This window comes from Dendropsophus ebraccatus, chromosome 7 (genome assembly GCF_027789765.1).
Source record: "Dendropsophus ebraccatus isolate aDenEbr1 chromosome 7, aDenEbr1.pat, whole genome shotgun sequence".
NCBI lineage: Eukaryota > Metazoa > Chordata > Amphibia > Anura > Hylidae > Dendropsophus > Dendropsophus ebraccatus.
In genome coordinates this window covers 70,633,232-70,777,410 of record NC_091460.1, presented here as the reverse complement: position 1 = coordinate 70,777,410, position 144,179 = coordinate 70,633,232, and the positions used below count along the sequence as shown (strand labels likewise).

The 144,179-nt window shown below is 42.8% G+C and overlaps 4 protein-coding genes across 7 annotated transcripts; 1 reads left to right on the top strand and 3 right to left on the bottom strand.

Annotated features, from left to right (window-relative positions):
* Positions 1-4,517: 4,517 nt before the first annotated feature.
* Positions 4,518-25,019, bottom strand: LOC138796854 (uncharacterized). 2 transcript variants are annotated; one of them, XM_069976565.1, is made up of 13 exons: positions 24,784-25,019; positions 24,445-24,578; positions 20,792-20,920; positions 19,527-19,774; positions 19,162-19,330; positions 17,563-17,764; positions 17,293-17,423; positions 14,413-14,579; positions 10,858-11,024; positions 8,415-8,621; positions 7,859-7,953; positions 6,471-6,595; positions 4,518-5,236 (listed from the first exon to the last, which is right to left on the bottom strand). In XM_069976565.1, the coding sequence occupies exons 1-13, from the start codon at positions 24,952-24,954 to the stop codon at positions 4,977-4,979; spliced, it is 2,205 nt and encodes a 734-aa protein (XP_069832666.1). In that variant the 5' UTR covers positions 24,955-25,019; the 3' UTR covers positions 4,518-4,976. The 2 variants fall into 2 exon arrangements, with proteins under 2 accessions (XP_069832666.1, XP_069832667.1); XM_069976566.1 differs by having other exon boundaries at positions 10,858-11,012.
* A 7,753-nt stretch (positions 25,020-32,772) lies between these two features.
* On the bottom strand, positions 32,773-42,380 carry LOC138796561 (NACHT domain- and WD repeat-containing protein 1-like). Its single transcript, XM_069976168.1, has 11 exons — positions 42,212-42,380; positions 41,559-41,758; positions 41,065-41,441; positions 39,057-39,211; positions 38,186-38,394; positions 37,920-38,059; positions 37,063-37,170; positions 36,681-36,839; positions 35,868-35,991; positions 35,185-35,391; positions 32,773-33,660 (listed from the first exon to the last, which is right to left on the bottom strand). Exons 1-11 carry the CDS (start codon positions 42,378-42,380, stop codon positions 32,773-32,775), a joined length of 2,736 nt encoding a protein of 911 aa, XP_069832269.1.
* A 53,788-nt stretch (positions 42,381-96,168) lies between these two features.
* Positions 96,169-103,096, bottom strand: RWDD4 (RWD domain containing 4). Its single transcript, XM_069977766.1, has 7 exons — positions 102,953-103,096; positions 101,612-101,692; positions 101,361-101,470; positions 101,132-101,282; positions 99,182-99,299; positions 97,645-97,838; positions 96,169-96,356 (listed from the first exon to the last, which is right to left on the bottom strand). Exons 1-6 carry the CDS (start codon positions 102,974-102,976, stop codon positions 97,762-97,764), a joined length of 561 nt encoding a protein of 186 aa, XP_069833867.1. The 5' UTR covers positions 102,977-103,096; the 3' UTR covers positions 96,169-96,356; positions 97,645-97,761.
* A 26-nt stretch (positions 103,097-103,122) lies between these two features.
* On the top strand, positions 103,123-142,191 carry TRAPPC11 (trafficking protein particle complex subunit 11). Of its 3 annotated transcripts, none has more exons than XM_069977765.1 (30): positions 103,123-103,367; positions 107,314-107,528; positions 108,856-109,025; positions 109,983-110,053; positions 111,377-111,491; positions 111,981-112,080; positions 112,774-112,847; positions 113,025-113,121; positions 116,205-116,338; positions 116,428-116,575; positions 116,881-116,974; positions 117,408-117,487; positions 117,772-117,850; positions 124,245-124,299; positions 124,669-124,814; positions 126,887-126,948; positions 127,036-127,168; positions 127,294-127,424; positions 128,411-128,566; positions 129,146-129,333; positions 129,416-129,564; positions 134,580-134,701; positions 136,471-136,590; positions 136,737-136,802; positions 136,893-137,049; positions 138,224-138,335; positions 138,958-139,049; positions 139,958-140,091; positions 140,276-140,443; positions 141,315-142,191. In XM_069977765.1, exons 2-30 carry the CDS (start codon positions 107,325-107,327, stop codon positions 141,357-141,359), a joined length of 3,402 nt encoding a protein of 1,133 aa, XP_069833866.1. In that variant the 5' UTR covers positions 103,123-103,367; positions 107,314-107,324; the 3' UTR covers positions 141,360-142,191. The 3 variants fall into 3 exon arrangements, with proteins under 3 accessions (XP_069833866.1, XP_069833865.1, XP_069833864.1); XM_069977764.1 differs by lacking the exon at positions 103,123-103,367 and adding an exon at positions 103,368-103,457; XM_069977763.1 differs by lacking the exon at positions 103,123-103,367 and adding an exon at positions 103,374-103,507.
* Positions 142,192-144,179: the final 1,988 nt, after the last annotated feature.

The following is a 144,179-nucleotide window of genomic DNA, read 5'->3' as shown; positions in this document are numbered from 1 at the left end:
AAACGGATCCGTTTTTTTTTGGCGGACCAAAACGGACCAAAAAACGTTGCTGACCCTATTTTTCTGGACGTTAAAAAAAACGGATCCGTTAAACGGATGCTGAAAACGCAGTGTGAACCTAGCCTAAGAAATAAATGTAATAATATAAGAAATAATATAAGATGGCAAAACAAGTTGAGGCAGAAGAAAAGGAAATAGATTACCCATTGTGTGAAAGGTGGGTCCATGTCAGGGTCCTACAAGCCGGTTTCTCTTGGGAAACTTCCTTGAAGTCAGTGACAATACTGTAGATATATGTAGCTATTCGCTAAATAAACAACAATAATCACCTGTGGTACCATACTTGTATGTGGGTAATTAATCCACATTGGTATCACAGGTATTTTGAATAAAAATAAATAAATAAACATGTTTGGTATCGCCGCGTGCGTAATCACCCAAACGATTAATTTATCACATTCCTGATCTCACACGGTAAACGGCGTAAGCGCCCAAAAAATCCCAAAGTGCAAAATTGCACATTAATGGTCGCATCAAATCCAGAAAAAATTTAATAAAAAGCGATCAAAAAGTCGTATATGCGCAATCAAGGTACCGATAGAAAGAACACATCATGGTGCAAAAAATGACACCTGACACAGCCCCATAGACCAAAGGATAAAAGCGTTATAAGCCTGGGAATAGAGCGATTTTAAAGAAAATATTTTTGCTAACAATGGTTTGAATTTTTTACAGACCATCAGATAAAAGAAAAGTTATACATGTAATATATCGTTGTAATCGTAACGACTTGAGGAACATATATAACAAGTCTTGCCCCAGGGCGAATGGCGTAAAAACAAATACCCCCCAAATAAATAAAATGCGTTTGTTTTTTTTTCAATTTCCATTCTAATGCTATATTTTTACATGCGCCCCCTGCTGGTACATACACTTGAGACGTGACGTTTTTTTGGAGGAAGTGAGCCTGCCTGATCTACTAAATTGAAGGAAATAGCACTATATGTGCATTTCCCATAATTAATGTATATTAGGGATTTGTCTAACTTTCCTGATTTAATAACATATTAAAAATACATTTTGCCCGGAGTCCCCCTTTACCTCTGAAGCCAACAAAAAAAGGGGACTATGCATTACTAATCAATTAGTAATTAGGGGTGCACAGGTAAATGACATATAGATCATGTAACATCAACCAAAAAGAAAAAGCTCTGTCATATGGTTAACCCCAGACCATATGGAAGGGTTAACATGAGGGAAGGGGCATCAAGGGAAGGGTTAAGAGTGTATATTTAACCCCTTAAGGACCGGGCCAATTTCGATTTTTGCGTTTTCGTTTTTTCCTCCTTGTGCTTAAAAGGCCATAGCAGTTGCATTTTTTCACCTAGAAACCCACATGAGCCCTTATTTTTTGCGCCACTAATTGTACTTCGCAATGACAGGCATACATGTTACATATCGTTGTAATCGTAATGACTTGAGGAACATATATAACAAGTCAGTTTTACCCCAGGGTGAATGGCGTAAAAACAAATACCCCCCAAATAAATAAAATGTGTTGTGTTTTTTTTTTTTTCAATTTCACCACACATTTATTTTTTTCCTGCTTTTGCAGTGTACTGTATGAAAAATTTCTGCCTGTCATTGCAAAGTACAATTAGTGGCGCAAAAAATAAGGGCTCATGTGGGTATCTAGGTGAAAAAATGCAAGTGCTATGGCCTTTTAAGCACAAGGATGAAAAAACGAAAACGCAAAAAACTAAATTGGCCCGTTCTTTAAGGGGTTAAATATGCACTCTTTACCCTTCCCTTGATGCCCTTTCCCTCATGTTAACCCCTCCATATGGTCTGGGGTAGGGATGGTCCGAACCTGCTGAGGTTTGGGTTCCTATGAACCCGAACGCTCGGCATCAGATTACCGCTGTCTGCCCGCTCCGTGGAGCGGGCGGATACAGCGAGAGGAACGCCTGGAAAACTGGGATACAGCCTATGGCTATGGCTGTATCCCAGTTTTCCAGGCGGTCCTCCCGCTGGATCCGCCGGCTCCACGGAGCGGGCAGACAGCGGGAATCATAACCGAGGGTTCAGGTTCGTACGAACCCGAACCAAACTCGGTTCGGGCCATCCCTAATCTGGGGTTAACCATATGACAGAGCTTTTTCTTTTTGGGTGATGTTACATGATCTATACGTCATTTACCTGTGCACCCCTAAATACTAATTGATTAGTAGTGCATAGTCCCCTTTTGTTGTTGGCTTCAGAGGTAAAATAAATGTAAGCAGTTCATAATGCTGGTCTTTGTTGAGAACATTGGTATCCTGTGATCAAAGAACACCAGCAAAAACAAAGATAAATGGAGCTTTTTTCTTTTTACACACACTTACACACACATTTACACATACATGTATTTTTAATATGTTATTTAATCAGGAAAGTTAGACAACTCCCTAATATACATTAATTATGGAAAATGCACATATAGTGCTATTTCCTTCAATTTAGTAGATCAGGCATGCTCACTTCCTCCAGAAAAAGTCATGTCTCTAGTGTATGCACCAGCAGGGGGCGCATGTAGAAGTATAACATTAGAATACTTGCAATGTTCCTTTGTCCATGCAGCGGGGTGAGCGCTCCTCATCTGCCGCTCACCCCGCCACCCGGTCCCATGCAGCAGCGCTCAGCCCGTCCCGGCGGGGTGAACACTCCTGCACCTCCTCCAGCTGCCCATGTCTCATAGCCACCCTGTCCCATCCCCCACCACTCGCCCCGTCCTGGTGCCAGTGGGGTGAGCGCTCCCGCAGTTCATACCTAGCAGCTTCCCTGCCTTTATAGCTGCCCGTTCTCTGAGTCTCGGCGGCAGATACACAGGCACAGCGGGGCACAGAGGTGCTGTGTATCTGCCGCTGAGACTCAGAGAGGATAGGCGGCTATTAAAGCACGGGAAGCTGCTAGGGAAGAACTGCAGGAACGCTCAGCCCGCCGGTACCAGGATGGGGTGAGCGGTGCGGAATGGGACTGGGCGGCTATGAGGCATGGGCAGCTGGAGGCGGTGCAGGAGCGCTCATCCCGCCAGGACCGGGACCGGGTGAGCGCTGCTGCATGGGACTGGGCGGCGGGGTGAGCGGCAGATGAGGAGCGCTCACCCTGCTGCATGGGACCGGGTGTATCAGGACCGGGCAGCACGGAGGGAGACAGAGGAACATTGCAAGCACAGGAAGGGAGGGAGGGTAAGGCACTAATTCATCTACGTCCATATTAATTCTATACTTCTACATGCGCCCCCTGCTGGTACATACACTTGAGACGTGACGTCACATTTTTTTTTTTTTGCACTATATGTGCATTTCCCATAATTAATGTATATTAGAGATTTGTCTAATTTTCCTGATGTAATAACAATATTAAAAAATACCTTTTGCCCGGAGTAAGGAGTCATCTAAAAAACATAGCTGTGTTCTCCCAGAAACAGCAACACTGTTGACCACAGTTTGTGTGGTATAGCAGCTCTGTTCCCTTGAAGTGAATTGAGCCAAGTTGTATGCACAACCTGGAGACAGGTGGCTCTGTTATTGCAAAAAAGCTTCTTTGTTTTCCTAATCCCGATACCCCCTTTAAATTTGCCATAGTGCATCATAGTGCCTTATATAACTCCAGGCTAAAAAGCTTTAGGGCCCTATTACGCAGGACGATTATTGTGCGAATTATGGTTATATTGTTCAAATGTAAACAATAATTGTTTTGTGTATATACAGGCAACAATCAAACAACCAATGAGAAATCATTAATTGTTCATTTGGTGCTAACACCAAAATCATTGTTAATAGTTTGCTAATCATTTGCTATAATTCTGCATTTGTTTGCTGTAATTCCACATTTGTTTACTAATCGTTCCTTCATTTGCTGGGATCAGATGGAGTAATTGGTTGAAACTAATGCTGAGTTTACACGGAGCGATATTTTGCCCGATCGTACGATTTCGAAGTAACGATTTTTTTTTAGAACGATCAGCGTTAGACGGAGCGGTATATCGTACGGAAAATCGTTTTGCGATAGCTTAAGCCTATCTCGCACATAGGTTAAACCGGTGAACGACTGTTTACACGGAACGATCTGCAAATTTTTTGCGAACGACCAACGACGATTTATGAACATGTTCAAAGATCAAAATGAACGATTTCTCGCTCGTCGCTTGTTCGTTCGCTGCGTTTACACGTACGATTTTCGTTCGAATTCGATCGTAGATTTGCACGATAATCGTTCCGTGTAAACGCACCATAACAACTATCATTCTAAGTAATATGGTGAACATTTTCAGGTTAACAATAAACATTTGCAAATGTTAAAAATTGCTTCGATATATTTAGGTGTTCTATCTGTTCATCTATAAATATTTAACATATAATAGTGTGGGGGGGGGGTTTAAAAAAAGGACAAGAAGCTGTCATTTGGGATATTAACTAGTTTGTTTTATTTTATTTTTAATGTGTTAACTTTTATACATTTTTTATTTTACATACTGTAGCCCGCATATGGTCATAAAATACTATACATTATAACATTTATTTTTATAGCTGGTAACACAAATGGGCTGGTCTACCCCTGATGGTAAGAATTGGGAACCTTCCATAGAATTACTCCAGTCTACATGACTATGTTGAGGCTGGTGGTTGTTTGAAATAGTCAAGAGAAGAACAACATTTACTAAAACAGTCAGAGCAGACTCTTTTGATTTGGGATAATATTTTTTTATTTTATGTACATTAAAGTTTATAAGGATATATATTGCATGGGGTTGTATAAGAACAGTGTAAATGGGGCCTGAGTAGATATTGTTTGCGTCCCCCAGCTTCAGGTATAGTTATAGGCAGATGAAGGTTCTCGAGCTAGATGGATGTGCAAAAAACATGTAAATTCATGGACTTCCTATGATCTTGTATACATCCGGTGTCATTGCTTATTCACGTTCATTTATTTGCTTAGATCTTTAATGGTTGGTCTTTCTCATCAGCTTCATCTTCACTACTTGTAGATTCTTCTCCAAATAGATCTGTCCCAACAAAATAAGAACTGTCCTTGTCCTTTGACGCAATCTTGAGGTTGACCAGTGAGGGAGTGTCACTCATTCCTACTAGAATGGTTTTTCTGTCAGCAGCTAAGGTTAAGCAGCAGATCTTACTGTCCGGGGTAAAAACCGAAACCACATTTCCATTGTCCAGGTCCCACAAACTGATGTCACCTATGGAAAGACAAAATAAAAGTATATTTCTTAAGTAAACTATCAATATAGTTGATTTATGTAATTTATGTCAGTTTGTTACTAACAGTCATATAGTTCTATAGTGTATACAGAGATATTTATTGAAGAACATAGATTGGATTGCTGTCCTTAAAAAAGAACCAAGAAAGTGTTTCCGTTCACATCTCATTGACAGCTGAACAGTGGTGTCCACCCCCTTGACTATCCAGAAACTGAAATGACATTTCTAGACTGCACAGTTTCCACTGCCTAATTCTCAATGGCAAGATCGCCATGTTGACAGTCTGTAAAAAATGTTGCAGCATATGGTCTATGAAGCAGGTGGTCAGTACTGTTTAGTTCTCAAAGTTGGGTGAAGCCTTTTAAAAGATTATCTAATAATAAAAAAAGTTGAAGCCTGGGAAACCCTTGACATTGCTTTTCTTAAGGCCCTATTACACAGGATGGTTACCTGTCAAATCAGGCCGACATCAACCCATGTAACAGAGCAAGTGATCAGCTGACAAATGAGCAAATGCTTTTTTTCCCCCCAAATATGCAAATGAACAGCAAGTGTCCCCAGGGCGGGGCAATCACCTCAAGTGCCCAGCATTTCCATCCTCCAGCACACAGTACTAGGCTGGCAATCAAATGCATGTAGAGGAATGATAGTGAAAGGAAGGATGGAAACTCATATAAATATTTTGCAAAAGAACAGAAATTTTAAATTCAAAAGGCAAGACAATGAAGGGGCTTTTAAACCATACCTGGTGCTGTCAATAGTTATACTATGCTAAACTGTTTAATTCTCTTGGGGAGAGAAAAGTTTACATTTGTGACTACCATTACAACACTCATATAATGCTAATGCAAAAGCATCCTACATAGTCTCCAACTAGATATGAGCGAACCTACAGTAAGTTCAGGTTTGCATAAACCTAAACACACTGCATATGAATCCCGCTGCCTAGAGAAGATGAATACAGCCATAGGGCTGCCTCGAAACATGGATAGAGCTAAGAAACCTATGATTGTATTCATGTTATCCAGGCAGCCCTAAGGCTACATCCATCTTCTCCAGGCATCAGAATTTAAATACCAAGCGTTTGGGTTAGTGTATAACACATGTAAGGGTCATAGTTTTGTTAAAGTTTACACATCTAAACCCTGCGTCCACACCAAACTATATGCAGAGCTTATTCTTATCTCAGTAGATTGCCCAATATTCACCTACCCGAAAGTATGATTGCTTTGGATCCTCTTTCTATGATCTGTATTTTACTGTTTACTGAAAGATGGAGGTTTTCATATCCTGGTATTATCTTGTGTTTTCGCCTGAAAGGATCCCAGACCTTTATTCTATAATCATAAAAGACAACAGTGTTAATGTGCTAAAAGCTCATGGTGACATAATACCCTACATTGGCCAATATATTATAGTTCATTCAATGTCATGGGAGTCTTTTCACTGCCTCTATGAATATGAAGTGGCCTGTCGGGGATCAAGCTGAACAGGTTTCTATAAAGTCTGATTAATTACACTAATTATCTGAATGAGGCTCATCCAGAATGTTATAGTTACATAGCAACAATACATATGCACGCCTACCAGCCATAACACAACAATCAATATTGTGTACAGATGAAGTAATATATTTCCATACACGTAGGTAGAAGTCAATTGAACTCAGCTTTCTCCACAGATTTAACAAACTATAGTTATAGCAAGTTGACTAGGAAATCTTTATGACTCAAGTCAAGTCATTCCCTAAAAATGTTTACGAATAGATAATTTTATTTACAATTCACTATATTAAAGTTTCAGTGAATGACAAGTTTACATACGCCAAGTTAACTGTGCCTATAAAGAGCTTGGAACGTTCCAGAAAATAATGTCATTGCTTTAGGAGCTTCTGATGATCTCAGGACACACATTGAATTAATTGTTAGATATAAACTGGGCCCAAAAATGAGGTACACAGTGTCAAAATACACTGAAAACTGAGGGTACCTTTGTGTCAAAACTGAGGCTAACTTTGACATTTCTTTTGTAGTTTGTAATGTATATATTTTTTTCCCCTCAGGAAAATATGTCATGTGAACATAGACTACAAACTGGATAACTTTTAGGCTATGTTCACACTACGTACTTCAACGGCCATACGTTTCATGTTGTAGAACACTGCCTCTGCTTCTATGGGATCCCGGCCGGAGCTTATACACATTGTATACGCTCTGGCCGGAATCCCGTGCGGTGCCGCAAATAACTGACATGTCCGTTTTCTGCGGCCACAATTCAATGAATTGCGGCCGTAGGAAACCTTGTCAGTTCGCACAATGAAGCAAGTGGCTCCGGACGCTTGCTTCATTGTGCTCTATGAGAAGTTCTGATGCAGACGCACGCTGATGCGCCCGCATCAGAACCCTGCGACTGGAAAGATCATCTGGCCAATACTTTGATCTGGGCGGAGACCGGCTGTTCCGTGACCCGGCCGGGGTCACGGAACGGCCGGTCTCTTACCCCGTGTGAACATAGCCTAAAGCTATTATATATATATATATATATATATATATATATTACAATACAATTAGTTTTGATGAAAAAAAAAGTGCTGCACTTACATGTTTCCAGACATGACTCCAAAAACAATTCTGTCTGCCTCATCAGTAATAGCCATGCAACAAATATTTGGCTCATTTTTCAATCGTTTCTTGACCTAATGAGGGAATGCATACAGTTACCAAAGTGATGAACACAGGCAGCCATTGGGCTTAAAGGGTTCATCCATCAAGGTTGTAGTTTTGCAACTGACGGAGAACCATAGGTTAGGAAACACTGATGTAATGTATGGAAGGGGCAGGTTCTAATAGAGCTGCTATCCGCCCTGAGAAAATAGAATGAGGTCCTTAGTGGGGTACCCCCCTTTTCAGCTCTTTGTGTCCTAATAGGGCTTATGGAAAGGGGTTATTTTGACGAGACACTAAGAAATCCATGGACGTTATTCTGGGAGCATATTATAGTTTTCCGATTTCATGACCAAGCTTTGTCATTGACATAAATTTGATAATTTCACTAATTTCCACTTTTATCATAGCAATAAAACTGTAACAGGATAACATTTTATATTAACTATCATCCACCACAAACCATAAATGCATCATTTTATGTATATATTACCAGTCCATTCTGAAGATCCCATAATGTCACATAGCTAGTTTTTTCAGCATCACAGTAATTGGAGAGAGCCAAGAAGCTGCCATTGTATGTTAGGGCGGCATTGTGTAGAAAGAGCATTGATGTCTTGTCTTCCAGTGTATGCAGGTGACTGACGGTGTCCAGGCTAAACACACAGAGGTGGTGCGCATAGTAAGAGCATACTATAACCTGCAAAGTATTAAAGCGTTCAGAATAATTCCAGAGTAAACCCAAGACTTTATATATAAAAAAAAAAATAATAAAAAAAAATAACAGTAGTGGTTGCTGCTTTAGGCTGGGTTCACACTACGTATATTTCAGTCATTTTGGTCCTCATATTTCAACCAAAACCAGGACTGGATTGAAAACACAGAAAGGCTTTGTTCACACAATGGTGAAATTGAGTGGATGGCATATAACAGGAAATATTTGCTGTTATTTAAAAACAATAGCGGCCATCCACTCAATTTCACCATTGTGTGAACAGAGCCTTTCTGTGTTTTCAATCCACTCCTGGTTGAGGTTGCAAAATACTGACCAAATACTGACTGAAATATACTGTGTGTGAACCAAGCCTTAGGTTGGGTTCACACTACGTATATTTCAGTCAGTATTGTGGTCCTCATATTGCAACCAAAACCAGGAGAGGATTAAAAACACAGAAAGGATCTGTTCACACAATGTTGAAATTGAGTGGATGGCCGCCATATAACAGTAAATAACTGCCATTATTTCAATACAACAGCCGTTGTTCTAAAATAACAGCAAATATTTGTCATTAAATGGCCGCCATCCACTCAATTTCAACATTGTGTGAACAGAGCCTTTCTGTGTTTTCAATCCACTCCTGGTTTTGGTTGCAATATGAGGACCACAATACTGACTGAAATATACGTAGTGTAAACCCAGCCTTATTCTGCATATATGGATGACACATACTCTGTTTATAAGATACAGTGATCCCTCAACTTACAATGGCCTCAAGATACAATATTTTCTGGACCATCGTAAATTTAGACCGGACTCAACATACAATGCTATGATCAGTCAGGATCTGTGGCACATATAAATAACTAGATAAATCACCGATGAAACTGGCCATTTTACTGGTAAAACCCCAGTATTAGTGAAGTACAAGCACTGGTTGGCTGTCTAGTAGTGATTCTCTATAGTACAGTGTGATACTACATGTTCTGTGCTGCTCATTACCTGGGCCAGCTTGAGCTGCTCCTTTGGGCACCAGGTGAGGGCAGCTTCATTTTATTATTTTGGGACCCTGTGTGATCAGTACAGGACCCTAAAAAAGGCTCTAGTCCTCAACATAGAAAGTAATTTACAGTCTCCAGTAGCTCTTTCCAACTTTTGTATATAAGGATTTGCTTTATCTATATTATTTATCTGCTTATTTTCTGCTAAACATTCATTTCTTTCTTATTTTGGGATCACATTTTGCGGGACTTAGAACCAATTACCAGTTTTCATAGAATTTTGGTCTCAACATACAATGGTTTCAACATATAATGGTCATCCTGGAACCAATTAATATGGTATTAATATGGGACCACTGTATTTTTAAAGTGGCTGTCCAGCATTACATATACTGTACAGCAGCTTAAAAAACAGTCCGTAACAGTCTTCATGATACATTGTTATGGCAGTTCAAACCCGTTTATTTAATTGGGATTGAGATGACATAAAAGACCAAGCCAGCATTGTGAGTCCAGACACCTTGAAGCCTCCACCTTGAAATGGGGCCCTCAGAGTATTAAAGACACCAGACTTTTGTTATTCTTTCTCTTGTAAGCCACTTTACGCTTGGACCACACATAGGACACCAGTATCCTGGCTTATGCAAGGATGTAACTGCATGGCGCTGCCAGTGCCAGTCACCGACTTCAGTGCTTAGAAGAAGCCTCTGCCGCTTTGCTCATCATGGGAACAGGATACTGTGAATATCAGTTTTATTATTGGCTTGTTATAACTGGGATGGAAAGCAGCATTATTATTATTAATAATAAATGGTAATTAAATCCCTCTGTGTCTCCACACAATAAAATGCCCACCTATATTATTTTCTAGAGGGCATAAAGGAGGTATACAGGATGGCTTTACTACTTTGAGGGGCACAAAGAGGGACACTTTTATGGTCTGGTGCACAATTAGCATTTGGAGCACAAGCAGTTGTGCCAATCGGGACTGGACGAAAAAGTTCGGGAAAGTAACACTAATCTTTGACTAAGTGTACTTGTCATGATGTACCTCCGATGGATCAAGTTAATCTGGAAGCCGGGTCTCCATGTATACAAAGACACAATAGACCATAATGTGTGCGACCTCCATAGATGTTGAAGTAAACCTCCCAACTTCCATCATTGTTTCTTGACCCTACTTGTGCTGTTTGTAATTATTTGGAAGCTGATATTACCTTTTCATCTTCACTCAACAGGTACTGATCTATAGCATTGTTCTTCTCATTAGCCAACTGTTGGATCCTCTCAATCTCTTGCTTTATTTCTCTTTCCTTCCTGCGTCTCTTTGCAGTTTTGGTCTCATTGCGTTTTTCCCACGGTGTAAGAATAACTGAAATTATACCTGGTTTGTATCATATACACAGTTTCACATATACACATATATACAGTTTCTTTCATTAGCCAAACCTACTATTGTTAAAGGGAATCTATCAGCACTAGATATGAGCGAACCTCGAGCATGCTCAAGTCTATCCGAACCCGAGCATTCGGCGTAGCGGGGGCTGCTGAAGTTGGATAAAGCTCTTAAGCTGTCTGGAAAACATTAATACATGGATATGCATTCCACATAGCCTTAGGGCTTTATGCAAGTTCAGCAGCCCCCACTGTGCCTAATGCTTGGGTTCGAATAGACTCGAGCATGCTCGAGGTTCGCTCATCTCTAGTCAGCACCTATTCTTGGTCTGAGGGGCTGACAGTGTGATGAAGGTCTGTGTTAGCTAGTGTGGTGTCATACCTTTATTTTTCTGGTCGGTTCGTTACTTTTTTGTAATTTTTCATCATAACTGTCAAATAGGGGGAGTGGTGATGGCTTCGTGCCGCACTTTGGCCCGCCTCACCACTATCTCCTCCCAGCTTGTATTGAATATTCATGGAGCCCGTCCCCCTGGCCTCCTAGCGACAGCATCTGTAGCTTCCAGGTTAAGTGTAGTGCTCGCACGCTCCAGCGGCGTGATTCGCGCATGCGCCGTAGTGCCTCGGAGCAGCACTGAGCGAAGTCATTGAGGGCATAGACCTTGGCCCTCAGTGCGCCGCTCCGAAACACTACGGCGCATGCGCGAATCACGCCGCAGGAGCGTGCGAGCACTACACTCAACCAGGAAGCTACAGATGCTGTCGATAGGAGGCCAGGGGACGGGCGCCATGAATATTCAATACAAGCTGGGAGGAGGTAGTGATGAGGCGGGCCAAAGTGTGGCACAAAGTGCGGCACGAAGCCATCACCACTACCCCTCTTTGACAGTTATGATGAAAAATTACAGAAAGTAACGAACCGATCAGAAAAATAAAGGTATGACACCACACTAGCTACACAGACCTTAATCACACTGTCAGCCCCTCAGACCAAGAATAGGTGCTGACAGATTCCCTTTAATATTACGAAAGTCAACATCAATTTATAGAAGTCATATTTTAAAGTTTGCACACTAGCTCTCCTCCAGAATGGTGAAACCTCATATAAGCCATTTTGCCTCTTTTTGGCTTTTTTTTAGCAGTATAGAACAGGCATGTCAAACTCTGGCCCCCCTGACAGTGCATATTATTAACATTTGCAGGACGCCCCCGATGCAGGAAGCGTGTGTGATGATGCCACTTTCTTTTAAAACTCACTTCTAAGCTGCAGACCTAATGCTGCCTGCGGCCTAGAAGTGAGTTGTAATAGAAGGCAGTGCCGTGTCTCAACACAGGTAGCATCATCACACACATTGCTTGCGCCGGGGGCGTCCTGTGGGCGGAGGAGCTGCTGGTTAAATTAACAACAGTTCGGGCACAACTGGGGGGGGACTGATTACTATATGGGGCACTATTGAGGGGAGGGCTGGGTATTATATGGGTAATGATTACTATACGGGACACTATTGAGGGGGAATAACTACTATATGGGGCACTATTGGAGGGTAATGATTACTATATGGGACACTGTTGAGGGGGGCTGACTACTATATGGGCCACTATTGAGGAGGGTCGACTACTATATGGGACAAGATTGAGGGCTGACTACTATATGGGGCACTATTATGGGATTACCTACTGCGTAGGGGGAAATAATGGGATAATGTATAGCTACTGTTTGAGGGCAACTTCTTTATGGAGCAGTATTAGGGGGTACTGTTAGAAGAGCTAACACCACATGGGCTATGGAATAGGGCATTATTACATTTTGGGCACTATGGATTGGGAGCTTGTATAAAGGTTGGTAGGAGGTGTTATAAAAATCCCTACAGTGAACTATAGATATAACATGGGGGCAAGTTCTGTGCACAGCCTGTTCCATGCATCAGGGGCAGTACATGCAGTAGAGACGTGGATGCTTCCCTGACAGTGACAGAAATGCTGCTCTTACGCTTAAATGAACATTAAAGAGGATGTACCACCAGGTACGTCCTTTTGAATTTAACACACCGATAGAATGGCGCTGTCATGAGGAAGCCGGTGCCGCGGTCCGGTTCCCGTGTACGGCGCCGTTCTATCCAGCGGTACCGGGCCGGGCTGAAGCACTGGAGGTCGGCCAGGCCGCCCCCAGTGGGAGGGAATTCCCTCCCCTCTATGACGCACATCCATTAGAATCGGTGTGTTAAATTCAAGAGGATGTACCTGGTGGTACATCCTCTTTAAGGTTGGCCTACAACTTTGCCAACAATTTTTTTTTATTATGGCCCACTGTGTATTTGAGTCTGACACCCCTGATATAGAATAACCTCTCAGCTCTGAAGCCAACAGGAGGTCAAATCACTGATAGGGTGCATTCACACGCACGGGATCCGCAGCAGATCTGCAGCAGATTTGATGCTGTGTTCAGTTATTTAGATCAAATCTGCTGTGGATCTGCAGCAGAAAATCCGCCGCAATACGGTGTGTGTGAAGCTACCAATAGGGTAGCTTGACACGTACTGTATCGCAGCGGATTGTCTGCTGCAGATCCGCAGCAGATTTGACTAGATGAATGAACACAGTATCAAAACTGAATGTGATCTTACATTTAGGGTCCTATTCCACGGGCCGAGCAGGGCCCGATCAACGATGTAAACGAGCGGCGATCTGCTAGATCGCCGCTCGTTTACTGGGCCTATTCCACGGCTTGATGATCGTTGAGCGAGGGCTGCAAGGACATCGTTACCGATGTCCTTGCAGCCCTTGCAGCATCATACTTTACCTGGCTGCAGGGCTTGTCCTCCGCTCCATCTCCTCCCCGGGTCACCCGCGCTCTATCTTCTGAATGGCAGGTCAGCTGACAGGCCACACTCAGCCAATCACAGGCCGCGGCGGTCCCGGCCTGTGATTGGCTGAGTGCTCCGTCAGCTGACCAGCCATTTAGAAGATAGAGCGCGCAGGACCCGGGGATGAAGACAGCGCAGAGAAGAAGCCCTGCAGCCAGGTAATGTATGATGCTGCTGCTGTTTCTTCTCAAATCGTCGGTCGCCCGCCGCGCACCGCTATTTAACAGTAGCGATGCGCGGTGGGGGAACGATGATTTTAGGTCTGGCCCTAAATAAACGATCAGCCGATGACACGATCATCGGCTGATCGTTCTCTCTATTTCACCGAACGATAATCGGCCGAATCAGGCCAAATGGGGCCGATCCGGCCGATTATCGTTACTGTGGAATAGGGCCCTTAGTCAAATCTGCTGCGGATCCGCAGCAGAAAATCTCGCACCACTGCTGGTGTTATAACTGATATTTTATACTTCTCATGAAGTGATTATTGCTAACAGGATAACAGTTTTTTACCTGTCTCCTTCCCTTTCTTCTTTTGCTGTATCACTTTTTTCTGAATATTTTCATTGGATAAATCATTGTCTGCCGTTATGTCTAGGGCAGAAGAGTTATCCTTAAATTGTGGCCTAAGCCGATCCTTTATAAAACCTGTTTCCATGTTCCAGATTACAAAATGATCCCTGTAAATGGTAAATAACACAGGTTTTTATGTGTAAGCATATGCCACCTTTGTAAAAATTGTTTGTATTGGGCCAGCATTATCATTGCAAATGATCTCTCCTCCAGAAAGAAGAAAACTATCCTATACTAGCGAAACCAGAGGATCCTCCAAAAGGGGAAATCACCCTAACAGAGAGACTATGCTTAAATGGGTTATCCAGCGCTACAAAAACATGGCCACTTTCCCCAGCTCTTGTCTCCAAATTGGGTGGGGTTTCAAACTCAGTTCCATTGAAGTAAATGGAGCTTAATTGCAAACCACACCTAAGCTGGAGACAAGAGCGGGGGAAAAGTGGCCATGTTTTTGTAGCACTGGATAACGCCTTTCATGTGTGCTGGGATTGTCTACATCACGAGTGTCAAACTGCAGCCACCCAGCTGTTACAGAACTAATTTTCATCATGCCTGGACTGCTAAAGCTTTGGTTTTGGCTGCCAAGCCATGATGGGAATTGTAGTTTTGCAAGAGCTGGAGGGCTGTAAGTTTGACGCCCCTGATGTACATGCAGAGTTTGGATTTTAATTTACTATATCACATACCCTGTAACTAAAATTAAAGGGGTTATCCAGCAAAAATCCTTTTCTTTCAAACATTTCCTGCAGGAGATGTTTTATTTTCAGCCTGACACAGTGCTCTCTGCTGACATCTCTGTACCAGACAGGAACTGTCCAGAGCAGGAGAGGTTTTCTACGAGAATTTGCTACTGCTCTGGACAGTTCCTGTCTGGTACAGAGATGTCAGCAGAGAGCACTGTGTCAGACTGAGAAGAAAAGAGCTAAATTGGATTATGGTAAACAACAATTAACACAGTCTTTGGGTGGATTCACAGGTACCGCATTGCAGCGGATTTCATGATTCGAGTTTCGCTGCAAAATTCACAGCGATACTCAATTCTGTTATGGCCTATAGCCCTGCATTCTCGAAACAAATTTTCATTCTGCTGTAAAAATGTAGCCATTGCCCATTAAACTAATAAGCCGCTGGGCTTTAAAGAGTCACTGGCGTTATAACTTTCAAAATCTAAGTTAACAGTAGATGTGATATAAAGCAAGTTTGTAATTTACATTCTTTTTTTTTTTTTATCATGCTGTAAAACAAAGCTATACTTACCAGAAATCCAGGTCCAGTCTCTTCCTTTTTAGTCTTGCGTTGGTTAAAAAAAAGAGACTAAACACATGACGTTCGACCTGTACAGAGTCATGGCTCAATGTGTCCATCAGTCACATGACTGCCTTCTCTCTGTGAGCGCTCAGATGGCCTGGGAAACACGGGACTTCCTGTGTTTAGACTCAGAACACAGGAAGTGCAGTGTTTTCCATGATAACTAAAAAAAAATAATGAATGTAAATTGCAAACTTTATATCACATCTACTGTTAATTTAAGTTTTAAAAGTTACGACAGGTAAACTTTAAATAAGATAATGCTGCCCATGCTCTCGCCTACTTCTCTGAAGCTGGAAAAGGGTAAAAACCAGGCAAAAATCTACACCTGCCTCAGAGCATGTGTAGATTTTTGAACATAACCTACATCCAGCACAGGGCCAGCCTGCTTTAATAAGGGGTGTACACTTAGTAAACCTAGATGGGAAAAGGGAGCAGGGCTTTATTTAAGTCTGGCCCATGAGTATGTCAGTCTTGATAAATGTCCCCCTATGTGCTATATGTAAGGACATGGGGAAGATTTATCAAGATGCACCCCAGTTGTACACCATGGAAAATCTGCGTACACCAGCCATAACCCCTGCTCGCCTGATGGGGGCGTTAAGGTGGAGAGGTAATCTACACCTGCTCCCGAGCAGGTGCAGATTTGTTCCACAATGCCTGTGCCAGGTGCAGGGCCAACCGGATTTACTAAGAGGAGTGCGCCTCTTAGTAAATCCGGCTGGGAAATTTATTTAAAACTGGCTTATGAGTACGCTAGTCTTTATTACAGACCTCCATAGAGCATTGGAAAAAACATTAGGGCTCGTTCCCACTGAGGAAAGGTAGCGGAATTCCGCGACGGAATTGTCCGCCGCGGAATGCCGTTAGCCTCCCGCTCATAATGGGAGTCTATGGGAGGCGCGCGCTCCTGCCCTGTCCGCGCTGAAGAATCAACATGTTCATTCTTCAGCGCGGACAGGGCAGGAGCGCGCGCCTCCCATAGACTCCCATTATGAGCGGGAGGCTAACGGCATTCCGCGGCGGACAATTCCGTCGCGGAATTCCGCTACCTTTCCTCAGTGGGAACGAGCCCTTAGAAAGAAAGTAGAAAAAGTATATGTGTCAAGGATTTCCACTTGTAAATCAGCCAAATGGGGAGAATGATGGCCCCAAAGATTTTTTTCTTCCTACAATTTTACACTTGGCCATGCCTACGTGAAAATGTTTTCTAAGGGTGCCTTCACACCAACCGTATCGCAGCAGAAAATCCGCTGCGGATCCGCAGCAGATCCACAGCAGATTTAACTAAATGAATGAACACAGCATCAAATCCGCACTTACAAATCTGCTGCGGATCCACAGCGGATTTGACAGTGCATTTTTAATGCTGTGTTCATTCATCTAGTTAAATCTGCTGCAAATCTGCTGCGGATCCGCAGCGGATCTTCTGCTGCGATACGGTAGGTGTGAAGGCACCCTAAACAAAGAAAAAAAAAACATCCTTGCTTCTGTAGATTATTTCACTCTCACCTGTTCTCTGAAAGCCCCAGCAGTAAGCCTTGATCCAGGACCCTGTATTCATGCTTAGGGCAAGGTATAACATACAGGCCTGTCTGGCGGCGGACATATTTTTTCTTCGACAAATCATAAGTAAGAAGAGTCTATAGACACAAAAATGAGTAAACATAAAGTATTACTTTTCCGTGATATAGTATTATTTGTACAGCTGAGGGAAGAGATGTCTTTTGTCATTCACATGCTCGTAGTTTACTAAAAAAACAATCATAGATTTCTTCTTACCTGAAATATAGGTCGGGGTGTGTCGGTGAATGAGGCCATACCCCTGTCAGTGAGGATATACAGCTTCATGTCTCTGACTAACACAATATCATTGCTTTCCACCAATCCTCGCTCCACACGCACCGCACTGCTCTTACACTTTGATTTCACAATGTTCCATACAGTGATCACCCCAGGCCTCACACTCCTGCAGACCACATATCTGCCCAAAGCAAAGAAGAAGACATTTACAACATGAAAAGTCAATAACACCACATTTTATTACATTGCATTGCAAAACATGCATAGCCGCCTCGATAGAACAGATTCCATGTTTTCAGTTACATAAGTCTAATTTTCTATTAGTGTCTGTTCACATCATGATTTGCACCACGGAGGCACGGATATGTAAGGAAACTGTCAGTTACTTGGGCCTTTGAAATTAATAGGGCCTGTGTCAATTCGGGACACGTTGGCATGTCTGTGTTGGATTTATAACATGTCAGACATCAATTATACCCAATGGACCCTACTGACTATATAGGGGCAGGTCAGGTTTACAGGCATGCCTATATGAGCAGATTCCACTTTAGTCAGGACTTCTGACACCACTGGTCCTGCCCTTGTCCTGCTTTGGATGTGGGAAGGAATACTATTCATTAAGGGTTGGATCATTGCAGGGTGCCTTCTCTGCAATGATCCAACCATCCTTGGTGGAGATACATTGTTTTGCTGTTTTTTTTAAGTTTTTCTTTCTATACAATATGCATTGGAGGTTCCTAATAGCCACTACAACACAGATGTAAGCCTATCAGAGCTTTTTCTTTTAACAAGGTGTGAACCCCGTGCATCATCATGTCTTATGGTCTGCCCGGATTTTTATAAACAATAGAAGTTTTGAATGACTGCAATCAAAAGATTTGCTTTTCTGAACCTTAAAGGGGTTATCCAGCGCTACAAAAACATGGCCACTTTCCCCTTATGGTTGTCTCTAGTTTGAGTGGGGTTTGGAAACTCAGTTCCATTGAAGTAAATCGAGCTTAATTGCAAACCGCACCTGAACTGGAGACAACAGTAGGGGGAAAAGTGGCCATGTTTTTGTAGCGCTGGATAACCCCTTTAATACCCCTTAAAGAGAATGTGTCAGCTGTAATTCATTTTCCTAACTGCTGACACTGTTAGAAAGCTTTTGGGTAAAGGAGAGGCATCGCAGACCTGGGGCACAGATGCTGTAGACAACACCAGTTTGACTCGCCTGCTACAGATTAAAAGATTATTTTTTGCTCTAACAAAGGCATCAGGCGCATTTTAAAAAACACAACCGGTAAGTACTTACTGTCATCAAGCGGACGGTACTAGCAGTTTGGGGGGGGGGGGATTGGTGGATAAAAGTCGCTTTAAATGGCCGGAAAAAGCACTGACCACCAAAAGTGCTTTAAAGGAAACATATGGTATTGCAAATGCAAATTAACCCCTTCCAAGTCAAATTAAGTCCTTCCTACCCTGATCACCCCCCGTCGCGTTGCCAACATTATGCCCACTTTTTTATTCAAAAAAATCTTTTTCCTACTTTCCTCCTCCAAAACCTAGATGCGTCTTATAAAGCAAAAAATACGGTACCTGGGAAAGCTCTTCATTGTCACAATCTCTTGAATTCCATCGGCTCCTTTTGCATTGTTCATGCTGATAGTTAGAGACTGGTCATTTATACGGTTTGCTAAATTCCATGATCGTACGACATTCTCTCCTTCACAGAAAGCGAGGCAGAACCGAAGGTCAAAGCATACTCCTATAAGAGTGACACAAAAATATCTTAAATTGCTGCGGGTGTTTATAAGATAGTTTTGCATATAGAAAGTTTTTTTGTGTCTTCCCTGTGGTGTATGCCAGGGGCGGTGATGCTTCTGTCTGTCTTACCAAGTCTACTTACCTGTCTTACCTTTATGAAGCTTAAATAATTCTACTGTTAGCACAGTCCAGCTTACCTCCAAGTGGCACTGATGAAAACTTTGCCATGTGTTTATGGTCCTCTGTTTCTAGATTCCATATTACTATCTCTGTGGTATTGGTATTTGGGAGTCGGGAAAATGCAACTACATGAGATCCCTGGCGGTTCACTGCAAACTTAGTAATGAAGTCATTGCAGCAGCCCTTCACTGTGCGGATATAGGCAAATGTGTGCACACTGAACAGCTCGATATGAACCATGTCATGTAATTTTGGTGAAGGATATCTGCAAAACAGTTATAATGGACATTTAGACAGCACACACCATACATAGAGAAAATCATGTAAGAGCTCAAAATCTTGTCAGAGCTTGGCCAACTTCCTCCTCCACCTGTCGCTCGAAGTTTTGAGGGGTGGGGCCTTATTACTCATGTAACAGATGTAATGAAAGCAGATGGAATCAAGCTAATAAATGGAGACTGTGACAACATACACTTTCATGACTCTTTCATATTATGTAAATGTCAATGCTGCTTTATAAAAGTGAAGTTTTGGTGTACACTTGTACTGATATTGGACATTATTGAATTACCTATGCCCAAAAAGCCCAAACCAGCACCCCTGTGGCGTGTTGCAATCCAGGGTCCAGAGTGGATTTACCCTATAGGTATAATATGCATAGCACTTTGTGAATGTTGTTTATTATTGTTACACAATGCACTTTAGTAACCAAACAGTTTATGTACAATAGTCCTGTGTATTTATGTCCTATAAGATATAAGATGTACATAATAGCGGATATGGATTACATCTATTTTTACATTACAATATATTAATACATATGGTTTCCCCGTGTGCCACCACATTCTGTCGGTTCCTCCTCTGTTTTATATTGTATTATTTTAATGTTTAATATCCAATAAAGCTTTTTGTTGTTTATATTGGTTGTGGGGGTTTTGGCTTTTCAGAGCTAGGTAATTCATATTGGTTGCCAGCGACCACTGGTTAATTTCTCGCCCACACTACTACAGTATTACTACTTATAAACACTACGTAGGGACATAACTTGTTTACACGATGGGCATGTTTTTCCTGTGTTGATAAATTGGTAATTTATTTTTTATTTTGGTAATTGTTTCATACGGAGGTTTGACAGAGCCTCTTTAAGGGGACTCTGTATTATATTGGTAATAGTGAGGCAGCTGATGATGCCTAATAAATTGCTCTGTAACCAACTATGTTGACTCCCATCAATCCAAATCTATAAATAGCATTATAATAAATTAATCAATTTATAATATACCTGCAAATCAGTAGGAAATATTCCTTGGTTACAGCCACACCTTGAACTGAAGCCACAGGATCATGCGCACTAAGTTTGGCAACCACGGCTCCTTTTCTGGCGTTTAGTACCATGGCTTCCTTCCCACTCCTGTCACAAAGAGGAACAAGAGATCATTTCTCTGGTGCACATTCCTCTGCCCATAATCATCTTAGCATTAAATTCCAGAAGTATACACAGTAATAGCTTCCATAAGTATACACAGTGATAGCGTCCAGAAGTATACACAGTAAGGCTGGGTTCACACTACGTAAAAAATACGACCGTATCTCATAACAACGGCCGTTATTCGCAAGTTTACGACCGTTGTTTGCGCAAATACGGCCGCTGTAGTGTGAACACAGCCTAATGTATTTGGTCCTATTTTATGTTCTTCATATAATGTCTATAGACAGTTAAAGTGATACTGTCTTTTCCCAAATAACCCCCACCCCCTCGGGCTTGTGCTGATTCCAGAACCTTTGTGTTGTTGATAATAAAATATTTCCAAATGTACTTTTTATTTTGGCGTTAGTCTGTTCATTTACTGAAAAACTACCCGTTCATCATCCCTGGGAAGTGTTAGGGTGTATCAGCCTTTGTGCCCTCCATGTGCCTCAGCCCCATGCCTAGGTAGTATGGCTATAACAACCCTGTGATAGCGCTTTGATGTTTACATCACCCAAAGCCCCAAAGAAATCAGTAACCGTGACCTCCAACCCAAACCCAAAATGTCTGCCAATAACACTTTCATACCATGGTTTAGTAAGTAGCATGGCTTGATAGGACTTAAACCTTACAAGTATAATACACATTTCTATATGATTTATAAAAGTGGTGCAGCAGCCATTATACTAGTCCAAAGTATCATAATATTCATGTGTGCTGAGTTGTCACATAAGCCAGTCCTTATAAAAGGTGCTGATAAAGCATGGAAAACAAATTTTACAAAATGATAATGTTCAGTATATGGCCATGTTCACATGGCGTAAGACACCGGCTGTTCTGTGACCTGGCTGGGTCACAGAACGGCAGGTTTTTAGAGAAGATCATCCTGGTTGGCATCAGTGTGCGCCCACATCCGAATTCCCCGCTGCGCGCGATGGAGCATGTGGCCAAAGCCGCATGCTCCATTGTGTGAACTGACAGGTTCTCTGCCGCCGCTAATCAATGAATAGCGGCCACAGAAAACTGACATGTCAGTTTTTTGCGTGGCCGCTAGAGATCCCGTCTGGAGTGTATACTATGTGTATACACTCCGACCGGGATTCCCTCAGCTGCAGCACAATGTAAGTGAAGTAGTAATCACGGCCGTGTTGCAAATCAGCAACAACGGCCCTGATTAATACTGTACTTACTTTGTGTGAACATGGCCTATATGTAGAAAAAGGTCATATTAATTATTATTATCAATGGTTGGAAACATGTTCATGAAGGTTATGGGTTTAGCAGATGACACTGCCTATAACTGAGATGGAAGAGTTACAATAAATGTTTAGCTTAAAATAAATATGGTTCATGTATTCTGCACTGAAAATGAAACTTTAGTGAAATGGCAATCTCAAATTCCCAAAACGTCGCTTTTGCTTGGCTTAATAATAAAACGTCCAATAAACATGCTATATAAATCAGTTCGCACTGCACACATTCACATAAATGTTTCCGGAGTCTGCATTCCACTAGAACATGCATTCCAGAGTTTAAAGAACTCGCTGTATTCTGTTATTGCAGGCATGTCCAAACTTTTTTCGAAGAGTGCCAAATTTGATGAAGTGAACATGTGCGAGGGCCGACCATTTTGCTTGACATTCTTTGGACCATTAAAATGAATGCAAATACACTTTTTTTTTACAAAGTTTATTGAAAACAGCATACTTTTTATACTTAAAAAATCCCGGGGCACACCACCAACCAAAATGGCACAAAATGACACTAAAACAGTACATATTATACATATAGTTAATAATATAGATTCTAAATGTATTTATACTCACTCAGTGTGAAACCTGGGCCTGTTTCGATAAACACAAAAGGGATATCCCTGTTTCTCTCCCCCATCCCCATGTTTTTTCTCCCCCCTGCTTCTCTCCCGTTTCTCCCCATCCCCATGTTTCTCTCCCCCCTGCTTCTCCCCCATCCTCATGTTTCTCTCCCCCCTGCTTCTCCCCCATCCCCATGTTTCTCTCCCCCCTGCTTCTCCCCCATCCCCATGTTTCTCTCCCCCCTGCTTCTCCCCCATCCCCATGTTTCTCTCCCCCCTGCTTCTCCCCCATCCCCATGTTTCTCTCCCCCCTGCTTCTCCCCCATCCCCATGTTTCTCTCCCCCCTGTTTCTCCCCCATCCCCCTGTTTCTCTCCCCGTTTCTCCCCCATCCTCATGTTTCTCTCCCCCCTGCTTCTCCCCCATCCTCATGTTTCTCTGCCCCCTGCTTATCCCCCATCCCCATGTTTCTCTCCCCCCTGCTTATCCCCCATCCCCATGTTTCTCTCCCCCCTGCTTCTCCCCCATCCCCATGTTTCTCTCCCCCCTGCTTCTCTCCCATCCCCATGTTTCTCTCCCCCCTGCTTCTCCCCCATCCCCATGTTTCTCTCTCCCCTGCTTCTCCCCCATCCCCATGTTTCTCTCTCCCCTGCTTATCCCCCATCCCCATGTTTCTCTCCCCCCTGCTTTTCTCCTGTTTCTCCCCCATCCCTGCTCACCTTCCTTGAGATGCTCGCCGCGGGCGCCATCCCCCTCACCTACTGGCCCGGACGTGCTCCTCCAATCAGGGAAGACCGGGAGCGTGGTGCGTGGCGCACCACGCTCCTGGTCTCCCCTGATTGGAGGAGCACGTTCGGGCCAGTAGGTGAGGGGGACGGCGCCCGCGGCACACTGGTTGAAAAACACTGCTCTAGTGCACGGGAAAGAAAAGCCGAAATCTCGGACATCGCGAGATTTCGGCTTTCCTTTTCTGTGCACTAGAGTGGCGTGGCACAAGGCATCTGTTGCTGCCGGACACCTGGGGGGCCGTAAAAGTTCGGAACGCCGGACTTTGGACATGCCTGTGTTATTGCAATACTTAAAAAAAAGTATTACATTGAACAAAAATAATTTGAATAACTACAATATTCTCAGTACCAAGGAGCATATAGTATATGATTCTATACTACCTGTATAACTAAGCTGGTATTTACATAAATCAAAGACATCCAATACTCAAACCAACCCTATGCAGCTGATGGAGGCCAGAGACACAAAGCAATCTCAGCAACGTCATGGCTGCAGTTGTAATTGGGCTTCTATATAAGCATGCTATAGAATAGGAGGAGCTGATCAGATCAATGTAGTTTTGTTGGAAAAGATTCAATATCTTTAATAATGTATTCCTTTAATGTCCAGTGGGTGGTCCTAATCAGTGACTGACAATTTTGTATGCATGGGTGTGAATACAGAAATAATGGTAAATAACTCATTAAGACCGCCCACTGGACTCCTAAACTTAGAATGAGCAGATGCTAATATGAACAAATTACTAGCTGTGCTCAATCTGCCCAGCTCCTCCTGCTCTATACCCGGTATATGTAATTTTCATTGTGACTAGTTCCTTTTAAGTATATTGACACCTTGTTCCATACAATGTATTGTATTGAGCTTACCTGTAGGCGAATACAATGTACTCTTTAAATGAATTTCTAGAAACCAGAATGGAATGGTTTTTATGAACTGGCATTTCATCTGCAGGGATTCCTACATTACAGACAAGCTTACAGGAGTCAGCCAAATCAAACACCTGGAATGTATGACACCATGAATAAAATGTCAAGTAAAGACGAAGTGCAAAACATAATTTACTTGTATATTCACCATCTAAACAGAATTTCTACAGCAGTCTTATGAAAACTTGTACTGTACTTTCCCATATTTACTTTACCAAGTGATTGATTTCTATATAAAACATCTATAGTGGTTATCCTTATCACACCTAGAGAACTCACCTTAACTAAATGGCTTCCATCAAAAAAAGCTAAGAGAAGCTGGCCATCCATAGCAGATGTCAAGATAGGGGCGTCCAAACAGTCACTGGCAGAATAAACCATGGTGCTTGATGAGAGGTCCCATATCTGGAAACTGTGATCTTGAGTGACAGCAACTATTCTGTTCTGCATGCACACAGTAATGGAGTCAATGTGCTTTCCAATACCAGGAAGAGTGAATACAGGCTTCCCAGCTACTAGGTCCCAAACCTTCAGGGTGCCATCCCTGGATGCTGTCATTGCTCGTAGATCAGTCTGTGCTTCTGCAACTGCAGTAATACTGTCGGTGTGACCTATACAAGAACAATGTTATTAGTGTACAATAGTACTTCTTTGTTGTGCTTAAGAGGAGTACACCAATTCCCACAGCAAAAAATCAAATACAAATTCTGCAGAAGCATATAGAATTGCTTACCTGTTCGCCCAAGTTCTGAGTTTGTTTTGTTGGTCTGCAGTCCTTTAATTCCCATTTTTTTCACACTCTGCCAACTCCATCCCACGGAACCCCTTTCACTTGCTTGCTCAATGATGCTGCAGCACATTGCATCTGCTGTATTAATTCCCTGTCTGCTCCTCTACCTGTCACATTGCTCAGTACAAGGCACCATGCTGAAAACCTCACTTATCCCTTAAATGTCCCAATCAAGATACATATGTATATGGCAGGGAGATGGTAGTGTGTGCTGTGAGGGCTGGTCAAAGGTGGTGATATCAATCAAGGCACTGGACTTAAAGGAGAACGCTGGTGAAAATTTATATTGCCCCCTAAAAGTTATACAAATCACCAATATAAACTTATTACGGGAAATGCTTATAAAAAGCTTTTTTTCCCTGCACTTACTACTGCATCAAGGCTTCACTTCCTGGATAAAATGGTGATGTCACGACCCGACTCCCAGAGCTGTGCGGGCTGTGGCTGCTGAAGAGGATGATGGCAGAGGGATGCTCAGTGTCCCTCCAGTGCCCTGTGTCCCTCAGTGTCCCCCCCCCCTGCCATCATCCTCTCCAGCAGCCACAGCCCGCACAGCTCTGGGAGTCAGGTTGTGACATCACCATTTTATCCAGGAAGTGAAGCCTTGATGCAGTAGTAAGTGCAGGGAAAAAAAGCACTTTATAAGCATTTCCCGTAACAAGTGTATATTGGTGATTTGTATAACTTTTGGGGGGCAATACAATACTTTAACCCCTTCAAGACAGAGCCCTTTGATTCACAAAAGGCTGGGTCAAATTAATGCAATGTTCCTCCCCGCCTTCTAAGAGCCATAGTGCTTTTATTTTTCCACCTACAGGGCTGGTTGGGGTGTCATTTTTTGTGCCATGATCTCTAGTTTTTACTAATATCATATTGGTGTAACAGAAAAATTTTGATTGCTTTTTTTTTTTTTTTTCGTGATATATAATTTAATAAGATCAGCAATCCTGGTGCGTTTTTTTTTTTTTCTGTTTACACCGATATGAAATATGTTTGTTTATTTATTTACATTTGTATAATGGGCAAGGGGGTCTTTTAAACTTTTATTGGGAGGGGGTTTATAAGAAAATTTTTAATACTTGTATAAAACTTTTTTAAATCACTTTTTTTTCTTTCACTTTTATCACTGTAAAATATGCAATCATTAGATTGCATATACTGGTCTATGCTATGCCATAGCATAGCATAGATCAGTGTTATCGGCGATCTATGTATAGAGCCTGCCTGAGAGCAGACTCTACACATGGATCGCCCATCCAACAAGATGGAGGTAAGGGCTTACCCCCGCCTGTCAGCACTGCGAGGGTCCCGATCACTCAGTGACAGATGCTTGATCTGTCACTGAGCACCTTAAACGCCATGATCGCTGTAGATCGCGGCGTTTAAGGGGTTAATGAGAGTCGGCTGCGGGATCGCAGCTGACTCCCATTACCTGCGGCCCTGGACTTTGATGTGAGCGAGATCGCTATGCTCCCGCTCACATCATTAACCCCATCACAGCAGGAATGTATATATACATTCCTACTGCATGGGGTATGTGTAGTAGAAACATATTTATACAGATTGCTGATGTGAAGGGGTTAATAAAAAATTTCACTGGACTTCTCCTTTAAAGTGTCACTGTCGTTAAAACAGGACAACAAAGAGTTAATTTACATTCACATCATGGGCTCTCTCCTCTGACAGTCACCAAAAGACCTCTCTGACCTCTAATTAGGGCTCTGAATAGCTCCCCCGCTGAGCAATCCTTTGTTCTCGGCTCTCAGCTGCTCGCTAATCTCGCTCCTTCCCCCTCCCCCTTCATAGACCAGACAGATCCGACTGATGAAAAAACAGTCGAGATTTCCTGATTCTGAGTAGTGGATGACAGAAAGGAGAGGAGAGGAGGGGGGGACCTGGGAAAAGGCTTTTTTAAATGCAGATAATGGCATATTTGGCTAATAAACCCAATTACAAAGTTTCTTAAAATCGCCTGGACTATTGATTTCTGCCAAAAGAAAATTTAACGACAGTGACACTTTAAGCTCAGAGACCAGTAAAGCTTCCTGAGACAGCAGGGGATAATTTGTCATCTCGACAGGCAGAACATGGGAGCTGCTGAGACACACCACACTGTAAATAAAAGGACTGCACAACTTCCTGCCGGGGTTGAGTCAAGCAAAGGCATTCCAAAGTAGTACGATTTGTAAAAATCCTATATTAGTAAGTTATATAAATAGGGAAGTTTTATTCTAATGTGATTTTCTGATAGCAGAATACCATAATAATGTAAAAGAAAATGTATGGTTACTATGTAGTTTTTCAGAAGAGTGTTAAACATTATATTTTGGATGTTGATAAATTAAAAAATAATATATAATTATTGATACATGAAAATCATGTGATACAGACAGCCAGTGTACCTGCTAAGGTGTCATAGAGAATCCCCCCGGGTGGCAGAAGACATGTGAATGAAGGTATAAAAGTGGCAATAGAAGACTGCTGACATTGAGACATCAAAGATGGCAGTAATGGATATTTCCTGGGATCACCTATGAATAACAATATTTGATTATTAAACATGCATACTATAACATTTAAAGTCTTCATAGACAACAAGCTTAGGTATGGAAACCTGGTAAAACAGTGTCCCTTGCTGATATATCAAGTACTCTATGTTACATTAGCTTTAAGTGGTCTTCATCCTTTAAGAAAGTCTTTTTAGTTTGTTCAAATTAAACTTTGCCCCAAATAATGTAAGGGTACGTTCACACTATGGAATATGTGAGGAAATGTCAATTCTTTGGGTGGATGGAGGATTGAGTTTGAGAAAATTCAAGTCAATGGGACAGTCGGAACTTTAAGCGGAGTCCACCATGTGGCCTCTGTTTGAAATTTCCTTGCGTATTTCGTAGTGTGAACATACCCTCAGAATACAGTATGTTCACACTATACATTAGTAAGACACATTTCAGCCGGGTCAGACTAGGGTATCTGGGGCCCACCAAAGGAAATGATCCTGCGGGCCCAACAATGAAGAACCAGTGAGAAACTACATGTCAGGCAGTGTTTGTGCTGTTTCTAGAGCTGGGGGCCCTCCAAAGAATCCTCTGATGGGCCAGTTCGACACTGCATTTCAGTGACTATTCTACACATTTCTTTGCATAATGTTCATGCCCATGCTACAGAAACAATACAGATGGTATAGAGGGTATTCTTGCAACAAGTCAGCTGTGTGAACATACCCTAAAATATACCAAACAATAGATCCTATTAAAGTTATTATTGCATTAGTACATATATTTCCTGCAGCATATATTAAGAATTAGTTTCATGAGATTTTGGTTTGTTGAGCGAGATTACTGTGATGTAAAGGGTGTGAACACAGTCTCAGTGACCTATCTTGTCCCTTAGAGCAGTTTGCATGTTGGCACTAAACATGGTTCAGGCACAGACTCATAGAATAATATATAATAGTAAATTTCAGCACAATAACCAATATAATAATTATACCATCTACAATTAGTATACAGTGGTCCCTCAGCATACAATAACAATTGGTTCCAGGAAGACCAAAGTATCTTAAAACCATTGTATGTTGAGACCAAAACTCAAGAAAACTGGTAATTGGTTCTGAAGTCCTAAAATAAGAAAAAGATGAAGATTTACAGAAAAATAAGCAGATAACTAATATGGTTAAATCAAGCCCTGACATACAACAGTCAGAAGGAGCTACTGGAGACTGTAAATTACTTTCTATGTGGAGGACTGTAGGGTTTTCAGGGTCCTGTATAGATCACACAGGGTCCCAGATAAATAACATGGAGCCACCCTCACCTGGTGTCCAAAGGAGCAATTCATCCTGGCCTAGGTAAAGAGCAGTATAGGACATGTAGTAATACGCTATACCGCAGAGAGGAGATACCAGACACACACACGCACACTAACATGTGCTACTAGACAGCCAACCAGTGCATGCACTTCAGTAATACAGTGGTACCTCGGTTCTCGAACTTAATTGGTTCCGGAAAGCAGTTTGAAACCCAAGCAGTTTGAAAACCGAGCAGTGTCTTCCCATAGGAAATAATGTAAATGTGATCAATTAGTTCCAGCAGCCACCAATAATTACCTACAATACTCATTTATTACACTGATAAGTGCTCAGTATAATCACTACAGTACAGTACAGAACAGCACTATACTGTACAGGACATTAAACATAAGAAATGTTCATCAGAACCAGCAATTATAGTACAGTAGTCACCAACTCCTCACCCATCCTTTACTGTATAGCGTCCCCCCCATCCAAGCATTGTAATGTATGGGAGATGGTGGTGCACTGCCTGTACTACTACTGCACTGTATATGCACTCCAACAGTCTTATACAGCAATGTACTGTATGTGAAGCCTCACCACTGCTTAACTCGCCAGGTACAACCCACCATCCACCCTCGCAAAAACGTTCGAAAAACGTTCGAAAACCGAGCAAAGTTTGAATTCCAAACACTACTTCTGGGTAAATTTTCGTTCGAATACCAAGCAGTTTGAGTTCCAAAGCGTTCGAAAACCGAGGTATTACTGTACTGGGGTTTTACCAGTAAAATGGCCACTTTCATTGGTCTATTATCTAGCTATTCACATGTGTTACAGATCCTGACTGTCTGTGACATTGTATGTTGAGTCTGGTCTTGACTTAAGATGGTCCAGAAAGTGACATTATAAGTTGAAAATATTGTAAGTTGAGGGACCAGTGTATTTAATATCTACAGTTAATATACAGATAGATATTTATATCTAACACTAAGCAATTCATATTGAATTTTTGCTTGATGATATTACTTATTTAACCCTACCAGGCGCCACAGGTTTATCTGAGGCTTCTATCTGGTGTAGACGTCCTTTAAGCTGTGATGCCAGCTGACAGGGGTCTCTCCGGAGCACCTTCATAGATAACTGAAGGGTTTCAGATAGCAGATTCAAGTCAAGCACTGGCCTGTCAATCAGAAAGCAGAATGTAATAACAAACATCCAGGTAACTTACTACTTGAGAATACATTTTTCATAAATCATGCATCGCAATGCTAAAATAAAATTTAGAGGGTCATACACATTAGAAGGGGACCCTTGTATTCATACCCATGGTAGATCTACAATATTACTTTTAATAAATTATGAAACTTCGTGTCTGTAAATGTCTCCCTATATTTCTATACATCTACATAGCTATATATATATATATATATATATATATATATATATATATATACAGTGTATATATATATATATATATATATATATATATATATATATATATATACACACATACACTTGCCATACCACTGTTTTAAGAGATGAGTGTTGGTCTGTAACCTAAACAATGAGCTGTCAACAATGGAAGGAAAACAGCTCACCTATCAAGAGAAGGAGACAAGTTTGCAAATATTTAAACTGACCAATCCTACAAGTATAGCTATATTAGCTGAGATAACCACAGCGAAAGTAGAAAAGGATATATACTATAAGTAACACACCTCCAAATGTTATTATTGCCAAAAAAAAAAATAAACCTGAATCCAGCATGCGTATTGCCTCTCTTGGACTCCTGACGAAGCCTCCAAGAGAGGCAATACACATGCTGTATTCTCCAATGCATTGGGACCCATATTCTTACTTTACCCTTGTGCCACGGTTGGATTGCTACATTATGCCACAATTTCAAACATACAGGTTAAGGCCATGTTCACATGGTGTATAGGACCGGCCGTTTCATGACCCGGCTGGGTCACAGAGTGGCCAGTCTCTGAAAAGATCATCCCGGCCGGTACTGCAGTACTGGCTGGATTATCTTTCCGACCACAGTGTTCTGATGCGGGTGCATCAGCGCGCGCCCGCATCAGAACTCCTCACAGCACTCAATGAAGCTTGCGGCCGGAGCCACTCGCTTCATTGTGTGAACTGACAGAGCTTTCTGCGGCCGCAATTCACTGAATTGTGGCTGCAGAAAACTGACATGTCAGTTGTTTGCGGCACCGTATGGGAATCCAGCCGTAGCGTATACTATGTGTATTAGCTCCGGCCGGGATCCTATAGAAGAGCATGCCCCGTTACTAGGCATACACGGCCGTTGTTGCAGATTGCAACAATGGCCAAACTTTTACATAGTGTGAACATAGCCCAAGTCCATGCTCACACACTGTATGCCTTTTTCCTCCATACAGGACAGAGCCATAGTTCAAGTGGTTTTAATTGTTTTTAATTGGGTTCACAATGTGCACTTTTTTTGTGACAATGGGGTATTCGGTAGCTGTCTTTATATTTGTGTTTATTTTCTTGGCAATAATAAAATGACTGCGTATCATTATTCATAATTGTTTGGATGTGTGTTACTTGTAGTATTATACAGCTTTTTTTTTCTTTCGCTGCGGTTATATAATTTATGTATATTTTACTGCACTCATAGTTGGTGGTGCCCATTCCACTATTGGTTTATGTATATTAGCTGAGATGAGAATACCCCTTTAAGAATCATTTCCATGTTGGCTGACACCCTTTAACATTATAGGCCATGGTCATAAAATGTTGAAGAACAAAGGATAAGTGTGAGATCAACTGCAACTTGGATGCCTAACGAGGTTAACCTGGAAGGGACTCCTATACCCTGGGAGAGATGTATACAGACAAAGAACAAAAGGTCAGGTCCTCAAGAGAGACAATATAAGGGAAGAGTAGATCTAGCCATCTAGCCTTTTAGAGACAGAGAGAAGGCAATAGGGGGAATTAGAGTTAGAATTTATTGTAATAGATCAAATAGATAAAAATCATGCATATGGGAGATTATCAATGATAATAATGTTATACATTATACTTTTATACATCAATTTTTATTTTTTTTTGATTTTTCATTTCTTTTCTTTTGGTATACCATATTGTCTTTATTTTATGATTGAACTTATTTTATGATTGGACTCATTTATTATACCATCATTATGATTGATATTCCCCTTGTGTTTTATTCTCTTGTATGTATAATGTATAACATTATTATCATTTTTATCTATTTGATCTAGTACAATAAATACTAACTCTAATTCCTCCTATTGCCTTCTCTCTGTCTCTAAAAGGCTAGATCTACTCTTCCCTTATATTGTCTCTCTTGAGGACCTGAACTTTTGTTCATGGTCATAAAATGTTCAGAGTAATTATTGAAGCCAATAAAGCCAAGAAAACCAAAGTGTAAAAATAGTAAAGCTTTTACAATCCATATATAATATGTATAATAACTAGGGAGGAGCAAAACTTTGATAGTTTTCTTTGCTGCCAATGGACACATTTTCTATCATAGTGCCATATAGCTGCAATATTTATTAGAATTTCTGCCTTCATGGTCTTCTATACAGTTATGTAATATAAATCTCATTTGTTAGAAAACAGCAACATGAGACTTGAGTATGAGGACAACTATTCTTGCTGAAATATATTTGCCTCCCTAGCAAATGTCTTACCTCTCAGGATTCATGGCCACCTTTATGTCTTCCTGGATCTCCACCACGGAGGTAGCCCAGGCTTTATGTAGCAGATACTCATAATTGAATATGCACTCTGTCACCAGCCGCTGCATCTGATTAGACTGCAACAGATGACAGGATATTCCAAGGATTTTTCGCAGGTTAAACACATGGGCAGTCCTGTTTTCATGCGTTACCACCCATGACAGTGGCATGATTGATGTGACTGGATCACTTTTGTTAAGTTTATGGCGACTCCGACTTTCCAGGTAGTAATCAGTAAATGCGGAGTGGATAGAAAGTTGATAATCCTTAGATTTAACATATCTATTCATACAGACTGTCCTAAAGTGGCTGTGAGCCCAGTTAATGACATAGCTATCATCTGTCCTTTGCTCTACCAAGTGGGTCCCAAAGTCATTACGTAGCTTGATCCAGAGCACTTCTGGAAACACCGGCACAGTAAGTCCCTGGTATTGTCTTATTTCATCCATTACAGCTTGGTCGAGTGACAACAAATCCAGGAGTTCTTCTTGTGTTATGCCGTTTCTGGACAGTGAAATGTAGCATGCGGTCTTTTTTACTACTTGGTCACCATGGTTCTTCTCTAATTTTGTTAGAAACCAATAATACATCTTAGAAATATTAGGCTGTAGAAGGATTTCATTGTCAGGGGTATAGGACGTCCACTGATGTGACTCCATATAAGAGCACACTATATAGAGTGGAAGAGGACATGCAGCACAGGATTCTAGTAGGACACTTCTTTGGTGCCCAGTGAGTTTACGACAATCTCTAGTCAGCCACAACTCAATCATATCACTTATTTCCACTGAACTTAAGGGAGGTATCGGAATAATATTCTGCTCCAATGTAAGTTTCTGCAACAAAATAAAATGGAAACATCTAAGAAAGTAATGTAATGGAAATGCATTTTCTGACTACTGTATTGCATTTACCAGTTGAGCGTTTAGTAGCCTACATAGTAAACAGTGATCTGGAAAGGATATAGTAATAAGGCACAAGATACGGAGATATACGCACCTGGATGGCTCATAATCATAACAATTGTATGTACCACCCATTTTCCTAGATATGAGACTTTTTTTTTTGTGAAATCATGTAAAAACTGGCCTCTATGTCTATGGAAAGAGTTCAATTGTCCCCCATTGTTTTAATTTTATGGGCTGAAGTGTTCTGTATCTGTCAAACACAATCATTTAACTCCACATTAGATAATACCACACTGGGCCAAATAGGTAGATCAATTGGGAATACAGTAGTTGTTACTCAACTGATCGTTCTTAGCAAAGGAAATGACCTGGAATAATTAACAGTACAAGTCATGTATTTCCTGAATACAGATAATAATGGATACATTTGCCTGAAATAAGTGACAGATTTACATAGGTTTCATACTCTAATACAGCGTTTCCCAACCGGGGTGCCGCGGCACACTGGTGTGCCGTGAGAACCCGACAGGGGTGCCGCGGGATCCCGGTGGGAAATGCGACACTGTCCCTTTAATATCCCTAGAAGCTGCGGCCGCGCAGCTTCTAGGGATATGCCGATCGGTTTGATGTTCTGCCCGCTCACACAGTGAGTGGGTGAAACATTCAATCGAGAAGAATGTCGGAGCAGGACCTGTCAGCATCCTGCTCTGACATTCACTCCCATAGGCCGCGGCACTTCATGCCAGCAGCCTATGGGACGCCGGAACGTGACCTCTCCGGCAGGCGTGATGATGTGACGTCATCACATCTGCCGGAGGTTCAGTCCCCACGGCTCACAGGATGGAGCCTGAAGAGGAGGGAGAGCTGCTGCCTGCAGCCACACAGCGCAGATTAGGTGAGTATGATGGTTTTGTTTTTTAAAACTATTGGTGCATATTGGTATACTGCAGGGGGCATTATTAATATATGGGGGCATACTGCAGGGGGCATTATTATTATATGGGGGCATATTGCAGGGGGAATTATTATTATATGGGGGCATACTGCAAGTGGCATTATTACTGTATGAGGGCAAAGCAGGGGGCACTTGTACTCTGGCTTCATGGCCATAGTACTTCTCATTGTACCCCTTTATATTGCAGTATATGAGCCACATAATTATCAGCACCATATACTGTGGTGCTATACAGTGCACATCACCACAGTATATGGTGCTGATAATTATGTGCTTATATACGTGGGACTGTATGTATGAGTTTACATGGGACTATATATATATATATATATATATATATATATATATATATATATGGGAATACATGGGACTGTATGTATGAGGTTACATGGGATTGTATATATTAGGGGGTTATCCTTTTTTATTTCACTTTTTTAAAATAAAAAAAGGTTGAAAATCACTGCTCTAATATACACAGAAACAATAGTTGTGATTACCTGTAAATGCCTGAGGGAGGCGCACTCCGACTCAGATGAGACAGATACAATTAAATACACATGTGGGGGCAGCTCTGTGGGTATCCAGGACAGATGCGCTTCACTTTGTGATAACTCATCTATGCCATCCAGGATTACCATGAGTGGTCTACTGTCAGTAGCCATTTCTAGAAGAGTCGAGAACTCATTTGTCAATCCTTTTTGATTCTTAGAATATAAAGAAAAACAAAAGGGTAAAATCAATAATATATCAACACTCAATAACAAAGCCAGACTCTCCAAACTTACTCTACGTAGTACAGGTGGATGTATGTGTATATTCTCTACTGTATAGGCTGTTTTCACAATTCTGGTAAAGCATAGCCATCATAGACTCATTTATAGATATGCGAATGCATAGCCCAAATGTATGTAACTGTACCCCATCAAGTTATATATCTCATCCATAGATGTAAGATGTATTAAAAATGTAGTTGACTTAGCTTTTTAATACAGTGTAGAAAAAAGGCATGCCAGTGCAGAAATGTATGCCAAAACATACTTTTCAGCATAATGTGACAGGTATAAGGTGAATATTTTTCCCCAGTATTTTTGCAGGCATTTAGTTTCTCCTCTGTCTTACAAAAATGGTATATTTAGTGCATAGTAATATGGCTGTATATGGTATAGTATATGGCTGGTACCTCTGAGAAGTGTGTTTTCAGGTTAAATATGTCAGCTATCTGGTAGCACAGACTTTGTAGCAGCAGGCGAGTGTGTCGGCTGTCCCCAGTGGCACCAATAAACCGTGTCACAACTCTCAGGTCCCTGTTAGTTCAAAGGAGAATGAAAATGTTTGAATATATCTTACACAATTATAGGGAAACAGAAAACCTCTCCAAATCTTACACAATGAACGCTATATACTCCAAAACATAACATTTATTAACATGGAATTTCTCTTTTTTACACAAGTGAATAGAGTGGGCTACCGTAGTAACTAAGGATTTCACATTTTATGTAGTTATTACTATATTACATTTGCTTATAGTGGTGTTTCCATGACAGATAACCCCTTTAATATGGGAGAAATGGCAGCTAATCACTGAGGTTCCAGTTTTTAAAATGTTCAGAAAATATCAGATTCTACCCAGGGAGCCTGCATCTAACTATACATTTCAGCAGCAACAGTAGAAATGTAGTGTCATAGGTATGGCCACTTGGATTATAGTTAGAAGTCCATCAGTGCATAAGACACTGTTTGGAAGTGGATCTCCGCTATGGCCTATAGACCCATAGAGCCCCATAAGGCACATGGACAGTGGGTTGACCCCTTCAGGGATTTTCCTACCATTCAGACTGGCTGCTGCAGGTAGTAACACTCTTGTATTTACCATAGCTTTTACACTGTTTACTGTGTATGCCAGCTGTATTTATAACACAAAATGTAATTTAATATCATGGAAAGCAGCAACTGTAAAACACATTAAAGGCATTTGTGCATGTGAATACCTTACCCAGGAACCCATTGTGATGCTGCTGTAGACACCTTAGCTATTATAGCACTTTTCCCACTGCCAGGCTGTCCATGTATTACAACCAGACGTCTGTTAGAAGATTTCACACAGTCTTGAAGTTGAATCATAATAGATTCTCGACCAATAAAGGTTTTTACTCTAGAAGGGAATAAAATACATCTTCAGGTTATCCTGTGCAGCCATATTACATTTACACATTGTCTATTCAATGTCCCTGCTCCTGCTTATAGCCAAAATCCTTAGTGTAAACCCAACCCAATCTCATCAGAATGCTCTGTATACTATATCCAAGGACCGTATATACAAGAGATGTTCACATCCATTGCAGACATTGTGATTCATATTGAGGTAGGGTACTCACAGGGTATGGCAGTGTGTGGCATGCTCTAAAATCTCCTCATTTCTCCGATTCCTGAAAAATTCCTTTCTCTTCCAAGTCTTTTCAGGCTCACAGGGTACATGGTATGTTCTACAATAAAATATTACATAAGTCCCTTTCTTTGGCTTTTGTTAATACCATCACTGGTTACAGCCACAAAGCTATCTCACAGATGCCGTAAACTCAACTTAAAATGAAACCTGGCTTGTTAAACATGCCGGCTTATCTGTCAGTACAATGTTACAAAGAAGGATGAGCTGAGCAGATTAATACAATATATAGTTTTTGTGGAGAAAGATTCAGTATAACTTACAAGGTACTGATTGAAGTTTCTGCTTGTGATTGGCTTAGGAGTCCAGTGGGCGGTCTTAATTAGTGATTGACAAACTGTATTTAAACTCATACAGGAAAGACTGCCAATGATGAGGTAAGACCACCACTGGACTCCTAGTTTCAGTATGAGCAACATCTCCTTCTTCTCCAAATCCTCCCTGTTTTGAGTGATTGACATGCAGGACTCTATATGTCAATCATTCAAGGCAAGAAGCATTGGGGATAGAGAGAGGCGTGTATGCTGACACTTGAACTCTCTGCATGATACAGAGCTGACAGGTTCTATGATGGGGAAATCCACCTTCAAACTCCTTTAGTGAAAAGCCAGAGCCATTACTTAATACCCAATCCCCTTGTCAATGTATGAAGATTTCTATTGCTTGGTAAATCTTCTAGGCAACCTACTATAGGTACAGAGTTCACCATGCTATTAAAAGAGGACCTAGTCCAATTCTGTATAGGTAGGGTTCCACAATTCAAGGCTATAGTGTAACTTTTATACAAACCTGCTGAAGTGTCCAATGACTTTTCTTTGAAAATCACTACACAGGCGTTCCAGATAATATGCATGCGATCTGTTGCTAACAGGATTTATTCCCTCCCATCCCCAGCTGACACTGTACTCGTAGATGTTTGTGTGACGCAGCTGAAAGACATGGAAAGAAAACTTTTCTGGCATATTCAGTACACAAAAGGTATGAAAAGGGCATTTTGGGGAGATTTCTCTATAAATACCCTAGTGTTTTATTTACAGGTATTATATAATATCTACCCTCTGATGGATTTCCTTGATAAGTGCCTGTTGTGCGTCATGCAGAGTCTTGTTGATCTCAGGCTTCAGGGGAAGGACATCAATGTAGTCAGAAGCTCGGCTGCTGGACAGATTATATTTGATGTCACTGATGATTCGTTTAAAGCAGTGGAAGTGATCTTCTGGGCTTCCTCCAACTTTAAAAGCCTGGTCTATTTCTTGCTGAACCACTAGTGTAAGAGATACAGATACATAAATGTTGTTTCCTTTCCATAATTCCAAACTATTCTATTCTTTTTAATGAGAGACATTGCTATTCTCTAAATATAACCTGTTAATCCTGCAAAGGGAGTCCCTACAGATCAATATGACTTACACATATGTATTCCATGTGCCATCATACATTATACACTATATTTTACCCTAGAAACACTAAAGAAAGGTATGTGATATAGTATGTAATGTAGCAGGCCAAATTTTCTTCTCACAAATATTGAACGCTCTGTGTGTAAAATCAGGAGCACAGTATTACAGTATGGCCACAAAGAGAGTAAAAGATCTGATCCGCACATATTCACAATACAGCAAAGTCCATGATCCCTTAAAATTACTGCAGAGAGGGGAAATCTTTGCTCAAATATAACAATCTAGGGACTGGATTGTAATTAGGATTGAATATTAGTCAAAAACAATACAAGCTGTCTATGACAATAGACAAACAATTGACGTCAAGGAAAGTTCATCTTCCTAAAGTCCCTGGCCTAGTCCTTCCAGTAAGGGGCATCCAAATGCTGAAGAAGCTATATCTGCCCTTCCAGCATGGCGATAGTTAAGTCTTGACATGTTATTTAAAAATCCAACAGTATTTAATTCTGTGAACCTGACTAGTTACCTGATTTTAGGAGCTTTGCTGCAGCTTCTTTACCCAGCACCTGTGGACTGTATTCCTGGAGGATCTCATATAGTCTTTGCATCGTACCAAGCCATTTACTTTTAGCTTGTTGCCGACGTACAGGGTCCTTGCTAAATATATCTCCATAATGAGTGCTGCAATGGAACAGTGCAATATTTATCATGCTTTTTAGTTTGTATGTAGAGAAAATGCACTATTTTATTACCTAGTACTTTAGTACTCACCCAAGGACATGATACATTGAATTGCACATTATTTAATAAATATTTTATATACTCCCAAGTAGTAGTTGCATGGCCTTCTCCCTGCCATCACTACAAGATATGATGATTAACATATCCTAGTCAAGTCTTAAAGGGAACCTATCATGTTAATAAATGGTCTTATCTGCAGGCAGCATTGCATTGCTTGAGAAAGGTCTGTGTTGTATCTAATAGGGCTGAAACGCGTTGCTAATAAATTAACTGTTTGGTCTGACTACTTTGTGGTCCCTGTTTGTGACCGTGGCCTGGAATCTTACTACATCTGTGCTGATCCACTCCGAGGGTTCTACCTGGTCCAATGACCCAGCATCACACTCCTGCTTGCCTACCCCCCACCTTTGGTGGTGCCACCCCTAGGAGCAGCTACAGTGTCAGTCTGTGTATACCTACAATAGAGTTGTGCCCATTCATTGCACAACTCCTTCAGGTGGGTGCGTCCTATAGCAGCCTGACAGGATACAGTTGCTCTCTCTTTTATTGCACAAGGAGGCGCCACTCTTTTGTTTTTTCTCTGCAGGCAGCATGTTATAGAGCAGCACTAGATCAGCTGATTGAGATTATATATATATATATATATATATATATATATATATGTGGAAAAGATTTAATATAACTTGTAATTTATTTATTTAATTCCCTGTTTTTTCTATCAATCTGCTCAGCTCCTGTTGTTCTGTAACATGCTGCTCGCAGGTAATACTACATTAAAGAACATTTCACTGAAATTGGTAAAGTAGTCCAGTCCATCCACAGGACAAAACTTACAGATAATGTGCAAACAATTAGCTTGGGCATTATTTGTGAGGGACAAACTCTGAATGGCAGCAGGTAATGTTGCGTATAAACTACACAAGAAACATTCTGCTGTCATACATCTGACATCCATATTAAAAACAAGTATTGTGTAAAGGAATGCAGCACTATAATGCAGTGTTTTAGTTTATTACTGGGTTTTCAAAAGATCTTTGTAATAAGAGAAGCCTGTCCCTATGGTTCATGCAGTCCATAGTTTGCATAACATGACTTTAAAGTCCATTCTAAGGCTATGTTCACACTGCGTACGAGTCCAGCCGCATTTTGTACGCCGCCGTACATGTGCGGCTGAAACTTCAGGCGTGGGAAAAATCGACATGCGGCCGGATGCGTACGAACCGCAAACATATGCCCGTAGTACAGTTATGCTTCCCTAGCTTGTTTAGAAGCGATCTGAGGCAGGTCATTTACTTGGAAATCTTCGCCCAGCCCCGTAAACCACACAGAACCTTTTGGATCGAAAAATCAAGTTCAGTTTGGCTGAAATAAGTACTTCGTTTGGGACCGCATGGAAATCCACGGCCGTGGGTTTCAACATTTCCGTTCTTAAACAATGGTCTTGTTCATTTTTCACGGCGCCATATACGATCCGGCTGTAAGCTTATACGTAGTGTGCATTGTGCGGGCGTATATCGTATCCTTCTAGCGAACGCATCAACCTCAAAACTATGTGCGTATATTCGCGGTTCGCACTACGGCCGGAAAGATACGTAGTGTAAACATAGCCTAAAAAATGAAATGTGCTGCTAGTAGAGTGTGAGCAAAAGAAGAGGGCACTGGAATGTAAAGAAGCACCTACCAAAGCTGCTATCAATGCCATCAATGCCAACTTTAACCCTTAGCTTTCTTGCACCTCAGCATACCATCACCATTACATACCATCACAATGAGGCATGGCAGCAGACATTTACCTAATGGCCTGTAGTCTGTAGACACTTTGCTCACAGTTCTCGTCCAGTTTGAACCACTGATTAAGAAGTGCAAGATCTCTGTCATATTTCAGGGACGATTTTTTGTGGGTGGTTTCAAACATGCCCTTGTCATCAGGATCTTGAAGTGAGTCTTCGGTATCTGAAGTGTCTAGTGCTGTCTTCTCATCTGCTGTTTCTGCTGACTCATTATAAATTCTCCCATCTTTTCCAGAGGGCTCATCTCTTTCTGTTGCACCAGGAACCTTCAGTTTTGCAGCTTCCTTTGTCGTTTCCAGCAAGGATTTGATCCCTTCAAATGTTTCTTTGGTTAAAATAGCTGGAATAGCCATCTGATCACATTTTTGTCCTACAAAGCACTAAACATGAACAGCCATGGTTACAGTGGCATCATACACGGATTGTCAAGAACATATTTCACATAAGAAGGGGTTTGTCAACCTAGGTACTTTTCTACCACCTCAGTGTAGACTTACAAAGAATGCTGTGTGGCCTGCATCCTGGCATTCCTGAAGAGTCTTAAGATGTAGTGAAGGTATAACATGGTCATTGCTGACTCCATCCCTTAAGCCCCATCTCAGATCAAACATACGGAAATCAATGCCTCTTTCCTTGAAGTAGATGTAGAGTTCTGGATAACACTTGACAAACAATGCATTTCTTTCTGGGTAGGAATCTAATGTAAAGAAAAGAAATCTCAGTTTTCTCCTATGTCTTCCTATATGCTGTACCAAATGGCAAACCCCATCAAGTGTTGCTTTGATGCATCCATTGTGTCTACATTCTGACTGCAAGCAGAGCGTCTACCCTCATGGGGTTGTGTTGACCAGTAAAGATGAGTGAACCTCAAGCGCACTTTGGTTCGTCTGAACCCGAACACTCTGAATTTGATTACCTGTGGCTGAAGAAATTGGATGCAGCCCTAAGACTGCCCGAAAAACATGGGTACAGCCAAAGGCCATAGGCTATTATCCATGTTTTTCAGAAATAACTAGAGCTGCATCCAATTTCTTCAGCCACCAGTAATCGAATGCAGAGCATTAGTTTTATATATGTTCTATTAATAGATGATTTAGTACTATTGCTGTTATTCTCTATTGCTCTGTAGGGGAAAAGAAGCTACTGTTACCTTGATACCCTCCACAAATATACACCATGAAAACCTTCTTCTTGGCTGCATACGGTATATCTAGGTATCCTCGAAATATCCTGTGCTCAGCATCAGAGAAACTCTCAAACACATCATCTTCAGTGGTATCTTCATGTCTACTTTGGAAATCCCCAGAGGATTTTTCCATTACACCAAACCATAGGCCACTATCATCTCCTTTTAAGATATTATCTGCATGTGTGCTTGAACCATTTCCGTTCAATTGCACTTTATCCTGTAATAGCTCAGGGTTCGTATCTTCTGCCTGTCTGCCTGTAGTATCCCATGTTGATAAAGTCCATAATCCAGTGTCAGTTTCTCTGTTAGATTCCTGGTCTTCCTCCGGCAAAGTATATGGAGTGCTTAGTTTGGTATGAGGGTCATCTGTTTTCTGCCGAGACTGCACAAGAAAAAATCCAAATATATAATAATGTATAAAAACGGTTATCGATTAATTATTGTGTTATGTATCTCACGTTATGACATATACATCCAAAAACATGTTTACGTGTGTCAGGCTACAATACAATAAAACTTTAGTTTAATTAATAAGACATCCAATGTATTATAAATTGTAAATGCTATTATTCATATTTGTAGGCAGGTAATATGGATAAATTAATTGTTTGATATTTGTAATTGTTATGTTTGATATAGAATCATATGAGTTTGGCCAGTGTCGGACAGATTTCTAAAAGCGTTTTCAGGTGCCAGGAAACAAAAACTAATTTCAACATCAGTACAAGACTGCTAAATCCAGCATATAATCAAACATATCCAAAACTAAGGAAAACATGGCATTACCTGTAAGTGAAAGGACTCGGTGCTCTCCACAATGTACTGGTTTTCCTCTCCTAGACCGGTCTCATTATTGACTCTTTTGACTCGTCTGTGATACAGTTTATTCTAGAACAAAGGATAAATAACATAGATAAAGTAGCTGGTGACCAATATTAATGCCCAATGTAGTATTTTATGAATGTTAAGTGCCATAGAGAAATGTCAAGGGAGAAAAGAGGAAAAAAGCGAAGCACCGGCGCCTCGTGTGATACCTCAATACACCAAGGATAAGGATTATGTGAGAAGGTGCTCACCTGAACGCCACTTGGGTTTTGTGCATATCACCCCTCAACAGGGTATAAATCCGAATCCAGGGTCTTATTTGGTAACAGTCCACTGTGTAGGGGCCTACTAACTCTAGGGACTGCTAAGCTGACTGTACCAAAAACACAGGATACTCCCAAAATAATGGGGCCCGTGGAGGAAATCAGGGAATAAATTAAAAAAGAAATTAAGGTACTCTGGGTCAGCGCTGTCCACACAGAGAAGTGGCCGAAAGCTTTAAATAAATGAATTTAACCCCTTTTTTGCGCTTTTGCTTTTTCCATTTTATGTTTAAAAGTCCATAGCGCTTGCATTTTTTCACCTAGAGACTTTTTTGAGCGCTTATTTTTTGCTAAACCAATTGTACTTTGCAATGACATTGCATTATTTTTCCATAAAATATGCTGCGAAACCGGAAAAAAATCATTTGCGCTGTCAAATTGAAAAAAAAAATGAATTTGTTTTGATTTCGGGGAGTTTTGCATTTACGCCGTTCGCCCTATGGTAAAACTGGCTTGTTATGCACGTTCCTCAAGTTGTTACGATTACAATGATATGTAACATGTATAACTTTTATATTATGTAATGGCTTTAAAAAAATTCTAATTATTGTTAACAAATATATGTTCCTTAAAATCGCTCTATTCCCAGGCTTATAGCGCTTTTATCCTTTGGTCTATGGGGCTGTGTCAGGTGTCATTTTTTGCACCATGATGTGTTCTTTCTATTGGTACCTTGATTGCGCATATGCAACTTTTTGATCACTTTTTATTAAATTTTTTCTGGATTTGATGCGACCAAAAATGCGCAATTTTGCGCTTTGGAATTTTTTGGCGCTGACGCTGTTTACTGTGCAAGATCAGGAATGTGATAATTTAATAGTTCGGGGGATTAGGTGCGTGGCAATACCAAGTATGTTTATTTATTTGTTTATTTATTAATTTATATTTATAAAATGGGAAAAGGGGAGTGATTTGGACTTTTATTAGGGGAGGGGATTTTTTATTATTAAAAACACTTTTTAACTTTTTTTTTATACATAAACTAGAAGCCCCCCTGGGGGACTTTTATAAACACAGCACTGATCTCTCATAGAGATCAATGCTGTGTTTATACACAGCAAAGATCGATTACATCGGTCAAAGATTGCTTTGGCCTGCTGCAGGCCACAGCAGTCTATTGCCGAGCCGGGATCAGCGCCATTGCGACGCTGAGGCCCAGCATGGGCAGAAGAACGGATCTCCCCCCCGCGATGCGATCCGACCCACTAGACACCAGGGATGTGAAGTGTAAAGCACTTTAATGCAGCTGTCAGGTTTGACAGCTGCATTGAAGTGCTTAATTAGATGGAGCGGCAACGGGACCCGCGCCGGCTAATAGAGGCACTGCCCGGCCGCAGATTGCAGCCAGGATCCCGGCGGGACCCCGCTCTGAACACCCTCCGCGGCACCATGACGTACCAGGTACGCCATGGGTCGCTAAGGGGTTAATATAATAAAAAAATTATTTTAGTGTAGCACAAATATGACACGTTTCAAAGACATACGTCCTCTTCATCAGATAAAACAAAGTGCATAACATAGGATAGCAGGAGGGTTACTTAAAGCGTAACTATAATTTCAGTAGCCAAAAAATGAAATTCCTCAAATAAAAAGCCCACGTGTTACCCTTTAAAAAGAGCCCTAAACTGCGTTGATAGCTTGTGCGCGCGCTGAGATATCCCCAGTTGTTTGGCTCAGAGGAATAAATGAATTTTTCTTCTGGCTGAGAGAAAGTGGGCGTGGCCTATCCCTCATCTCCCTGGCTGCGTCCCTCCATTCACTGACCAGCACCTTAGCAGATGTATCACACAAAGTGGGATTAGATACAGCCCCAGCATACAGTATCACAATGTAAGATTAGATTCAGAGCCCCAGCCGATGGTATCACACACCGTGGGATTAGATACAGTCATCTGCTCTCATTACACTGTAGGAAAATATCAGCTCCAGCTCTTCCCCTGCGCTGCTCCTCACACACAACACCCTCAGCTCTGCTTAGTCACCTCTGTGAGGGGAGGGGGGAGAACGTGCTGCTAGGAGGGGGAGGAGGTTTTGTTTATGTTTCTCTCTGTGTCAGGGCTGTTATCTGATCCTCCTGTCAGAGTCTGTACACTCAGGACTGATCTGCAGGGAGGGGGCGTGTCCAGCAGTAATACAGAAATAAGTCAGAGCCAGAAAGGGCTATAAGGGCTTAATCAGCCTTATGTATTTAAAAAACTGTTCATTTTAGGTTATTAATGTATATTGGAAAAAATTTTATCATGACCTAAGCTAACTAAAACTGAATGGTCAAAATATTTTATAGTTGCGCTTTAAATAGGCTCAGGTACAAAAAAGAAACACCCATTAGGGGAGCTTCCAATGGAATGAGAAGAATGTTTACAATATACATAAAATCATGATGCATAGAATATAAAATCAATAATAAATAACATTACATAACATGTGTAATATAATTGGTACCATCAGAGCACACACATAAAAAAGTTTAAAAAAATGACTGGGATGTGGATCGCAACATTGCACAAGATACTGGGCTTAATAAACCATATACAAAACCAGAAATGTCAAAAATGTATTTATGTGTTACTATGTGTCTTTTTGACCCATTTCTTCTGGAATTTCAGCTTGGAATATGTGGAAATACCATACTGATTATGAAAATCAGAATTAGGCTATATTCACATACCGTCAGAATGACCTGCAGATCAGCACTTGCTTGCTCCTCATTCCTTCATCGCTACCAGTATTATTACATGCATGGAAAACGAGCGGGTAAGAGCAAGCGGGTAAGAGCAAGCGGGGGGGTCGCTGCGAGCTGCAGGAGACCATAGCAGATAGAGGTGGTCTGCTGCTGCCACTCCTATTACATGAAGCAGTGGCCAGTAGACTACCACTATCGTTCTAGTTTTTTTCCAACATGTTGAAAGACAAGGATAAGCCAACATTGTGCATGTCAGCTGATTGTTGCCTTTTAACATGATCTATTACACCAAGTGATTATTGGCCGTAACGGCTGATAATCGGCCAAATACGGTCAATAATCACTTGGTGTGGGGGCGTGGCTTGATGGCCGACTGAGCAGCAGTGGTTTAGTGGAGCTCCGTCCTTCCCTGGCAATATTACCCTGAAAACTTCTCCTGAAAGCCACTGTTTTTGTGCCTGGACTTCTCTGCCTACCCCTGAGACCCCACGGAGCGGGTGTTTGGTGGTGGGGTGAGTGAAGGGTCCCCTGCTTCACGGTGCGGTGCCTCTTCAGCAGTCTGCAACCCTAGCTGTCCTGCCTGTGGACTCCTGCATCTGGGGACAGCGCCTGTCTGCCTGCATCTCTGCCCGGCGCCCGGTCCCCCTGTCAGTGACCCCCCCTCCTTTTGGGGCTTCCCCTCCGGGCCGTGGACTGCCTGCCGGTGTTCGGTGAGTCAAGTGGGGGTGCTGTGTACGGAGCTTGCGCCCTCCGAATCCCCCCCCCCCCCTGCCCTGACTCACCGGAGCGGCCCCCCTCCTGGCTGGCGGGTGAGCGGACGTCCTGAGGCGCTTGGTCGGGACCCGGACCGGACTACGGCTCTGCTGCCTGACCGCTGAGGCCCCCTTGCAAGGTGCCGGTACCGGACGGGCTGGTGCGCGCGCTTTTTCTGACGCGGCCGGCGCCATCTTGGACACGCGGCGCACCAGCACTGCAAAGACTTCCGGCCGCCTGGAGCCTTCCTGACCGGGACTTGCAGCAGGTACTGTGACTGTGTGGTGTAGAGGGCTCTCCCCCAGGTGAAAACCGGGATTACTGTCTGCCTGATCCCCCCTGGCCCTGGCGCTGGCCCTGCCCTGTGTTCTGAGGAACGGTCCCCCCTGCAGTCCCTGATACCCTTCCTTTTCTTCTGCCTGTGTGTGGAGGCAGTGAAGGGGCCCTGTCAGTGCTTTGCTCCTGTGGGCTCCATAATCCATGGTGGCAGCCCCTGTAAATTGGACTACCTGAGCCACATGAACTGTGCCCTCTGCTGACATCCATCTATCTCCTCATCTGGATGCAGGGGGAATAAAGCTCTTCCATAGGGCTGTATAGGCCTGTGCTGTTGGGACTCCTAGCTACTATATACTTGTGCTGCCCCCCTTATACTGCCTGCCCTGCTATCCGCTAGCGCTCTCCAGTACCCTCACTCCTATCAGTGTACGCCATGGGAGGCTCGAAAGGAGGCACAAAAAAGAAATCTAAGGGGCCTGTTCCTGCACATATAAAAGTTGTGTCCGACGAGGATTCGGGCTCTGAGGGACAAGAGGGAGAGATGTCCTTAAATGCGCCCCTATCTGACAAAGTTCAGGCTCAGACCGCCCAAAAGCTGGGAAAGTTTGCGGACTCACCTGACAGGGACGGCGCTCCCTCACCTCTTTCTGTCTTTGAAGGGTCCATGAGTCCCCCCCGCCTGCACTCTCCTGAGAGATCACAATATTCAGCATCCACTATTGACCAGAAGCTATCTGAAGTATTGGCCGCCATCAGTACCTGTCAAACTATGATGGTGTCTAAGGTGGACGAGCTTCGCCAAGACTTCGTTATCCTACGTCATGAAACGCAAAAGCTGCGGGAGCGCACGTCCGAGGTAGAGAGAAGAGTTTCTGATGTTGAGGACACTGTCCGCCCTATTCCAGACCAACTCACAGAGATGCGCAGACAAATAAAGGCAGTCACTGAGCGAGCTGATGACTTTGAGAACCGCCTGAGACGCAACAATGTCCGTATTATTGGGCTGCCTGAAAAAACTGAGGGCCCAGACCCAGTCCGATTTGTTGAGACATGGCTGAAAGACATACTTCCGGATGATACCTTTTCTGATTTCTTCACCGTGGAACGGGCGCACAGGGTCCCGGCTAGAGCTCCTCCTCCTGGGGCTCCTCCTCGTCCGTTTCTAGTCCGTTTTCTCCACTTTCGAGACGGGGATGCTGTGCTCCGGGCGGTTCGCATCAAAGGTGAAGTCAAGGTGGACAATTCTAGAGTCTCTTTCTATCCAGACTTCTCAATGGACTTACGCAAAGCACGCACTCAGTTCACAGAGGTCAGAGTGAAGTTGAGGGCGAAGGGCTACAAGTATGCTATGCTTTATCCGGCCAGACTGAGGGTCATCGATGGCAGAGATACAAGATTCTTCACGTCACCAGCTGAGGCGCTGAGATGGGCTGAGGCTGCCCCGCCGATCCAGCCGGGGGCTGCCGACCGGGCTGCTGACTGACCGCCACACGTCCTGTGGCCGGATACCCGATAGTTGCCTATATCTGGACAGTTTCCCAGGATACTTTTATAATTCAAATGTCCAGTGTGCTGTCGTTGCAGTGGCATTCCTTGCCAGGGAATATTGGTGGAGTGTTGTTTTGTTCTAATTTTTCTTCTTTTCAGTGTATTAGACCGTACATGATTAGCTACTGTTAGTCTTAGTATCAGTTAGGGCAGAGACTTCGCCCCTAGGGGGTTCAATAGTTAAGGGTCTAGGTCTGCACAGGTTGTAGTGTTAGACAGGGTGTTTAGTTTTCACAGTTCTTTTAGAATAGTTGCTATACCAGTACATCTTAGAGTAGCTGAAGATGTTTACTGTTTTGATTATGTGTTTGTGGTGTGCTTGTGTGAATGTCTGGTGGGCCTCCCTCCCCTCCCTGCAGGAGTTACTATGTTGGATCCTCTGGTTCCCATTCCCGTATGATATATTTTATATTCCCTTATTATGGCCACTCTGAAGATTTTTAGCTGGAACGTGAGAGGGCTCAATTCTAAATACAAACGTGCCCTGTGTTTTGATTTTATTAAAAAACATGCCCCTCACATTGTATGTCTCTCTGAGACACATCTTACAGGCCAGAAAGTCCTGGCACTCAAGAAAGCTTGGATAGCTAGTGGTTACCATGCGACTTACTCTACTTATGCCAGGGGGGTCTCCGTCCTAATATCCAAAGCTTTGCCCCTTAACGTCACCCAGGCGGCATGTGATCATTTTGGTCGCTATGTTATTATTCACTGCAGGTATAACTCTCTGTCCTTTACTCTTGTTAGTGTCTATGTCCCCCCCCCCCCTTCTCTGTATCCTTGCTTGAGCACATCTCGGGGAAGCTGGCTTCCTTTCCTCCAGATCCTGTCATATACATAGGTGATTTTAATGCTGTTCTTCATCCTCATCTAGACAGATCCAGTGGTGTGGACGCCGCGTCCTCGCCCTTCTTGTCTTGGAGCTCGGCCCTCAGCCTCACTGACGTTTGGCGCTGGAAGTATCTTACGGATACCAGGTACTCCTTTTACTCCTCAGTGCATAAATCCTTTTCCAGAATTGATCTTGCTCTGGTATCCCCTGATCTGTTGCCGTTTGTCCAATCTATTGAGTATACTGCTCGGGGGATATCAGACCATTCTGCTGTCGTTCTCTCTTTGCGCTTAAGATCTCATCCTTCCCTGATAGTCTGGCGGATGCACCCTGGTTGGCTAAGCTCCCCTGATGTGCAGGATGCACTGCATTCTGCGCACACTAGTTACTGGGAGCATAACTTTGATTACCCTGATCCCCTGATACGCTGGGATGCGTATAAAGCTACCATCCGGGGCGCCTTCGTCACTAGTGTTAAAAGTCTACGGGCTCGATGTCGGGAGAGAGAGGAGACGCTGAGCAGGGAAATGTTGCAGGCTGAGGCACGTCTTGTCTCTGACCCTTCGGATGATAATTATAAAGTGTGGGCTAAAAAACAGAGGGCCCTTGTTGTAGTTCAAAAGGAGCGGGCAGACAGGAAACTGCTAGCCAGAGAGGCCTCTATCTTTGAATTCGGGGATAAAAATGGTAGGTTACTGGCCTATCTGGCCAGAAATGAGCGGCCTCTCACATCTATTCCATTAGTGCTGGACTCCAGTGGCGAGGAGATTGCTAACCCTATAGACGTAAACAAAGTTTTCTTCAACTTCTATAAAGATCTATATTCCTCTAAATATGCACTAACACCTCAGGATATCGAAGAGTTTCTTGCAGACCTCCCCTTAACACCCCTTATGGGTTCCCAAGCAGGGCTCCTAGATTCCCCCATTACAGTGGAGGAGATAGTGGAGGCTGTTAAGGCAATGCCACCGGGTAAGACCCCTGGGTTGGACGGGCTAGTTGGGGAATGGTATCAGCTCAACGGTGAGCTTCTGGCCCCTCGGCTGCTCTCCCTATTTCAGGGTGCCCTGGACTCTGGTAAACTATCGGATTCCCTCAGGGAGGCTCTTATCATTTTATTATTAAAACCAGGTAAGGACGCCAGGTTACCTGACTCCTATCGTCCCATCTCTTTACTAAACTTCGACACAAAGGTTCTAGCCAAAATTCTTGCAACCCGCCTGGTTGCTGTTATTACTTCTGTAGTACATCCGGATCAGACCGGGTTCATGCCGGGTCGGGCCACAGATATTAATATCCAGCGCCTCCACCTGAACATAGCTGCAGCCTGTGCTGATGCCTCTCCGGGCTTTGTCCTTAGCCTTGACATATATAAAGCATTTGACTCGGTGGAATGGCCATATCTGTGGGCTCTCCTGGCGGGACTTCGCTTTGGTCCTGATTTCATTGCCTGGGTTCGTTTGCTGTATGCTGCTCCTCTGGCTCGCATTCGAACCAACTTAGATATTTCTGCACCCTTTCCCCTGGAGCGAGGGACGAGACAGGGATGCCCGCTTTCCCCCTTTCTCTTTGCGATAGCTATGGAGCCTTTAGCGGCGGCCGTCCGTGTCTCTCCCTCGATCTGTGGCATTACAAGGGGCACCCTGGTGGAGAAGGTATCCATGTACGCGGACGACACGCTGGTGTATCTGGCTGATGTAGATTCCTCATTAAGGAACTTGCTTGCTGTCCTTGACACCTTTGGTGCTGTATCAGGCCTCAGGGTCAACTGGTCTAAATCCTCCCTGCTCCCCCTCTCGGCTGCATACGCCAGCGCGTCCCCGCTTCCTGTTCCTCTGCAGGTGGTTCAGCGATTTAGGTATTTGGGGGTTGAAGTCACTGCGTCCCTTGAGAGTTACATACCTCTGAACCTGGAACCCCTGGTAACCACTACCGAGGCTCGTCTCAGAGCCTGGTCTTCTCTGCCCTTATCACTGATGGGGAGAATTAATATCTTTAAAATGATTTATCTGCCTAAATTTATCTACTTATTTCATGCGTCTCCCTCTTTCCCGAGTCGTGCCTTTTTTGGGCGCATTGAGAGAATGTTGAGATCGTTTTATTGGCAGGGGAAACCCCCGCGAATCAAGTTAGCTTCACTGCAGGCGTCCAAGCGTCAGGGGGGGTTGGCTGCTCCTAATGTCCGAAACTATTTCCTTGCTTCTCAGCTTGTATATGCAAATTGGTGGTTGGATCTGGATCTGAGGAACCCCGCGGTAAATGTGGCGGGTGCTCTAATGGGCTCTTACGAAGGGCTTACAAATGCCCTTTATCGCTATACCCCTTCCTCTTCGTATGTCGCTCCAATTCTGACCGTGACAAGGGTGTGGTCCGTGGCTCACAGGATGAAGCCTAATGATAAATTCTCCCCTAGAATGCCCCTGTGGCTTAATCCCCATTTGCCGCATTTGCTGTCGCTCCCTGGCTCTGTCCTGTGGGGCAAACATGGTGTAAAATTCCTGTCTCACCTGTTCTCTGAGTCACATGAATTTTTATCCTTTGACCAACTGAGGTCTGCCCACGGTATACCACAGACAGCCTTTTTCCACTATCTTCAACTGCGGCATGCGGTGAGTTCTCAATTTAACACACTCACGCTCCCCTTGGCATTCTCTGAACCAGAACTTCTCCTGGGTGCTACGGACCTCCCCAAACCACTGACGCAAGCATATCAACTGCTGCAATCAGATTCTTCCCCCTTTGCCAAAGCCTTTGAGGCATGGGCGCAAGACATTCCGACCCTGACAGTGAATCAATGGAAGGAGGTTGAAGCCACTTTCTATCCCACAGTGGTGAGTTCTAGAGATGTGCTCATACAGTTTCGTTTCCTACTTAGGCTATACTATATCCCTGAGCGTCTTTGCAAGATGGGGATTATGACAACAGCTGTTTGCTTCAGATGTCAGGGAGCAGTGGGGTCATTTTTGCATGCGGTCTGGGACTGCCCGAGAGTCATGCCCTTCTGGAGAGAAGTTATGGCCTTTATGGCCGACCACTTTGAGTTTCCTCATATCTGCTCCCCTGAGATCTGTCTGCTGGGTCTCATCAATGAGGTGACACACAGCAAACACTATAGGTTGTTCATTCGCTTTCTTCTATTTTGTGCCCGCAAAGTCATTATAATGGAATGGAAGAGTCCTGATGTTCCATCATTAACTAGGTGGATACGGTTAGTCAACACATATGTCCCGCTGTACCAAGCTTTGTATGAAAGCAGGAAATGCCCACAAAAATTCAAAAAGATATGGATCCATTGGATATCTCTGGAAGAGACTAATGTGAGGCCTGGTTGAGTTCTTTTTGCTATATCGGGTGCTATTATCTTGGATCGAGCGGGATGGGGGAGGGAGCGCCATGTGTGAAGGGTTTTGTGTGTGCGGGTGAGTGTTAAGTTTGTCCTCAATTGGGAGTTCGCTCTCTACATACTCATACCCCCCTTTTTGGTTTGCCGGTGCAAGGCACCCTGTTAATAATTCCTGTATAATGCTTGTATTTTCCATACGCTGTCAAGCGGATTGAGCACCGCTACCGTAATTATGACATATGTATGCTTGTGTGTACTGCTATTATGGAAAATTGATAAATAAAGGTTTTGAAAAAAAATAATCACTTGGTGTAATAGGGCCTTTACACAGGTTGATTTTTGCCAAAAAATGTTTAATGTGAAATTTCTACTAGCTTTAGGCTATGTTCACACAACGTACAACTACGGCCGTAGTTCTCGCCGCAGAACTACGGTCGTAGTTTTGCGGGATGGAACAATGCCTATTGATGAATGGGATCCCGGCCGGAGCATACACACATCGTAAACGCTCTGGCTGGGAGCCCATGCGGGGCCACAAAAAACTGACATGTCGCAAAAAACTGACACTGCCCTGTCAGTTGACTATGGGAAGCCCACATCAGAGTTCCGCGGCCGGACGGATCATCCGACCAGCACTTAAGTACCGGCTGGGATGATCCGGGCAGAGACCGGCCATTCTGTGACCTGGCCGGGGTCACGGAATGGCCGGTCTCTAACTGTGTGTGAACATAGCCTAAGGCTATGTTCACACTACGTATATTTGAGGCTGTATAGCAACCAAAACAAGGAGTGGATTGAAAACACAAAAAGGCTCTGTTCACATAATGTTGTAATTGAGTGGATGGCCGTCATTTAATAGCAAATATGTCCTGTTATTTTAAAACAACGGCTGTTGTATTGAAATAATGGAAGTTATTTACGGTTGTATGGCGGCCATCCACTCAATTACAACATTATGTGAACAGAGCCTTTCTGTGTTTTCAATCCACTCCTGGTTTTGGTTGCTATGAGGACCTGACATGAGGACCAAATACAGCCTCAAATATAAATAGTGTGAACCCAGCCTAATACTGTAATCAAATTCAGGTATCCCCAGTGTATAGCCACAAATAGAATCTGCAGGAATTCTATCCTGTGTGGGCTTACCCTACAACTCTTTGGAACACTCAACACCGACTGTACATAAGAAACTGAGCATAGGTAAATGTCTGTATAATGATTACCTTTAAATGGGCTTTGATCTGCATACTGGTCTCTCCACTTATTTTCTTATAAGGAACATTCCAGTGACAATCTTCCAACTGCATCAAAGATATCATTAAAGACATTATTTTTAATTAAACAGAAAAAATTCATACCATACAAAAACACAAAAAAAAAATCTGTATTTTAGTATGTGAGTATTCATATATTCACATGCATGTATATATTTTCAGTCCAACCAAAGGGTATTCAAAACATTATGCACAATAGAAAAGCAAGTGTGCTACGTCGGTTTCTTGGTCATGCAACTGCAATTGCTGCATAGCCCCAGCATCAGCTATTAATAGAAAGAATATACATTTCTGAGTGCCCTAGTAAGTACAAAACAAAAAAACTCGAAACCGTCTCTTCCCATAGTCATATTCGCTTCAATGTATTCCTTACATCCTTATTTCATAAATGTAGTAAGCTACCAAGATATAGTAATAGCTGATTACACACAGTGGGTTTGTTTGTATTCTGTAACCATGGAGAGACATTGGTGCGAATAGACGAAAACTGTAGAAAAGTTGCTTAATTGTTTAACTGCCTTGGAGCAAAAAAACAAAACAAAACAGTTTTAGTAATCCATTTAGATTAGAGGTTTAAACTCAAATACTGTAAAAATGCCCCTTGTGCCCCATGCAGTAGTAATGCCTTCTGTGCCATTTAAAAGTAGTTCCCCCTGTGCCCCATATGGTAATGCTGCCACTGTGTTGCCATAGTGTAATAGTGCTCCCATACTGCATCGCAACATCACACACATTCAGACATTATGTCAAAACAATGGCAGTTGTTTTAAAATAACAGCAATTATCTGCTAGTAAATGCCCGTCCACTCAATTTCAACAGTATGTGAACATAGCCTTTCTGTGTTTTCAATCCTCTCCTGGTTTTGGTTGCAAAATACTGACCAAAAATACTGGGCAAAAATACTATGTGAGAACATAGTCCACACAATGTCTTTTTAAGGACTTTAAAAATGATCACGATCGTTATTTATAGCCAGCATTATAAAACAGCCACTATTTCACCTAAAAAGTCATAGTAGGAACATTGCCTAAGGCTATGTTCACACTTTGTAAGAGACCGGCCGTTCCGTGACCCGGCCAGGTCATGGAACGGCCGGTCTCTGCAAAGATCATCCCGGCCAGTACTTAAGTACCGGCCGGATGATCTTTATGGCCGTAATGTTCTGATTCGGGCGCATCAGCGCGCGCCCGCATCAGAACTCCCCATAGGACACAATGAAGCAAGCGTCCGGACCCGCTCGCTTAATTGTGTGAACTGACATGGGTTTCTACGGCTGCAATTCACTGAATGGCAATAAATGTTCGGGAAGTCTCCTGACTTTTGTCTGACTTCTTAAAACTGTTTACAACTTGAAGCTTGAGCCAAATCTCTTACATCACAAATAAAGGCCTCCCTTGTTCTATATCCAGTTTAGAGCAAACTAAACAATGATCAAGACAAGATGTCAGTGCACCAAAGACACCGAAATGTGTTTGCATTAGATTCCCTGGTGTGAAGACAACGTAGAATAACCACCTAACATGCCATCTAACATAGAGTAACCACATAAATACCTCCACAACTCATTTACTACTACTACTACTTAGTTTAGATTGAAAAGACCCTAGTCTGTATCACCCATTGCACATTGCTCATTATTTTGAGCGTTATTTTTTGCCATTGGACAATACAAAGATATTTGTATAGATCTATAGTATATATTCTTAGGAAAGAGTTTTCATGTTCATGACAGATGACATTTTTTTGCTCTAAGAGCAGCAAGACTTTGAAACTCTCTGACACATCATGTTGTGATGATTTATTCATTAAGGGTACGTTCACACTTACCGGATCTGCAGCTGATTTTCTGCTGCGGATCCACAGCGGAACCGCAGCAGATCCGCAGCAGATTTCATTTAACCCTTTAAGGACCGTGCTAACTTTCGTTTTTGCGTTTTCGTTTTTTCCTCCATGTGCTTAAAAGGCCATAGCACTTGCATTTTACACCTACAGACCCACATGAGCCCTTATTTTTTGCGTCACTAATTGTACTTCGCAATGACAGGCTGAATTTTTCCATAAAATATGCTGCAAAACCAGAAAAAAATTATATGCGCAGTGAAATTGAAAAAAAACGCAATTATTTTTCTTTGGGGGGGCTTCATTTTTACGCCGTGTGTCCTATGGAAAAACTTAGTTGTTATATATGTTCCTCAAGTCATTATGATTAAAACCATATATAACATGTATAACTTTTATTGTATCTGATGGTCTGTAAAAAAATTAAAACCATTGTTAACAAATATACGTTCCTTAAAATCGCTCTATTCCCAGGCTTATAGCGCTTTTATCCTTTGGTCTATGGGGCTGTGTCAGGTGTCATTTTTTGCGCCATGATGTGTTCTTTCTATCGGTACCTTGATTGCGCATATGCGACTTTTTGATCGCTTTATATTACATTTTTTCTGGATTTGATGCAACCAAAAATGCGCAATTTTGCACTTTGGAATTTTTTTGCGCTTACACCGTTTACCGTGCGGGCAATTACGCACGCGGTGATAAAAAACATGTTTATTTATTTATTTTTATTTGTAAAATGGGAAAAGGGGGGTGATTCAGACTTTTATTAGTGAAGGGGATTTTTTATTAATAAAAACACTTTTTTTTTAACTTTCCCTTACAGTAATATGAAGCCCCCTGGGGGACTTCTATATACACAGAACTGATCTCCTATTGAGATCAATCCTGTGTATATAATAGAGCAATGATCCATCAGATCGGTGCTCTATTATAATGGTCTGCTGCAGACCATCTGAATAGATTGCCGAGCCGGGATCAGCGTCATTCCGACGCTGAGCCCCGGCCGGCTCATTGGGAGATCCCCCACTGGACACCAGGGAGAGGGGGCACAGCTGCTATTCAAATGCCGCTGTCAGCTTTGACAGCGGCATTTGAATAGTTAATTAGCCGGCCGCGGCGATCGGCCGCGCCGGCTAATACACGCGGTCCCTGGCTGCACTTAGCAACCGGGGACCGCGCGCTGCAGAGAGGGCTCACGCCGGGAGCCCTCTCTGTTTACTCTTAACGGCCGTTAAGAGGTTAAATAACTGAACACAGCATCAAATCTGCACCATTAAATCTGCTGCGGATCTGCTGCAGATCTGCTGCGGATCCTGTAGGTGTGAACGCACCCTTAGGGTACCCTCACACTCACACGGATCCGCAGCAGATTTAATTTAAATAACTGAACACAGCAACAAATCTGCACGATCAAATCTGCTGCAGATCTGCTGCGGATCCTGTAGGTGTGAGCACACCCTTAGGGGAAGATTTATGGAATTTAGGGAATGTTGGGTGCTTGGCGTACACCAGGGAGAAGGCGCAGATTCTTGCTTTCTCCTTGGCATATGCCTGCCGTAACCTCCAAATCATGACAGGTGTAGAATTGTTCCCCAATGCCTGTGCCAGGCGCACGGGCCAGCCAACTTTGCTAAGAGGTATACGCCTCTTAATAAATCTGGCCAGAGAAAATGGGATGGGCTTAAAGACTTGCACATGAGTATGCCAGTCTTGATGCCCCCCTTAAATTAACACCCCCCTCCTCCGCAACGCAGATCTCACTTTGCATCTCTCTGGCAGACAGATCCTCCTGCAGGCGCAGTGATGATGTTATGACGCCTGCTGGAGGATCCGTCCGTCAGTTGAAAGGCTGGAGAAGAGAAGCCAGAAGAGAGGAAGACCCTTGCCAGGATTAGGTGAGTATATTGGTTTATTTTTTTGTGTTGGGGCAATGCAGGGGGACACTATTACTACAGTATAGGGGCAATGCAGGGGGACACTACTACTATAGTATAGGGGCAAAGCAGGGCGACACTATTACTACAGTATAGGGGCAATGCAGGAGACATTATTACTACAGTATAGGGGCAATGCAAGGGGACACTATTACTATAGTATAGGGGCAATGCAGGGGACATTATTACTACAGTATAGGGGCAATGAAGGGGGACACTATTGCTACAGTATAAGGGCAATTAAGAGGGACACTATTACTACAGTATAGGGGCAGTGCAGGGGGACACTATTACTACAGGATAGGGGCAGTGCAGGGGGACACTATTACTACAGTATGGGGGCAATTCAGGGGGACATTATTACTATGGGGCAATGCAGGGGGACATTATTACTATATGGGCACAGCACATGGGGACATGGGCACAGCACAGGGGACATTATTACTATATGGGCTCAGCACAGGGAGACATTATTACTATAAGGGGGCACAGCAGGAGAAATTATTACTATATGGAGGGCACAGCAGGGGGCTTTATTACTACATGGGGACGCAGCAGAAGACATTATTACTATATGGGAGCACAGCAGGGGGCATTATTACTATACGGGGACACAACACAGGGGGAATTAGTACTATATGGGGGCACAGCAGGGGGCATTATTACTATATGGGGACACAACACAGGGGGAATTAGTACTATATGGGGGCACAGCAGGAGGCATTATTACTATATGGGCACAGCACAGGGGGACATTATTACTATATGGGGGCACAGCAGGAGACATTATTACTATATGAAGGGCACAGCAGGGGGCATTGTTACTACATAGGGACACAGCAAAGGCATTAATTATTATCTGGGGACACAGCATAGGGGGCATTATTACTATATGGAGGGCACAGCAGGAGGCCTTATTCCTATATGGTGCACAGTAGGAAGCATTATTAGTACATTGAGGCACAGCAGGTGGAATATTACTATATGGAGGGCACAGCTGGAAGCATTATTACTATATGGGGGCACAGCGCGAGGCATTATTAGTACATGGAGGCACAGCAGGTGGCATTATTGTTATATGGAGGGCACATCATAGGGGGCATTATTACTATCTGGGCACACAGCATAGGGAGCATTATTACTATATGGGGCACAGCAGGAGGCATTATTAGTAAATTGAGGCACAGCAGGTGGCATGTTACTATGGAGGGCACAGCTGGAGGCATTATTACTATATGGGGGCACAGCAGGAGGCATTATTAGTAAATGGAGGCACAGCAGGTGGCATTATTGCTATATGGAGGGCACAGCAGAAGGCAATATTACTATATGGGGCACAGCAGGAGGCATTATTCCTATATGGGGGCACAGCAGGGGTTACTACATTCAGGGGGCAACCCACATACCTACTGACTTTAGTGCAGAATTACTACAGATTGAGACCCTATGGGTGGGAAAAGGGGTAGGAAGTTGCTGGAAAAGTGCGGAGGCTAAGATGTTTGTCTGGCAGGTTCTGACACAATGAAATGTAGCTGCAAGAAATCATCATGGAGGTCTGGGCCAGATTAAGAGGAAAAGCAAAGTGACGTCTCAGATCAAAGAAGACATTACCTGTGAGTCACTGAATGATGTTTTTGTATTCAGTGGAATGCTTTATGCCGTAATACACACACTACTTCTTTCTAGCAACCTGAATATTGTTAAAGGCCTCCCTTCCTTCTACAGAGTGAGGTCGGGGGGGGGGGGTGCACTTTTATCAAGATTCGCCCTGTTGACAAAAAGACCTAGAAACTGCCCTGATTGGATGAACTGATCAGCATTAATTGCTTCATATAGGGGCAACATCTGACAAACATTTAAATGTACATGTTCTCTTCAAAAACAATAAACTATTACGGTAATAATAATGTAAAATAGTACTATGATACTACTTGTGCACTTACACCAACATCCTTCAGACTATAATGCCTATTGAGTGACCTCTGTGAGTCAGAAAGGTGCATTGAGAAGAATAGGTCCTGCACAGATCTAGTTCCTTGCTCAGACCAGCTGCTTCTCTGTAAATGAACAAAAAGACTCATCGGTCACCAAGTTTAACAAACATGTCTAGAGTAAAGAAAAGCAAATGTATTATGTGCATAGTTTTTTGTCTAGCAGCATTAGTTGTCATGCATCTTCAAAGCATGTATAGTTTTTCTGCATAGCAACACTGAATTAAAGCCTTCTGAAATTCTGGAATGGTCGCTGTAATTTCAAACAACTTCTCTCCATGTGGTTGACTAAGTAGGTAGACGATTTCTAACATCTTTAGTAACAGAGAAACCAAGACAGAACCAAGAAAGCATGGGTGAGGCTTAGCTACTTCCATGTGCAGAAGAGGGGAAAGAGGCTTTGGACCTGCAATTTGTGAGCATGTCTGCCTCCTCCAAGGGGTCCATGCTGTGCCTAAACCGTAATTCAAGGCTTCCCTCTAATTTTTAACCTCAAATAAAGTTTTGGTCACCTGTTCCTAGTGTAAATACCAGGATTAGTAATACTATATACAGTGCTGCCTGTTAATGTAATCTCCTCCTCCCCTTCCCTTTAGTCCACAGGTTTGTCATTATCATTATCATGAAAACCAGCTGAGTTTCTAGAATAACCCCTTCCTTTCTGTGATGCTGCTGTTTCTTTCCTTTTTACTGGCATAGCAACTTAAAAACCAAGTGTATTGGTAACCTTTTCTACTCTACATATACCATCTGCAGTGTACTATAAGCATCACCCAGCACAGTGCCAGCCTCTTTGGTTTAGTGCACTTTTATAAGCTCTTTGTTACAAGACATAGCAGAGATAGGTAAGTTCTGTTCATTGGCCAGGTAAGTAAGGGAAAGGAAGGTCCTGTGCAAATAATGCTGGCAAACAGCCCAGCCTTAAGCTTTAACCTGTATAGAGTTTAAGGTGGAATATTTCCAGGATAATGTCATTTAATCGTGAAAATTTCTGTTCATTCCGGGTAAGGGCACGCCTACTCAGTGACTGGCAACTGTTGCCACCTGCACACTTATACACCGGTTGCTGTCAATCACTGAGTAGGGCTGCCCTTATGACTACTCAGGCCAGAATAAGTAAAACTTCTCCAAAAAGGAATAAATGACCACCCATCATTATTAATGATAATTTTTAATAATAAACAACACAAGTTTGCTGCATTCTCTCTCTCTCTAATATATATATATATATATATATATATATATATATAAATAATGTGTGTGTGTGTGTTCCAGGACACTTTGCATATGATTCTATACACTCATAATTATATCACTTACCCGTATAGAGTGTGATATGACTCTAGGGGATGTTTTGCAAATTGGAGGAAATGCAACTTTCTCCTTCTTTTCCTATTTAAAAAAAAGAGCATTTTTACCATACTGTTGTCCAAGGATAGCATGATTCTGGATTTGAATGGGCACATTCATGTGAAAAAACCTTTTGTTGTGTCAAAGAGACACATCAAAAGTTTTTATTGGTCGAGGTGTGAGCGTTTAGACTCTGAGCAATCAGAAGAACAAACCGAGAGAAGTCCACGCCTAGGTTGTTCTCTTCTAGCCCCTGTCACATGACAAGCCACATAATGTAAGTCTATATTTGTTGATAATTGGCCCATGTATAAGGGCACTTATTTGTAGGTATATTCATTACAGACTTTGAGTTCTTTTGTGGCATTTACATAGACGAATATACAGGTAGGCATGTAAATAGGATAATGACATAGTTACAGTTTAGTAAGCTGCTAATGACTGCAAACATTTACAATGCTCTCTCTATGCATCAGGCTTACGTGATTCATTGTTTCAGTATAATCTGTGTAACCATATTTCTTTTAGCTCAATGTTGCAATGTAACTCTACTGTGGGGAAGGAACAATGATTGAGGTCTCCGCCACCCTCAAAAAATGTCATATAGTATGGCCATGTGTCTCCAAAATATTTAACAAAATCACTGTATCAGGGTTTAAACACTAAGGGGCCTATTCCACGAATCGATAATTGATAATAGGTAACGATGTCCCTGCAGCCCTCGCTAAATGATCATCTGGCCGTGGAATAGGCCCAGTAAACGAGCGCCGAACTAGAAGATCAAAGCTCGTTTACACTGTTGATCAGGCCCGTGGAATAGGGCCCTAAGGGGGAGATTTATCAAAGGGTGTAGAATTTAGACTGGTGCAAACTGCCCACAGCAACCAATCACAGCTCCTTTTTCCTTTCACTAGAGCTGGAAGCTGAGCTGTGATTGGTTGCTGTGGCCAGTTTGCACCAGTTTAAATTTTACACCCTTTGATAAATTTCCCCCTAAGTGCCCTAAAACTTAACTTTTATTAGATCACATAAAAAGTCAATATGCTATATGCAAAATAATAGAAAACAAAAGAATAAACAAATCACCTGTGCATCCCTACAAAACTGTGCCTGATGCAAAAATGCAGATATTGGGACTATATTAGAGGGTGGAGAGGAGAATGAGAGGAGGTGCACACTACCCACTCCTATCAATTAAAGCGCATCCTGCCTTTTGAGGTGCCCAATTCCTTAATAGGGTGTCCCCGACCACTTTGACGTTCCCTATTCTACAATACGTGCAGAAAAATAGAAGAATAGAATAAGGTACACAGATAAGGGAGCACAGGTATAAAAGAAAACAACACACTTGGTTTTGTCACACTAGAGGCCAGCAGGCCCACCCCCAGTGCTATATGTCCGCCTGTGCTTGGGAATAGACCGGCACTGTGCTTGGGAACCGGGCGGCGGTTAAAAAAGAACACAAAGCAATGTACCTAGTGGTACATTCACTTTAAACCCTGATACAGAGATTTTGTTCATGCAGATATGTACTCTGGGAGTGTCACCAGATACAAGAAATATTTCAACACGTTCCAACATTTTAAGAGGGATACTCTGATAATTTAAAATCTAATATTACCACAATATACTTTTGAAGGGGTTATCTAGGATTATAAAAACATGTCTTCTTTCTTTCAAAAACAACAGCACTCTTGTCCTGTGTGGAGATGGTATTGCAGCTCAGAGAAAAGTGGTGTGGCCATGTTTTCCTAATCCTGGCTAAATCCTTTAACATCAGAAACAACAAAACAAATTAGGTTTCTGTCATCTGCATTGTTTTAGTAGGAAAAGTGGCCCTTAATTATCGCCCTGGTGAGATGAGGAACAGGGGGGCTATTTACACTCACCTTACTGATGATGGGAAGGGGTAAAAACGTTTTCCAATTTTATTACCAATGGTCGGAGCTCTGTTTTTCCCGTATGAAGTTTCAGTGCCCCACTTGCCTACCTTATATCTAGACAAAAAAATCTAGAGTTCAAGTTTTCATATGTTTTAGGCATAGGAAAAGGTAGGGGGGCAGCCACCAGAAAATTCTAGTCCTACTTATATCTTATTTGAACTATAAGGAATGTTGAAATAGTAGATGCTAGACCCTTACGTAGATTTATTACACTGCCACTGAGAAGACCTCTACTGATTTTGTTCACAAATATGATGGGCCATTAATATAAGGTCATGGGGGTGACTCCCAGCACCACAGGTGGGGGGCTCTTAAGTTTTTAAAGTGCTTCACACACATATTAATGGGTATGGCAGTCTTGTCCAATGCAAGTAGACAAAACAAGGCTGCTATACTCACACATCCACTTCTACATATATGGTGTGCAGGTGTGTGGAACTATGTAAAAAGAGGCTGCCTAATGTCTCAGTGGAGGCATGTACAGCATGGTCTCCACTGACACATAAGGCAAAGGTAACTAGTAAAAGCTAACTAGTAAACTGCCACTTAATGGACACTGTCCGCACCCCGGTCTGGGTGCTGACAGATTTCATTTACAGAATTAGAGACCATTAAAATCAATGGTCCAGATTTACTAATGTGTCTGTGCTATACTTTTGGCTTGTTCTTAGCTGTTTTGTGGTGCACAAGCTTTTCCTCCACATTTACTTTTCTATCTTTTTTTTAAGATGCCAAAAGGGGGAGTTTTATAGAAGATAGCAGCGGTCTGCTGCTGCCGTTCCTATTGCACGTACCAATGGCAGATCCACGTAGTTTGTCTTTTAACATGTTGAAAGACAATGAAAGACATTGATCAGCCGACATTTTTCATGTCGGCTGATCATTGCATTTTATTACACGTTGCGATTATTTGTCAGAATGGCAGATATTCGCCCAAATATGGCGATAATTGTTTTGTGTAATAGGCCCTTAACACAGGTCCAGTGAAATCCACTTTGTATCCACTCTCTGCAATCCCCAAGATATCAGGACCCTGAAGTAGGGGACTTCTCTTTATTAACTTAAAATTGCCTAAGGGTGTGTTCACATGTTCAGGTTGTTAGTTGCAATTACTGAATAAAGGCCCTTTAAGGGTGCGTTTACACAGAGAGATTTATCTGACAGATTGTGGAAGCCAAAGCCAGGAATGGATTTGAAAAGAGTATAAATCCCAGTCTTTCCTTTATGACCTGATCCCTGTTTATAGTCTGTTCCTGGTTTTGGCTTCAAAGATCTGTCAGATAAATCTGTCTGTGTAAACGCACCATTACACAAGATTATTATCAGCAACAAGCATTCCAAGGAACACTCATTTAGCCGATAATTGACTATTCCACCTATTCCACCAACAGATCTGACGACAGATTATCTGCCAAAGATTTGAAGCCAAACCCAGTAACAGACTATAAACAGAGATCAGGTCATAAAGGAAAGACTGGATTTCTCCTCTTTTCAAATCCACTCCTGGGTTTGGCTTCTAATCTTTGGAAGATAATCTGTCATCAGATCTGTTGGTGGAATAGGGCCAAAGGGTACTATTACACCAAGCAATTTTTCGACAACTAACGATAAACGATCTTAGACGACCGCTAAGGCAAACGACCCGAAATCATTCGCCCAATTACATGGAACGATGATCGTTATTTATGATCGTTCTTGCGGTCGTTTAGTCGTCGGTATTGCGTACATTTCAGCTGCAAATTCTTATTCCACCGAACAATGTGCGAACGATCAAACTAGGGATGGTCCAAACCGAGTTTGGTTCGGGTTCGTACAAACCCGAACCCTTGGTTATGAATCCCGCTGTCTGCCCGCTCCGTGGAGCGGGCAGATCCAGCGGGAGGACCGCCTGGAAAACTGGGATACAGCCATAGCCATAGGCTGTATCCCAGTTCTCCAGGCGTTCCTCCCGCTGGATCGGGCAGACAGCGGGAATCTGCTGCCGAGCGTTTGGGTTCATCCGAACCCGAACCTCGGCAGGTTCGGACCATCCCTAGATCAAATGACAAAAATAGGTCCGGATCCTATTAAATGATCAACGATTTCTCGTTGGTTGTTTAATCGTTGCCTGCTATTACATGAAACGATTATCGTTCAAATCCGAATGCTTTAACGATTTTTCGAACGATAATCGCTCCGTGTAATACCAGCCTAAAGCCCCTATTACACAGGGCGATGTTGAGAAGCAAACAAGCGCTCATTTGCTCCTCAGTTCCCGCCCGCTAAAGGTACTATTACACGTGTCGGCAGTGAGCCGGTGGGAGGCACAGAGAGGTGCTGGGAGCTAGATCGTCCAGGCAGCCCATAGAAGATACCGTCAGTCGGCTGCCACCGCTCCTATTGCACGGAGCGATGGCAGCTGATTGTTGCTATCCTAGTTCATCGTTAATGTTGGCTGATTGTTGTCTTGTATTACACCAGACAATTATCGGCCGTGACGGCAGATAAAGCCAGATATGGCCGATAATTGTTTAGTTTAATAAGGCCTTAAGACTTAAATTTTTAGAGCAATTCCTGGCTTTGTATTTATTAGCAGCAATTAAAAATCTGAACACATCAATGTCCTTTTAATTATTATTTCATGTCTCACTGTATACGCTATATACATCAACCAATGATTATTATATGTTATGTATTATGTTATATAGCACATCATAGTTACTCATGGTTGTGTTTGCATTCACAGTTAAACATTATATTATAGTATAACATTAAAATAATAAAAATAAAAATTACACATTCTTCAGGCAGGGTTGTTTAATCTATTGACATAAGAACAAGTTCAGCAAGCGACTGAATTCTAGTTCGGTTACTTACCTTCTGTACACTTTTTCGAGGAGTAAACCCTTTCATATACAGAGTCCACATTGTTCTGGATTAAGGCTAGTGCCTCACTAACTGCTGAAGAAATCTTTAAGCCCCGTAGGTGAAATCCATAAAGAGAAATTGGGGTATAATGCGATCCAATTATAGGATCATATTAGTAAAGCGCAGATACATCATTATAAATCCCATAGAGGAATCTGTGCAAATGTTTTCCGCTATTATATGGCGTCAGTAAGCAGACTGGTGGCTTGCAAAGTCTTCAGTATCCATATATTAGTTAATTCAGCCCCATCTAGCCTGGTCACAAGCTTGAAACTCTATGCAGCATTGATGACAAGCTCCAGTTACCATCAAGTGACATATTTAAAAAAAAAAAAGTTAGAAAGGAAGATTCGAACAGAAGGGATAATCCAGAAGATTTTAGTCAATGTACCGCAGATATCCTTGTATCAATATGTTGTGAATAAAAATTTAAAAAAAAAATAGTTTTCAGGAGGTAGTGCAAGGAGATGACTGTCCTAAGAGAACCTTCAGATCGCCATACATAGGAAATACAGTGTCACTGTCACCTGTGAAGCTCTTTAATGGATGAGGTTCCCTAGCCAAAACCAAACTGACGTCCCCTTAGCAACATACACTCTACCTGTTTGTGTTCTCTCCCGGAGGGCATCACAGCTTGGCTGCAAGCCACACACCCCCCTCCCTCCATTTATTTAACACTAGGTGAGAGCTGTCAATCGCCTAAACCGCAATAGAGGAAGTAGGATCACTGCATTACCACACATTATTTGCTACTTAGCTGAAGCTTACATTGCACAAAGCAACATAGAGCATGCTTACATCTGCTAGATACAGTAAGAAACAATGGGAGTAAGGGCTCTTTTATATGGGCCAATTATTAGTTGCTAGAAACGCTCATTCGGTCGATAAAAGTGTCAGAAATCTGCCAAGGAGTGGAAAAATGCCCGCTCGTTGGCTGATCGCATTTTTTGTGCAGCTATAAAAATCATTGTTTATCGGCTGCACACCTCCCTCGGAAAACAGGGGTGTGTGGCCAATAGCCATAGCCGCATGAATGGTACGTGGGTCAATTGTGATTTGGCTGGTTACTGATATTGGAGAGGAGGGGGATTCCATGATTGTTTTCCTGTTGTGATCAGGTTCCAAGTACTAGAAGTACAAGTTTTTGAATGGTTTTAATATCTCTCCATAAAATATGTTTTTACTGTCCTTCAGGTGTTTCTTTTGTTTTTGGTTACATGATTTGTTAAAACATGGGCATATACTCAGAGGGCTTAGTTGGAGGACCTTAACACCCTTCTAACTATCCACACCTTTTATCTACATTTACTTGCTCAATGCCTAAAATTAATCACATGAAAATCAAATAAAACAGATTATATTATTAATATTTTACTAACTACTTAAAAAATATTTCCAAGCATTGTTTAATCCATTATTAATTAGCCATCCAATTATCCAGTTTTTGTTCCAGTAAAGGAAGAACATTGGGGCAAAAAGTCCATTCTTATAGTAAAATAATCTTAATTTACTAAATTAATCTAAACTTACACTGTTTAATAATTAGAGACTTTTTGGTATTTACTCCATCATTAAAGGAGAAGTCCGGTCAAAATTAATTTTTGATATGTTGTTACTTATGAAAAGTTATACAAATTTCTAATGTACATTAATTATGGGAAATGCACATATAGAGCTATTTCCCTTAATTTAGTAGATCAGGAAGTGTTAGAAATATCTCTGAAGAAGTGACGTCACGACCCAGGGTGTAATTCCTATGGAGTGTCCAGCAGGGGGCGCTCTCTATATAGAAGTCTATGGGACTTTATTGTTTCTATGGGTTTCTATGTAATGTAATGTAATGTAATGTAATGTAATGTAATGTAGTGTACAGTGCTTTATTGAATGAATACATCTATGGAATACTTTGGGGAGCAAGTGTCCTTGCTCCCCAAAGTATTGCATAAATGTATTCATTCAATACATTCAATACACAGTAAGCCCGCCGATCCGCCGCATTTCCGCCGAATTTCCGCCGCATTCCCGCCGATCCGCCACACGCTGATCCGCCGCATTCCCGCCGATCCGGACCATATACATTGAACTACAGCTCCCATCATCTGCTTCTAGTATGAACAGGTGATGGGAGCTGTAGTTGGGTAAGGGATATCACATGCCGCCGGGCGCAGGGGGGAGCCGCTCAGTACACAGCAGCTCTCCCCCCTCCTCCTTCCGTGATAACTTCCGCCTATACCAATGCTGACTCCCTGCCTGTCCGCCGCTCTCCGCTCTCCCCCCCATACATACTGGCTCCCGATGCATCCTGGTGTCCGCGCTGATGCCGGGAGCCGGTATATGAGAGCGGAGAGCGGCGGCCAGGCAGGGAGTCAGCATTGGTATAGGCGGAAGTTATCACGGAAGGAGGAGGAGGAGGGGGGAGCGCTCCTGTGTACTGATCGGCTCCCCCCTGGGCCCGGCGGCATGTGATATCCCTTACCCAACTACAGCTCCCATCACCTGTTCATACTAGAAGCAGATGATGGGAGCTGTAGTTCAATGTATATGGTCCGGATCGGCGGGAATGCGGCGGATCAGCGTGTGGCGGATCGGCGGGAATGCGGCGGAAATTCGTCGGAAATGCGGCGGATCGGCGGGCTTACTGTGTATTGAATGTATTGAATGAATACATTTATGCAATACTTTGGGGAGCAAGGACACTTGCTCCCCAAAGTATTCCATAGATGTATTCATTCAATAAAGCACTGTACACTACATTACATTACATTACATAGAAACCCATAGAAACAATAAAGTCCCATAGACTTCTATATAGAGAGCGCCCCCTGCTGGACACTCCATAGGAATTACACCCTGGGTCGTGACGTCCCTTCTTCAGAGATATTTCTAACACTTCCTGATCTACTAAATTAAGGGAAATAGCAGTATATGTGCATTTCCCATAATTAATGTACATTAGAAATTTGTATAACTTTTCATAAGTAACAACATATCAAAAATTAATTTTGGCCGGACTTCTCCTTTAAATAAGCAGAGCCACTAACTTGACATAGAGAGTTTTGCTCAGTCAGGGTCTTGGTGTTCATCTGATCACTAGAACAAGACAGGAAAGATCACAGTAAGGGTCCATTTACACAGAAAGATTATTTGACAGATTATCTGCCAAAGGTTTGAAGCCAAAGCCCGAAACAGACTATAAACAGAGATCAGGTCATAAAGAAAAAGCCTGAGATTTTTCAAATCCATTCCTGGCTTTGGCTTCAAATCTATGGCAGATAATCTGTCAGATAATCTTTCTGTGTAAACGGACCCTTATGCTGGGTTTACACGGAACGATTATCATTCGAATTTGCACGATAACGACCGAATTCGAACGATAATCGTACGTGTAAACGCAGTGAACGATCGAACGACGAGCGAGAAATGGTTCATTTTGGTCTTTTTTTTCTTGTTCTTAAATCGTCGTTTGCAAAAAATTCGCAGATCGTTCCATGTAAACAGTCGTCGCGCGAAAGTCCGGTCGCCCGCAGCCCGGCCCCCCGCTCATCCGCAGCCCCTGCGTCGGCTCGATCGCAACCCCCGCCGCCCCGATTGCCACCCCCGCTGCCACTCTGATTGGGGCGGCGGGGGTGGCGATCGGAGTGGTAGCGGGGGTGGCAATCGGGGTAGTGATCGGGGCGGCGGGGGTGGCGATCGGAGTGGCAGCGGGGGTGGCAATCGGGGCGGCGGCGGGGGTGGCAATTAGAGTGGCGGGGGTGGCGATTGGAGTAGCGGGGGTGGCGCTGCCCCGATCGCCACCCCCGCCGCTCCAATCGCCACCCCCGCCGCCCCAATCGCCACCGCTCCGATCGCCACCCCCGCCGCCCTAATCGCCACCCGGCGGGGGGGCCACCGGAGCGGCGGGGGTGGGCTTGGCAATCGGAGCGCCGGGGGTGGCGTTCGGGGCAGTGCAGGGGGCTGCGGTTGACCGTGGGGCCGGGCTGCGGATGAGCAGGGTGCCAGGCTGCGAGCAGGGGGCCGGGCTGCGGGCGCGCGATCGCAAAATGATTTTTCCGTATGATATATCGTACCGTCTAAACCCTGATCGTTATGAAAAAAAACGTTACTCCGACATCGTTAATCGTACGATCAGGCCAATTATTGTTTCGTGTAAACCCAGCATTAGAGATGAGCGCTGCATTTAAATGTTTGAAAAGCCCCATCCCTGGTGTTTACTGGGTCAGATATCCAGCGTTAGAAAAACAGGGCCGCTAATGGGTCTCTCTGCCTGCAGAGCACACAGAAAGGCAGAGAGCCATGACTAGTCACAGGCAGCTCTCCGCCCAGATGACTAGCTGCTGCCTCACTCCCGGCTCTGCAAGTCGTAATAAAAATATTTTTCCTAGATGTAAAGATAAACCAGCAGACATGGTTGGTATGGTAAGGGGAGCTACATAGAACTAGTACTAGAACTAGTAGAACTATAGTGTGCAGCTGGGTGCTATATCAGCATAGTCATGTTGATTGGATCCCATTTAGGGTGCCTTCAAAAGTACCATATTGCTGCCTATTTATCGCTGCGAGTTTCTCGCACATAAATCCACAGTGATACTGATTGCTATATATCAATGTATGTGTATTCTCGCTGCGTGTTTGGTGCATGTTTGGTGCGATTTTTACATGCGAGTTTTGATTTTCACATGATTTTCACAGGAGAGTTTAACACCACAAAAAAACGCAGCTACTTTCGTGCGAGTTTCATGCGCGTTTTGTGCGATAAATACGCAGCGATACGGTATGTGTGAAGGCACCCTAAGGCAGATAAATAAACATGTGTGCATTTACAAGAACTGCAATGGAATTTTGCAACAGAAGACCCCAGTGCAACAAAAAGGAGATGAATGTAGTATTCAAGTCCATCGTTCATACATAGTGCAGCCTGCATTCCCTTTTTTCCAATACAGATGAGACTTGAAGTGAACCATCAAGATGCATCAGGTGCAGCAATTTATCTTTTTACATTCGTCTGTCGTTGCCAGTGCGGTAATCCCAGTGGCGCAGTCCTTTTTTTAAAATGCCACCCAGTTCTTACGCTGAGCACTGTTTTTGTCCAGCTCTAAGCACTTTATTGCCGCTACGGCCGATAATCGTCCCGTGGAATAGAGTGCAACGATCAGTCATGTCGGCTGATCGATGCAGCGATATGCTGCCGTTGCTCTGTTAAATAGGAGCTTTGGCAGCAGACGCTGCTATATCTTATGGGCTGCCCGGACGATCAGCGATCACCCGGGCAGCCCCCCCCCCGCAGCTCCCCGCCGCCCCTCCCGCACTCACCTGCTCGCTGCTGCTGTGTTATGTGTGTTATGTAAGTGTTCCCCCCCCACCCAGGGATTGTGGTGCATTATACTCACCGCATTACTGTCGACCCCCGGCCTCCATCTTGGGACAATGACGACATCTTCGGGAGGCCGGCCGAACCGCTCCAGCCGTCCCTCTTGCCGGCCCCCCTCTGCAGCGTCATCAGCTGCTCAGCCGCGATTGGCTGAGCTTAACTGTGTGACAGTCGACAGTAATGCAGTGAGTATAATGTACCACACTTCCGGGGTGGGGGGGAACACGGGGAAGGCCATTCACTTACACATTACAAAGTTGTATAACTTTGTAATGTGTGTTATTTAGTGAATAAATGTTTAGCGTCGCACTACCCCTTTAACATTTCCAGTAAGAAAAAAAACATGAACAATATAAAAAATATATAAGACAAAGAACCACAAGGAGTAAAAACAGCAATTTTGTAATACTAAAATGTGAAAAAAGAAACATTACAAATATACCTGTATGAGGCTAGCTGGTGAAGTAAAGCATCTTGAGAGCCCAATGACAGTGTTTTCTTTAAAGAAGTGCAATTTTGCTTCATTTCTTTTCCTTTGTGGTATACTAGCAGTGCGGCTCCTCTCTATATAATTCATGATCTATGAATTGTGTAGTCTACAAGTTGTAGTTACTTTTGTGTCCTTAGGTACTTTTCAACCATCTACCTGTAGATGTGAGAGAAAAAAAAAGTGCAGACATTTAAAGCGACTCTGTACCCACAATCTGACCCCCCCAAACCACTTGTACCTTTAGATAGCTGCTTTTAAAGGGACTGTACCATCAGGCCTGGGCTGAAGCATTGAAGGGTGGCTGAACCACCCCCAGTGGGAGGAAACCCTTTTCCCTCTATGATACAGCTCCATTGATTCTAAAGGAGCAGTGTCATAGAGGAGTGGAGGTTTCCTCCCACTGGGGGTGGGTATGCCCGCCTCCAGTGCTTCAGCCCAGGCCTGATGGTACAGTCCCTTTAATCCAAGATCTGTCCTGGGGTTCGTTTGGCAGGTGATGCAGTTATTGTCATAAAAGACAACTTTTAAACTTGCAGCTTCGTGCCCTATGGCCGGGGCTTACATTGTGTATGCAATAGGCTGGCACCGCCTCTCCGTCCCTCCTCCCCACCCTCTTCATCATTAGAAATGCTCCAGGCAGATTGTCTCTTGTGTGAACATTGCACAGGTGCCTTAACGATCTAGCCCATGTTCAGCATTCACAAAGCTGCCGAATAGGAGGCAATCTGCCTGGAGTATTCCTAATGATGAGGAGGGTGGGGAGGAGGGAAGGAGAGGTGTGCCAGCCTAATGCATATATAAATGTAAGCCCCGGCCATAGGGCACGAAACTGAAAGTTTAAAAGTTGTCTTTTATGACAATAACTGCATCGCCTGCCGAACGGACCCCAGGACAGATCTTGGATTAAAAGCAGCTATCTGAAGGTACAAGCGGTGTGGGGCAGTAGTGGATTATAATAGGGGCGTTTTGGGCGACAGCCCGGGGCCCTGAGCTCTTGGGGGGCCCATGACCACCCAAAAAGACTTATACTATCAGTGGTGTACTGTCTCCTGGCTACACTTCTGCCATGATTTGCAAAAAATCACTGTTTTTTTATGGCAATTTTGCACAAATCAGGACATCATGACATTATCTATCCTGTACTATGAACGCCAGGCTAGAGCTTCCATAGTTACAGTGGGGTGGGGGGGCCCAGGTTTGGTGAACAGCCCGGGGCCTATGGTAAAGTTAATCCGCCCCTGGTGTGGGGGGATCAGATTGTGGGTACAGAGTCGCTTTAAAGCTGATATATTAGTGATGTGAAGTTTTAGATATCATATTCATACAATATTTGGAAGTTAAAGGGAACCAATCAGCAGGATTGTGCTGATATAGATATGTATAGCAGCTCCCCTTCAATACTAGCTGCATCTGCCGGGTTATCTTTATATCCAGGAAAAACACTTTTTATTCCAGAGTGCGAGGCTGGGAGAGGGGCGGCAACTAGTCATCTGGGCAAAGAGCCGCCTGTGACTAGTGACAGCTCTCTGCCTGTCTGCGCACTCTGCAGGGAGGATTGACAGGCAGAGAGGCCACTAAAGGGTCTTTCTGCCTGTCGATCCTCACACAGAGCGGGCTGAAAGGCAGGAAGCTATGACTAGTCACATATGGCTCTCCGTCCAGATGACTAGTTGCTGCCCCTCCCCCGGCCTTGTGCGCCAGAAAATGTTTTTACCAGATATAAAGGTAACCCGGCAAACATGGCTGGTATGGTAAGGGGAGCTGCACAGTAGATCTATACTGTGTTGCTTGGAGCTATATCAGCACAACGTTCCCTTCAAGGCAGATAACTAAAGGTGCGCTCTGTTCATACAAGAACTGCAATGGAAACCTGAAGACTCCAGTGCAACAATAAGGAGATCCATCTTTCACACATAGTACAGCCTGCATTCCCTTTTTTCCTATACAGATGAATGTTCCATCAGGTGCAGCAATAGTTTTCTTCACATTACCCTTTTAGCGTGGGGCTGACCACCGAGATCCATGCTTATCGTGAGTCTGGCGTCATCTGTAAAAAGGGCCTTTAGGGTCTAAACCTAATTACATTACCAGAGCTGCTTCATCTCATTCTTAAGATCTGCACATAAGTCAATGGGGTCAGTCAGTATTCTTCAGTGTAAGAACATGCATTCACTATAGCTTTTATAACTGCATTATGGGAAGAAAGGATATACAAAATAGCTCTCACACCTCTTGAGCAAAGAGATGTCAAGAAGCCTTTATGACGGGCTCTCCTTAAGGAGAGTCACTACCCCTTTGACCTATAACTGCATTATAAAAGACATGATATATATATATATATATATATATATATATATATATATACTGTATATATATACTGTATATATATATATATATTATACACAGTGGTGCCTTGTATTATGAACATAATTCGTTCTGGGACCATGCTTGTAATCCAAATGCACTCTTAAACCAAAGGAAATTTTCCCATAAGAAATCATTGAAATGCAGACAATTGGTTCCACACCCCAAAAATAAGTTGCTTTTTTTTTTAAATTCGGGATAACATGTAGAACAGATGAAACAAACAATAGGAAACAGCTGAATATGTGATATTATAAGTTACTGTAGAGTATAGCAATCAGCATGTAGAGTATATTGTATAGTAAGTGCATAAACCTTAAAAGACAGAAGCAGTTTGTAGATAAAGGATGGAACTGCAGATGCCCATAATGTATTAGTGTTGTACAACAGGCTAGAATAAAGGTCTGTGTAGTCACATGATAGCAATGAGGAAGGGGTGTGTATTCAGCATGGACCAATCAGGAAGTGAGAATCACAGAGCTGTGCAAGAGGACAGCGACAGAAACTTTTGTGTAAGTGCAGGCATATTATAACAGCAGTGTGTATAGCTGACTGTGAATGCAGGCACATTATAGCAGCAGTGTGTATAGCTGAGTGTAAGTACAGCCACATTATTGCAGGAATGGAGAGGATCGGAAACACAAGGGCTGACAGGGACTGTAGGGAGCATGAAGGAATGAGCAGGGCAGATGTGGACACAGTATAGCAGCACTCTCTGTCCGGGGAGAGAGGGGTTACAGCTATTAAGAAATTACCCCCACAGGCATGTCCCCTGATGCAAGCCCCAGCCTGAAGTGGATCTGCTATGATGTGGAAGGTGAGGGAGAGTTCCTGGGTCCTCCCCCACTCCCCCTACCACCCAGTACAGGGAGCTCTTAAACCAAGTTACAATTCTGAAAAATTGTGAGCTCTTCTTGCAAAACGCTGTTAACCCAAGTTACTCTTAAACCAAGGTACCACTGTATGTATATATACACATTGGTACCTCAGTTCTCGAACTTAAAGGGGTATTCCCCCCAAGAGCTAAAAAAAATGAAATGCTCCCAAACCTACCTGGTCTTACTTACCAATGCCGACTGAGTATTTTGAGCCATCTCCTGATTTTCTAGCTGCTGCCATTCCTTGGTTAAAAGTTTTTCTGAAAGCCTATCTATAAACAAGATAGGAAACTACATTTCCCATCATGCATTGCTTCTCCCTGATTTTGTACCCGCCCCCTTTGCTTTCTTTCTGCCCCCTGCAGGTCATTACCTGGTGTTTACTGTGCAACAGAACATACACTGTTATCATGGGGGGCTGGGATGGCACACAGTGATTATAGGGGTGACCGCACACAGTAATTATGGGGGAGGGGGTCATTAGCTTTAGAGGGAGATGTTCGCAAAGTTTGTTATCTCCCCTGTAGCAGATCATCGATGCTGTGAGTGACGGCGCCCACTACTCCTGCTCCAGCCCTGCTTTGGGGATGGGGGGTGACATACAGAATGCCCTGCTGGCTGTGGAGTATCACTACTCTGTGGAGGCTGAGTGACGGGGCTGGATTCCCGGGCGCCGTCACTCACAACCTCCACAGCCTGCTGCAGGAGAGATGATGAACTTTGCCCCCATGTAAAGACCCGAGTACCGGCAGGAAAAGGAGCAAGCTCAGCATCCACAGAGCAGTGATACTCCACAGCCCCCCCCCCCCCCCCCGGAGCAGGGCTGGAGCAGGAGTAGCGGGCGCCGTCACTCACAACCTCCACAGCCTGCTGCAGGAGAGATAACGAACTTTGTCCCCATGTAAGACCCGAGTACTGGCAGGAGAAGGAGCTTTCCGGATCATTGCTGAAAGACGCACTGCTTCTATGTGCAGCATGACATTGTCTGTCACCCGCCCACTGGTCACTGTGACGTCTTCTTGTGGGCTGGGTTAGCTTCATTGGTTAGCTAACTGAGGCCATGGAGCACATGACCCCGTCTCCGACGGATGGGGGAGAAGAAGAGAAGCGTGTCGGAGAGGACCAGGATAGAAGAAGATTTTCAATCGAGAGGAAGAATTAAGGTGGCAAACTCAGGAACCGTAAAAAAAAAAAAGAAAAAAGAAGTGTATTACAAATTGCATGTAAGTATGCTTCTACATTTTATTAAATAATAAAAGTTTTGAGGGGAATACCCCTTTAAAGGGGTAGTGCGGCGCTCAGCAATTATTCACAGAATAACACACATTACAAAGTTATACAACTTTGTAATGTATGTTATGTCTGTGAATCGCCCCCTTCCCGTGTCCCCCCACCCCCGCACGTGTACCTGGAAGTGTGGTGCGCTATACATACCTGATCCGTGTCGACCGACCCCGTCCGCCATCTTCTTCAAAGACGTCATCTTCGGGAGGCCGGCCGACCCGCTCCTGCCGGCACCCCTCTGCCACGTCCTAACTGTGCTCAGCCGCGATTGGCTGAGCACAGTTATGCTCAGCCAATCGCGGCTGAGCAGCTGATGACGCTTCAGAGGGGGGCCGGCATGTGGGATGGCTGCAGCGAGTTGGCCGGCCTCCCGAAGATTGCATCGACAGAAGACAGGGGTTGATACGCGTCAGGTATGTATATTGCACCACACTTCCGGCTACACGTGCGGGGGTGGGGGGACACGGGAAGGGGGCCATTCACAGACATAACATACATTACAAAGTTGTATAACTTTGTAATGTGTGTTATTCTGTGAATAATCGCACTACCCCTTTAATTGGTTCAGGAAGGCAGTTTGAGAACCGAGCAGTGTTTTCCCATAGGACATAATGGTAATGTGTTTAATTGGTTCCAGCACCAACCAATAATTACCAACAATACTAATATATTACATTAAAAAGTGCCCAGTATAATCCCTGCAGTGCAGTACAGAACAGCACTATACTGTACAGTACATTTTACACAAGAAACATTCAACAAAGCCAGCAATTATAGTACAGTAGTCACCAACTCTTCACTCATCCTTTGCTGTATAGAGTCCCCCCCCCCCATCCCAGCACTGTAATAAATGGGAGATGGTGGTGCACTGACTGTACTACTACTGTACTGATTATGCACTCTAGCAGTCTTATACTGTACAGGATGAGAGATGGTGGTGCACTGACTGTACTACTACTGTACTGTATATGCACTCCAGCAGTCTTATACAGTACAGGATGGGAGACGGTGGTGAACTGACTGTACTACTACTGTACTGTATATCCACTCCAGCAGTCTTATACAGTACTGTACTGTATGGGAAGCCTCTCCAATGCTAAATTCACCAGGTACAACCCACCATATACACTTGCAAAAACGTTCAGATAAAGTTTGCATTTGGAATGTTACTTCCAGGTAAATTTTCAATCGAATACTGCAGTATTACTGTACTTCAAAAACTGAAACTTGAAAATACTGTTTGAGTTTGAGAACCGAGGTACCACTGTATATGAATATAGTCTTTTTATCTTTCCTAAAGAGTAAAGGTCACCCACTGGCACTAGTTCACACCTGCATTGTTTATTCTTTTAAATAATTGGAAACCACAACGCAGTGCTTGATCCATCACATGACAAACACCACAAGTGCCTAAGGGATCGCAATGACTACAGTGGGGTCTGTCCAATGAGATGTCTGATGTTTTGCTGGAAACATACTGCTTAATGCAGCACTATCTTTTTTCATGAATTTTGACAGAATTTTAGATGTGAACAGAGCTTGAGATGCAAAATTTCAATTATTTGTCAAAGTATAGTAAAGTAAGTTTATTAGGGACTACTTTGGTCTCAAATTTGGTCTGAGTATACACACAAACACCTGTCATGCTTGTCTATGTTCTGTAACTAGTAAATTCATGTAGGTGGGTATAGCCCAGGACATATGCACCACAATAACATATAGTCATAATTTCTGTGAATATAGTTATTGTCTATTTCTGAAGTTTTTGCACAATTTTTTATAAAACAAAGGTGACTAAAAAGTTACAAAGAGGATAAAAGAGCGGAATGCCTGTACAATACATTTGTGTGTCAATGACAAAAAGCTAACACTAATAAATAATCACAAGACTAATATTATTCCTGTATGTCTATTATCTTCTTTGCTGCTCAGTCATGAAACACACAACATGAGTGAGAACATAAAAGAACAATCACAGTTGAGAGTAAAAAAAAACAAACCTTCATTGTAATAAACACTGTAGTAGGAAGAAGTGCTTCCCTTAGTAGGTCTTGACTTGATGATAATTCTATGCTGCTTTCCATAGTGTCATTCTACTACCGGAAAATGTTAGAAGTTTTATCAGTGTACAAGACGTCCATATGGCATTGAAAACAACTTACTTTTCCCTCTGTGGCTGTGTCACTACTTCTCCACCCATCTGAAGACTTTGGACAAATGTGAAGGATGCTGCCTGTTATATAGCCTTATAGAGCCTGGCTTACTGATGAGAAAGCAGCCGCAGGCTGAGCAGCCTTAGGTATTCATTCCTATGGAAACACACATAATACACTGCAGAGAGAGGGATGGGGGAGAAGGCCAGACTCAGTAAAAATCCCTTTCAAACATTTAAATGGTTTTACACCATGTAGGTGAAAGGGCTTTTAAAATATGATCACTATACTAAGCAACTCTGAGCACACAATGCAGGGCCCCACTATCTCTTCTATGGGACAACCATTAGATGGCAGACTTTTATATGTAGTATGACTTTTTATCATTGATGACTCACAAATGAAGATCTGAGGAAAAGCCAGAGAATGTTAGTTATATGTTTGTAGAAGAATGAGTGCTTGGAGCAGGGCTGCCGATAGGGCAGTACAAGTGGTACTGCAAGTGGCCGTGACCTTTCCGGCAGGCGTGATGATGTGACGTCATCACGTCTGCCGGAAGTCCCGTCCCTGCGGCTCGCAAGATGGAGCCCGAAGAGGAGGAGGAAGAGCTGCTGCCTGCAGCCACACCGCGCGGATTAGGTGAGTAGGATGTTTGTTTTTTTAGGGGCAACTCTGGGGGCATTATTAGTATATGGGGGCACCTCTGGGGGCATTATTAGTGTATGGGGGCACCTCTGGGGGCATTATTAGTATATGGGGGCACCTCTGGGGGCATTATTAGTGTATGGGGGCATCTCTGGGGGCATTATTAGCTCATGGGGGCACCTCTGGGGGCATTATTAGTGTATGGGGGCACCTCTGGGGGCATTATTAGTGTATGGGGGCACCTCTGGGGGCATTATTACTGTATGGGGGCACCTCTGGGGCATTATTAGTGTATGGGGGCACCTCTGGGGGCATTATTAGTGTATGGGGGCACCTCTGGGGGCATTATTAGTGTATGGGGGCACCTCTGGGGGCATTATTAGTGTATGGGGGCACCTCTGGGGGCATTATTAGTGTATGGGGGCACCTCTGGGGGCATTATTAGTATATGGGGGCACCTCTGGGGGCATTATTAGTGTATGGGGGCACCTCTGGGGGCATTATAAGTGTATTGGGGCACCTCTGGGGGCATTATTAGCTCATGGGGGCACCTCTAGGGGCATTATTAGTATATGGGGGCACCTCTGGGGGCATTATTAGCTCATGGGGGTACCTCTGGGGGCATTATTAGTATATGGGGGCACCTCTGGGGGCAATATTAGCTCATGGGGGCACCTCTGGGGGCATTATTAGTATATAGGGGCACCTCTGGGGGCATTATTAGCTCATGGGGGTACCTCTGGGGGCATTATTAATATATGGGGGCACCTCTGGGGGCATTATTAGTATATGGGGGCACCTCTGGGGGCATTATTAGCTCATGGGGGCACCTCTGGGGGCATTATTATTTCATGGGGGCACCTCTGGGGGCATTATTAACTCATGGGGGCATCTCTGGGGGCATTATTAGTGCATGGGGGTACCTCTGGGGGCATTATTATTAGTTCATGGGGGCCACCTCTAGGGGCATTATTAGCTCATGGGGGCACAGCAGGGAATCCTACATAAAGGGGGCACAGCATGGGATCCTACATACAGGGGGCATCCCACACAGCGCAGTTACTATGGGAGCCTACAGGGGGGAGAAAGGAAAGGAAGTTGCTAGAAATGTGCGGAGCCTAAATTGTTTGTCTCGCTGGTTCTAAGGGGACGAAACGTATCTGGAAGGAATCAGCATGGAGGACTGGGCTGGATGTAGAGGAAAAGGGAAAGTGACGCCTCAGATCAAAGAAGACGTCACCTGTGAGTCCCTGTATGACACTTTTCTTATTTTGTAGAACATCATTTAGTAGGGGCGCCCCGAGGTGACAGCTACTACATTATCTGTACTCAGACATATCACTGTGTTATCTGTGGTGTTACATAGGACTGCAGATGACATCTACATTATTTGTATTTAGAGGGATATCACTGTGTTATCTGTGCTGTTACATAGGACTGCAGGTGACATCTACTACTTGATCTATACTCAGAGATATCACTGTGTTATCTGTGCTGTTACATAGGACTGCAGGTGAAATCTACTACATTATCTGTACTCAGAGATACCACTGTGTTATGTGGTGTTACATAGGAGTGCAGGTGATATCAGGTGATTTCTCCAGGTTGCAGAAGTTCAAACTTCATCGTGCCCTGGTGTGCTGGTGTCTGTATGTGTGTATACATGTGTGCTGGTGTCTGTATGTCTGTATACATGTGTGCTGGTGTCTGTGTATGAGATCAATTCTAGAGAACTGGCTCATATATCCCATTTTCCCCAGTGGCTTAAAATGTAACCTCTGATATACAGTTATAAAATTGTAGAACCTAAATGTGAACAAGGTGCAATTCAAATAGACACTTACTTGTATAGCTGTCTCTTGTGCTCTGTATGCAGTGCGTTATACTCACCCTTGCAACGTACAATTTATAGCGTGTCTACAAGCCCAGCGGGGCTCGTTATGATGGAGACTAAAACTTATACAAGAGTGGGGTAGGGGTTCCCCTGTATCCAGAATGCTGTTGAGTGCTAGGCAATGCCCCGTCTGGGATTATTGAATTTCGAGGGTCTATGCAGAGCAGGATAAAGACACCTCTGCTGCACAAACAGGATCTCCTAGAAAGTGTTCTCACCGCCATGTATTCGCTATCACTGTCTTGGGTGAGCTAAACTAGTCTGCCTGGGGGTGTGTGGGATTTGTATATGCTCACTAACATGGAACAGCCTAATTATATTAGCCTTATCAACATATTCTATGTTAGTGAGCATACCGAGGGGGGGGGGGGGGGGATATTGGTGAACATATACAAATCAAACAGCCCCCCAGACCCTCGAAATTCAATAACCCTAAACGGGGCATTGCCTAGTATTCAACAGCATTCTGAATACAGGGGAACCCCTACCCCACTCTTGTATAAGTTTTAGTCTCCATCATAATGAGCCCCGCTGGGCTTGTAGACACGCTATAAATTGTACGTTGCAAGGGTGAGTATAACGCACTGTATACAGAGCACAAGAGGCAGCTATACAAGTAAGTGTCTATTTGAATTGCACCTTGTTCACATTTAGTTTCTACAATTTTTTAACTGTATAACAGAGGTTACATTTTAAGCCACTGGAAAAAATGGGATATATGAGCCAGTTCTCTAGAATTGATCTGAACCAAATTATACCTCCCAGCAAGGCGTGGGTCGAACACACAATTTTTTTTTTTATTAATGTGGGGTGCCCAGACACTTTGGTTGTATGGGGCCCCGAAATTCCTGATGGCAGCCCTGGCTTGGAATAGAGGATTTACCATGCAGGCTAGACAACTATACACACAAGACACTATAACACTCTAGTTCTTAGACACTGAAGAATAAAAAGGAATAGAAACTCCTTGGTGGCTGTATATATATGTAGAGTGAACGATTCATTGCAGCCTGTCTGTTACCGATGGGGGACAGGATAAACCATCAGGGGATCACAGTCTTAGTGACCTGAGAGAGAGTCACAGTTTCTATAAGATCTACTTCCTGTTACCAAAATAATTGGATAAGTCCAAATGTCACAAAATATGGGTTAGACCAATGTGGTTGCATCTCCAAAGGATGTTTGCTACATTATATAAAAGTTACGGAGCAAAGTACAGGCTCTTTGCTATGTAGATAATATTTTCTAGTTAAACGCTTTACATGAAAAAGATGATTTGCGGAAAAAGAAAAAGCCTTGGTCTATTCAAAGGACTGGAATGAGTAACGCAATTCCCCTTTCAGCTGATTTTTCACATTGGTTTTATGTCTTCATGGTCTTCTGAGATCTGTGAGTATATCAAGACACTGTGGGGGAGATTTATTTATCAAACATGGTGTAGAACAGGCTCAGTTGCCCCTAGCAACCAGATTCCACTTTTCATTCCTTAGAGATCCTTGGGAAAATGAAAGGTGGAATCTGATTGGTTGCTAGGGGCAACTAAGCCAGTTGTACTTTACACCATGTTTGATAAATTTCAAAACCTCACCCAAACTGGAGACAAGAGTGGTGCAAAAGTGGCTATGTTTTTGTAGCGCTGGTGCATTCACACGTACAGGATCTGCAGCAGATTTAATGACGCAGATTTGAATCTGCAGCAGATCCGATGGCCCAGATTTGATTTACTTTGAAACTGCACCATCAAATCTGCTGCAGATCCTGTACGTGTAAACGCATGTAAATATTCAGGGTTAATGTTGTTTTGACATTAACCCCTTAAGGACAGAGCCTGAAATGGCCTTAAGGACCGGAGCAAATTTTATGAATTTGACCAGTGTCACTTTATTCATTAATAACTTCGGGATGCTTTTACCTATCCGGCTGATTCTGAGATTGTTTTCTCGTGACATATTGTACTTCACATTTCTTGTAAATTGGAGTCGATACTTATAACGAATCTTTATGAAAAAACCCAAAATAGCGTGAAAAATTGTGAAAAAATGCATTTTTTCCAACTTTAAAACTTTTCTGCTTATACAGAAAATGGTTATACCACATAAATTATATATTAAATAGCATTAGCAACATGTCTACTTTATGTTGGCGGCATTTATTAAACTATATTTCATTTTTTTTAGACAATAGGAAGCTTAAAACATTAGCAGCAAATTTCCAAATTTTCAGTAAAATTTCAAAATCAGATATTTTTAGGGAACTGTTCAGGTTTAAAGTGTATTTGAGGGGACTGTGTGTTAGAAAGCCTCACGAAGCACCCCATTTCAGAAACTGCACCCCCTAAACTCTGCAAAAGCACATCCAGAAAGTTTTTTAACCCTTTAGGGGAGTCACAGAAATAAAAGCTAAGTGTGTAAGAAATTTGAAAATTTTAATTTTCTGTGCAGAGATTTTATTGTAATCCAATATTTTTCATAATTATAAACCTATTACCAGAGAAATGCACCCCAATATTGATTGCCCCATTTCTGCAGTTTATAGAAATACCCCATATGTGGCCCTATTGCGCTATTTGACGCAACCACAAGCCTCAGATATAAGGGAGCGCCTAGTGAATTTCAATGGCTCCGTTATTTTTGGTCATTTTTGACTGTACCACTTCAGGTTGGCAGAGGCTCTGGGGTGCCAAAACCTAAAAAACACCCCTAAAGGGACACCATTTAGAAAACTACACCCCTCAAGGAATGTAACAAGGGGTGCGGTGAGCATCTGGACCCCACAGGTGCTTCACAGATTTTCCAAACAATATGGCTTGAAAAAAGACTAAAGTATTTTTTACACTAAAATGTTGTTCTAGCCTTCAATTTTTCATTTTCACAAAGGGATAAAAGGAAAAAAAAAAACACAAAACATGTAGCGCAGTTTCTCCCGAGTACGGAAATACCCCACATGTGGACATAAAGTGCCAAGCGGGCGCAGGACGAGCCTCCAAAGGGAAGGAGCGCCAATTGGCTTTTGGAAGCTGGATTTCACTGGAATGGATTTCAAGGGCCATGTCGCATTTACAGAGCCCTCGTGCTGCCAAGACACTGGAAACCCCCCACAAGTGACCCCATTCTGGAAACTACACCCCTCAAGGAATCTAACAAGGGGTGCAGTGAGCATATGGACCCCACTGGTGACGGGCACAAATGTGGAAAAATGTGACGTGAAAGTGAAAATTTTCATTTTTTCACTTTCATGGCACAAATGTGCCCGTCATCCAGGGGTCCATATCCTCACTGCACCCCTTGTTAGATTCCTTGAGGGGTGTAGTTTCCAGAATGGGGTCACTTGTGGGGGGTTTACAGTGTTTTGGCAGCACAAGGGCTCTGTAAATGCGACATGGCGTTCATCATCCATTCTAGCCAAATCCAACCTCTAAAATCCAAATGGCGCTCCTTCCCTTCGGAGGCTTGCCCTGCACCCACATGGCGCTTTATGTCCACATGTGGGGTATTTACGGACTCGGGGGAAATTGCTCTACACATTTTTTTGTGTTTTTTTCTCTTTTAACCCCTTGTGAAAATGATAAATTCAAGGCTAGACCAACATTATAGTGTAAAAAATTTAATATTTCATTTTCACGCCACATTGTTCCACATTTGTGCCCGTCACCAGTGGGGTCCATATGCTGACTACACCCCTTGTTACATTCCTTGAGGGGTGTAGTTTCCATAATAGGGTCACTTGTGGGGGGTTTAACTGTCTTGGCAACACAGGGGCCTTTTGAATGCAACATGGCCCCTCGAAATCCATTCCATCCAAATCCAGCCTTCAAAAACCAAATGGCGCACCTTCCCTTTGGAGGCTTACCCTGCACCCGCATGGCGCTTTATGTCCACATGTGGGGTATTTCCGTACTCAGGGGAAATTGCTCTACACATTGTGTTTTTTTTTATCTTTTAACCCCTTGTGAAAATGAAAAAATCAAGACAAGATCAATGATTTAGAGTAAAAATTTTAAAAAAATTACACTAAATGTTGGTCTAGCCTTGATTTTTTTCCATTTCCACAAGGGGTTAAAAAAGAAAATGAACACAAAACGTGTAGGGTAGTTTCCCCTGAGTACGAAAATACCCCACATGTGGACATAATTTGCCATATGGGCACAGGGCAAGTCACCAAAAGGACAGAGCGCCATTTAGAGGCTGGAATGGGGGATGGAGGCCATGTCGCAATTACAAAGCTCCTGTGCTGCCAGAACAGTAGAAACCCCCGACAAGTGACCCAATTCTGGAAACTACACCCCATAAGGAATCTAACAAGGGGTGCAGTGAGCATATGGACCCCACTGGTGATGGGCACATGTGTAGGACATGTGCCGTGAAAATAAAAAATACCATTTTTTTCATTTTCACGTCCCAAATGTGGCCGTCACCAGGGGGCCATATACCCGCTGCCCCACTTGTTAGATTCCTTATGGGGTGTAGTTTCCAGAATGGGGTCACTTGTGGGGGGTTTCTACTGTCCTGGCCGCACAGAGGCTTTGTAATTGCATCATGGTATCCTCTAATGGGAATGGCGGCCATACCTATTTAGCTGGGGAAAAGGGACAATTCTAATTTATTTGGGGGTATTAGGCCAATTATTAGTTTATAAGGTTGAAAATGACAGGTGTCCATCAAATTCAACCTGTGTTGATCCAGAGGAAGGCAAAAACCCCTCGTAAGGCAGACGACAGTAGCCTCATCACAGGGGAAAAATTCCTTCCCGACTCCATATTGGCGATCAGAATAATCCCTGGATCAACGTGACCCCTGAAATAGGAATAAGGGACAGAATTTAGATAATGTAGAACCCCAGTGACGTGTGGTGCGCCTTGGAGCGATCCTGTATACAGAGGCCGGGGTGATCAGGACAGGTGTCACACTGGTAAATGGTGTCCTTCTTGATCCCCCTGTTACGCCACACTCTGCACTTCTTCTGGGGTCTCCTGTTCTCCAGTGTGGGGGACGTCACCTGGAAAATGTTGTCCTGGTGCGATACGGGGTCCTTCATATCCAGAAGCGCTGGGTCCGCTCCATGGCTGCTAAATATTAGGGCGCTATTACTACTTCTGATATGTTCGGATCGTGCCGCAAGCTACAGGGCAGCGAGGGACCGGAAGAGGGGGTGCTGGTATAAAGGTTATCCCCGTACAGGTGGTAACCTTTATCCAGCAGTGGGATGATCAGTTCCCGGACGATCTTCCCACTTGTTCCGAGGATGGGGGGGGGGGGCATCTGGGGGCTGGATTCGAGTGTCCCTTCCTTCATACACTCTAAGGGTACGTGCACACTGCGGAATCGCGAAGGATAACCCTTTGTGCATTCCGCAGTTGGCACCCGCCGGCGGACTGATGCAGGCGCACGTCTCCGTCCGTGTCGTAGACTCCATTCTATGCACGGGCGGATTCCGCTCTGCGTCCAACGTGTTGATGGAATGACGGATAATGGAATCCGCCCATGCATAGGATAGAGTCTATGACACATGCATCAGTCCGCCGGCGGGTGCCAGCTGCGGAATGCACAAAGGGTTATCCTTCGCCATTCCGCAGTGTGCACGTACCCTAAATCTGTAAGTGTACCCTGAGGTACTCTCACAGAGTTTGTAGAATTTCACGCCATACCGTCATCTCTTATTGGGACGGTACTGGCGGAAAAGACGTGTCTGGGGGGCAGCGTACGCTACGCTACTCCCAGACACGTCACTGGATGATGAGGAGGATGAGGATGAATGGAGGAAAGAAGGATCCCCCCAATTCATCCTCACTGGCTGTTTCGGTGTCGGAGGCAATAATAATGTATGCGTCCGATACCGAAAACACCCTGGGGGCCATCTTTATACGGGGATGAGTATATGGGGTATGTAGTGGTGTAGTGTAAAACTTTATTCAATGTAGTGTGGTGTAATGTAGTGTTTTTTTACGTGTTTTTTACAGTAAGTATACAAAAAAAACCTACGCCAAAAATGGTGTTGCCGATAAATGCCGCACTTATGTTCGGCACTTATAAGCAGACCGTGGCAGTAGGATATAAAAAAAAAACACCCTACGCCAAAAAGGAGGAGTTGCTGATTAGCAGCGCACTTTCGTGCGATGCTGATCAACACTCAGCGGCGATAGGGTGCGGAAAATAGAAAAAAAAAAAATTGGGAAAAAAAATTTTTTTTTTTACTACATTCTGAACATCCCTGTAGTGGCTGATACGTGTATTACACTTATCAGCCGCTAGGGGGCAGCAGAGCGCAAGATCCGAAAATAGACGACGCTGGAGCCGGAAAAATACGAAAATAGACGACGCTGGAGCCGGAAAGAGACGATCGGGACTCACGGAAGAAGCCGAAGTCCCGACAAGAGGAAGTGGACGCCGGGAACCCGGAAGACGCCGATCAGGACCCCGGGACAGGTGAGTAATGTACAAATACCTGCTCCGGACCCCTCAGCTACCTAGCTGAGGGGTCCGGAGCAGGTATTTATTACTTGTGGGGACTTTGATCGCCGTGAACGGCCGGCCGGCCGTTCACGGCGATCGGGACGGTGGTACCGTGACCACCATTACTTTTTACAGTAATGGCGGTCGGTGCCGTCCTCGGACAGCACCGACCGCCATTTTTTTCCGGGTCATCGGGCCACCGATGGCCCGGAAAGGTTCCGATCGCCGCTATGGGCTTATCAGCCAATAGCGGCGATCGTCGGCATGGGGGGGGTTAACAACCCTCCTTGCCGACAGGGAGAGATGGCCTGCTATGTATTATAGCAGGCTATCTCCCCCGATCGGGACCCGGCCGGCCGCGGCGCCCGTTTAAAGGGATGACGTACCGGCACGTCATGGGTCCTTAAGTGACAGTGATCCATGACGTGCCGGTACGTCATGGGTCCTTAAGAGGTTATACAACTGGTGGGGCTTGTCTGGTAAGGCTAATGAGTATGGAAGGTTAGGTAAACCTTGAGAAAGGTCAGTATTGTCTCTAATTGAGGTAAGAGGACTGTCAAGTGTCACAAATGAGTTTTCACCAGATATCTTCAGCAGGAGTTCAATGTAACTTAAGACAAGAAGCAGAGTAGATATGCAGAATCTCACTCACAATGAAGGATGGATTCAGGAAATGGCAGTGAGCTTAAAAGGGCTTTCCAGGTTTTTTTTATTTTTTTATTAAATGGCTCACCCTCAGGATAGACAATGTCAGAACCATGGGAGTCTGATACCCAGCACTCCCGCTGATCATGGCACCCACAATACACAGTAAAAACAGACAGAAGCAGAAGGCTGCTCACATTGTGTAGTGGCCATGTTTTTATTTTTGGTTTTCTTTTTAATTCAAATTGCTCCCAAAAATACAGAATATAGAGACATCTCTTTTTAAGTCCCTTAATAGTCATTTCTGTTTCTGGGACAGCTGATTGACAACCAATATGGCAGCTATTAGTCAATATTGTCACCCCTTACCTCCTGCTTACAGACCCTGACAAGAAGAACTTGTGGGGTTTGTTTTGTGCTTCTTTTTTCAACCATAAAAAATAATTTTACATAAAAGATATTCAGGTCAAAGGTTTACCCATCACCTGAACAACCTTTCCTACTATTCAGGCACTGCTTCAACTTTACAAATCCCTTAATTCATATGAAACACAGCACCACCCATGCCCAAGGGCCAGCTTGGAGAACCCAATTATCACCTTCTAAACTATTTTCCTCTACCTGTAACTATACCCTTCTTTACCATCTACTTCATTTTCCGACTTCTCCATTCTTTACTTTAATGTTATTACGTCTTTTTATTAGATGAATTGCATTCTCTCACTGCTTTCTCATTCATACATACTACTGGTCTGAGCCGGGACCCGGGGGGTGATGTGCGGTCTGCTCAGCCTGTCAGCGGCTGTAGCTGCGTCCTGCCACGGCCACTGACAAGATGAGTGGACAGCACGTCATGGTACACAGCGACCATGGCTGGAGAAGGGGAGGTAAGAGCATGCTATTACTTGTATCCTCCCCCTCCCCAGCACAGCTTTGCCTGGACTTCTTCTTTAAGGCTGGATAACCCCTTTATTTTCATTCATAAAATTCCCAATTCACCATAGCACACAATGTAAAGTGCGGCCAAAGCAGCACTTTCCATTGTGTGAACTGTCAGTGTTGTGCGGCCATGTTATACTATGTGTATACACTCTGGCCAGGATTGCATTGATTTCAATGCAATGCCTAATGGTGCGTTTACACAGAGAGATTTATCTGACAGACCTTTGAAGCCAAAGTCAGGAACAGACTTAACACAGGGAACAGGTCATAAAGGAAAGACTGACATTTCTCCTCTTTTCAAATGCATTCCTGGCTTTCGCTTAAAAATATTTTCTATTTTCTATTTCAAATTGCAACATCGGCCATGATTACTAGAAAATGTACCTTGCATTGCAGTCAGAGGAACCCCCGCCGAAGTGTATACACATAGTATATACTCCGGCCAGGATTTTTAGCAGCCGGAGGAAAAACTGACATGTCAGTTCACACAATGGAAGGTGCGGCTCTGGCCGCACTTTCCATTGTGTGCTATGGTGAATTGGATGCAGTATCGGCTAGATGAACTTCATTTCTGTTGAATTGGGATTCGGCGCATTGTGTGCTATGGTGAATTGGATGCAGTATCGGCCAGATGAACTTCATTTCTGTTGAATTGGGATGCGGGCGCATTCGGGTGCGCCTGCAACCCAATTCAACAGAAATTAAGTTTATCTGGCCAGTACTGCATTACCGTCTGGGATGAACTTCACTGACACCAGCCGTTCCGTGACACGGCCGGGTCACAGAACGGCCGGTGTCTTACTGTGTGTGAACCTGGCCTAAAGGTGCGTAGATGGCAAATTAGAGGTATAGATCACTCTAGGGTTTTTAATTAAATAACATTTTTCCTTTTAGCTACCTTTAAATGTATTTTTGTATATTGTTCTTTTAACCTTAGCCTATAGATTGGCACAATTTTCCAGATTTAAAAAAATAAAAAAATTCTTTTTACCAAGTATTGGGTGAGGTATAGAGTAAAATGCAGTAAATATTGACAAGTATCTTTGGTCAAAAAGAAATTAATAAAGATCATCCAACCATGAACAGTTTTTTAGTCCTGTCTGTAGGCAACACAACAAGGTTGTATACCTAAGATGACAAACAGTGACTATATCAATAACAAATCAATCACTCTGACATATCTTGTGTAACATTTATATTGCCGCCAAGGTTTAAAGAGTGTTATTCAGGGTATGTTCTATTGTGTTAAAGAGTAATTCTTAGTTAAATACAGTATAGGGTATCACTGTTGACAATGACTTGTGGAAGGCGTCTGAGATGCATAGATATAACAGCTATAATTACACTACAGGTGACTGATTTTCCAGTACCTCTACTTACACAATATTTGGCTCTGATAAAGCCAGACGATGCGATTTTATCTACCTTCACCGTACCTATATGACTACACACACACACATATATATATATATACAGGCCTTTGAATTAGAAGCATCAGCACATAAAAGTATAGAGTTCCTGATAGGGTCAATTTTATATTTTCTAATGTCTGGGAAATTCCTCTATCCTTGAGACTTCTGATACATGGAGACAATAAGGAATGATGAACTATGTCTCATGATTTCTTATCAAGCTTTCAAGGACATTGTCTGAACAAACTGGACTGTTTGTTACATTTGGGCCCTGGGAATCATCCTTTATTATCAGTGCAAAGAATGTTTTGATCTAACTTTTCACATGTTATACCACCTTGACTGCGCCAAACAGGATGCTACTGACCATTTATGGACTGGCCTATTAGAGTGTGACATGTATGTGTCTTGTGACTTGAAACCCCGCCTGTATTGAATTTCTACATACTTTATATGAATACACTACAATATGTGTAGTACCACCCCATTTTCTGTCTATAAAATGTGATTACCATAATAAAACTTGGGCCATTATTACCCAGGCTTATAATCATGATACAAAATCTGTGTCTGTGATTTATAAGTGACGAGTTGGTAATACTGCAGGTTACAGCCCTAGTTATCAATTGATAACCATCCTTTATCCTGGCTCCATAGAGTCAGGTCAACATCTAAATTTAACCTTAAAGGACAACTCCCGCGGGACCCCCCCAAAAAAAAAAAACCACAGACACACACAGACACCATACTCACCATCACTCCGGTGACGATCGCCACTCCATTCGCCCGCCGTCCGCCTCACCGTCACCGCCGTCCAGCGATGTCTCTGATTTCCGGGTCCTGGGGATGGAAAAGGCTGCCAGTGCACACCGGCAGCCTTTTCATTGGCTGGAGCGCATCACATGGCTTCCAGCAACCTCAGCCAATCAGGGCTGACGAAGCTGGAGGCCATGTGATGCGCTCCAGCCAATGAAAAGGCTGCTGGTGCGCATGTGCACCAGCAGCCTTTTCCGTCCCATTCACTCTCTATGAAGACGCCGAGGAGGAAGAAGACCCGGACCGCCCCCCCGGCTCTGACGTCGTCGTCACCAGATGCCGTCCGGGAGAAGAGGACCGTGACGATTGTAATAGGTAATGTATATATTCTTTAACTTCCGGGCGGGGGGTCCGAAAGTGGGGGAAGGGGGCCAGACCGGGTATTTAACCACATTACAAAGTTATATAACTTTGTAATGTGTGTTAAATAAGCTAAAAAAAATTTTCGTGGGAGTTGTCCTTTAACAGCTCCATTATGTAACTATCCTAACATCCAGCTTAGGGTTATCTGGGCAATTTCTTTTTATATCTTAAAAGTGGCCAGGCTACGTGAAAAAAAAAAATCTGTACTTGCCACGATACCCTGCCACTGCTCACCATGTTGGCACAAGACAGTACCCCCTTTGCCAATCACTGGTTGAGGTGTGTATTTTGTTAGCCAGTAGATAGAAATGATATTTATCATCTGCGCATTTTTTTCTGTGTTGCTCAAAAATCCCCGGACCTTGGGCAAAATTTATCAGTAGGCGCACTGGCCTTGATGAATCTTTTCTGGCCCAAAACAACTTCGCTAAGAAACTAAGCCAGGGTAGAAGTGGAGTACTGCTGCGCAATTTAAAAAACAAACAAAAAATCTGCATAATAAAGTTGTTAACATGAAACTACACACCCCTCCGAGCATAAAAAATGATTAAAAGACACAGCTGGTACAAACAGCACAATAAGCCTTTATAAATCCTTTATAAATCTTGCGCATCTTGCAGAAACTCAAAATTAGCCAAAATATTGGCACAAACACAATGATACACACGCCCGAGAGTTCCCAGCAGTTAATACCTTTTCCAATGGGACACAGAAATGTCTAATGACTTTGTGCCTCGTATGTACAGAAGGGAATTAATCCACATGAATACATAAAACATACATGACATTACTGGAATAGAAAAGGGTGCCATGAAATAACAGTCACTACAATTTTCTAAAACATCTGGCTTGCAATTGTTTCTTCAACAATCCTGCTAACCTTTCAACGTCCCCACCTGATGCCCAGTTTGAAGTCAAAGTATTTCTGGATGCCAAGAGATTCAGACGTAAACAGTGAACCATATCTTATCACCAAACACAATGGCTATAGAAATGTACTAAAGTTTATGGGCCTTAAACATATCAAACTGTATAACGATAGAGACAGTAATAAGACTCTACTGCAAGAAGAAGCAAAAATAATTCTTGCTACAATGCCCAAGGCCCGGCTGGATTGAAGGATAGGATAGAACTTAACATGTTTCTATAATTTTTTCTTTTCCTATACACTAATACTCTTTGCATGGAATCTATTAATTTACTAATTTGAAATGGTGATTTATGTCTGATGCTTGTTTTTATTAATATGTATTATTTTATAACGTCAGCTTCACGCATGTCCAAGAATGATTTTCTATCTAGGGTATTGCGGATATGTCAGTAGAAGCGCGACTATCGCGGGAAACAGCTATCATGTGTTCTGCAATCAGCTAGGATACTGGCGTCCCCGCACGCTGCATCCCCCTGCATGAGGATTTTAAAGTTTCAGAAATAAAGATATATTTTTAACAGTAAGTGCCCTCTAACATTCCTCATTTTTCATCTATTTACCATGTCACTACCTTTTTCATAGAGTGAGCACCCCGCATCTAAAGCAATTTTTCTTTTTTTACTGTTACTCCTTGCCTTTAACATCAGTTTATGCCTTCTCAGTAGATACCAATCACTGTTCCCCATTCACATTACATCAACCATATCTTGTTAATAGGAAGAACTCCACCTGCTCTCACTCTGGTCTGTCTATGATCTTGGAGCACAGAAAACAAGATAAAGGAATGAAGTTCAAGCCCAGATTTATCGATCTGTCTTAGGGCCAGTTCACATAGAGTAAAAATGGCAGAGAGTGCCCTGCCTGCCTCAGTGTCATACAGTCTGTCTATGGGAGGGCTCTCGCGCCTCCGCTCTCCTCGTCTCTCTGCTCAAAGAATTTAAATGTCAATTCTTTTAGCAGAGAGGCGTTCAAGCCCTCCCATAGACAGACTGTATGACATTTTGGCAGGTGCGATTCCGCAGCGGAGAGATCCGCCACTTTTACTCCGTGTAAACTGGAGCTTAGAATAAAATGTCTAATTTTTGTCTGGCGACAGATAGTTACTAATCACTGTTCAGTTTGAGAAATGAACACTTTGACATGATGGGAATTGTAGTTTTGCAGCAGCTGGAGGGCCACAGGTTTAACACCTCTAACACAATAATAATGGCTGTAGTAATAAGGACGTACTAACACCTATTATCTAACACCACTGATAGGGTTTGTCCACTCATGCTTTGAACATACACCTGTAAATATAGTTTGATGTTTCTCTGAAGCCCTTGTCTAATTGACATTCCTTTTACATGTTGCTATTGTGTTTGCAAAGTTTAGCAACATGTTTTTACAAAGGTGTCAATATAATCGTTAAGGTAAATTCTCACATGTCGGATACAATCTGACATGTATTTAGTAGAGGCAAAAATCAAGTGTCACATATCTGCTTGAGGTTTAGCCCCGCTGTCAATGTGCAGAAACAGATCAGTGTCATAGTATATTAAATCAATAGAAGGACTGACAAACCATCATTAAGATATGTTTGAATTTAAAACAAACAAAACACAACATCCTAAAGGAATGTGCCCAAAGCTTTGAAGTCAGAGGAGTTAGCGAGACAATAGCTTAAGTATCTAAAACAAAGAACAAACCAAACACTTTCAGTGTACCTGTCAAGGGGAAGGTCCACTACATAGCCACAAAAGCCTAAACATAAGGACACCATTAAAATTCAAAATGCATTTATTTGTAGCCTCAATTTCTTCATTTATATGTAGCCTCTGTTAATGACAACGTTCTTATTTTAATTCTACATTCCCGACATGCAGGATTTTACTGTTTGACTGCAAAACTGAAAACTGAATTTTCCTCAATAGCCAACTACATGGTAACTCTCATGTTTCTTTTAGAAAAGGCTATGGATACTATTGCACTGAATTTCTTGTATTGTTCATTTGTCTCATGAATGCAAAAATTAAGCAATTATCTAAACCAGGGGTGTCAAACTCAGGCCCTCCAACTGTTGCAAAACTACAATCCCTATCATGCCTGGACAGGCATGATGGGAATTGTAGTTTTATAACAGCTGGAGGGCCTGAGTTTGACACCTATGATCTAAACAAACAATCATTAAAAAAGCAATAGATTTAAAAAAAAAAAATCTGAATCCATGTAATTCCTATCTTGTGATGTTGAGAATCTGTCAAAACACTGTATCTGACAGCTCTCTCTTGTCCCCCAGACCCCCTCCCATGTCAATTCTTTAAGACAGCGTCAGGGCCTGAGCAGCGGAACCCCTGTATGACACTGAGGCAGGCAGAATTCTGCGGCGGGGAGCTCCACCAAGGAATCCCACCTGTTTTGCTCATTGTGAACGTACCCTTATTATCATGTTTATGAATTTATTTTTTAGCTGTACCTTACCGGCGCCAAGATCCCACACTGCAACATTTTCTTGTGCACTGGCCTGGCTCTATGCACTGGAGGTGGGCCCAGTGCCCCCAGTATGACAATATCCCCTCGGTGACGTGGTTCCATTAGAATTAAGGAGGGCCACATCACTGAGCGGATGTGATATTGTCATACTGGAGCAGCTGCACAACAGGAAAATGGCGCCAAGCGCGGGATCCGATCAACATTTGAAAAAAGGACTGCGCCTGGGATCCCTGCAACAATAAGGTACTAAAAAAAAAAAATTAATAAACATGATGTTACATTTGCTTTAAAGGGGTACTCTGGCAAAGATTAATATTATCAAATCACCTGGTGCCAGAAAGATATACAGATTTGTAAACTACTTGAAAATCTCAAGTCTTCCAGTACTTACTATCTGCTGAGTGCTGTACAGGAAGAGGTGTATTTTTTCCAGTCCATGTCCATGACAGAAACTGTCCAGAGCAATTGAAAATACCCACAGAAATCCTATCCTGCTTTAAACAGGTCCTGTTATGGACAGAGGTGGCAGCAGAGAGCACTGTGTCAGACTGGTAAGTCCTTTTAGCAGGACATACAGCAGCTGGTAAGTACAGAAAAAAAGTGAAATTTCTAAATAAAAGTAATTAACAAATCTGTAAATTGATATACTCTTTGGCACCAGTTGACACCAGAAATAATAATTTTTTGCCAGAGAACCCATTTAACTGTACATGCCATTTACCCTTCTACTTCCCAGTCTTGCCTACCTTTTAACCCCTTGTTAGAATCTTTACATAACTACCACTATAAAAACAACAACAACATGGAGTAGTGCAATTTGTAGGCATTTTCCGCTTAGAGATAAGTGAATGAATCATCAAATTGGACCTGCTAAGGTTAACAGTGCAAATGGAGTGGCCATGCAAATAGCGCCAATTAACCTTTTTCAAAAATTATTATGTCTGCTTCTGTACTCAATCACACTCAAAAAAAATAAAAAAGGTACAATTACAAGAACACAGCACATCTTTATTAAACAGGAAGCCTACAAAAGGGGCTTCTCTTATAAAATGTGGCTTAATAAATTACCAAAGTAAAATAAGAAAAACCATCCAGATGACGAACTGCAGTCATGTTGTTATTAAAAAGTCTCTTCATAATTCCTAGTCATCCTCAGCGGAGCCAGTTTTAGACAGCTGTCACGGGAGAGAAAATACTGGTTAGGAAATCTTGCTCCAGGAATGAAGGTGCAATAAGCAGCAAAGAAGAGCAGCACAAGACATAATATTCGAAGGTTTAGGAAACATTCTGCAGAACAATTTGCTTGCCTCTCATCTTTAAGGATGGTGTTAGGTGTGCTAACTATTCTCTTTCAGCCTTCCAGTTTTAACTAGTTTACACAGAATTTAGAATTTAAAGTGTAACTATCATTTCAGGTGACTTTTCAGGATGCCCTGTCCTGTGTATGTATATGAGGAGCAGGGCTATATGGCCATTCTGTCATTAGTATAAGCCATTTTCCCACCTGGTTAGCACCCCACAGACTCCTCTGTGTCTGCATTTCCTATACTCAGTTGCAGTGTAATTGCAGACTGGCCTCTGTGCTGGCTCCTATATACACACTAAAAACTAGATCCTGCAATCCTACATCACTGTAGCTAACCTTCTTAAGTTCCCAATCCAGCTGAGCAGTTCAACATGCAAACAAAAAGTTTTATGTGTCCAGAAAGTTTTCAACTTGCACAAGCTGGTTCTAAGCTCTCCTCGCTCACTCATCTTCTTCACCCCCCCCCCCTTATAGACTGTAATGGTCAGCGCAAACTTGTCTTCACTTTGTTTCTCTTTACTAGACTGCTTTCCCTTGATAATGAACAAATAAGAATTATAGGGGTAAGGAGGGAAACCAGCCTTAAGAAGAAAGCTTGATTTCTGCAAAGTTGTTTGACATGATAGTTACACTTTAATGAAAAGTTGAGTAACCCTCTAAATGATAACCTATGATAACAAACAACACATATAACTATACCTGGTATACTGTATCTTTATGGATTGCTAGATAGTTTGTTTGTATCGTTAATATTCCTATTGTATGTAGTTCTGATTTAGTAAGTGTAATAAAAAGTACATAAAAAGAAGAAAAAAAAAAAAAACACAAAAAAAACCCCTTCTAAATTACATAAATTAATTAGTACTGATCCCAATGTCCACACTGAACTATAGGCCAGACAGACACACATTTACAAATCTTCAGACTTCACAGCCCAAATCTCCCAGCATTCCTTTCCAGCAAGCCTCTTTGACTTGACTTACATTTTTCTACCTCCTGGAAGCACAGACAAATAATTAAAAGGTACCATGTGTCAGCAGTTTGGAAAGTGAATTACAGCTGACAGATTCCCTTCAAAGAGGCTGCGGCTTTGATGCACACAATCCTTAGTGTTACAAGGTACACAAATATCGATTTTACATGGACTTGATACTTACATGCTGGAAACATTTAAACCGAAGAATCCATCAGGTCAATAACAGCAAAGGTAAAAATAGAAAAAAAGGAAAGAAATAATTCTTAACACATCAAATAAGAGTACATTTTACTAATTTTCATATCACTAGGCTGGAAAGTGTTACCTTAATGACATCAACCCAGTTCCATCCACGTGGTAGCTCCCCCTTGTGATCTAAAATTAATAAATAAATATAATGATTATTCGTGTGCTGTTCATCAGTTGTATAAAGTCGCCCAGCCTTCTGAAAATCTAACCATGTACTTAGACACTAGATGCAAAAGGAAACACAGGCTTGCTTTGTAAACATAAAACTTATAGAATAATGATTGTCATGATGACCTTAAAATGTGCATTAAAGCACGTGGCTGTTGGGACTCTACACTGGTAATGGTAATATAGACTGCATGTATATAGCACTAGGTTTCATTCTTCTTTGCATTTGCTAATATATTTGCACTAGGCACTTTAATCTAACTCTGTGATATCTTACATGCAGTAGCTAGTATCTTGCATAGGCAGCTATACTATTATATTTATTATACATCGTTTACTACTTGTGCTGCTCTATGATATTTATATATTTTCTGTCCCATGTCACTTACTTTATCAGTGCAAATCCATAAGAAAAAGATGAGGGCACTCACCGGTTATTTCATTTCATCTCTTTGCAAGCACAAATGTTACTGGCCTTCAGCGTGGACGCCAGGCACCCACCGGATCGGGTAACAGCTGTTTCACGAGCATGCGCACTTCTGCAGACCCTCTGTAGAAGCGCGCATGTGCGTGAAACAGCTGTTACGCGATCTGGTGGGTGCCTGGCATCCACGATGAAGCCCAGTATGCCCAGTAACATTTGTGCACGCAAAGAGATGAAATGAAATAAAAGAAGATCACATAAGCGGTGAGTGCCCTCATCTTTTTCTTACGGATTTGTGAAGTTTACATGTGTCTAACATCGTATTGAGCACCAACCAATGATCACTGTCTAATCTCTATTCATCGGTGGAGTCCATACATGTGGTAGCCTAAGTTTAGCAGTGCCGGCAGCTGTCTTTCAAAGTGTTTTTACTTTATCAGTGCTGACTCTTCTTTTTTGTTTTTTTATGTATGTTTTTATTCAATAAAAATTTAGTATATAGTCATTTTGGTAGCTTGGCTTTTTTTTGTAGATAGCAACTAGCTGGCAGAGCTCCAAGCATCATCTACCTACTTTCATCTTTTGCACCTTTTGGGGACAAAGGTACAGAAGAGATCCGATAACTGTATCTCCTGCCTTTCAGTAACTACAGATTGCGGCTAATGTAATGACTAGGATTACATCACTATGACAAAAGATTCCCCAAACTTGTCAGATCAACAGTGAGGCCTTACTGTGGCTATGACAACATATTACTACTCAGTGAATATGTTGTCACTAGTTGTCAAGACATCACTTATGTGCAAGCCATGCCGGCTTAATATAGTCACATCACAGAGTTCCCAGTGGATTTATGTTCGTATCCATTATAACAGACCTGTTTTATCTGCCAGTTTCCTCTTTTGTGCTTTCGTCAACTGCTCCTTCTTGTCCTTTTTCTTACTAGATGTAGTTATATTTGTTGTTTCTACTGTGCTGTCATTTCCTATTAATGTCTAAGGAAAAAAACACAGAAAATAAAGTATAACAAAAGACACCAAAAGAAAAAAAACTGTATATTGTTGACAATAATGTGGACAAGAATACATAAATAATATCTTCCAAGCCAGCCCAATGCAAAATACCGTGAGGCTCCATCCATTACAATTTTGTTAAGTGTGCAGGGGCGCTTGTGCATTCATAAATCTTGCCCACCATGTCTTTTCTGTCTTTGGTTTTTATGTATTGGATTGAGATCTGGGGAATTTAGAGGCCAAGTCCATAACTTCAACACATTTCTTAAACCATTCCTGAACTATTTTTGCAGGGATAAAGGGCGCATTATCCTGCTGAAAGGTGGTACGTGCCACTGTTCCAGAACAGGTCACTACCAACTCTTGGTTTTAAAAGGGTTTTGTACTGACACTCGGCGCATCCATGCCCGCATTACAAAGTGACCAGCACTTGTCTGTTACAGACGACCTGTAACAGCAGCTCAGCTTCCTATTCATTTGAATGCGACCAGAGCGGCAGTAAGTGCACGTTCACACTACGAATTTGTCGAGGAGATTCCGCTCGAAACCCCCACCTGCGGATCCACGCCGAATCCCGCCTGCTATCTCTTTTAATGGACATGTAAATTCTTTGAGTGGAAAAGCGCGCAAGGCCTCCCATTGAAAAAGATAGCAGGAGGGATTCAGCGTGGAGTCCGCTGGCGGGACTTCCGAGTGGAATCTCCGCGCCAAATCCGTTGTGTGAAGGGGCCCTTACAGTTTGCCACTGCTGCACAATGAATGGAAACAAAGTTCATTTACTGTGTAATGCGGGCTGGAACCAGACAATTGGAGCCAGGTGTCAGCACCTGCTGATCAGTCTGTTTTACGTGGCAACCCCCTGTAAAGTTATGAATTGGCTTTTTTTGTGTATGTCCCCTTCACTACAAACATCCCAATATATTTGGTCACCTTAAAGTGTCACTGTCGTTTATTTTATTTTTTTTTCAGAAATAAGAAAAAAAGTACAGGCGATTTAAGAAACTTTGTAATTGGGTTTTAGTAGCTGAAAACAGCTCTCCCCCCTGTTTTCATGGTTATCTATGGAGAGGGGAGGTAGATGAGGGACCAAAACAGGACAACAAAGAGGAGAGGCTCTCTCCTCTGACATCAGCACTGACCTCTCTAACCTCTGAATAGGGGCTTTCAGCCTGTGGTGTAATCCTTAGTTCTCTGCTGCAGACTAAGCTCCCTCCTTCCTCCTCCCCTCTCCATAGAACAGACAGGGGCATGTCTGATGCAACAAGACACAATTTCCTGATAATTTGCAGTAAATGGAAAAGAGGGAGGGAGGGGGGGGGGCTGAGAAAAGTCTTATTGAATGCAGATAATAGCATATTTACCCATATAAACCCAATTACAAAGTTTCTTAAAATCGCCTGGACTATTCTGAAAAAAAATAAATAAAAAATAAAATAAAAAAAAAAATAATTATATATATATATATATATATATATATATATATATATATATATATATATATATACACACACACACACACACACACACACACACACACACACACATATACATATGACAGTGACTCTTTAACATTCCCATACTCTGGACATACATTTCCAGATCTTTGCTATCCTAGCCTTATTTCCAGATGCCACTATCCTTCACAATAAGATTTCAGATCTATTCGTCTATTCACCGCATGTAGCTGGCGTCTGCATCACCCAAATAAGATGGAAAAGATTTTATAAAACTGCAATAAAAGTTACGTTTTATGGTGAGTGCCCTTCCGCTATCTTCTTTATGATTCAAGATCCTTCACAATAACCAACACTTACCATAGTGTTACTGAATGGTTGATGGTTCTCCATTAATTCTTCCTTATTTTCTTTGGCATATTCAAATAAGGTGTATATCATCGATGTACCAAGGTTTGCCTCTACCTGCTCTTGTAACTTGTTTATGATGCCCTGTTTTATAGCTTGAGAACTGAAGTAAATAAAACATAAAAATGTATAAACTGAACAACAATATGACAATAACAGAACCATACTATATTGTACTTACATCTGATTATTAAAAAAGGCATTCATAGATATGTTGGGGGCAGTTTCAGGGTAGGTTTCTGGCCATGATATTTCAACAAGAAAGGCTTTGGTGTCCCCAACGTCACCAACCTGTAAGATATTAAGGCAGAGGGAATTAAGACCTTTTTTCTTTTTTTTTACTATTTAGATTAGAAATATAAACTGAGAACCAGAGTCTGGATCCATATTCCCAAACCACAACTGAGTAAAGTAACAATACGCATGTATTACCCGATACTGAAAAACTGTCGGCCCAAGCTCTTTAAAACATTCATCTCCTTCATAGATGGATCGAAGAGCTTCTAGCTCCATCTGAAAAATAAGAAAAGCGTGAACGGAAAGAAAACTGTTTATTAGCTGGAAAAATGTTTTTACCCCAAAAAGGTGCATATTTATATATATATATATATTATATATATATATATATATATAGAGCATATCAAGCCATGGTTGGAGTTACTGCATACACACCGCCAGTTATAAGCAAATAGTAAAGAAAATGTAGGTCTACTGCTCAAGCATAATCATGCCACAGTTTATCAGTCTGAATACCTGTCCTTAAAGACGTCTTTGGACCCAGGGAGGTGCAGTGAATGCCCAGGAGCTTGCTGGGTCACAAAAGTCCAATTCAAACGAGAGAAGGTTCAGAAGCACTCATTCCTTTAAAATCACGACCCTTTGTTAAATCATGGGTACAAGATAGTCCACATAAAAAGCTTTATATTGCTGCATTTTATGTGGACTATCTTGTACCCGTGATATAACAAAGGATCGAGATTTTAAGGGAATGAGTGCTTCTGAACCTTCTCTCGTTTGAATAAGCAAAAAGTAGAGGACGGGGTAGTTTGTAATCTTGGTGGTACATTTAAAGGGGTAAAACAAAAATATCCTATGCCCTACTATTTAGGTCATCTTTTGAAACGAACTTGTGTAGATAGTCAACCTAATAGTAAAGTCCCTATTGCTTGGGAATGGGGGGGATGTAGCAACAAAATAAAGACAGCAAAACACATTTTTTTTTGCCTGAGCTCAGGCTTGCTTAAAAAAAAAAAGAAGTTATACTTACCTACCTGACCCCCTCTGCTGACATTCAGATGGTGCCTGATTCCTGCAATCTTCTTCTCAATATACAGGGAATCACAGATGAGTGGATCACCACTGTGCCCACTGGTCAGGGCTAATCATAGGGGAGACATCTGAATGGTAGCAGTGGGGGATTGGTAGGTAAGTACTACATGAGTGCATGGTGCACTAAAACCAGGGCTTTACTCATAGCTGACTCATAGTGAAGTCAATACTCGGCTTTGTTATGGAGCTGTAGTGTCCTATCTTATCACCAGAGTTGTACAGCCCTGTATTCTGTAGGTGAGGCTGATGTGACACTTGCCAGTACTTCCAGGCAGTAGATGCTGCAGGCTTCCTGGTGGCAGTGCCAGGCTGGCATCTATGGGCACATTACATTCCCTGAACCTGTCCTATGTAGTGCTCAGGATGTCCCTGATATAATAGTACACGTCAGCCCAGGCTCACTATAAGGCTATATACAGAGGGAGGAGGCTGTGTGTCGCTCACCTCCTGGTCCTCGTTGGCAGCCATGCTGTCACTGGTGTACGGGCTGCCGCTCCCAGCACACAGGCTCACATGAGCCGCACTCTAGCACTCTCAGCCACGGCTCCAAAACTCAGGAGAGCCGCACTGCGCAGGCGCCAACACGTCTCTCTCATCACTTTGCGACTCTCACTCTGGTAGTGGACGCGGACATTTTGGTTCAGGGACTCGGCAGCAGAGGACGAGCCTAGTACAACATAAATAATGATTTTCTTGCTGACACATCACACCTGAACAAATGTGGTCGTTTCCGCCATAGAAACAACACGTGAAAAAAAACTTAATGTATCCATGGAGTAGTGTGCCCAAAGTAAACATGGCGACTGCGGACCGGTCCCAGCAGGCTGTGCGGCTGGATCAGCTGACAGAGTAGGAACAGGTCTGTGTTCCGGGGGTGACAAGTGACTGTTTGGTGTTGTGTATCCGGGGTGGTCGTATCCCGAGGATCTCCAGCCCGGGGCCGGGACAGGCATGTACTGAGGAGCCCCCTGTGTGTGACTGCAGCCCCCTACTCACCCGGTACTATGCTGGACAGATGGAAGAGCTGTAGCTGCACTGCCCAGAGCTCTGCATGTACCCGTGCTGCCAGCTGTATACCCATCATGTGTGCCAGTGCTGCCAGCTGTATACCTATCATGTGTGTCAGTGCTGCCAGCTGTATACCCCTCATGTATGCCAGTGCTGCCAGCTGTATACCTATCATGTGTGTCAGTGCTGCCAGCTGTATACCTATCATGTGTGCCAGTGCTGCCAGCTGTATACCTATCATGTGTGTCAGTGCTGCCAGCTGTATACCTATCATGTGTACCAGTGCTGCCAGCTGTATACCCATCATGTGTGCCAGTGCTGCCAGCTGTATACCCCTCGTGTATGCCAGTGCTGCCAGCTGTATACCTATCATGTGTGTCAGTGCTGCCAGCTGTATACCTATCATGTGTGCCAGTGCTGCCAGCTGTATACCCCTCGTGTATGCCAGTGCTGCCAGCTGTATACCTATCATGTGTGTCAGTGCTGCCAGCTGTATACCTATCATGTGTACCAGTGCTGCCAGCTGTATACCCATCATGTGTAATAGTACTGCCAGCTGTATACCCATCATGTGTACCAGTACTGCCAGCTGTATACCTATCACGTGTGCCAGTGCTGCCAGCTGTATACCTATCACGTGTGCCAGTGCTGCCAGCTGTATACCTATCACGTGTGCCAGTGCTGCCAGCTGTATACCCATCATGTGTGCCAGTGCTGCCAGCTGTATACATATCATGTGTGCCAGTGCTACCAGCTGTATACCCCTCGTGTATGCCAGTGCTGCCAGCTGTATACCTATCATGTGTGTCAGTGCTGCCAGCTGTATACCTATCATGTGTACCAGTGCTGCCAGCTGTATACCCATCATGTGTAATAGTACTGCCAGCTGTATACCCATCATGTGTACCAGTACTGCCAGCTGTATACCTATCACGTGTGCCAGTGCTGCCAGCTGTATACCCATCATGTGTGCCAGTGCTGCCAGCTGTATACCTATCATGTGTGCCAGTGCTGCCAGCTGTATACCTATCATGTGTGCCAGTGCTGCCAGCTGTATACCCCTCGTGTATGCCAGTGCTGCCAGCTGTATACCTATCATGTGTGTCAGTGCTGCCAGCTGTATACCTATCATGTGTACCAGTGCTGCCAGCTGTATACCCATCATGTGTAATAGTACTGCCAGCTGTATACCCATCATGTGTACCAGTACTGCCAGCTGTATACCTATCACGTGTGCCAGTGCTGCCAGCTGTATACCTATCACGTGTGCCAGTGCTGCCAGCTGTATACCTATCACGTGTGCCAGTGCTGCCAGCTGTATACCCATCATGTGTGCCAGTGCTGCCAGCTGTATACATATCATGTGTGCCAGTGCTACCAGCTGTATACATATCATGTGTGCCAGTGCTGCCAGCTGTATACATATCATGTGTGCCAGTGCTGCCAGCTGTATACATATCATGTGTGCCAGTGCTGCCAGCTGTATACCCCTCATGTGTGCCAGTGCTGCTAGCTGTATACCCCTCATGTGTGCCAGTGCTGCCAGCTGTATACCCATCATGTGTAATAGTACTGCCAGCTGTATACCCATCATGTGTAATAGTACTGCCAGCTGTATACCCATCATGTGTAATAGTACTGCCAGCTGTATACCCATCATGTGTAATAGTACTGTCAGCTGTATACCCATCATGTGTGCCAGTGCTGCCAGCTGTATACCCATCATGTGTGCCAGTGCTGCCAGCTGGATACCTATCATGTGTACCAGTGCTGCCAGCTGTATACCTATCATGTGTTCCAGTGCTGCCAGCTGTATACATATCATGTGTGCCAGTGCTGCCAGCTGTATACCTTTCATGTGTTCCAGTGCTGCCAGCTGGATACCTATCATGTGTACCAGTGCTGCCATCTGTATACCTATCGTGTGCCAGTGCTGCCAGCTGTATACATATCATGTGTACCAGTGCTGCCAGCTGTATACCCATCATGTGTGCCATTGCTGCCAGCTGTATACATATCATGTGTGCCATTGCTGCCAGCTGTATACATATCATGTGTGCCAGTGCTGCCAGCTGTATACCCCTCATGTGTGCCAGTGCTGCCAGCTGTATACCCATCATGTGTAATAGTGCTGCCAGCTGTATACCCATCATGTGTGCCAGTGCTGCCAGCTGTATACCCATCATGTGTGCCAGTGCTGCCAGCTGTATACCCATCATGTGTGCCAGTGCTGTCAGCTGTATACCCATCATCTGTAATAGTACTGCCAGCTGTATACCCATCATGTGTGCCAGTGCTGCCAGCTGTATACCCCTCATGTGTGCCAGTGCTGCCAGCTCTGTCTATTAAATGTACTATTACTGCCAGCTGTATACCCATCATGTGTACTATTGCTGCCAGCTGTATACCCATCATGTGTGCCAGTGCTGCCAGCTGTATACCCCTCATGTGTGCCAGTGCTGCCAGCTGTATACCCCTCATGTGTGCCAGTGCTGCCAGCTGTATACCCATCACGTGTGCCAGTGCTGCCAGCTCTATGTCTATTAAATGTACTATTACTGCCAGCTGTATACCCATCATGTGTACTATTGCTGTCAGCTGTATACACATCATGTGTTGTGATAGAGATGGTTTTGTCTTCATCAGCAACTAAAAATTCTGCAGATTTTTTTGCATAGGAGACGGGGGGGGGGGGGGAACGTTATTCTTCTTTGGTGGTGTTATATATGTCACTGTCTTTCTATTGCTGACACCATTGCAATAATACAAAAATATACCTTGTATTAAATGTATTATCTACCCTGCTTGTATAGGTAGGATAGATTTTTTACATTTACAGGAGTATTCCCATCTCTAGATTTATTCTTTATCTAGCCAAGTACTTGGAAATGATCAGATGCCTCATAGAGAGTGGACAGAGTGTTCATTTATTCAGGGGGCAATTTCCCTGCTCTCATGATTGGTGGTTTTCCCAGTGATCGGACCCCTACCAATCAGCTTGTTGTCCCTTAGTGAATGGATACGGGATAACTTTTGAAGGCAGTAATAATCCTTTAAAGGGGGTTTCAGGGCTTAAAGGCTTTATAAAACCCTGTAATTGCCCCAGGTCAAGATGTGCTGCCTGGACAAAAGAAACGTATTCCAGTAGTCCAATAAAATCCGGTATTTATTGTGTTAATTCCATAAAATCGGTACATACAAAAAAAGTAGAAAAATGCTAGACGCAATTCGGCCCGCTCTGAGCTTTGATCACAGCATGGGCTCAGAGCGGGCCGAAACGCGTCTAGAATTTTTCTACGTTTTTTGTATGTAACGATTTTATGGAATTAACACAATAAATACCGGATTTTATTGGACTGCTGGAATACGTTTCTTTTATCCATGCTGCAACGCCTGATCACCCACAGGTGAGGTCCTTTGCACTCCTATTCCGGGAAAGAGAATAGCCAGCTATATTGCAGCAAGTAAAGCATATACGGAGTAGCAGCAGAAAAAAAACTTTTGCTGCAAGATGTGCTGCAACCTCTGTCCATTATAGGAACTGTCCAGAGTGGTAGCAAATCCCCACAGAAAACCTCTCCTGCTCTGGACAATTCCTGTCATGGACAGAGGTGGCAGCAGATAGCCCAGTGACAGACTGGAAAGAATCCACCACTTTCTGCAGGACATACAGCAGCTCATAAGTACTGGAAGAGATTTTTTAAACATTTAAAAGCATTTCTTTTCTGGAATACCCCAATGTGTTGTGTATTATTATGAGTGACTACTGCTACAAATATTTCTTCTTATTTCTCCAGTATTTGCAGAAATGAGCCCCACACAGTGGGATTTTCCAGTGGAATTATGCTGTCGTCCTATGGCCTTTGTGACCCTCACTGGATTAGATGTGACATATAATGCTGTTCATCGCGCCATCTGGGATGCATTTTGTGCTAATAGGCGAGCAGACCGTGTACCCATCTCATTTAAAGTACTTCCTGGAGACCACGAATATCCAAAGTGTAGAACAAAGGTATCATATTGTATTTTCTGACATTGCATTGTGTGACATCTTTAATAATGATATTATATTTAAATGTTTGGACTTTTTTGATACATGTGTTATCCTTGGGGTATTGATATGTTGGTGATTTATTTATTACATGCATGGTGGTCTGACTTATGGTACTTTTACACTGAGCGATAATTCGCCCAATCGCACAATTAACGATTTTGAATGAACGATGGTTTTTTTATAACGATCAGCGTTTAGACAGAACGATACATCGTACGGAAAAATCGTTTTGCAATCGTTTTGCGATCGCTTAAGCCTATCTCACACACAGGTGGAATCGTTGAAAGACTGTTTACGTGGAACGATCTGCGAATATTTTGCGAACGATCAACGATGATTTGAGAACATGTTGAAAGATCAAAATGAACGATTTCTCGCTCATAGCTTGATCGTTCGCTGCGTTTACACGATTATCGTTCGAATTTGATCGTTATCGTACAAATTCAAACGATTACTTACTCCACCACCCATTGATGGGGCATAGAGCTTGGTCCATTAGAAGACATAGCTTCATACCTTTTGTAGTGGCTGTGTCTGGTACTAGCTCAATCCTATTTACTTATTGGGTCATTTTTGCTCTTTACAGCAGAGCAGTTTCATTTAAAAGGCCTTACCTGTGATTGATCCTTACGGTAGGCTGTGAGTATCTGATCTGTTGGCTGCTGACACCTGGCATACCCCTAATTATCTACTTAGCAGAGCCACTGTGACCTAAAGTTCACTCTAAAAGGACAGAAAGCAGATCGCTCCATTTATTGTGTGTTGGTTGTGCTAGTTTCCTGCAGCCTAGATCTCACTGAAGAAGAAGAAAGCTGAGTTGCAGCAATCTAGCACAGAGCCATCTGCTTTTAGCTCTGTACGCTGTTTAGATCTTGGCGCAGTGGCTCTGTCGAACAGCTGGTTAGTGGGGGTGCTGGGTGGCATAGGCCTACAATCATAAAGTCACAGGAAATCCCTTTAAATGAGACAGTTCTGCAGTACCAGACATGGCCACTACAAATTGTATGGAGCTGCATTTGGTAAACAATGATGAGGCCTCAGCGCTTCTTTGACTCATCACCCAGGACCCTAACAATAGGCCATTAATATTAATATTAAAACCCATTTAAGGAGCAACTGGTGAGTTGTTGCCCATAGCTTATCCAAATAGCACAGTCAATCGGCTAACACTGATTAAATAGTAACTAGCGCTAATCAAAGTTAGTGCCATAAATGTATTGTAAGGTTATAACTGGGCTTAATCTTTTAAACTCATCAAATCACCATTGGATTCTGTTTTCCACAGAGAACATCATATGAATGGTACATCCCCAAAGGCATTCTCAAGACTGGTTGGATGAATAAACACCTCAACCTGGTGCCAGCTCTGGTCGTTGTGTTTTATGAGCTTGACTGGGATGAGGCTCAATGGAAGGAGAAGCAGTCAGAATGTGCAACTCGAGTGGAAATTGTGAGGTAATGACAATGCAAACCTGCAGACATTAAAAAGATATTCTCACCATCAAAAGTTATCTTCTATAGCTGATTGGTGGGGGTGCTGCTGCTGTGGCCCCCACTAATCCTGACAATGTCCTTAAAAAAAAGGGCAGCAGCTGCATGTATGTACAACGCTCCATTCAATCTCTGTGAGGCTTCCAAACCTTGCTGAGCTCAGGACAAATGCCAGCGTTTTTTGGCAGATAGTTTATACCTGGCATTTATAGGGATGCTTTTGAGGGCCACTGCATGATGAATCATAATGAGAAGCCCATAAACTGGAAACTAAATATAGACTAAATATGTTATAATGGAAAGGGATGTAGGTCCTTAAAAATATGACACATAAAAAACCTACACATATTATGTTATGAAGGGGTATGCACCTTTCTGTAGTTAATAGGTCATATGGACAAGGACTATGATGGTGTGAGGTTGTGAGCCAACTCTTTTAACAAACCACAAACTCATGTAAGCACAACTAGGTCAGGACAAATTTTAAAGCAACTCTGTACTCACAATCTGACCCCCCAAACCGCTTGTACCTTCAGATAGCTGCTTTTAATCCAAGATCTTTACTGGGGTCCGTTCGGCAGGTGATGTAGTTATTGTCTTAAAAATAACTTTTAAACTTGCAGCCCCGTGCCCAACGTTAGTATCTGTGCCCTAACTTTGCACCACCTCTCTGTCCCTCCTCCCCGCCCTCTTCATCATTAGGAATGCTCCAACAGATTGTCTCCTATTCCCCACCTGTGGCAGCCTGCAGTGTTCAGCTTTAAGAAAATGTTCCAGTGGCATTCCTAATGATAAAGAGGGTGGGGAGGAGGGACGAAGGGGTGGTGCAAAGGTAGGGCACAGATACTCCAATGTCACACGTGTATATGCTGCAGCCACAGTGTTCAGGGAAAAACGTAATAGTTTATATTTGTTTCACAGGCAGAGCTTGCAAGGAAGAAACACAAAGGTAGCAGTGGTTCTCATTCAGAAGAAAACCCCTTTACCTCCAGGTACTAACATGGATGGATTTATTACTTATAAATGCAACTTGTCTGTGTAATGCTCAGTGCAAATATATTGGCATATGCATGCATTTAATTTATTCTATATTTTATGTGTGTGCAAAGGTACATATGTAGAAGGGAGAATACAAGTCAGTATGGAGCCAGTAATAGGACCTCTTACACAGATGTTATTTTTAAACATTTGTTTGTTACTATTAAATACATAGTTACATAGTGTAAAAAAGACACCTGTCCCCATGTCCATCAAATATTATCTCTCTGTCTCAATTGTACATTCTTCATTATCTACATATTATATAATCATTGTCCCTTGTCATGAGATGCGTATCTAGGCTTCCTCTAAATGCTGATATAATACCTGGTATTAGCAGCTCCTGGGGCATGGCATTCTATTCTATCTATTAAGTACCTATACTGACACCTAAAGCACCTTACCTCCACATGTTACCAATGTCCCTTTGTACAGTTCTTGGAAAGAATAAAGCATGTGCTAGCTCTTTGTAGCTCTTTGTAACATATTATATCACCATATATAACATATATAATATCACCATATTATAGTGGATATGTGAAAGGGGAATGTGAGGTAGACTCAGGTACTTAGCCTGTCCCATAGGTTGGAGGGTACTGGCTGTGTATGCAGTTGACTGTGAATAATACTAACAGTTGACTGTGGATAATGCCATGGATAATACTAACAGCAGCTTTTCAGGTTAGGCATAGGAAGCCCACCCTGTTACACAATCCCCCACGTACTGCACCCCTGCATGCACAATTGGAGGGTAATGCTGGGATTGTCTTACATCCGGAAAAGGGTTTCACAAGGTTAATAAAAACAAATTTCTTTAAAAATAAATTAGAAGTTCAACCCCCCTTCCCTTACTATATATTATATGAAAAAAAAATCTAAACCATAAAAAATAATGGTTACCTATGAAAATATGTTGATAATTCTTCATGAAAATATAAAAAAATAGAACTAAAGTAATAAAAAAGTTGTCAAAGTCTAAAAAATGGTTACTTTTGTGGTACCTCTCGTCGCCCTGAACAGTCCGGGCATGGCAGAACACTGAAGTGCAGTAGAGTCTTCTGAACGTGCCTCTTGAAAAGCATTTAATAGGAAGCTCTGTTACAGGCATTCCACGTCTGTGTTCCGTGTGGATCGTGTGAATGCGGCCTTAGTATAGAGCTGTTGTGAGATATAGATTTTATTATTGAAGTATATTATTTCAGCCAGAACTTACCTACTCAAAGGAATGTGTGTTGGTTGTGTGCTGTCTTATTGTCATATTTGTTTTTTATGTGCAGGTGAAGACCTCATTGCTTCTGAAAGAGCTGCTGCCCTATGCAATGCCTGTGACCTGTCAGGGAAGTCTCTGTTTGTACTGCCACACACTGATCACTTGGTGGGCTACATAATCCGGTATGTTACTATATTCTGCGCTACATTTGGAGATATCATTTGGCTTTATAATAAACAGTTTGTGAATTGTGTAGTACAGTGTTAAAGATTATATTAATAATCTTGAAAAGGAGCCTTTGAGCAGGTTTGAGCCCCCAAACCAACAAAGAGGAAGCAGAGAAATCTTCCTAAGCCTGCATGGCAACAATAGTACAGCTTATCCCAATCTTGCATACCTTCCAGTACCTATGTCACAGTTAGATAGTTTTATGCTGCCTAAACCCATCCTGGCACTAGATATATACTAGCTAAGATGCATTCATTGTTGGAATTCAGATCCTAGTTCTGGGACTGCAGCGTGTGTGGCCACTGGGTTGCTTTAACCAGCGTATACACATGCACATAGAGACTTATGAACAAGAACTGAAGTTATTTATATACAATGTATACATTTTTTGAGTGATGAAATGACAAAAAGATTTTTTCATTTTTCTTTTATTCCTCCTTTAGATTGGAGAATGCTTTTTATGAGCATGCCCAGACCTACTACTATACTGAAATCAGAAGGATAAAATCCCACAAGGAGTTCCTAAATAAAACCACTCATCAGGTAACTTGCTTGTGTGTTTTCTGTACTTCTCATGTTTTGCTTTATTACTTTAGTGGTCTGTCTGGTTTTTCATTTTATTTCTATGTCTTGAATGCTAACAAAAAGGGAGAGCTCTTTATGTGCAGAATGCTCTATTAAACATTGTAAGATCCCTCAAATTCAGGTAGCTGTCTCTGGGTCCTCCCGAAATCTCTCATAAGGTTGGGTTCACACTGCGTTTTTGCAATCAGTTTTTTGGCGTGTTTTTTTTTTTTTTTTTTTTTCCATCCGTTTTTTGTGTACGTTAAAAAAACGTAGCCGTTTTGATCCGTTTTTTTTTTTTAATACTGGAATTCAATGGAAAACGGATGCACACACATGCAGATGTTTTTTTTTCAATACGTTTTCCCAAAACGGATTGCAAAAACGTAGTGTGAAACCAGCCTTACTTGGCTTGGTACATAGAAATAGTGCGTGTGCAGGCCTGACAAAAGATCCATTATGGATTCATTGCTTGCTTATTAAGATCATAAGTATCTAGTGTCAATTTATATGTAAAGCAAAATCCCCATCCAGAAAAGATGAAGTTTTTTCTCATGCAGGTGGTTCTGCATAAACACAATGTCCATGTTTTGCAATATTTTAGACTTGGCTCAGGATTTTCTTTGGTTATCTCACTGCTGCACCACATTTTACATTTATTCTCAATTACAGCTGCTGTTCGTCAGGCATCAGTTCAAGATTGCATTCTTTAGTGAGCTGAAACAAGACACACAGAATGCCTTAAAGTAAGCACCTTAAAGTAGCTTTATGTGAAATAACATTTACAGGGCTGTACTTTTATGTCAGGCATGATTGCTACACAGGAGTCTTCATTATATTTTAGCTTGGTTTTGGTGAGAATGAGTATATTTGTATAGTCAGATGAATATTAGCATTTACTTAATGTAAACAAATATATCCAGGAATTACAGGACGGCTTATAACTTGGTGCATGAACTGAGGGCACATGAAACGAACATGTTGGAAATAAAGACCATGGCTGGATTCATAAACTATAAGGTGAGCCTGTAAATATATTTGTATATAAACCATTGCAAAGGAACCTAATTTGGGATCCATCCATACTAGAGGTTTATAGTGATGCCCCATTACCTTATGTTACAGGAAAGGAAGGCTAGAGTTTGATATTTATATTTTCTGTTGCTGGGATGTCCCCTTTTTCATGGATTCCTGAGTCCATCTGTAAAGGGAAACTAACAGCAGGTTAAAAGACTCTAACCTGCTGTTTTGTTCCCATAGCACAATAAGAATGAAGGTAATTTTCTTACTCAATATGGTAATTAGGCAGTTTGGTGCACTTGGGACGGGGCCACTACCTTGTACTGATGTACTGATCTGTCCGCTGTCTGCCGCCTCATAACTATAATTATAGTCACTCTGACCATTCATCACTGCAGAGTGCTGGATGATAATTCATGAGAAGAGGCAGGAGGGGCCAATCGGTGCTTTGAAGGCAGTATTCCCACCCCAGTGCTTCAGACTGCCTAATTCCCATATTGATTCAACTGAAGATTTAATGAAGAGGACACTGAGGATGAAAGTAAGAAAATTACCTTCATTCTTAGTGTCTGGTTTGCTATGGGAGCATAATAGCAGGTTAGAGTCCTCTAAGCTGTTGTCAATTTCCGCTTAATAGCTTATTTTTCTGCCTAAACAATGTAATAATTTCCTTCAAAGCGTTGTGGAGAAGCAATTTACATATCTTATTAGTGAGCTGACCCAAGTGCCGGTGGGTTTCCAGACATTTTATCTTGTTTTTGTTCAATAGTAGTTACTATGTAGTTTCTCCCCTAGTCCTCGAGTTGTCATTTTTTTTTTTTGAATTCAGAAAAGGTATTCCATGTATCTCCATCCCATCTCAGAATAGCAATGTGAATGGAGGCTGCCATTTAACTCCAGTATCAGAATGCAGTTGAGAGAATGCACAATCTACAATGCTTCCTTTTGAAATCCAAAGTTTTATCCAAAAGTTCTCATACAAAAACTTACGGGATATAACACAGGTACATCACAGGTATAGACGCCATGAGGGAGATCTAGCATTGGGAAGAACACCAAAGCAAGTGAAATTTAAAAGGTCACACTCTCTTTTTCAAGTCTAAGAAGTGCATCCAACCACAAAGATTTAACACCAGAAAGCCTCCTGGGTTACATTAAAATTAGCAAAGATAGATAAGATATATCTACAAAACAGTATACAGTGGTACCTCGGTCCTCAAACTGCTCTGAACTCAAAACTGAACTTTGAGTTCAGAGCAGCTTAAGAACAATATTTGACAACAATATTTTTAAGGAAAGTTTGCTTCAGTTCTCAAACTCTTGCTTGGTTCTGATGCACTTTTTTGAAGTTCAGTAATACCCTGGTGTTTGAAAGCATCTGAATTCTAACTGTTCAGTATTCAAACAAAAGTTTACCCGGAAGTAACGTTCGGAATTCAAACGTTGCTCGATATTCAAAAGTTTTTGCGAGCTTGGATTGTGGGTTGTATGTGGCAAGTTTAGCAATGGAGAGGCTTCACACACAGTACAGTACCGTATAGGATTGCTGGAGTGCATATAAAATACAGTAGTAGTAGAGTCAGTGCACCACCATCTCCCATTGGTTACAGTGCTGGGATGGGGGGGGGGGCTCTATACAGTAAAGGATGAGTGAGGACTTGGTGACTACTGTACTATAGTTCCTGGTTTGGTTGAACATTTTTTGTTTAAAATGTCCTGTACAGTATAGTGCTGCTCTGTACTGCACTGCAGTAATTAAACTGGTCACTTTTCAAGGTAATAAATGATACTGTAGTTAATTATTGGTGGGTGCTGAAACCAATTAAACACATTTATATTATTTCCAATGGGAAAACACTGGTCGGTTTTCAAACTGATCTGTTCTCGAAATGTCCCTGTATTATATGTTCCGAGTATTTGTATGGAAACTTTTGGGTGAAACTTTGGGTTGCAAATGAAGCATTTTGTGATGTTAGCATCAGGATGATGTTAGTTGTCAGCAAGGAGGACACACTTCCCAACTGGTTGAGGAATCCATGCTGCCTAAGGCCGGGTTCACACAGCATATAACACCGGCCATTCTGGCTGGTTGATCTTCATTTCTGTGTGCGCTCGCATCCCAATTCACCATTATACACAATGGAGAGTGCGGCCGGAGCCACACTTTCCATTGTTTGAACTGACATGTCTGTGCGGCCCCTATTCCATCATTAGCTGCAGCACAAAATTAACATGTCAGTTTTTTGTGCGGCTGGTTAGAATGCCGGCCAGAGCGTATACTATGTTTATATGCTCCAACCGAAATTCCATGCATTCAATTACAAGGTATGTTTTGCATAAACCACGGCTGTTGTTGCAAATTGCAACCACTGCCGTAGTTGCAAATTGCAACAACAGCCTTAATTTATGCAAAAAATATGTTGTGTGAACATGGCCTAACACTGTGTTGCCTAGAGCAGCATTTACATTTACCAGTCCTGGTGCTTGTAGTCGAAAAACAAAATAGAGGACAAGGCACTACTATATCTGTAAAATGGGGTGCTCAACCCAATATGACATGAAAAAAGCGTATAAGTCAACAAAAAAAGAAAAAGCCATGTCACACATACAGGGGTGGCACATCCCCAAAGAAAATGATGGAATAGACTGTATGTGAAAGTGAAAAATGATACAGATTTTATTAGTGCGCAAAAACTACAAAGTGCAAAACATACATGATAAAATCAATTAAAACCACAACATACAAAGGCCCATGTTGAATGGACATGGAACCAGGACATACCGACACGTATAAATATTATGATCCCCCTATGGCTAATGGTGTTGAATCACAACAAAAATAGTGTAATAATGTCAGAGTATAACCAATAATGTCTGTATAAATGACTAAGCTCTATGGACACAAAACAAAAAATAATGACAAGAAGGGTAAGGAAAGATATGGGAGCCAAATAAATAAATCAAATATCACCAGGGGGGGAGTCCAGGGGGGAATTCACATTTGTTTGGTTACTAATATATTCTCTAATGATAATCTGTTGAGAGTATTTCTAACATTTTATATATCTTCTTTTCTCCTGCAGATCTGCCGCCTGTGTTTCCAGCACAACACTCCTCTGGATGCCATTGCACAGTTCAGAAAACACATAGATCTGTGCAAGAAGAAGATAGGCAGCGCTGAATTGTCTTTTGAACATGCAGCTTGGATGTCTAAACAGTATGCACTTCTCTATGTAATGGCTTTAGCTTTCTGCTTAAATATTGTATATGCTATTGAGTCTAACAGCATTTTCTTTTGATATAAAGATTTCAAGCTTTTGGAGATTTATTTGATGAGGCTATTAAGCTTGGACTGACGGCCATCCAGACCCAGAATCCTGGATTCTACTACCAGCAGGCTGCATATTATGCCCAGGAACGCAAACACCTAGCAGGCCTACTGTGTAGCCATGATGTACGTTTTTATTTTCTTCATCTTAATGTATATGTCATTGTAAAGTCCTAATTTTCTGACTTTTTTTTTTAAGATCAGCTTCATCCATGTACAGTGTATTATATACCAGTAGGAGTCATCTAAGCCATTTGCTTATTTGTGTTTTATAGTAGCTCTAGTATAGTTGATGCATAGGTCAGTATTCCCTGCCATGGATTTTCTGGATTTAAACTGGACAAACTTTAAAGGATTTCTTTTGTCTGCTCTACCATTGCTTTGCATTGTCGAAGTGTCTTTCATTGTATTGTTTTGTATTGCATGTTTAGTCCTCAGTAGCATATCCTAGTCCAGATCCTCTGGAGACCCCCACTGGAGTGTTGGACTTCTATGGTCAGAGGGCCTGGAGACAAGGCATATTGAGTAAGTCAACATTGCTTTAAAACCTTTATTTGTATCCCCTTTTAATTACCACATTATGCACTTTCAGCAAAAGGGATATTTTGTGGCTTAATAGCTACCTCTGCAAGACAGGAAAGGTTTTCTATGGAGATTTGCTACTGCTCTGGACAGTTCCTGTCACTGGCAGAGGTAGCAGCAGAGAGCGTTGTGTCAGACTGGAAAGAATACACCACTTCCTGCAGGACATTCAACAGCTGATAAGTACTGGAAAACTTGAGTAATCTACAAACCTGACACCGGTTAATTTTAAAACTATTGTTTTTCTTCAGAGTACCTATTTAAACTGAAGTAGCTATCTTTATTATAGTCCATTATAAAAGAGGATTCCACATTAGTCAGCTGTAGTCTTACTGCTGGACACACATTGTTAATGTATATTCTGGGCTTTTCCTAGGTTTTGATCTTTCTGATCCAGAGAAAGAGAAGGCAGGAATACTTGCATTGCAGCTAAAAGAAAAAGATGTCATCCACTCGGTAAGCAGAGTTTGTTTTTTCTAAAGGTATGTCCACACTAGATAAATAGTCTACATTCAGGGTATATGTTGGCATGCCAGCAGAATGGTATGTCAACGTTTACCGCGGCATATCCAACTACAGTAGACTGAATGTAGTCTGCAAATGACCAAGATTGGTCTGTTTTGTGATCCTCAAAACTGTGGTTCTTCTGCTGGTTCTACTTACAACATATACCTCAAATGTAAAGACCACAGCCTTTGGCAAGAGAGGATTACTTTACTTTTGTCTCTTTTCTTGATTAGGAACTTATCATCAGCCTCCTCAGCAATGCTGTAGCTCAGTTTAAGAAATACAAATGCCCACGAATGAAAAGCCACTTGAGTAAGTACTAACATTTATGAAAAGCTGTCAGTTATTATTATTATTATTTATATTGCCTTGGTCTTTAGCTACAGTGTAAAGAGAATTATTGGAGAACTTAAAAGGGAAGTCCCATGAAAATAAAAAGCAAGGCAAGCAGGGTGCGGGACCTTAATTAGCAACGTGTATTTACCGGTCCTCATGCCTCCGTAGTGCCACTCCTCGGTGTGTTGCTGACAGCCGCTAGCTATCATTTTCATCTGGAATCTGGCTACATCATATACTCAGCTCTTCCAGCTGTACATCACGGCCTAGTGTCCTGCCTCAGTCTCTTACTGGCTGACTTTGCAGCTGGAAGAGCTGTCAGCTGGACCCATGAGTGCTGCTACAGGGCACAAGGATAGGTAAGTATTCTTATTATGTGCCTGCATGTTTATGGGGCTTCCCCTTTAAAGGGCAGCTATCACTAGATTTGTGGTGCCTTAAATGAGTGCAGCATAAACTAGTGACAGAAATATTGAACAGATTAGTTTATTACTTACATCATTCTGTTCAGACGTTCTTCTAATATGCAGGAGAGTAGGATTCTTGCCACACCCCTCCCCCCGCCCTCCAGGTGGGCGGAGTTTTCTGTTGCTCATGAATATCCAGGACCTCCATCAATCGTGAGATTGGGGGTGGGGGGGTCTTATTCCCCATAGTATGCATGCTGCTATTTATTTACTTGATATGCTATTGCCGAAGAAAGCCAAGTACATTACTCAGATATCTTTGGCGAATTAATGGAGTGGCATCTCATGTGCCTGGCCATTGCTCCATTTACATAGTTTGTGTGAGTTTTGGGAGACCCAGCAGTTTTAGTGTGTTAAATCTTGGGTTAGCTATTCCCATCTCATGGCATGTCACTAGAATATGCCATCCCTTAATGATTCCTTGTCGGACTCCTGGGACTCCCACAATCCTGAAAATAAAAAGGCATACATTGCTTCCTTCCAGTGACATGCCATCACTTTGTGAGATGGGATCTTTTAACCCCTTGCCTCTAAAGCCTGTTTTGGCCTTAATGACCAGGCTCATTTTTCAAAATCTGACCTGTCTCACTTTATGCTCTTATAGCTCAGTGATGCTGTAACGTATGCTAGCGATTCTGAGATTGTTTTTTCGTCACATATGGCACTTTATATTAGTGGCAAAATTTGGTCACTACTTTGTGTATTTTTTGTGAAAAACATCAAAATATCATGAAAAATTTGAAAATTTTGCATTTTATGAACTTCTGAAATTCTCTGCTTCTAAAAAAGCAAGTCATAGCACATAAATTAGTTGCTAAATCACATTACCAATATGTCCTCTTTATTCTGGCATAATTTTGAAAACATATTTTACTATTTTAGGGTGTTACTGGGCTTATAAATTTATTAGCAAATTATCACATTTTGTGAAAATTTCCAAAACTGATTTTTTTTAGGGACCAGTTCTTTTTTTAAATGGATTTAGAAGGCTTGTATACTGGAAACCCCCATAAGTGACCCCATTTTGGAAACTAGACACCTTAAAGAATTAATCTAGGGGTATAATGAGCATTTTAACCCTACAGGGGCTGGAGGAAAGTATTCACAATTAGGCCGTAAAAAAATCGAAAATTTAAATTTTCAAATAATATAAACGTTTAGATTAAAGTTTCTCATTTTCAAAAGGAACATGAGAAAAAAAGCATGCCAAAATTTGTAACGCAGGTTCTCCTGAATACAACGGTACCCCATATGTGGGCGTAAACCACTGTATGGGCACACAGCAGGGCTCAGAAGGAAGGGAGCGACAATTGGCTTTTTTAATGCAGATTTTGCTGAAGAAGTTTCTGAGCGCCAGGTGCGTTTGCAGAGCCCCTGTAGTGTCTGCAGAATAGAATCCCCCCAAAAGTCACCCCATTTTCGAAACTACACCCCTCAAAGAATTCATCTTTGGGTAGGATGAGCACTTTGACCCCACAGGTATTAGAGGAAAGTATTCAGAATTAGACAGTAAAAATGAAAAACACGAATTTTTCCAATAATATGTTTGTTTAGTTTGAAATTTCTCAATTTCACGAGGAACAAGAGAAAAAAAGTACCCCAAAATTTGTAACGCAGGTTCTCCTGAATACAACGGTACCCCATATGTGGGCGTAAACCACTGTATGGCCACACAGCCGGGCTCAGAAGGGAAGGAGCGCCAATTAGCTTTTTCAATGCAGATTTTTCTGAAGAAGTTTCTGAGCGCCAGGAGCGTTTGCAGCGCCCCTGTAGTGTCCGCAGATGAGAAACCCCCCATAAGTCACCCCATTTTGGAAAGTACACCCCTCAAGGAATTCATCTTTGGGTGTGGTGACCATTTTGACCCCACAGGTATTAGAGGAAAGTATTCAAAATAAGACAGTAAAATTGAAAAACTAGAATTTTTCCAATAATATGTTCGTTTAGTTGGAAATTTCTCAATTTCACGAGGAACAGGGGAGAAGCTGCATGCCAAAATCTGTAACGCAGGTTCTCCTGAGTAGAATGGTACCCCATATGTGGGCATAAACCACTGTATGGGCACCCAGCTGGGCTCAGAAGGGAAGGAGCGCCAATTAGCATTTTCAGTGCAGATTTTTCCGAAGAAGTTTCTGAGCGCCAGGTGCGTTTGCAGCGCCCCTGTAGTGTCAGCAGAATAGAACCCCCCCAAAAGTCACCCCATTTAGGAAAGTACACCCCTCAAAGAATTCATCTTGGGGTGTGGTGACCATTTTCACCCCACAGGTATTAGAGGAAAGTATTTAAAAGTAGAGAGTAAAAAAGAAAAACTCAAATTTTTCCAATAATATGTTTGTTTAGTTTGAAATTTCTCAATTTCACGAGGAACAGGAGAGAAAATGTACCCAAAAATTTATAACGCAGGTTCTCGTGAGTAGAACGGTACCGCATATGTGGGTATAAACCACTCTATGGGCACACAGCAGGGATCAGAAGGAAGGGAGCGCCAATTAGCATTTTCAGTGCAGATTTTGCTGAAGAAGTTTCTGAGCGCCAGGTGCATTTTTTAGTGCCCCTGTAGTGCCAGTGTAGTAAAATCTCGCCATAAGTCATCCCATTTTGGAAAGTACACCCCTCAAAGAATTCATCTTGGGGTGTGGTGACCATTTTGACCCCACAGGTATTAGAGGAAAGTATTCAAAAGTAGACAGTAAAAATGAAAAACTCGAATTTTTCCAGTAATATGTTCCTTTAGTTGGAAATTTCTAAATTTCACGAGGAACAGGAAAGAAAGCGTACCCCAAAATCTGTAACGCAGGTTCTCCTGAGTAGAACGGTACCCCATATGTGGGCATAAACCACTGTATGGGCACACAGCCGGGCTCAGAAGGGAAGGAGCGCCAATTTGCTGGAGCAAAACCGCAGCTAGAAACAGTTATTAGAATAGCGCAGTTACTAAAATACAATAAAAAAATTAGATTACAGGTAATGTGGGGTGGTTACGGGTAATCTGGGGTGGTTCCAGGTAATCTGGAGGTGGTTATGGGTAATCTGCGGTGGTTACAGACAATCTGGGGTGGTTACAGGTAACCTGCTGTGGTTACGGCCAACGTGGGGTGGTTACGGACAATCTGGGTTGGTTACGGATAAACTGAAGTGCTTATATGTAATTTGGGTTGGTTACGGCAATCTGGAGGGGGTCTTTGGCAATTTGGGGTGGTTAGAGGCAACGTGCGGCCGTCAGTGGCAACGTGCGGCCGTCAGTGGCAACGTGCGGCCGTCAGTGGCAACGTGCGGCCGTCAGTGGCAACGTGCGGCCGTCAGTGGCAACGTGCGGCCGTCAGTGGCAACGTGCGGTCGTTACGTGTAATCTGGCGTGATTACGGGCAACCTGGGGCGATTAGGGGCAACGTGCAGTGGTTACGGGTAATCTGGTGTGATTACAGGCAACCTGGGGCGGTTAGGGGCAACGTGCGGTGGTTACGTGCAATCTGGCGTGATTACGGGCAACGTGCGGTGGTTACGGGCAATGTGCGGTGGTTACCGGCAACGTGCGGTGGTTACGGGCAACGTGCGGTCGTTAAGTGTAATCTGGCGTGATTATGGGCAACCTGGGGTGGTTACGGGTAATCTGTTGTGATTACATGCAACCTGGGGTGGTTAGAGGCAACGTGTGGTTGTTACGGGCAATCTGGCATGATTACGGGCAACGTGCGGTGGTTACGGGCAACGTGCGGTGGTTACCGGCAACGTGCGGTTGTTACGTGCAATCTGGCATGATTACGGGCAACGTGCGTTGGTTACGGGCAACGTGCGGTGGTTACGGGCAATGTGCAGTGGTTAAGTGTAATCTGGCGTGATTACGGGCAACCTGGGGTGGTTACGGGTAATCTGTTGTGATTACATGCAACCTGGGGTGGTTAGAGGCAACGTGTGGTTGTTACGGGCAATCTGGCATGATTACGGGCAACGTGCGGTGGTTACGGGCAACGTGCGGTGGTTACCGGCAACGTGCGGTTGTTACGTGCAATCTGGCATGGTTACGGGCAACGTGCGGTGGTTACGGGCAACTTGCGGTTGTTACGGGCAACGTGCGGTGGTTACGGGCAATGTGCGGTTGTTACGGGCAATGTGCAGTGGTTAAGTGTAATCTGGCGTGATTACGGGCAACCTGGGGTGGTTACGGGTAATCTGTTGTGATTACATGCAACCTGGAGTGGTTAGGGGCAACGTGCGGTGGTTAGGGGCAACGTGTGGTTGTTACGGGCAATCTGGCATGATTACGGGCAACGTGCGGCGGTTACGGGCAACGTGCGGTGGTTACGGGCAATGTGCGGTTGTTACTGGCAACGTGCGGGGGTTAAGGGGAATGTGCGGTTGTTACGGGCAACGTGTGGTGGTTACGTGCAATCTGGCGTGATTTCGGCCAACCTGGGGCGGTTATGGGCAACGTGCGGTGGTTACGGGTAATTTGGGAGTAAACTGCAATTATTACTATAATAAAAAGTGTGTGTGTTTTTTTTTTTGTGTGTTTTTCACTTTTTGTACTTTATCCATTCATTTTCACTGTATTACTATGATTACTGTGATATTTTCTATCACAGTAATCATAGTTTAGTGACAGAGACCAAATTGGTCTCTGTCACTTTAAATTTTCAGAGCTGGACGCTTCTGGCGCACATGCGCACATCAGAAGCAGCCAGGACACCGAAGAGGAAGGAGCTCCAGGATCAGGTAACGTATAATGGGAAGGGCGGGTGACTGGGGGACGGGGGTGACTGGGGGGGTGGGGGGCGACTTGGGGGGCGACACTGTAACACTTTTTATCCCCTGTCACCAATGATTTATGGTGACAGGGGATAAAAAGTGCCGGCAGCACTGGGAACAGGCGATCGGCGGTATATAGTATATACCGCCGATCGCCTGCTCCGGGACCACACGGGGGGGGTCCCCGATCACTGCCCCATGCTCTCCGCTACCTCCGGTGGCGGAGAGCATGGGGCTTTGATCATTCTTTCATTTCCATCCCTGCGAACAAACATCGTTTGTTCGCTGGGATGGGGGCGGCCATCTTGGATGTGATGGCCGCCCGGGGAGGGAGCGGGTTAGTGATCGGGGCACTAGGGGGGCTGATCTGGGGTCTGATGATTACATTTTCATCTCCCCCCACCGTGGATTCACGGTGGGGGGAGATGAAAGCTGTCGGCGGCGCCGGTACCGGAGATTGCCGATATAACGTTGATATCGGCGATCTCCGTTACCGGCGGCAGTGGAAGGGGGGCCAGGGGACACTGTGACAGTGGCGGCGGGAGGAGGCAACGTCCTGCAGCCTCCTCCCGCCGCCCGATCACCGGCAAACACCACATCTCCCCCATAGACGCTGCGGTCGCATCGACCGCGGCGTTTATGGGGTTAACTGCCCGGGGGGAGCGTGGCTCCCCTCCGGGCAGAGGCAGCGGGAGGATGTGGTGTGATACTGCCTCCTCCCGCTGCCCGATCTCACTTACGGGCTGCGGGGGGAGGCAGGAACAACATGACGTTTGGGGAACGTCATGTTGCATTAACTACCTACTTTACATGACGTTCCCCAAACGTCATTTTGCGGCAAGGGGTTAAGGAAAACATGCTTTAAAAACAAATCTGATCCTGCTGGTTTCTTACAGAACCACAACTTGAATTGACCTGGTGTTGCCCATTTGACCCTGCTTTTCTTCCCAGTTTGGGTTATGTCAGAGAGGATGACTGTAATCCTTAGGGAACCAGCAGTGCTCGTTCCTGCTTTTGGTAATGCTGATTCATTAAACATGCATGGCTCTTTTAGTCGCTGTTTACAAAGCCATGTAGTTGGCACATTTATATTCCAGATAATGCAGGGGATTCACATGTATGATCTATGACTGTTATTTGTTTCCTTTCCTTTGCAGTGGTTCAGATGGGTGAAGAATATTACTATGCGAAAGATTACACTAAGGCCCTAAAGTAAGTTCTAAACCTTTAGAGAATCACTGAGTTTTCAAAAAACTTTTCAGATGTCCAACGGACCTGTCAAAAAGTCTTCATCTGTTCGAGTCTTGGTGTTCATACCCCGAATAATGGCTAGAACTAGTAGAGAGAAGCACATTAAACTTTTGACATGTCCCTAGGACCCAAATAAGTCGATCTAATGAGCAATATTACGGTGGTATACAGTTAGCTGATAAGTACATAATAATTGCATCTAAACCACCAGTGTGTGTGGGGCAATGTTTTTTATCTAGCATGGGCTCTTTATCAATAGGAGCTGTCTTATAAGTATGCTCACTTGCAGTATACAGTGTAACATTTGCTATATGTATATTTTTTGTCCAGATTGCTAGATTATGTCATGTGTGACTACCGCAGCGAGAGGTGGTGGACCCTACTCACCTCTATACTAAGCACAGCTCTAAAATGTGCTTATCTCATGGCACAGCTTAAAGACTATATTACCTACTCTCTGGAGCTGCTTGGAAGAGGTAAGAATTTTCTATGTTTGTCCCTGTCACAGAGACCATTTAAAAATTGATCGGCTAGGAGTGTTAAGACCCCCACTACGTCTAGATATAGCCAAGAGAAGCGCACAATAGATTTATAATAGATCTTGTCTCGTAGAGAGACAGAGATTGCAGTGAGCTTAGGAGTGAAGCGTATAACTGTGTACTTCTCCTGGCCTGTTTTAGACATTGGGAGAATTTGAACATTTAAATGTTTTTATGACTTATCAAAAGTTTTTTCTAGTGATTGAGGCACTTTTAATAATATGGTTCGATTCTTAAATAATGGTGACATCAACCTGTCCATAAAATGTAATGAATTGTATTTTCACAGTCATTTTAAGTTCACAGTCATTTAGGGAGGGGGCGCTTGAAAAGAGCAAAATTACTTTATTAAATGTGGATCCGTGCTCCCTGGTAACAGTAATTGGAGATGATTTAGCCACCAAAGCCAATCTGTTCAGCCCCTAGTGATGTTCTAACAATAAAAAAGGGTACCACTGCAAACCTATGCATGTGAGCAATGCTCTAAACCAGACCAGAAGAAAGAAATATGGTTATCTTTATACCAACAATCCTTGTAACCAACAATGCATGACTAATTGAACATATACATGCCTATATTAAAAACAATTTAAATTTTGCATAGATGGCTGGCATGGATGTGATCAGCCTGCTGCACTGCAGAGGTTTATGGAAGCCCAGGTTGCTTTAATAGCAGCCTTTAGCTTACCTGCATTGTTGGGTCTGGTGTCTCTCATCTTCCTCTTGACAATACCCCATAAATTCTCTATGGGCTTAAGGTCAGTGGAGTTTGCTGGCCATCAAGCACAGTGATACTGTGGTTATTAAACCAGGTATTGGTACTTTTGGCAGTGTGGACAGGTGCAAAGTCCAACTGGAAAATGAAAATCCCATCTGGATAAAGCTTGTGGGCTGAGGGAAGCATGAAGTGCACTAATATTTCCTGGTAATATATCCTTGGCCTTGATAAAACATAGTGGACCTACCCCAGCAGATGACATGGCCTCCAAACCATCACTGATTGTGGAAACTTTACACTAGACCTCAAGCAGATCTGACAGATCTTTGAAGCCATAGCCAGGAACAGAACAGGGAATAGGTCATAAAGGAAAGACTGAGATTTCTCCTCTTCTCAAATTCATTCCTGGCTTTGGCTTCAAAGATCTGTCAGATAAATCTCTCTGTGTAAAGGCACCCTTAGAGGCCTTTCTAAATGCGTAGGAAGCCTTTGCAGGTGTTTTGGGTTAATTATTCTAATTTTCTGAGATAATTTGGGGTTTCCCTAGGCTGTAAAAGCCATAAACCAAAACAGAAACAAACACTAGAAAAAGTTCAAGTTTGTAATGACTCTTAAGGCCCCGTGCACACGGAGCAAAAGTGGCGGAATTGTCCACCATGGAATGCCGCCAGCCTCTGTGTCATAATGACACTCTATGTGAGGCTGGGGCGCTGCATCTCCTGGCGCTGAAGAATGAACATGTTCATTCTTCAGCGCGGAGAGACCCTGAGAGATACGGCGCGTGAGCCTTCCATAGAGTGTCATTATGACACGGAGGCTGGCGGCATTCTGTGGTGGACAATTCTGCCTGCGGAATTCCGCCACTCTTGCTCTTTGTGCACATGGCCTTATAACAGGGATAGAGAACCTTGGCTCTCCAGCTGTTGTAAAACTATAACTCCCATCATGCATGAACAGCCAAAGCTTTAGCTGGAGGGGCAAGGTTCCCTACCCTTGTGGTATAATATAGGTGTTATTTTTAAATTGAATTACTGAAAAAACTTATTGAGATGCACTTGTAGTCATGTATATGTTCAACTTGTTTTTATGTCTGCCATTATATTGTTTGTTATAAGGATTGTTGGAATAAATATACTATTTTGATGTGCAACCTGTGATAGTGGTGTACACAGACTCACAAATCTTCCATATGAACATTTTTCTATAGCATTATTTAGTCTAATATTCTTTAAAAGTTTGGATTACAGCGTTGTTGTTTTTTTTATATATTTTTGTGCCATTTTCCAAACAGCATCAACATTAAAAGATGATCAGAAATCCAGAATTGAAAAGAACTTAATAATGGTGTTAATGGTGAGTTTACATTTATAAACTGAGCATTTAATACTAATTTTGTGTGCTTGATCCAAAGTGATCCAATTTATTTTCTATATTGTGCAGAATGAAAGTCCTGATTCAGAGCCAGACTGTGATGCATCCATGGTGAAACTGGCACAGCGTTTGTGGGCGGATAGAGTTTCCTTGGCGGGTAGTAATATGTTTACCATTGAAGTACAAGACTTTGTTCCATTCGGTATGTGTAATGTGTAGACTTCTGTATACAATACTTTGTGACCGTATATGGTTTATAGTGGACTTGTGTGTTGAAATTAAACTTTCTTTCCTTTCCTTTTTTTTATTTCAACTTTTGCTGTTCAGTACAATGCAAAGCCAAGTTCCTGGCACCAAGTTTTCATGTTGATACCCCAGTGGAGCTGTATGTCTACTTAAAAACCGATTGCCCACATCCTATTCGTTTCTCCAAGCTCTGTGTTGGATTCAGCAACCAGGTAACATATGCAAGGTCACTGTCCAGCTGTGTAATTTAAACAATAATACCTGCATAAAGTATATAGGGAATGTGTCCGATTGCTAGAGCAATACACTCTGTAGGAGTTGCTAAGCAGAGTGATACATAGCTTTGTCACTTTGTAATTTGTGACCTCTGGTCTTTTAGGTCCATGATAAGCAGATCATTAGAAATAATTATTTACAATATTTACTGAATCTTTTCCCATAAAAATATATATATCAATCTGCTCAGCTCCTCCTACTTTATAGCATGAAGCCGACAAATTGGAGTGCATTTTCAATGTAACCTGTTCCTTAAAGGGCTTTTTTTACCAAACACTTTTATTGCTTGTTGGCTATGCATGCATGTATGGTGCAGAAGTGGCCAATCTCTTTTAAAGCAAAAGAGAAATATAGAAACCAGTGAGCAACACACCACCCTTCAAACCTGTCACTGTTTCTCCCTTGTGCTCTTCATAAAGCTGTGTCCCATATGCTGACTATAGCTTGTGCTAAATGGCAATCCATATGCTGCTGACTTGGAAGGAGTTCTATGTAGCTTCTTGGCCCTATAACTGAATGGAGTGAAGGTGATTTGTACGTGAGCCGTACAATATGACATTACACTGTAAAGCCCTGCACTAGTATTTTAGCAAAGTACAACCAGATTGAACACATTAAAGGGGTTGTCTTGGAAAAGGTTTCCTGAATATGCCCAGGTTGCATCTTATTATCACACTTAGTGTTATGGTTGGCACTAAAGTTGCTACTCAGCCCATCACTGGCCACAGAGGACCCTCCTGTGATTAGCCAAGTGGAAATGATGGAGGTGGCAGGGGAACGAGGGAGGCGATTACAGGCTTTCTTCTTTCATCATGCAGCCAGGGCATATTCAGAAGAAAAATATATTTTTATGGACAAAATATTGAAAATATTGTTACATTCAGTGTACTATACTTATTATATGTTGCTTTTTTGTGGCAAGGAATACAACCAGTACTGTGTGGTGGAAGAACAGTACCAATCTAGTGATATATTGGAGCAGTCAGCACAAGGAACCATGTGCCTGGTGCCTGGAAAGACTAGAAAGTTCACATTTAAGTTTGTTGCAAAACCTGAAGATGTTGGTAAGAAGATTGAGGTGAGTGGCAGCAGAAGTATTTTGTTGTCAGGTATGCATAAATCCAATCCAATTTACACTATAATACAGTCACAGCTAGTGACTTGTATGTTTATAACAAAATTTGGACTTATCTTATTCTGACCGTAAGAATATATAAATTTTACACCTAGATATATTAAAAACCTACAATAATATTTAAATTTAATACAGCGTGTTATATTTCCCTTTAGATTATTGGGGGTTTCCCTACCTAAACAAGGACAGGTGATAAATGTCAGATTGCAAGTAGTCCCACCACTGGGACTTCCACAGATCACTAAAATAGAATGCCACCATTTCTCCTCACTGCAGTTGTGCAGGAGTGTGAATAAAGCAGTGCCAATGCATGTGCCCAGTTGTTCTTTATAGTTTTGGGCTGATGGGAATAGTTTATATCAGAGGAGGTGTGCAAGCCCTCCCATTTTAAAAAGATTGAAGGCAGGATTTGGCACGGGTGGTTGTGTCCGCGCGGGTGGTTTCTGTAGGAATCTCTGTGTCGATTCCGTAGTGTGAACAGGACAGCATGATAGTCTGATTAATATTTTTTCCACTTTCCAGATCACATCAGTGGATCTAATCCTGGGCAGTGAGACAGGCCGCTGTGTCATTCTGAACTGGAGGGGTGGTGGAGGAGATGCTGCCTCAGCTCAGGAAGCCATCCAAGCGTCTCGCTCCTTTAAACGCAGACCGAAGCTACCTGATACTGAAGTGCACTGGGATAGCATCATAATCCAGAGCAGCACCATGTAAGAGATAAGTGCTGAGGACTATCTGGGACTAATCCTACTGTACTAGAAGAAATTTCTAAACGATGTCCATTTATTTTAGGATTATTTCCAGAGTACCTAAAGTTTCAGTGCTACTGCGTCATGAGCCGCCAGCACTAAATAATGAGATGTACTGCCTGATGATCACCATACAGTCCCAAGAGGACACGGTCATCAGAGACGTGAAGCTCACAGCAGGACTCAAACCAGGTATTCGGTGTTGTCTCTTCTATTAGTATGCATCTAACATGTGCCAAAGCTGTTGCTAAAATTACTGCTATACTTCCATACCTCTAAATGCTGTTTATAAACCATCCAGTCACGTGCTACAGGTGCATTTACATGTATGAAATGGGTTTTCATAGGCTGAGAAACTTTTCTGCTGTGCGTGCAGTTTTCTCAGTTTTAGGTTACAAACACACTTGGCGGGTCTGCAGCGAGTCTCCATGCTGCGTTTTTGCAGCGAGACTCGCTGCAGATCCCGGCCCTATGCTTTTAATGGCAGACAAACACGCAGCAGGGATGTACATCCCTGCTGCGAGTTTGTTTGCAGCCCACCCCATTAACCCCCCGGCCGCGGGAGCTGATACTTCACCTGATCCCGATGTCTTCAGCAAGCCGGAGCGGGGACCAGGTGAAGTATATGCTCCAGCCAGCCGCCCGCAGCCCCGGCCGCCCGATCGCTCGCCCACCTGCAGCCCCCATCGGGCGGCTGGGGCTGCAGGGGGGCGTGCGAGCGATCGGTGCTGCGGGGGGGGCGATTGGGGGGGGGGGGGGGCTGTGATCGGTGCTGCGGGGGGGGGGGGGGGGCGTGCGATCGGGCGGCCGGGGCTGCGGGCGGCTGGCTGGAGCATATACTTCACCTGGTCCCCGCTCCGGCTTGCTGAAGACATCGAGAACCGCCAGAGCCGGGATCAGGTGAAGTATCAGCTCCGGCGGCCGGGGGGTTAATGGGGTGGGCTGCAGACAAATTCGCAGCAGGGATGTACATCCCTGCTGCGTGTTTGTCTGCCATTAAAAGTATAGGGCCGGGATCTGCAGCGAGTCTCGCTGCAAAAACGCAGCATGGAGACTCGCTGCAGACCCGCCAAGTGTGTTTGTAACCTTAGGGTATAAAACCCACACACCGTATATGCAGCGTATTTACTGCTGCGATACACAGCAAACTCGCAGAAAACTCGCAGCAAACTCGCAGCAGATTAGATCTAAATAACTGAACACAGCATCAAATCTGTACCAACAAATCTGCTGCGTATTTGTTGCGTATCTGCTGCGTATATGATTTGTGGGTTTATACCCTAAGGGTGCCTTCACACATACCGTATCGCTGCGTATTTATCGCACAAAACTTGCACGAAAGTGGCTGCGTTTTTTGTGGTGTTAAACTCGCATGTAAAAATCGCATCAAACACGCATCAAAATCGCACCAAACATGCAGGGAGAATACACATACATTGACTTTATAGCAATCAGTATCACTGTGGATTTATATGCGAGAAACAAGCAGCGATACGGTACGTGTGAAGGCACCCTTAATATGCGCAATTTAAACCTGTATTATAAAACTAAACATACATGAAAATATATTGCCATCTGAGCGTTAGCAGCGATTTCACAGTATTGGATCCCTATAATGTCAGATGATTTTAACATTTGCAGCAGAGAGCAAGAGCTAGGCAAGAATATTGCAATATTGTTATTTCATGGTGACTAAAACAGAAGTGGAAAAGCCGTGACTTTATGCTGAGATGACATCTGTAATGGAATTAGTATCTGCATTATAAAAGACATATGGCAGTGAGGTAAACACTAAAGCTCATCTACCATAATGACATTATGTAAACATAATACCAACATACAGTGGTTTGCAATAAATTATAATATCCCCAATTTTTTCTCTCCCAGTAATTCAATTCAAAAAGTGGCCTCATATATTCTATAGAGTCATTACATACAGAGTGAACTTTTTCAAGCATTTATTTCTTTTAAAGTTGATGATTATGGATTACAGCCAAGAAAAACCCAAAAGTCAGTATTTCAGAAAATTTGAATAATTAATCCAAAACACCTGCAGTGGCTTCCTAAGTGTTATAGAAGGTCACTTAGTCTGGTTCGGTATGCAACACAATCATGGGGAAGACTGCTGACTTGACAGATGTCCCGAAGGCAGTCATTTACACACTTCAAAAGGACGGTAAGCCACAAAAGTTCATTGCTATAGAAGCTGGCTGTTCTCAAAGTGCTGTATCAAAGCATATTAATGGAGAGTTGAGTGGAAGGAAAAAGTGTGGTAGAAAAAGGTGCACAAGCAACTGGGAGAACCGCAGTCTGTTAGGAAAAGGCCATTCAAAAATTTGGGAGAGATTCACAAAGAGTGGACTGCTGCTGGAGTCAGTACTTCAAAAGTCACCACATACAGATGTCTGCAGGACATGGACTACAAGTGTTGCATTCCATGTGTCAAGCCACTCCTGACCAATAAACAACGCCAGAAGCATCTTATCTGGGCCAAGGAAAAGAACTGGACTGTTGATCAGTGGTCCAAGGTGCTGATTTCAGATTAAAGTAAATTTTGCATTTCATTTGGAAATCAAGGTCCCAGAGTCTGGAGGAAGAGTGGAGAGGCACACAATCCAAGCTGCTTGAGGTCTAGTGTGAAGTTTCCACAATCAGTGATGGTTTGGGGAGCCATGTCATCTGCTGGTGTAGGTTCACTGTGTTTCATCAACACCAAAGTCAATGCTGCCATCTACCAGGAAATTTTAGAGCACTTCATGCTTCCCTCTGCTGAAAAGATTTTTGGAGATGGAATTTTCATCTTCCAGCAGGATTTGGCACCTGTCCACGCTGCCAAAAGTACCAATACCTGGTTTACTAACCACAGCATCACTGTGCTTTATTGGCTGGCAAACTCGCCAGACCTTATCCCCATCTATCAAAGCAACCTGGGCTTCAATAACACCTCTGCAGTGCCATCAGCTAATCGCCTCCATGCCACGCCGCATTGATGCCGTCATTCATGCAAAAGGTGCTCTGACCAAGTATTAGGGGCATTTACTGTACAGACTTCTTGTTTGGTCGACATTTCTGTGTTAACTTTTTTTTTTCAGTTGGTTTTATATAATATTAACATTTTCTGAAATACTGACTTTTGGGTTTTTCTTGACTATAATCCATAATCATTAACTTTAACATAAATAAACACTTGAAAAAGTTCACTCTGTATGTAATGACTCTATAGTATATATGAGGTCACTTTTTGAATTGAATTACTGGAAAAAAAATTTTTGTTGATATTCTAATTTATTGCAAACCACCGTATATGAAAAGGAAGAACAGACAAAACCTCTTTATTTTGCATCCACTCTATATTTCTTTCAGACAGCTGAAGTCATGTTCTCACAGTGGAGATTTTATGCATGTCTGTATCTTTGTGTGTTTAATTTTTAGCCTAAACTCAACTTACATCCTAAACAAAGGTAAAGAATAAGGAATTGGTTATATGTACTGTACATCTATGCCTTTCTCTCTCTAATCTTGGTTTTGGCTTAAAAATGCATTCATGTGTTACTTTAGTTCAAATAACTTTTGACATCTCACACATACATGTCAAAAGTTTAGATTGGTTGTAGTCCCAGTGTTAAGACCCTCTCAGATTGTTAGTTATAGTTGGGTGAGCTGCATCATAGCTCATTTCACTTCCTTTCTCATTACAGGAGATGGGCTCTTTAGACTTCTCATGGAGCCATCTTCTGTAATGTGATGACTGAGCACAAAGACAGGCTGTGAAGCGAGCTGCTGCACAACTCACCCAGGCTATAACTAAGGCTCCTATTCCACGGGCCGAGCAGGGCCCGATCAACGATGTAAATGAACGCCGATCTGCTAGATCGGCGCTCCTTTACTGGGCCTATTACACGGCCCGATGATCGTTAAGCGAGGGCTGCAGAGACAGCGTTACCGATGTCCTTGCAGCCCTTGTTTCATACATTACCTGTCCGTGCTGCAGGTCTTCTCGTTCTTCCTCCTGGTCCCACGCCGCAGCAGCTTCAGAGCAGCCTGTCTGAACTGACAGACCGCTCAGCCAATCACTGGCCGCAGTGGTTCCGTCCAGTGATTGGCTAAACGGTCTGTCAGTTCAGACAGCCCCGCTCCGAACCTGCTGCGGTGCTGGACCGGGAGGAAAAAGGAGAAGACCTGCAGCCCGGACAGGTAATGTATGATGCTGCTGAACTCGTCGGTCGCCGCCGCGCACCTCTATTCCACCGTAGTGATGCACTGGTGGTGAACGAGGATTTTAGGTCTGAACCTAAATGAACGATCAGCCGATGACACGATCATCGGCTGATCGTTCTCCCCGATTCGGACGATTATCGCTCCGTGGAATAGGCCCCTAACAGTATGAGAGACCCCCACCAATCATAACTTTTGACATGTCTGTGCAACATGTCAGAAATAATTTTCAATGAGAGAAACATTTTAACAACTGGTGAGTGCCACCTAATTCTACATGAGATGAACACTTTAAAGGGTAATCCTAAATGAAATGTTATCCGACTTCCACTTGGACCCCAGCTCAACACTGCTATGTTTGAAAAACTCATATACAGTCAATGGAGAGGAAGCCTGTGTGCCTTCGCTCCAGTTACTCAGAGGACTAATCATTTTCATTCTCATGATGGGTGAAGTAAGGCTAGGTTCACACTGCGTTTTCAGCATCCGTTTAACGCATCCGTTTTTTGCAAAAAACGCATGAAAAACTGATTGCAAAAAACAGATTTATTTGTGTGCATCCGTTTTTCCATTGACTTCCATTATAAAAAAAAAACTGATCCGTTTTTTTTGGTGGACCAAAACGGACCAAAAAACGTTGCTGACCCTATTTTTCTGGATGTTAAAAAAAACGGATCCGTTAAACGGATGCTGAAAACGCAGTGTGAACCTAGCCTAACCAAGTGATTCCCACTAATCAGATACTCTAGTTCACAGGATCTTAATCCTGGGAGAACTCTTTTAAAACTGCACTGTAGATCTTAGCATGCTGTTCGGGTCTTGTATATTACGAACAGTGCATGCTAGGACTTCACATTCATGGCAGTTCCAGTGTTAAATAGAATTTAGTCCTGGCAAGAGCAGCTTCATTACTGCTGCTTTCATTCGCCTTATCTGACCTGACGCCATGGTATGTATTGTGCAATAACCCAGGAAAACAATGTCTCTCACAGGGCAGGATGCCAATCTCACACAGAAGACTCTAGTTACGCTTCAGGGAACAGAAATGTGCGATGACTCAAGTCCAGCTCTGCTCACCGATATCCCCATAGGAAACCTGCAACCCCAAGAAAAGGTGCCTGTCTGACCTTTCTGCTGAATACTGAGCTATAGTGTACTGCGGGTGTTTTTACAGGAAATAATCTACTCAATCTGCAGCTGTGTTACAGGAATGGATCACTCTTACTGGCTATATGTTGGTGTAATACAGCAGTGATATATTTATAAAGGGATTAAGAGTAAAAGCTGAAGGCTGACGGTTGCTGTGTACAGTATAAATGTTTTTATAAATGGCTTGGTTACTATTATATATAGTTTACTTAAAGGACAGTTTCTGGAAATATATACAGTGCTTCTACACTAGTGGTGCATTACAATTGTGCTGCAATATGTTACCTATGTATTCTAGACAGTAGTTACAACAGTGAAATCAACAAGCAAATTTATCATTTATTATACTGTATTTCTGTAATCTACTCATTTGAGAATTCTGTGATGTCACCACTAGGTGGCACTGGTTGACACATATTCATTGGAAGTCAGTTGCATCTTTTCTTACCTAATATCAAGAGTAGCCTCCATTCTTTTTACTACTACTACTATTACTATTACTACTACTACTACTACTACTACCTATCCTACATACTCTTGAGCCATAATATTAAAACCTCTGACAGGTAAAGTGAACAACATTAATCATCCTGTGACAATATGCTTGTCGAGCAGCATGTGAATAGTCAGTACTCAAAGCTTTGAAGTGTACCTTTCATTTCAAAACACCTTTGACATGTCACAGAGACTTGCTTGACAAAGATGGGTTAAACATTGCTGGCACCTACCTGGTTACCTAATAAAGATTTTTGCACCTGTATGCTGTAGGGAACTTCCTTTCCTATCGTATACTGTGGCAACTGAGGGAGTTGTTGACCCACTGATGTGCATCCAAGCCTCTACAGGCGATATGTTGCTTACTATGGTGCTGTTGCACTTTATCTTTCTTTATGTCACAGAGACATGACAAAAGTTTTGTTCGATTGGGTTTTGGGTTTCCAGACCCCCACTGATGGCTAGAGAAAACCGGAGAAGCATGCAGCTGAGTGCTCCTCCCCCCAGCTAGCTGCTCTATGGAGCCCATCTCCTGCAGTGAGACAAGAAGAGAAGAGAGCTGGGAAAAGCTGTGTGCTTCTCCTGTCTTGTTCTAGCAATTGGTGGAGGACTGAACACCCACACCTTGACTGGCTTAAACTTGTCTCTTTGGCGCGTGAAAAGTTTTTTGAAATGACAGTAACACTTTAAGTGTTTAAAGCAGAAAAATTAGAGAAGCAGAGGAGAAGGGACATATTCTAATGGCTGGACAACTGGGTACAAAATAGCAAGCATTCCCAGTGTGGTCCAAGACAGGACAACATGGGAACAGATGTCTGGGCCATGGACATTCAACGCTCACTGATGCACCTGGGCAGTAAAGGTAACTCAACTGCTCCAACTTAACACAAGAGTAACTGTAGAATAATAAGCTGAAAATGTTACTGCTATTTATGATAGAATGATGTCATTAACCACTACCAAATGCACTTACAGTAATCACATGTACATCAGATCACAAGGGAGGCTACAATATATTAGGCAGGTGGTTTTAATGTTATGGCCGATTGGTGGATTTTCTTGTCTTAATAAATATGTACAAATCCTATGCATTGCCCTTTAATATATAAAGGCCTATACGCATAAGCACAATACATTCTAAGCCCTATCCTGCATGCAGTGTAAAGTTCAGGTTTAGTAATTTGAGTGTTATATATAGCAGTGTTATAACCATTGTCATTGTTGTGTCCTCCTCTGTAGCTGGATATGCCTTTGTACATCCGCTGTAGCACTGTCGGAACACGTGTATTCCTGGTTTATGTATCCTACCTAATAGATTCCACTGTTGATGGCAAAGACATTGTCTGCAGATGTCACAGGGTAAGTTACCTTTTGTCTTGTAGAACTTTTGGTCTCTATCATTTTTCGCCAAAGTTTTTTACTGCCATGTTCATGTATTTGTACAGTAGGAATGTATCTAGCAGACATTGCAGAGAATTGTCATATTGAATCTGTTTTCTTTCCAGGATGAGACTGTAACTATTGAGACAGTGTATCCCTTTGATGTTGCTGTGAAGTTTGTCTCTATAAAGGTCTGTATTCTAGAGAACGCACTTATGACCATGCATTAGATGTGTATATTAGTCTTGTTAGATGTCATTTCCTCTTGTTTTTCCTGGCAGTTTGAACACTTAGACCGTGTCTACACTGATATCCCATTTTTGTTAATGACGGATATTCTAAGTGCCTCTCCATGGGCTCTCACCATCTTATCCAGCCAACTACAGCTCTCATCATTCGTCACCCCTGTAGATCAGCTAGAGTCACATGTGGAGAATGGTGAGTTAATACTGTCCAGTAATCTATATAAAGATAGGCTGTTGCTTAATGCTCTATCAGGGTGTTTTGTGGCAGTAGATGTGGGCAACCTCTATTAACTAGAGCAAGAGAATCTTTATTGAAAAAAAGCCTTCCAAAGAAAATTTTTATATTTACCCTCACTGCAGAGTCTGTCGCCCCTCAGAATTCCTCCATCCCACATCTGCTTCGATCGCCGTCTTCTGTTCTTCCCCACTTCCTGGTTTGGCCATTCAAAACTTCTGCCCCTCCATTCATTGGCTCAGATGGTTTTCAGCCTGCTCAGCCAATCAGAGCTGAGCAAGCTGTAAGTCATCTGGCGATGTTGTAGAAGTGGGCTGGCCTAACTAATGGTTGCCATATAAATTAGGGAAGGGAAGTTATATAACTTTCTAATGTGTTTTAATTGCCGGACAAAATTGCCGGAGTTGTCCTTTAAAGCGACTCTGTACCCACAATCTGACCCCCCCCCCCCAAACCACTTGCACCTTCGATAGCTGCTTTTAATCCATGATCTGCCCTGTGGTCCGTTCGGCAGGTGATGCAGTTATTGTCCTAAAAAAAATACTTTTAAACTTGAAGCCCCATGCCAAACGGGAGTATCTGTGCCCTGAATTTGCACAACCTCACTGTCCTTCCTCCCCACCCTCTTCATCATTAGGAATGCTCCAGGCAGATTGTCTCCTATTCCCCACCTGTAGCAGCCCGGCACATGGGCTGGATCGTTAAGGACCTGTGCAATGTTCAGCATGTAGAAAATGTTTCAGTGGCATTCCTAATGATGAAGAGGGTGGGGAGGAGGGGTGGTGCAAAGTTAGGGCACAGATACTCCCGTTTGGCACGGGCCTCAAGTTTAAAAGTATTTTTTAGGACAATAACTGCATCACCTGCCAAACGGACCGCAGGACAGATCTTGGATTAAAAGCAGCTATCCAAAGGTACAAGTGGTTTGGGGGAGTCAGATTGTGGGTACAGAGTTGCTTTAAAGTGAGTGGAATCCAACCTATGTGAAAAGGTTCTATCATCATACTTGAAAAATGTATTATTATGCTTATAAAAAATCCTTTTTTATGCATTTTTGTAATTGACATGAATACTTTAAAAATATGAATAATATAATAGACTAACAAGTGATTTTTCTTGTGTTGTATACCAGTTGTGTTACAGACTGGAGAGAGTGCCAGCGAATGCTTTTGTCTTCAGTGTCCTCCCGTAGCCAGTCCTCAAACTGGTGTGGCCACTGGCAGCTATATTATTTCCTGGAAGAGGTAAGAGATAACCATAGAGAATAACACTAGTGCAGATCACAATCTAATCTTAGGTGTATGTTTATGGATTAAAGGTTTAGAAAAAAAAAACATGTTACTGCAAAAACAGCGCCACACCTGTTTTCAGGTTGATTTTGGTATTACATTTTAGGTCCATTCACATCAATAAAACTGTCCTGCAGTACCAAAAGCAAACTGAGGACAAGAGTGGCGCTGTTAGAAATAGAAAAAAATAAATAATTGGCAGCACATCTATGACTCTGTTCACACTGCAGGTTGCATGCTGCTTGTGGCTTAAGTACAGACAAAAAAACAGAATGTGCAACAGCAACCGAGGTGCAGGGGCTCACCGTATATACTCCTCCCAGCGTACACAAGGTGTGTAAGCTGGGAGGAGTATATACGGTGAGCCCCTGCGCCTGTCGGTTGCTGTTGCACATTCTGTTTTTTTGGCTGTAAGAAATCGGACATGTTTTCTAAGCCTAGATATCCTCTTTTTAAATGATGTTTATAAGTAAATGTTGTGGGAAGAAATATGAGACTTTACTGTAGTTTTATTTTGCTGTTTCTCTTATTATTTGCTTCACTGATCTTCTGACTGCATTTTATCTATTTATTAAAGGAGTTCAGCAGCAAAAAGTGTACCCGTTGTGAACACTGTGGTTACATTACCCCATGTTATGGTAGAAAGTATTCCACTCCACATCCGAGCAGGTAAATTAAACATGTTCGGTCAGCTGTGCACCTTGTTATTGTGTTAACCCCTTGACATCGACAATATGCATACATACGTTCCTACTGCCAGGGCCCTGTAGGATCCCGATCACTTTCCCTGACAGACAAGTGTGTAATACTTACCTCTTTACTGTCGGATTAGCGATCATCTCATAGCGTCTGCTCTCAAGCAGTCTCTATGGGGGAAATTTACGAAAGCTCCACCAGTGGTGAACACCACAGAGAAGGCACAGATACTTACTCCTTGGCGTACGCCTGCCGTAACCCCTTCTTGCTAAATGGGGGGGGGGGGGGGGCGCTGGGAGCGCTAGATTTACCATGGAAGAAATCTACACCTGCTCAGGAGCTGGTGTAGAATTCTGCGCCCGCCATACGGCAGGTACAGGTCAGTCTAGTTTCACTAAGAAGCTTGCGACTCTTAGTGAATCTGGTAATTGGGAGTAGGGCCTAATTAAAGACCCCGCCAGTCTTCATAAATATTACCCACCTGAGAGATTCTGTGGTCTTCAGGAATGTCCTTCTTTGTGCAGATCGCCGATAATACTGATCAATGCTGTGCAATGACGTAGCATTGATCAGTATATGCAATCTAATGAATGAATATGTAAGTCCCTCAAGGTGGCTTACCTGAACGCTCTACATTTGATTATTGGTGGCTGAAGAAGTTAGATGCAGCCCTAGGGCTGCCTGAAAAACATAGATACAGCCATAGGCCATAAGCTGTATCCATGTTTTTCAGGACTCCCTAGGGCTGCATCCAACTTCTTCAGCCTCCGGTAATCAATTGTGCAGAGCGTTTGGGTTTGGATGAACCTGAGTGTGCTCAAGGTTTGCTGTATTTTTAGAGTTTACCATTACAGCTGAGTTTGTCATTTCATTATGTGCAGATCTGCCATCCTTTGGAAGGGTGAGGGAATCTCTGCCGGTCAAGTATCATCTGCAAAACAAGACCAATTTGGTTCAGGACATCGAAATTGCAGTGGAGCCAAGTGACGCATTTATGTTTTCTGGACTCAAGCAGGTAGACCTTGTTATACGAGACCTGTTACTTTCAATGCCTGCTTTCTCTGACCTGCTGGATTGAGAAAGCCTAGAGTTTACTTAAAGCTACCTACACAGTTGTACAGTAACAAGAAAGGTTACAAAACTGCAAATAGTTATTAAGCATTGTTTTCACTTTCTAAACACATTTTTTTATATTGTAGATTCGATTACAGATCCTGCCTGGTACTGAGCAAGAGATGTTATATAACTTTTACCCCCTGATGGCAGGATACCAACCACTTCCATCTCTCAATATCAACATACTAAGATTCCCAAACTACACCAGTCATATGCTGAAACGTTTCTTACCTACTCATGTATTTGTGAAGGTAAATTCATTTATTTCCTGTTCCATAGTTGACAAGTCTTCAGTCTGTTCTCATAGTTCTCTCATATTGGTATTTAATTTGACCACCTGTATTAGTACCTGTATTATTTGTTATACTGATCCCTGTGGAGGAAGTCAGCTGTCCTTGTGTAGGTTTCAATCTGAATAGGCTGAATTTAGTTTGGCTGGTATCTCAGGTCCATATGCACCAGCACTAGTATTATCAATGGTGGGCTCAGATGAAGATGCCACCTAAGACCACAATGCTCTGATACAAAATGACACTATCATCCTTGTGCTTAATGCGTAAATCAATGACTATAAAATAATTCACTCAACATCTTGGTTTGTTCTGTGTACTACACTACAGCCAGTATAATCTTTATGTGTAATCTGATTTTATTGACAACCATACAAAAAAACAGTAGATACAATACAAATAAAATACAGTGTATAGCGACGCCAGTATAATCTTTAAAAGGAACCAGTCTTGTTGAAAGTGCAGTTTATTCTGCAGGCATCATGTTATAGTACAGGAGGGACCAGGAGGGATATATAGTTTTGTGGGAATGGTTCCAGGCTAACTTGACACATGAATTGACTTGTCCTGAAACCTTTCCCACATAACTCTTTATCAGTCTGTTAAGCTCCTTCCAGTCTATAACATGATGTCTGTGGATTGGATTGCCATTTCAACCTGACTGGTTCCTCTAAACTCAGGCTAATCTCTTTGCATTACTTTCGGTATGTGTTGTTACCTACCTCACTATTGCTAATGTCCACGATATCTATTCTTACTGTGTGAGCAGCTCCTGTATAATGTAAATGCTTCAAGTGAACTTACTTATTGTTTATACTGCTTTGTCTTTCAGCCACAAGGACGTTGTGTGGATGATGACTCTATTGAAGCCGCATGAGAAGGAGAATCTTGTAGATCGATTCAAACCACGTATGGATTCTCTTCTCAACTCAATATATTTTTACTATCCTAAAATGGAAAATGTGTTTTTGAGTATTGACATACTCAGAAGGATATACCAGGACATTAGCTTCAGGCCTAGGTTTAATCAGTACATTCCAGTTCATGCCAATACGCTGCCTGTGTCAGTACTGCAGGGTAGTACAGCATTGAAGTGGGAATATATGCATTGAGCTTTTAAGCCCATGGAACAGCCCTGAACTAATAAATACCTTGTTTGTGTAGTTATACTTAGATACATTATAACCACGCACAAATGCATATCCCACTAGTTATAAAGACTGTATTGTGTACATAACTATGGAAATTTAATATATAGGCTCTAGGACCCTGGCATCAACTGTTCAGCACCTGGTCAGTCTGGTCAAAAGTGGCTACCAACCTGCCTGATGTGACCAGAGTCTTCTACTTTAAAAAATCTAAAGATTTCGTAAAAGTGATTGTTGTGTGATCTACAGTACATTACTTGTAGCTGATGTAATAATGTATTTCTGTACTAAATGAAGACATGTATTATATCGATAAACCAAAAACGTGCTGTAATACATTAAAACTTTACAGTTGTTAGCAAATGTATACGCTGTGGTTTAGGAGCTGGAGTCGACGAATCATGAAATTTGCTTTTTCATGGATTACATGAAGATGAATAGTCTAAGCACACATGTAATTCCTCGCGCTGGTTGTGCATACACATTCATACTATATGTTTTCTGGATAACCACATTACTCTTTGTATTAAGGGTTACCTATCACATCACTGTTAAAGCTTACCTACCGCAATGCAGCCTTTGATACATCGGTGTGCAGACACTGGTGCCGATGGACGTTCTGATTGCCATGGAAATATTTCAGGCCTCAGCAAGTTCCATGTACAAGCTCTATTGTAACTTAATAGGGCTCATGCACAGAACGCCATATTTGGGATGTTTCCATGGCAACCTGAACTGTCGGCAACTTTAAAGGCTGCAGATTCTCTTTAAAGGGGTAGTGCTACATCAGCTGCTCAGTCGCGATTGGCTGAGCACAGTTATGCTCAGCCAATCGCGGCTGAGCATCGGATGACACTGCAGAGGGCGGCCGGCATTCGGAACAGTAGCAGCTGTTCACCGGCCGGCCGAAGAAGACGTCACTGACTGAAGATCAGAGTCGGGGGTCGGCACGTGACAGGTAATGTATAGCGCACCACACTTCCGGGTACACGGGTGGGGGGGGGGGTGGGTCACGGGGAAGGGGGCCATTCACAGACATAACATACATTACAAAGTTGTATAACTTTGTAATGTGTGTTATTCTGTGAATAATTATTTACCGCCGCACTACCCCTTTAAGGCTAGAAGGGCTTCTTATGCATTTGTACAGTTTCACCAAAATTAACATTTTTACCCAGACAAAAACTGATTTTAACTTTTGACATGTCTCTAGGAGCTTTTTAGAGTGACAGTGCCAGTATAAAGGGGTTATCCAGGATTACAAAAAACACAGATTCCTTTTTGCAAAAACAGCGCCACAGCTGCCCCTGGATGTATGTGGTATTATTATTGAGCTCTATACACTTTAATGGAACTGAGCTGCAGGACCACACCCAGACTGGGGACAAGGACCACACCCAGACTGGGGACAAGGACCACACCCAGACTGGGGACAAGAGTGCTACTCTTTCGTGAGGAAAGCTCCCAAGTTTTCCCAAGCCTGGGTAACCCTGTGAGATTTTAGTGGTTTGAATTTGAATCACATTAAAGATGGGGATGATCTTACTAAAGACTGGCTTTTTCATATGCCAGTGTACACATAAAGTCACTGAAGTGAGAGATTCTATTTGGTATGGATGCGCCCCTACCTTTAAATCTGTGATTGTCCCTGTGCCTTTAACTAAATCTGTGCCTTCTGTGCGCTGGCTAGTTTCCATTCTAACAAATACTAATTTCTGGCATAATTTCTAGTAAATGTGTTGGTCTGCAAGAGACAATCTCCATATCAGCTACTACCCACTCACCTTTTAAAAAGCAAAAAGTGCATTGTATAAATGCCAAGATTGTGCAGATTTTCATATTCATCATACTAGAAAGCAGACGTACATGACTTTATAAGTTTACCCCTGTGAATATGATTTCCTGTGTTTTTGTATCTTGATCAAATAATTGACACACACACGTAAATGGTATGATCAGTATTCAAGTTATATGTTGCTGGTCACCAATCATTATGGGTGCTGACCAGCAGGTGGCAGTATTGATTACTAAAGGCATGGTAGCCAGTCTGCACAAAATACCATAGGTGTTGTGTTATGGTACAAACCCTTTCAAATGTCTTTTTAATTTAAGGTTCGAGGGGGACATTTATTAAGACTGCCTATTAAAGGTTTATGGGCACCATGAAAAAAAAACTCTTTTTACTAGTGACCTTCAAATTGTGGTGGATGTCTGTCCTGCACATTAATGTATTTTTGTAAGTTTTATTGCTGTAATCCTTAGCAATATACATAATGATCAGTGGCAGAATGATCCAACAGGGAGAGAAGAAAAGTTAGAGCTGTAATTTCCACTCTGACAGAAGGTTTGGTAATTGTTATTTATTATATGTGATGATTGTTACAGTAACTGCATGCTGATCTGTACGGCACACCCCGGCTTCCCTGGATGAATGATGTATGGAACAGTAAATACTGCCAACTGCCTGGCAGCATGGTGAAAGCACGTAGTGCTGATAGATGGTGTCTGCCCTCACAGCAGTAATAAAAGCCTCACCTAATGTCTGGATA

Coding starts and splice junctions, on each gene's coding strand:
- LOC138796854 (XM_069976565.1), bottom strand. CDS start 24,954: ATGCAGAACAGAATAGTTGCTGTCACTCAAGATCACAGTTTCCAGATA. Junction 17,765..19,161: donor ACAATGAAGAGCTTTCCCAG/GTACCGTATTTT, acceptor TGCTTTGGGCAG/ATATGTGGTCTGCAGGAGTG. Junction 7,954..8,414: donor GGGATCTTCAGAATGGACTG/GTAATATATACA, acceptor TTCCCTCATTAG/GTCAAGAAACGATTGAAAAA.
- LOC138796561 (XM_069976168.1), bottom strand. CDS start 42,380: ATGGAAAAATCCTCTGGGGATTTCCAAAGTAGACATGAAGATACCACT. Junction 37,171..37,919: donor GTCATTGGACACTTCAGCAG/GTTTGTATAAAA, acceptor ATTTTATTGTAG/AACATACCATGTACCCTGTG. Junction 35,992..36,680: donor GCATCACAATGGGTTCCTGG/GTAAGGTATTCA, acceptor TTGAACTAACAG/GGACCTGAGAGTTGTGACAC.
- RWDD4 (XM_069977766.1), bottom strand. CDS start 102,976: ATGGCTGCCAACGAGGACCAGGAG. Junction 101,471..101,611: donor CGACAGTTTTTCAGTATCGG/GTAATACATGCG, acceptor AATATCTTACAG/GTTGGTGACGTTGGGGACAC. Junction 101,283..101,360: donor GCCTTTTTTAATAATCAGAT/GTAAGTACAATA, acceptor TATTTACTTCAG/TTCTCAAGCTATAAAACAGG.
- TRAPPC11 (XM_069977765.1), top strand. CDS start 107,325: ATGAGCCCCACACAGTGGGATTTTCCAGTGGAATTATGCTGTCGTCCT. Junction 129,565..134,579: donor CACAGCAGGACTCAAACCAG/GTATTCGGTGTT, acceptor TGTCTCTCACAG/GGCAGGATGCCAATCTCACA. Junction 134,702..136,470: donor ACCTGCAACCCCAAGAAAAG/GTGCCTGTCTGA, acceptor CCTCCTCTGTAG/CTGGATATGCCTTTGTACAT.